The 135,506-nt window shown below is 51.5% G+C and overlaps 9 protein-coding genes across 15 annotated transcripts in view; 5 read left to right on the top strand and 4 right to left on the bottom strand.

The window, feature by feature from the left end:
- The window catches only part of MIEF2 (mitochondrial elongation factor 2), a 4,759-nt gene extending 4,615 nt beyond the window's left edge, over positions 1-144 (top strand). The window contains exon 4 of the mRNA XM_064153545.1: positions 1-144. This exon is cut by the window's left edge and continues 2,315 nt beyond it. The gene's annotated coding sequence lies outside the window, so the exon portion shown is untranslated.
- Positions 145-1,268: 1,124 nt separating this feature from the next.
- On the bottom strand, positions 1,269-14,555 carry TOP3A (DNA topoisomerase III alpha). 4 transcript variants are annotated; one of them, XM_064153539.1, is made up of 20 exons: positions 14,482-14,555; positions 13,743-13,990; positions 12,567-12,626; positions 12,099-12,172; positions 10,995-11,070; positions 10,337-10,445; positions 9,473-9,616; positions 8,783-8,953; positions 8,020-8,120; positions 7,823-7,897; positions 7,642-7,724; positions 6,916-7,123; positions 6,587-6,772; positions 6,054-6,183; positions 5,546-5,659; positions 5,304-5,469; positions 4,751-4,894; positions 4,365-4,487; positions 3,269-3,999; positions 1,269-2,177 (listed from the first exon to the last, which is right to left on the bottom strand). In XM_064153539.1, the coding sequence occupies exons 2-20, from the start codon at positions 13,926-13,928 to the stop codon at positions 2,002-2,004; spliced, it is 3,057 nt and encodes a 1,018-aa protein (XP_064009609.1). In that variant the 5' UTR covers positions 13,929-13,990; positions 14,482-14,555; the 3' UTR covers positions 1,269-2,001. The 4 variants fall into 4 exon arrangements, with proteins under 4 accessions (XP_064009609.1, XP_064009607.1, XP_064009608.1 ...); XM_064153537.1 differs by lacking the exon at positions 14,482-14,555 and adding an exon at positions 14,287-14,464; XM_064153538.1 differs by lacking the exon at positions 14,482-14,555 and adding an exon at positions 14,306-14,464.
- On the top strand, positions 14,529-26,127 carry SMCR8 (SMCR8-C9orf72 complex subunit). The gene is made up of 2 exons (XM_064153541.1): positions 14,529-17,314; positions 21,332-26,127. The coding sequence occupies exons 1-2, from the start codon at positions 14,964-14,966 to the stop codon at positions 21,783-21,785; spliced, it is 2,805 nt and encodes a 934-aa protein (XP_064009611.1). The 5' UTR covers positions 14,529-14,963; the 3' UTR covers positions 21,786-26,127.
- A 172-nt stretch (positions 26,128-26,299) lies between these two features.
- On the bottom strand, positions 26,300-32,388 carry SHMT1 (serine hydroxymethyltransferase 1). 3 transcript variants are annotated; one of them, XM_064153544.1, is made up of 12 exons: positions 32,326-32,388; positions 31,024-31,148; positions 30,354-30,499; positions 29,954-30,069; positions 29,704-29,864; positions 29,497-29,578; positions 29,072-29,284; positions 28,693-28,809; positions 28,418-28,540; positions 28,030-28,146; positions 27,747-27,857; positions 26,300-26,792 (listed from the first exon to the last, which is right to left on the bottom strand). In XM_064153544.1, exons 2-12 carry the CDS (start codon positions 31,123-31,125, stop codon positions 26,623-26,625), a joined length of 1,458 nt encoding a protein of 485 aa, XP_064009614.1. In that variant the 5' UTR covers positions 31,126-31,148; positions 32,326-32,388; the 3' UTR covers positions 26,300-26,622. The 3 variants fall into 3 exon arrangements, with proteins under 3 accessions (XP_064009614.1, XP_064009613.1, XP_064009612.1); XM_064153543.1 differs by lacking the exon at positions 32,326-32,388 and adding an exon at positions 32,173-32,248; XM_064153542.1 differs by lacking the exon at positions 32,326-32,388 and having other exon boundaries at positions 31,024-31,236.
- A 1,621-nt stretch (positions 32,389-34,009) lies between these two features.
- LOC135180342 (chemerin-like receptor 1) lies at positions 34,010-36,085 on the top strand. The gene has a single exon (XM_064152707.1). The coding sequence runs from the start codon at positions 34,021-34,023 to the stop codon at positions 35,095-35,097; it is 1,077 nt and encodes a 358-aa protein (XP_064008777.1). The 5' UTR covers positions 34,010-34,020; the 3' UTR covers positions 35,098-36,085.
- An 8,000-nt stretch (positions 36,086-44,085) lies between these two features.
- On the top strand, positions 44,086-64,215 carry PRPSAP2 (phosphoribosyl pyrophosphate synthetase associated protein 2). Of its 2 annotated transcripts, XM_064153535.1 has the most exons (13): positions 44,087-44,306; positions 45,329-45,836; positions 48,235-48,354; positions 48,941-49,090; positions 50,818-50,870; positions 50,976-51,042; positions 51,967-52,139; positions 53,092-53,207; positions 56,630-56,685; positions 60,202-60,350; positions 61,487-61,557; positions 62,290-62,436; positions 63,492-64,215. In XM_064153535.1, exons 4-13 carry the CDS (start codon positions 48,972-48,974, stop codon positions 63,648-63,650), a joined length of 1,110 nt encoding a protein of 369 aa, XP_064009605.1. In that variant the 5' UTR covers positions 44,087-44,306; positions 45,329-45,836; positions 48,235-48,354; positions 48,941-48,971; the 3' UTR covers positions 63,651-64,215. The 2 variants fall into 2 exon arrangements, with proteins under 2 accessions (XP_064009606.1, XP_064009605.1); XM_064153536.1 differs by lacking the exon at positions 48,235-48,354 and having other exon boundaries at positions 44,086-44,306.
- Positions 64,216-69,676: 5,461 nt separating this feature from the next.
- SLC5A10 (solute carrier family 5 member 10) lies at positions 69,677-112,797 on the top strand. The gene is made up of 13 exons (XM_064153533.1): positions 69,677-69,692; positions 70,505-70,609; positions 71,429-71,488; positions 71,669-71,773; positions 78,599-78,704; positions 84,701-84,906; positions 87,178-87,313; positions 108,154-108,261; positions 108,629-108,779; positions 111,112-111,280; positions 111,712-111,927; positions 112,087-112,168; positions 112,356-112,797. Exons 1-13 carry the CDS (start codon positions 69,678-69,680, stop codon positions 112,520-112,522), a joined length of 1,626 nt encoding a protein of 541 aa, XP_064009603.1. The 5' UTR covers position 69,677; the 3' UTR covers positions 112,523-112,797.
- FAM83G (family with sequence similarity 83 member G) lies at positions 84,109-103,137 on the bottom strand. The gene is made up of 5 exons (XM_064153532.1): positions 102,616-103,137; positions 96,521-96,688; positions 91,401-91,525; positions 89,157-90,600; positions 84,109-85,421 (listed from the first exon to the last, which is right to left on the bottom strand). The coding sequence occupies exons 1-5, from the start codon at positions 103,108-103,110 to the stop codon at positions 85,002-85,004; spliced, it is 2,652 nt and encodes an 883-aa protein (XP_064009602.1). The 5' UTR covers positions 103,111-103,137; the 3' UTR covers positions 84,109-85,001.
- A 115-nt stretch (positions 112,798-112,912) lies between the features above and the next one.
- GRAP (GRB2 related adaptor protein) lies at positions 112,913-120,506 on the bottom strand. Its single transcript, XM_064153534.1, has 6 exons — positions 120,268-120,506; positions 119,020-119,117; positions 116,276-116,398; positions 114,618-114,786; positions 113,490-113,671; positions 112,913-113,375 (listed from the first exon to the last, which is right to left on the bottom strand). Exons 1-6 carry the CDS (start codon positions 120,343-120,345, stop codon positions 113,240-113,242), a joined length of 786 nt encoding a protein of 261 aa, XP_064009604.1. The 5' UTR covers positions 120,346-120,506; the 3' UTR covers positions 112,913-113,239.
- Between the last annotated feature and the right edge of the window lie 15,000 nt (positions 120,507-135,506).

Genomic DNA, 135,506 nt, shown 5'->3' with positions numbered 1-135,506 from the left:
TAGTTTTCTTTACAGCTCTCATCTTGTGTATGGGAGGATTAAAACCCTCATGCTTTTCTTGCCAGCCTGAAGATGACTTAGTTTGTTCCTCCAAACCACCCCCTAGGTGTTAGCGATGAGAATAAACCTTCCCTGTGTATCCTGGGTTTTGTGTCAGCTCTGTTTTGTTTCCTTGCACATAGTAAGGGCTGAAGCCATCCTTTAGCTGTCTTGGCCTGAACCACCCAGGGCTGCCCAATGTCCCCCCACCCTGTGAGGGGAACTTGATGGTGGTTAGACCCTGTCCTGCCAATGCCTTTCTTTTCCAGAGCCTTGCTGCAGTACATGAACTGTCTGGATGCTGAATTTTGTCCCATTTCCTCAGTAGCTCCAACTACGGAATGCTGGCCAGCGTTAGACCAGGAAAGCTGGTCCTGGCTGAAGCCATCAGCAGCACTTCAGCTTCTGCTTGGGTACTACAGAAATGCCTTTTGCTGCTGGTGCCATTCAAAGGCTGCTGCCCAGGCTTCTGCCAGATCAGTGGCTGCATTGCAAAGCCTTGTAACCCTGTTATTTTAGTCAACAGCTCTGTATTTTTAGGCAACAGCTGTTAATTGTGGGTGTGAGGGGTACAGGAAAGTGAAACTTGAATTCTCCTGACCACATTCCATGGATTTAGGCCCAGGAAGGATGGCTGCAGGAGAGTTAAAGGCTCTTTCCTTTCTTGTGCAGACCTTAACATGAACCTGTGTTGCTGTGGTCTTCCCTGCTTTGAGCGAAACAAAGTGCTTCAGCCTCCTGGCTGCCTTCTTTCACATCTGTACTGACCCTGGGGAACTGCTCTGTATCCAGGAGCAAGGTCTTGAGCAGTATCAGAGGCCCTGGGGCAAAAATAATGCTGTCCTCTGGCACAAGAAGACACAGGAACCTTGTGGAGCTGCTTTCTTTGATGTAGAAAGGAAGCCCCAGCAGCGAGGGAGGAGGCAGCCTGGCTTCTTAGGGAGCTCAGTGTAAACTAAGTTCAGGAAAACAGACCCTCCCTTCAGTTCAGCCAGCTGTCTGTCCTTCCCTAGGCAGCAATGCTACAGCAAGCCCAGCTGGTCAGATGAAACCTCCTTCCCATTCCCTCTGCAGCTCACTCCTAAATAACTGTGGTGAGTTTCTGCCAAGAAAGCTTCCAGTATTGTTCCAAGGAGTGGGAAGAGCAAGATTTGGGTGGGTGCTTTTAGAGTAATGGTTTAACTGTTTTAAGTCAGAAGAAGGCAGAGTTAAGTTTTTACCATATCAAATTTAAAAATTAAATAATCTTTTAATATGAAACTTAATTAGCTAAACAAAAGTAACTTCCATTCGCTAGCAGCATCACAGAGGCTGAAGGTTTGAGGAAGAACTTGGTTAGAAATCCAGGAACGGTCTAAGGCTTTTCCCAAGCTCTACAGCTGAGCTTCCTTTAGAGGCAAGCATCAGCTGTGGCTTCTCCACACCCAGCCCTCCTCTGCTGGTAGGGACAGCCAAGGTGAGGGGTGTGGCACTGTGACCAAAACAATCCCAAACAAAACAAAAAGGGGAATGTTGCTTGCTTGGAAAGGAACTCGAGATTCCACACTGTAGAAAGACAGGAATTGGGAAGGGCCAAGCAGCCCTCACAGCTATGATCAGGCTCTTCCTCATGGAGAAAGACTATTGTGTGACCACCAGCAGTTGCCAGAGGAGTAGATTCAGTGTTTTCTTCTCTGCAGTCTCCAACTGCCTCCTTGAAATGGTTAGGTTAATCCAATCTGCTGAGCGGAAGAGCAGCTGACCACAAGGCCTGACAGCACCTTTCAAAGCTGGTGGAATCCTCACTGCCCAGGCAACTAATGTGTGTCAGGATGGCATCGTATGGCAGGAGCAGGCTGTGCCAGCCCTTCCAGGAAGCATTCAACAGCCTTCTTTGCAGACTGCACGTCCTTTCAGCAGTAGGTCTCCCTGTAGCAGCTCCCAACCCTAACCCTTTCAGGTTCTTGAGATGCCCAGCTAGGCTCAGTGGTTCTGAGGGCAGGTTTTCCTTGTGTGGCCAGGCTGGTGGCAGATGCCACAGGTTCGTGGTTTCTTGGCAGTGGCTCCTGAGGAGAAACTGTCTGACCTCTTGGCTTTACTTCCCAATCCTCTTGAATATCCACTGGTGTCAGAGTTCACAGAGACATCTCCAGAAGGCCCTAGAGAGAAACAAGTCGCATTTAAATACCTCTTGAAGTGTAAGGAGGTGGGAAACAGAAGCTCAAAATGGCAGACTGAGGATTTTATATCCCAGCCCCTCAGATTATTCCTGAAACTACCCTGGCTTCATGTTTGTCTCAACAGTTTAGTGTTGCCCATGTGTCTGCTTCATTGCAGGCTCTGGTCTACAGCTGAAGCAGAAACAAAAGATGCCAGAGGAGAACTTGGGCGCCAGTGTCAAAGACCACGTCTCCACCTCTGTACTTTATTGTCCCTTTGTGCCACTTTCTGTTGCATGCCTCTTTGGTGATTATTTTTATTTATGGGTACTTGTTTTCAGCATCATTCCAGAGCAGCCACACTCAGTCTCTCAGCTCTGATCAAAGCTTCAGCCAGCCTTGGCCTTTCACTGCATTCCTAAATTAGGGCAGAGGAGCAGCAGAGTTTTCCTGGTGTGACAGCATGGGGCTTAGATCTCCAAAAGTGGTGCCACTGCTTCACGAAGCTGAGCACCATCATTTGGGAGGACATATTCCCAAACAGGCTGTTGGACAACCCTGACCTTCATATCAAAGGAGTCATGGACAGACACCCAAGCTTACTGCAGGCAGAAGCCAAGCATCCTGCACAGAGCCCAGATGTGTGCTATGAGGACGCATCCTGCCAGCACTCGGGAAGGTAAGCCAGACCCAGTTATTACAAGAGACATTTGAGGTGCTAGAATGCTGCTGACAGATGTTCTAGAGACAAACCTAAAGTCTGTTAAATGTATCAGTTGCACCAGGGAAAGTTTAGCTTGGACATGAGGAAGAATTTCTTCCTCAGTAAGGTTGTCAAGGCCTGGAAGAGGCTGCTGAAGGCAGTGGTGGAGTCCCCATTCCCACAGGGATTGAAGATTTGGGGCTGTGGTGCTGAGGGATGTGGTTTAGTGGTGACCTGTCCCTGCTGGTTTAATAGTTAGACTCAATGATCTCTCCCAACCCAAACAATTCTGTGGTTTTGTAAGAGCTGTCATATCTTGATGGCATTATGTGTGTGAGAATCAAGCCCAGCCTCCAACCCTCATGTCTCACCCCAAGGCCAGCCTTACCTGGTGCCACATTTTCATCTGCCCACTGGAAGAAGCCACACTGCTGCTCTCGGGGCTTGGAGCAGGTGTGGAACTGCCGCCCTTTGTTGGGCCCATCCTTCTGGACCGTGCGTGTGACAGCTGGCTGGTCGCAGTTGCAGACCGTGCTGCTTCCTGATGCAGAGCTGCCACTCCCAAAGGGCTCTGGGCCTCTCCCTCCTCCTGGATGCCGAAATCCTGCTGGGCCCCTTCCTGCAAGGGGCTGAGGCTGTGCAGAGCCCCGTGGAGCTGTGTTGTTCCTGTCTTCTGACTGCTGATCAGCCCAGAGAAAGAAGTTGCAGGTGCTGGCACTGCACTTGTAGAACTGTCTGCCCTGGTTGGGGCCTTCCTTGCGCACGGTCAGAAGCAGGGCTTCGTTCCCACAGTTGCACACCACTGCGTTGTTCCCATTGTCTGCAGCAGCTGCAGGAGCAGGCCTGGGTGGCCTCCTTGAGCTCGTGGGGAGCAGACGTCCTGCTGCCTGGTTTGTGGTCCCCCTCGCATGCCTGTTTTCACCACTAGCTCTGTTAAGGGAGTTGCTGACCTGCAGGTGATTAGCTTGCTGGCTGGCCAGCGTCGTGGTTTGGGCTGGCCTGTGTGAATACTTCAGGTCCAAGAGCTCCTTTAGCATCTCATCGCAGCCTCCGATGCAGCCAACTAACTCCAGGGGCATCATGGGGGGAACACTGCCTCTCTTGAATTTAAACTTCAGCCTAAAGGCAAAGGAGGAATGCAAGTGTCCCAGTTCAAAGTGCTGTCCATAGTTTTGTGGAATTACAACTCAGCACCCTCTCCTGGATAAAAGAAATCTCTCCACTCTGTCGACTGGTCTTTTGCCCACCCAGATTTGGGACAACAATGTAACTCGTCATCAGCAGGTCTCAAATTGGACTTGTAAATTCTGCTGTGCTTACTCTGCTTTCCCTAACCCCTCTTTCTATCCTCAAGCTTTGCTCCAGCCTTCCAAGATTGGAATGGAAAATGGTTGCTCAGCCTACTCAAGAAAGTCTCTGGCCCTGATGGCTACCATACAATGTCTGAGGCGTTGTTTCCCCAGGGGACAACTGGTCTGACCTACCTGTGAACTGGATGTGGTTTGCATACAGCACAGATGCTCTCATCCCTGGCCACGTCCAGCACGAAATCAGGAAACCAGACTGCAGATTTGCAAGCTGGATAGCCTGTGCAGCTGAGATAGAACCTGCCAGGGGACAAAGCACCAAGTGAGGAAAACTCAAGACAGTCACTGGCCTGTGCTCCTGTTTTCTCAGCCACCAGAAGTTGTCCAAACAACATTTTTTTAAGGGTAAATAGGTACTTTGAGAGAGGTCTGGCTGAGTCACAGAATCCCAGTATGGTAAGGATTAAAAGTGACCTCTGGTGATCATTTAGTCCAACCCTCCTGCCTAGAAAATCACAAATCAGCACAGAAGGCTACTTTCTGCAACAGAGAAGATCACCCACCCGCCACTCTTCTTGGTCTTCAGGACCATGTCATTGTTGCACTGTGGACACTTCCGAACAGCAGCAGGTGTTGCTGGGTAGACCTCCTCTTGTTCTACAATTTCTGCAGCTTCTCCAAAATACTGAGCCAAGGCCTGGTCCAGCCTATAAAGAAACGAGCAGAGCATCCTGTGTGTCTCCTCCGCAGTGAACTGGCACCTTCTGCTCTCTACGCAGCCCTTCTGAACCTCTTCACAAACATGTTGATTCAGCACCACGCCTCTGGAACAGGCTAGGTGTGGGTACAACATGAAAGAGGTCAGTGTATGTTGCACCTCCTTCAGCCAGCTCTGAATTTAATGTTAAGGGTTTAAATCAGGATGATCACTTAATTGGTACCAACTGATGACAGCGTGCCAGGCTGTGAGTCATCCCTCCCCATGCAAATGCCCACACGCTGGGCAGAGCTCCAAGGAAAGTGTGGCAGGATCCCACTCCAGGCTGAGCCCCAGAGGAGAAGCCAGCACATCCCAAAAGAGCAAAGCAAACAGAAGAAGGCAAAGACAGGACTCACTTGTTAGCTCTGGCCACAGCTTCGATGAAGACTTGCTTGTACTTTTGAACCTGCTGTTGCAACACTACAGATTTGTCTTTTTTCCCCTCACATATCAGCTTCAGATCAGCCTCCAGCTCAGCTCGAAGGTCAGGCTTGGACATCTCGTAGCCCATGGAATCATAACCTGATAAACACACTGCATGGTCAGCAGAAGGAAAGAGAAGGTAAGGAACCTACGACCTGATGGACACTGCCCTTACCTTCCACCAGCCCCATGCCCAGGTGGCCTGGCAGGAAGCGCTGATCCGCTGTGAGGCCAACGTACATCCGTGTCTTAATGGTCTCAATGTGCTCAGCGTGAGTGGCATCCGTCCCTGAAAGCAGAAAGGCTGTCTGGGAGGCCAAAAAGTGACTTAACTGTGCCCCTGCAGAGTGCAAGGGGTTAAAGGGACAAGGACACAACAACTTGGGAACAGCATTGCCTTCATATCCCACTGGCACTGAGGCAAACAAAGTGCTGGCAAGCACACCCTGGACCCTACATCACTCATCTGCCTAGGGCTGGAGGCACTCTGCAGACTCCTTAGGATCTTTAGACTTTGCCCACAGTCTCTACTGTCTCTTTGCTCTGTGACTTTTTTTCATCTGAAGTGACACTTAGGGAAGTCCCTGCTCTGAGGGAGGGACAGAACTGGCGTTAGATAAGTTGAGTAGAAGCTTCTGAACAAAGCTCTCCCAAGAGCAAAAGGCCACGCTGCCAATACTGACCAATGCCATGTTTCTCCATGAGAGCAATGAGATCCGCTTCCGTGAGGAGCAATGGAGGGCTGGTTTCCCCATCCACCATCTCCACTGTAGTGGGCTGAAAGCGAGACCCTTTCTGATACACTGGGATAACCTGAAGGGAAGGAGAATCTCTTTGAAACTCCATTTGCTGAAGACAAAATGTCAGGCCAACAGCAGGCCAGTGCAGTAAGAGAAGAGCACCCTGTTCTGGAGGAGATGCCAGCTTCAGGGTCCTCAGGGCTAACCAGTAATGAGCCAGCAGAACAGCAGCTGCAGCTGAAGTGCAACCCCACAGCCCTTATGGTCTCTGCTGCGATGCTAAGAGGGGAAGAATCTATCCAAAGCTGGCACAATAAAGCTGCTCAGGTTTCAGCAGATACGGCTCTGAGAGAACCAGCAGTGGGTCAGAAACTGCCAAAGGACATTGCGTAGAGGGGTCTGAAGTTGGCAGTGGAGCATAACTTTAAACTCCAGGTACTTTAGCCTCTCCCATCTATGTTATTCCAGAGCCTTACCTTGTCACTCCACTTTTCATAGGGATAGACCTCCAGATAATTTCGAGCCAGGATCATTAGTCCTTGAGCAATGAATCGTTCATTGGCAATGTCAATCTCCACAGTTGTCTCCTGTCCCTTGGCATCATCAGAGCAGCAAGCCAAAAAATGGCGCACGATGAACTCATACAGCCTCTGCTCGTTGCCCTAAAACCAGAGAAAGAGGGTCAGGGTCCTCCCGTGTCCATGACATGTCAGTCAGGTGAGGATACAGTGCTAATGACCATTTTCATGTTTGGATCTTTAATTATCAAGCAGTACAAATCATCCTTTGCTCCTGGGACACACACCTGCAGGTTAGCGGTGTACTTTGTGGGGTGAATGGGAGGGTGAGCCTGATCTGACTTGGCTCCACTCCTAGGAGTTGGCCCACCCTGATCCAGAATCCTCTGTGCAAATGCTCCCCAGTTCGGGTCCTGTGTTTGCTGTTGTACTAAGGCAGAGAGGTTCAGCTCCTTGGGGAAAATGTTGGTCTCAGTTCGAGGGTAGCTGATGAACCTGAAGGAGAAAGAGCATTTTAAGAAGCACTCCAAGATGCTTTCCATTTGGGGCTAAAAAACATTTACTTCTGAAAGAATTAAGTTTACCAAGCACAAGTCTTAGAATCATAAAATAGTTTAGGTTGGAAGAGCTCTTTAAGATCACTGAGTCCAACTGTTAACCCAGCACAGACAAGTCACGACCAAACCATGTTCCTCAGAACCACATCTACACAGTTTTGAACCCTTTCTCCAGGGATGAAACTGCACCACTGCCCTAGGCAACCTATTCCAGGGCTTGACAACCCTTTTGGGGAAGAAATTGTTCCTCATGTTGGACAAGAGGAACTTCCCTTGTTGCAACTTAAGGCCATTGCTTATCACCTGGGAGAAGAGACTGGACCCCACCTGGCTCCAACCTTCTTTCAGGGAGTTGCAGAGAGAGGGTGTTGCCTGAGCCTCCTTTTCTCCAGGCTGAACAACCCCAGTTCCCTCAGCCACTCCTTAATATCTTGTGCTCCAGTCTTGCTTTCTTACCCCTGGGTATAAAGTTTTTCTGCTATTCTCATGGTTTCCTTTGCATTTATTTTCAGTTTGCGGGAAGCCAACTTCTCAAGTTCCTGTGTTGGGAGAAGCCAGAAAGAAGAATAATTCAGAGTGGTGAGTAGAACATCTGTTCAAAGTTTCTTCCAGAGAATTGCTTTCAGCACAAACGTACCACAGTGTCCAGGGGCAGGGGTCTCCACTTGCTCTTTGGCTTGCTGGCAACTTCAACAACAGTGGCTACTGGATCCTAGACACAGAGTATGCAAAATGCACAATCTCCTCTAAGAGTTTGTGCAAACTGTTGTGTAACATCTTGAGTGAGACAGAAGCAGGCAATGTTTGGCTGCTCCTATTTCCAAGCTCTCCTACCTCCATACACATCTGGTAGAGGACCAGGCACGCTGTGTGATTGAAGAGTCGGTTCCTTTTCCAGTTGAAGACCACGCTGCAATCTTCCTGATCATGAGTCACTGTGAACAACAGATCTCAGTGATGCAGGAGTGACACCAAGGAAACAAGCAGAGATAATGGAGCCAGGCTACTGGGAAACCTTTCAGTTCTGCTTAGTGCTCTTGGCATAGGAAGAGGAATCCACCTCTGCAGCATCATTTGATTGTTGCTCTGATGTTTTTACTTTCTGTGCACATCACAGAGAAGAGCAACAAAGCTGGTGAGGGGCCTGGAACACAAACCCTATGAGGAGAGGCTGAGGGAGCTGGGGCTGTTTAGCCTGGAGGAGGCTCAGGGGTGATCTTATTACTGTCTACAACTACCTGAAGGGACATTGTAGCCAGGTGGGGGGTGGCCTCTTCTGCCAGGCAACTAGCAATAGAACAAAGGGACACAGTCTCAAGTTGTGCCAGGGTAGGTATAGGCTGGATGTTAGGAGGAAGTTCTTAACAGAGAGAGTGATTTGCCACTGGAATGGGCTGCCCAGGGAGGTGGTGGAGGCACCATCCCTGGAGGTCTTCAAGAAAAGCCTGGATGAGGCACTTAGTGCCATGGTCTAGTTGACTGGATAGGGCTGGGTGATAGGTTGGACTGGAGGATCTTGGAGGTCTCTTCCAACCTGATTGATTCTATGATCAAGCCCTTTAAGGTAGAGCCCAGGACTTGTTCTCCCTAAGCATACCTTTGATTTTATAGAAGGCTTCAGGAACGAAGGCCTGGATGGCTTTGAAGCGTTCAACCACAAAGCCCAGGGTTGGGAACTGGCAGCTGCCATAGCTGATCAGCTGATCTGCTAAAATATCAGGGAAGATCTTCCGGAGCCTCAGTGTTTGGAATCTGGTGAAGGCAGCACCTGGGAAAATAAAACGAATACTAGATCTGAATACAACAGCATTGGAGGAGAACCACAATGCTTCAGATGGTTCTTTCTAATACTTTTGAGTATTAATTTTACTCTAATACTCGGTTACAGAAGCTTGCCAGTGCTGCACCAGCTGTCAACCTAATATTTACATCAAAGAGCATGTTTGAGAGAAGCATGAGATGTGACTAGTTGTGCCTGATCTAAAAAAATCCCTTTATGACCATTTCTGCCTTGTGTTTGGGATACTGATGATTTCTAAACGTCCCTTGCTGGGCTTTAGCAATGTGCATTCAATGTGGTTAGATGAGAAGCAAGAAGAGGGTGACGGATGGTTACCATGTTTGTTCAGCAGTCTAAGGCAGTTCAAGTACCTAAAGACCATAAGCTACACTCTAAGAACAATCCCCTGTCTACTTGCCACACTCTTCCTCACTCCCTCTCAGCAAAGGTGGGTGCAGCAGCTCAGGCCAGGCAGCCTGCCCTCACCTCCTGTGCATGCTCACGTACCTATTCGGAGGTCCAGCTCCTGCCTGACATCAACGGCGTCGCTGGTTTTCTGATCAGGTTGGGTGAGGGTCTCACAGGCTGTTCTGACAGCATGAAGTGTGATCTCTGAGAAACGGGCTCGAAAAACCTGCAGGTTTGGCTTCACTATCAGACAGGAAGAAAGAAATCAGTGAGCGACTCAAATGTCAAAGGAAAGGAGCAGCTAAAAAAAGAGTTGTCTTTCAAAGGTTGTGCTGCCAACTTTATCTACAGCTGCCCAATAGCTGAATATATTTATGGCCTAACAGAGCCACAGCAGAGCAGAGATGTGCACCTGTTGCAGGAGGGACAGAGGAGGCCACAGCAATGATGGGAGGGCTGGAAGGCCTCTGCTGTCTGGACAGGCTAAGAGACTTGGGGTTGTTCAGTCTGGAGAAGAGAAGGCTTCTGGTGGCCTTTCAGTGCTTAAAAGTACTGAGGACAGATTTTCGAGCAGGGCCTGTTATTGACAGGACAAGGAAGGACGGTTTGAAGCTAAATGAGGTAGATTCAGACTAGAGAGAAAACTTTTTTTACATTGAGGGTGGTTGGACAGTGGCCAAGGTTACCCAGAGAGGTGGCAGGTGCCCCATCACTGGTCAGGTTGGTTGGGGCTCTGAGCAACCTGCTCTAATTGCAGATGTTCCTGCTGACTGCAGCAGGGTTGGACTAGGTGACCTTTAAAGATCTCTTCCAACCCAAACCAGCCTGTGATTCTATGATCTGATCTATCAGATCTACAGTCAAGGCACAGTAAGACAGGGAATTGGCCTGTCATGAGATCTCCAAGCAGCAAGAGCTGCTAAATCAGCACTGTAATGGAGCTCAGACCGATGCTCTACACACCAGCTTTGCAAACGTGGATTATCTCGAAGCCAATGTTCTCTCCCTCTCGATCACAATCAGTCCAGATCACCAGAGCTTGACACTGCTGCACTTCTCGTTCAAGGGTTCTCTGAGAGGAGAAAACACCACAGAGTGAATACACACCAGGCCACGGGCTTTGTCGTTTTAATTTGGGAATGACTCACAAACTGAACACGAAATGCAAGGAGTATCCATAGAGATCGATTGTTGCAATAGCCTTTTGTAATCGTCTCTCACAAGCTTAGGCAGCTTTCCACAGAATTGAGTCATTTATTTACCTCAAGCTCTGTTAAAAAACATGGCCTGGATGGGATAGCACCAGTTTTGTTTGTTGAAGATGTTGTTTTGTGTACAACTTAGACACAATAATCAACTCCACCAAGCTGCAAAAAAAATCCCCAAACCATTTCTGCTCTCTGCAAAAAAAAACAGTTGTTCCTTTGCTGCACTGATTCTACACAAGCAGGAGACTTTTCATATCATAAATCATCAGCATCTATGCTCCTTGGAGGGATCTGCTCAACTCCAGAGCTTAGAAGTTCATTATAAAGGTATGATGCTCCTTCTGTCTGAGATAGCATTTGTAGAGCTAACCTCTCAATTCAGAGCTTCAGGAAGGTTCCTGAAAACAACTTACCTTGATGTCCACGTAGTTTTCAGGGCAATACTTCTCAATTTCGGCATCAAAAAGAGCTAGAGGGTTGCAGCTGTGCCTGGTGAACAAAGGATGAACAGTAGAAGGAAAACTAAAATGTGCTGAGAGACTAAATGGTGCTGTATTGCTGTGCTCTTCAACTACTGGAACTAGGAATACATTCTGCTATGGGCCTTGTCATAAATAATTTGGAGTTTGCAAGTAATTTACACTTCAAAGCAAACAGAGAATACTGCAGATCTGGAAGGCAGCCCTAAAATAAGCAAATTCTCTTGTTTCAAGCCCAGAGGACAAAGGGGAGGGAAGCTTGAGAAAGCACCTCACTGCCCAGGACAAAGAACACAAAAACATCCATCGAGTGTTGGAATCAGTTTAATTCCTTGGGTCTGCCTTAACATATTTTAACCAGTGTTGTGACTTAGGGCTACTTGAGCACTCTGAAGAGTAATCTGAAGCAATATTTTAACTATTTGTGCTAGTTTGAAGCTAGCTAGAATGTTTTGATGAGAAGAACTAGATTACAGGCTGTGAAAGGGAAACAGTGATGATGTCTACTTCACTCATAGGCTTGCTGAGAGGTATAAGAACAAGAATCCAAACATAGATAAGGCACTTCTTCTTGGGGCACTGCCTGAGCTGCACTTCTCTCTAGCCTCTCTGCTGTCTCTCTGATTAATCCACTTTGCTTCCTAATCCCCTGGCCGAACCTCCATTCTTCCCTGGGACTGAGGTAAGGTTGGGAGGGGTGGGAGAAGGTAGAAGGGTGGTTGGGAGCCCCTGCTGGGGACTCAGGTTTCTGGGAGGGGTGTTGTGTTTCTGTCTTACCTTACACCTTGTATATTTATGTATATACTGTAAATATCTGCTTGTATATTGAGCTAAGCTGTTAATATAAGCTTCATTCAAATTTCCAGAGCTGGCTGAGTCTAGTCTGGGTGATTTCCAAAGTGTGAGGGGGTGGGAACACCCAAACCACGACACTATTTAACATTTGATACTCATCACCCTGCTCTGCAGGGTGTCAGCCTTTCTGCTGAAAGCAGAACACAACACCCCACTCCTTGCAAGGGGAGACCAAATACTGACCATTTGCGAAAGGGCATCTTGAAATCATGAGCCAGTAAGTGTCCTGACACGGATGTCATCACCATTGTAACGCTCTGCAAGAGACACAGCAAGGTAATTAGCACCCTATAAACCACCCACAGCCCAAAGATCTTGATGCAGTTCTCACTTTACACAACCAGCAACACCTCTCTGCTGCTGATAGATCATAACAAGCTCTTCTCTCCATAGACAGCTAAAGAGGTTGGTTTTTTTTTTTAAGGATTTCTAAATCGCATCTCTTTGGCTGATACAGACCCAGAAAGTTGACTTAAAGCAACAAAACAACTCAGTGGTTGAGCCAAAAAAAGAACATCTGACTTTTCCTCATCTTTAGCCAAAATGTCCCTGTCACTAGATGTGTGTTTCATAACTTCTGGCAAATGACTCTTAATAATCAAATACTTTTGGCCTTCCCCAATACAAAAGTAGAATGAAAGAGAGCTCTACCTGGCCAAACATCTGGTAGTCGTATTCATAGATCTTGTTGAACTTGGAAAACCCTTCTCGCTAGAAGGAAAAGGGAAGTTGATGAGTTAATGGCTCCTAACAGAAAACAAATGTTTGGCTCCACTTTACAGACACCACTAGAGCAGGGCACAGGGGAGCATGAGGTGAAAACAGCAGCAGGGTGAATGGGAGTTGACTGTGTTGTGCAATGGAGACATCAAAATGTTGCTTTCCAAGGTAAAACTGCTTTAAACTTGGTGCTATGGTTATGGTCATGGTTATCTCCCCACAGACAGTGATGACAAACGGTGGGAAACACATTTGTTGAATGGGGAGGGTCAGTTCTATGCCTGTCAAACTGTTCTACAGCACATGACAATCAGTGTGCCAACTCTGGGTCCACAAGACCACCCTCCACCTAGCTGAGATTTGTGGAAGTTTCTAGATTAGTGCTGCTTTTTGCAGAGATGCAGGGTAGTATTTTCCTTGACTGTCAGTGCTCAGGCTCCCAGTAAGACACTTCATTCCAATGGAATTCTGCTCTAGAGGCATCTTCTATCTCCTTAGCTTGAAAAGTGATTATGCAAACTGTCACGCATCAAAGCAGCAGAAAGGAGATATTTGAACCCTCTTCTCCAAATCACAGACCACCTTTGCTTTGTTATGTAAACACTAATAAACTCCTGAACTTTTTGACTCTGCAGAAGAGGTGCTTTCTGACAGGGAAATATGCAGCAACAGATGGTTTCAGTTCCTGAAGCCGTTTGCATATGCTGTGAAGCAAGGAGTGACACAAGCAGCACTCACTGTGGAGGTCAGTACCCAGAGAAGACAGCTCAGGGAGAGGGAGTGCAGCTGGCAGGCTGAATTCCAAGTCTCAAGGAAAAAGCACCCAGCTCCCAAACACATTTCAGCAAGTAGTGTTCGCCCACAAAACAAAGCTGTTCTCATACCCTCATGTGGTCAAAAATGGTCAGAGCAAACACGGAGCAAGATCTGCATATGTTAATATGAACTGCCCATGCTAGGCTCTGCTGATCATGCCGGAGCTACCACGCAAGCCACGGGCTACGCTCAAGACCAGAACTGTGCTGTACAGTGAGCCTGGTGAGCTGATGCTCTGCAGATACCTGTACCACTGAGAGGCAGTGGTAAGGAGGTGTGGTATATCCCTACCCGTCGCATCCTGCTGTTGGAGAGCAGTTCTGCAATCCCTCGGGCAGCATCATTCTTCTCAGCCACGCACAGGACCTTCCGGATCCTCTGCCACGCCACGTCCTCTGCAGCCCGGGAGAAGAATCGCCAGGGCTGTGGCAGCATCCTGACCCCACAGCTGGCCAAGAGCCTCGCTTGAAAGTTCATTGCAAGAACCAGCGACAGCTGCCGCGGGGCCCAGGCATTCTGCTGTGCCCTCGCCCTGGGTCCTGGCAATGATAGAGAGCGATGAGTGAATATCCCCTGCCCGGCTATGGCCAAGCTTTAACCACAGACCCCGGGAGAGCCGAGGGTAACCTCTGCCGGGATGCTCTGCCACCCCCCCCGAGCGGCACGCAGACGGAGCAGCCTTCCACCCCGCACGGGATCCTGCCCGCTCCCCGGCCCCCTCTGCCCTGTCAAGGCCTCCCCTCAAGCGCTGGAGCTGCCTGCCCGCCGCAGCGGGGGCAGAGCAGGCTCCCGCTCCCCCCCGGCCTCCCTCCCCCGGGGCAGGGCCTGTCCCCACCTGGCCGTGCTCTCCTCACCAAGGACAGCGCCTCCGCGCTCCGATTCCCCCCCCGGGCGGGCTCTCCGGACCGGGGCCGCCCTCTCCCGTCCCGGTTCGCCCCCGGCCGGGGTCTCCGCAGCCCACGGCCCCCAGCCCCGCGCGGGCTGTGTCGCAAACAGCGGCGGGACTTGCCGCGCTTCCCCTCCCCCTTACGTCCTGCCGTAAAGCGCCGCTGTGGCGGGAAAGGCAACTACAGCTCCCAGAGCGCCCCGCGGCGCCCCTCAGCAGCTCGCCGCCGCCGCGTCCCGGTTTCCTGTTTCCTCCGGTGCCCGAGTCCGCAGTAGATTAAACAGCGCCAAGGACCGGTGAGGGCTAAGAAAGAAGCCCAAGGCGTGAGGTGCGGCGAGGGGCGGCAGCGGCGCTTCCAGCGGCAGGGTGAGAGGTCGGGCGTCATGTGACGCCAAGATGGCTGCTGGGCCGCGGCGGCCGTGAGGGGAGCGGCGGCGGAGCGGGGTCCGGTGGGGCAGCGGCGCCGGCGGCCCCAGCTCATAGCGGAGGAGTGAGGCCGTGAGAGAAGGGGTCGCGGCGGAGGCCGGAGCTGTGGCGGGGCTTCCCGAAAGGCTCGGCGGCGGTGAAGGCGGGGGGGGACCGGGAGGGGCCTTGGTGCTCCATGTCGGTCCCCTCCTGCGGGAAATATGATCAGCGCCCCTGACGTGGTGGCCTTCACCAGAGAGGAGGAGCTGGAGGATGAGCTGTACAGCGAGCCGCCCCTACCTGAGGAGTACTCGGTGCCGCTCTTCCCCTTCGCCAGCCACGGGGCTAACCCCTGGGCCAAGGTCGCCAACTCCAAGTTCACCCGGGACTTCATCCTCATCTCTGAGTTCTCGGAGCAAGTAGGGCCTCAGCCCCTCCTGACCATCCCCGATGACGCCAAAGTGTCAGGCACTTTTGATCTTAATTATTTCTCTCTTCGGATCATGTCTGTGGATTACCAGGCTTCCTTCGTGGGGCACCCTCCTGGCTCTGCTTACCCGAAGCTGAACTTTGTGGAGGATTCCAAAGTGGTACTGGGGGATTCAAAGGAAGGGGCTTTTGCCTATGTCCACCACTTGACTCTGTACGACCTCGAAGCCAGGGGGTTTGTGAGGCCCTTCTGTATGGCCTACATTTCTGCTGATGAGCACAAAATCATGCAGCAGTTTCAAGAACTCTCCACAGAGTTCTCCAAAGCCTCCGAATGCCTAAAGACAGGGAACCGGAAAGCTTTTGCGAGTGAACTGGAAAAGAAACTGAAAGACCTTGACTACACCAGGACTGTCCTGCACAATGAAACCGAGATACAGAAGAAATCCAATGACAAAGGGTATTACACAACCCAAGCCATTGAAAAGGCCAACGAGCTGGCCAGTGTGGAAAAATCCATCATTGAACACCAAGACCTGCTGAAGCAAATCAGGTCATATCCTTACAGGAAGGCGAAGGAGTCCAACTTCCACCCCTATGAGCCAGAGTGCACGCTGGATCAGGTTGATGGGGGCTGTGATCCGGACTTGACTACCTCTGACCTCTCTGAGCCTGGTGAGACGCAGCTTTACACTCACGTGCCATCCTACACTCCCAAGCTCATCAAAGCCAAGTCTGCCAAATGCTTTGACAAGAAGCTGAAGACCCTAGAGGAACTCTGTGATATTTATTTCTTCACCCAAACCCTTGACCAGTTGCACCAGATTGAGAGGACTTTCAGAGGTGATGTGTGCTACCTCCTGACAGAGCAGATTAGCAGGGCCCTCTTAAAGCAGCAAAGTGTAACTAACTTTCTATTTGAGGATGTATCTTTTCTGGATGAAAAACCACCTGAAAAACAGCACAGAGGCTGCCAGGGCCTGAGCCAAGATGCCACTGATAAAAAGTGTTTAGAGGAGTCCCCTACTCCCAAAGTGGTCATCAACCTGGGATCCTACAAATCCAGTGTGGAGAGTGTGCCCATCAAGATGGATCAGGAAATTGAGGACTCCCAGGAACCCAAATTGCCTGACTCCATTGCGTTTGAACACCAGGAGAACCTGGACTATCTTGATGCAGATCTTAAAGGCAGCATCAGCAGCGGTGAGAGCATTGAGGTTCTTGGAACAGAGAAGTCTGCATCTGGCCTGACAAAATCAGAGAGCCAGGCCAGCCTGCCCATCAGCTCCAGTCCCCAGGCAGGCAGGAGCAAGGTGGGCAGCCGGAGGACTGTCAGTGAGGACAGTATCGAGGTCCTCAGCACCTGTCCCTCCGAGTCGCTCATCCCGGAAGATTTCAAAGCGAGCTACCCAAGTGCCATTAATGAGGAACCTTATGTGGATGATGAAGAGGGAGGCCTTCGTTTCACCCCCAAACTAAACCCAGATGACGCTGACGAGCAAGACGACATTTCAAAACAGGAAAACTTGGTGCAGGTTGATTCTGCCTGTTGTATTGGGAAGGAGAGTCCCAACTTTCTTGAGCCTCTGCCTGAGCTGGGACAGAAACCCTGCGATGAGGATGGGGTGGTCAGGATTCCCCCCCAGCCGTACCGTCAAGTTGAGCAGGGGCTGCGTGGGAGCTTTGGGGGCTTCCCCTCCCACGATGGCATCTCAGGGGGGCTTCTTCCCTACGAGCTTGACTCACGCTACCTGACGGGCAGCAGGGAGGTCAGTAAGAGCAGCCTGGATGAGTGCTCAGACTCCACGAGCTATATCAGCAGTGCGGCCTCCACGTGCTCCGACAGGACCCCATCTCCTGCTCACCACTGTCAGGCGAGTGAAAGGCACAAAAAGAAGGCTGGGCAGAACGCACTGCGCTTCATCCGGCAGTACCCCTTCGCCCACCCTGCCATCTACTCCCTGCTCAGCGGCAGGACGCTGATCGTGCTGGGAGAAGAGGAAGCGATGGTCAAGAGGCTTGTGACAGCGCTTTCCATCTTCGTGCCCAACTGCAGCCTCTATGCCAAGCCCGTGAAGCACTGGGTCACTTCCCCTCTGCACGTTGTGGATTTCCAGAAGTGGAAGCTGATTGGACTCCAGAGGTAAATCTGTTTGCTTCAGCGGGGCTTAAAGTGTTTGATGAAAACCACTTCTCTTAGATGAGAATTTTTTGAGGGGAATCAGTATGCAAGGGAGAGCTCTCTCTGATCACCTCCCTTTAATTCCTGCCAATAGGATGTATTTGTGGAAGGGTGGTAGTTTTGTCCCTCTTAATACCCAGCCTTGCTTGAGAGTTAATATTAAATCATCTTCTAGGTCCTTGCTGCCTGGTTCACACAAGTTACTTGGGCAGGAGGTTTCCCTCTATTTATTAGGCAAAAGAAAAAACAAAGATGAGTCCCACGGTTTTCCTGGTAGATCTGATAACAGTGCTCCTGGAGTCACTTGTGTAGACAAGCTGACCATGAGCCAGCAATGAGCTCTTGTGGTCAAGAAGGCCAATGGTATCTTCAGGTCTGTTAAGAAAACTGTAGCCAGCAGGGAATTCTCACCCTCTGCTGTGCCCCAGGGAGGCCACAGCTGGAGTACCATGTCTAGTTCTGGGCTCTTCAGTTCAATACAGACAAGAAATTTCTAGAGAGCCTAGCAGAGACTACAGAGATGCTGTGGGGCCTGAAGCATCTCTTTGAGGAGGAAAGGCTGAGAGACCTGGGACTGCTTAGCCTGGAGAAGAGCAGCCTGAGAGAGGATTGGAGTACTGGGAAGTATAGACTTAGTTTTTTTGGGTTGGGGGAAAATTAAAGGGGATTTGCCAGGGATGTGGTGATTGCTTCATAATGTCTTTCTCTGTATCTCTCTTCAAATATAATTCTGTATTTTTTTTTTCTCCAATTTCATTTGAGAGTTTAGTTTCTGTTGGCTATCTTTTAAAACCATGACAGAGGTTCCATCTGTGCTAGGAGAGAAACTTAGCTATGAGAGTGCTGGAGCCCTGGAGTAGACTGCCCAAAGAGATTGTGGAGTCTCCTTCACAAGAGATTGCAAACTGCCCTGGACATTGTGATCCTGGGCAACCTGCTGTGGGTGCCCTTTTTTTAGCAGAGGGGTTGGATTGGATGATCTCCAGAGGTGTTTTCTAACCTCCATCATGCTGGGCTTATGTCTGTACGGTGCTTTCCCTCACCTCCTGATGTGTCTAGCCAGTATTGTGGTTTTGAAACGGATGCTTTGACACAGGGTTTTTCCTCATGGTTGCTGATAAAGAGGGGATGAGCTGTTGATGAGCTAGGTGGGTCAGAAATTGGAGTCCCCGCTCTGTGGGCTGTGTTGGTGAGGATGTGCTGGCTGAGTGCTGGGGGGGAGGGGGGAGGTTTGGAGTCTGTGAAGCTACTGGGCTCTCTCTTTGGGGATGCAGATGGACAGAAATGTATTTATAACAAGCCTTAGTGCAAGAAAAACGAGTCCATGGAGCTGTGTGGGCTGTGGTGCAGTTCATATGCAAAGGAAACTTCTGCTCAGCGTGAGGAGGATCATGAAAGTCAGCACCTCTTCCCAAACCCACAGGCCTGAAATGTGGCTTCATAGTTTATATTAGCACACAGCATTGGCTCAGTGCTCAGGATTTCAGCCCTGCCTTTGTGGTTGTTATTAAAAGGATTTTCCTAGTGTTACCAGGATGTGCCCTGGTCCTTCTGGTGTAGGTATGGCTGGGAATGGCCCTTGCTGTCACCAACATGGAAACATGAGTCAGAGCAGCAGCACATTGCTCACAGTATGGCTGAAATGGAATCACAGAATGGATTGGATTGGAAGGCACATTTAAAGGTCACCTAGGTCCAGCCCTCCTGCAGTCAGCAGGGACATCTGCAACTAGAGCAGGTTGTTCAGAGCTCCAAACAATCTGACCAGCACATCTGCCACCTCTATGACAACCTGGGCCAAGGTCTCACCACCTTCATTGTAAAGACATGCTCTTTAGTCTGAATCTGCCTCATTTAGTTTCAAACCATCACCCCTTGTCCTGTCACAACAGGCCCTGCTCGAAAATCTGTCCCCAGATTTATTGGTCCTTTTAAGCACTGAAAGGCCACCAGAAGGTCTCTCCAGAGCCTTCTCTTCTCCAGACTGAACAACCCAGACTCTCTCAGGCTGTCCTGATGGCAGGGGGCTTCCAGCCCTCCCATCATTGCTGTGAACTTCTCTGTCCCTGCCATGCTGAGGACACCAGAGCTGGCCCTAGCACTGCAGGTGGGGTTTCAGCAGAACAGAACAGAACAGAGGGGCAGAATCCCCTCCTTTACCCTGCTTGCCACAAATAGCTCATGAAATAGTGTTTCTGAGCAGCATGAACATGAAAACACAGAAACGTGCATTCTTTCTGAACTGTCAAGCATTTTGTTGCTGAGGCTTTTTCATGATGAAATTATTCCAGGCTGTGAGTTTTCCCTCACTCCTCTGCTTGTGAGACAGGGTGACAGCTCTGCCAACAACTGCTCCCAAACTCCTCTGTCTGTTGGTGAGGTTTTTAAAAGCTCTGTTTAATTGTTGCTCAATGTTTGTGCTTAGATGCAGTTTTTATAAACAGAAGTATTTTTTTTCCCTCAGAACTGCTTGTGACATGTGTCAGTCATCCCAGCTCTCCTCTGTGGAATGTTAATGAGGTGTTTGGTTTAATGTGGGTGCTTTCAGCAAACCATTTGTACAAGGGCTTTGGGAAGGAGCTTGGAGCCTGAATTAAACATTGTGGGCAGGGTGCTGCATCTCCTAAGGCCAGATTCTGACAGGGCACTGGGTCAGCCCTTAACCAGCAGCTGGGGCTCCTGGTTTAGGGCTCCGAGCTCCATCTCGAGCCAGTTACTTGAACCATGCAGAGCTGAAGAGCAGGAGGTAGAGTTGGTGTAGGTTTGTAATTTGCATTTAAATAGTGTTAATTTAGACTTGTTGGATAATTGTACTTTGTGAATGTGTGGTGGGTTTGCACTTGAGTGAAAAATACTCTGGCTGAGCCAGGGAATAGTTTAAGGATGGTTCCCCTTTTAAATGAAGGGCAGAAGATTCTGCTCTGAGCTTCAACCACCTCCCAGACCAGCTGTGTGGGGGGAGAATGGAGTTCTTAGCAAGGAGGAACTTGTTTGGGTTTCTAGGTCCTCATTGTCACATCCAGAACCTACCAGCTGCAGCAGGATTTGCTTCTGTTCACCAGAGATTTCCTCTCACTCCTCCTCCATGTCACCAAGGGAGGAAGCTGCCCTGGATCATGTTGTGTTATGAAGCAGCACACGCACAGGATGGATTGGTGCTTGTGGGGATCAAGGGGATCAAGGTTTCTTTGGGATCTGGCAGGCTGGAGAGACTATTTGTAGAATCCTATAATTGTTTTGGTTGGAAGAGACCTTTAAGATCATTGAGCCCAGCCAATTTTTAACTCTGCCAAGTTTGGTTCTAAACCATGTCCCTCAGCACTACATCTACATGGCTTTTAAAGCCCCACTCCATGGTCAGCTTATTCCAGGGCTTGACAACTCTATTGGGCTTGTTGTTTCTCATGTCCAACCTAAGCCTCTTCTGGCACAACTTGAGGCCATTTCCTTTTGCCCTATTGCTTGTTACCTGGGAGAAGAGACAGACACCCACCTGGCTCCAACTCAGGGAGTTGCAGAGAGGAAGAAGGTCTCCCCTCAGCCTCTCTTTCTCCAGAGTGAAGAACCACAGTTCCCTCGTCTGTTCCTTTCTAGACCCTTCACCAGCTTTGTTACTCTTCTCTTCACATGATCCAATACCTCAATGTCCTTAGAGTGAGTGACCCAAAACTGAACCTGGTATTCCAGGTGTGGCCTCAGCAGTGCTGAGTACATGGGAACAATCACTGTCCTGGTCCTGCTGGCTGCATTGTTGTGACACAAGTCAAGATGCTGTTGGCATTTTTGGCCACCAGATGCTGGCTCATCTTTAGCAGGTGTTGATCAACCTGGCCATTCTGTGCTGTGCCAGGCTTAGGTTGCCCACAGAAGCTGTTGTGCCAATTCATGAGCTAGAGGGAAAGTGCAGGGGCCTGGATACATCCTGCTGCTGAACTGTCTGGTCTCCTGCAGCTGTGACCTCTCTGCTTGCTGTTTCAGGACGGTGTCTCCTGGTGGTGTGAATGTGCTGCACGCTCTGAGCCGCTACAGCCGCTACGTCAGCATTCTGGACGCCGACAGCAAGACTCTGCGCTGCCCCCTCTACAAAGGCACCTTGGTGTCCCGGCTGGCAGACCACCGCACCCAGATCAAGCGAGGCAGCACCTACTATATGCACGTCCAAAGTATCCTCACCCAGCTGTGTTCAAAAGCCTTCCTCTTCACCTTCTGCCATCATTTGCACCTTCCTATCAGTGAAAGGGAACCAGAGGAATCTGTCGTCAGCCGCAGGATGAACTTTCTGAAGCTTCAGCTGGGCCTCGCCAATGAAGACATCAAAATTGTGCAGTATTTAGCAGAGCTGCTGAAGCTGCAGTACATTCAGGAATCCGGCCAGGGGGTGAACCCCTTGCTCAGATTTGACTATGTCCCCAGCTTTTTGTACAAAATCTAGCCTGGTGTGGGCCAGCTGCTGCCTGCTCAGAGTCTGATGAAGCTCATCCGTGCTTGACATAGACGCTGTCCACAGAATGTCATCGGGGAAGGGGTGAGGAAGCAAATGTGTTTGTGTCTCTGCTCTGCAGAAATCCTGGTCTGAGGGACGGGATTTCTGTTGCCTGCAGCTGAGAACATTGATGTTCCATCACATAAACCACCGGGCACTCTGTTTTTAAATAGCAGAAAGAGCACTGCAGACATTTAAAGCATTCTTGTGGCAGCATCCCAGGGGTATTGTGGTGTGGAGAGAGAAGTGGGCTGTCTTGGGGATCAATACTTATTAGTGTACAGCCCCTAAAATGCAACACAGTGCTCCATGTGCTTCTGCCAGAGCTCTAAATGCTGTTGGTCACTTCTGTGGAGCCAAGATGAAGAGAAGAGGTGAGACATAAAGGCCATGTGAAGTTTAATCCACCAGTGTCTCATACGAGTGTAGCTCAGAAGCTCAGTGGCAGGTTGTGGATACTTGTCTGTGCACAGTGGAGGTGGGTGGTGTGTCCCTTTCTGTGTCCTTCCAAGCTTCCTGGTGCTTTCCAGGAGAGGTGAGAGTGCAGTGGAGGCACACATGCTTCTCTCCAGATATTGTTTGCCCGTTTCTCTCAGCTTTGTTAAGATCTGGAATGTTGGAAGGACTCCACAGTGCTGGTGAGCACCGTGGTGCCTGCTGCTGTGAATGCAGAGCACTGTGCCTTGTGAATTTGTCAGGTCCCGTTTGCTGGGTGACCTCTGAGAAGGCTGGGAGGGAGACAGGGAATCCTCAAAGCACGTGAGGCTGAGAGTGGCCTCATAAGGAGAGAAGGGAACTGAAGAGAGTCTAGTGCAGGCCTCGTTTTTAGGCATTTTTTTTTGTGATGATGAACAGTGCAATTTAGCTGAAGCTGTGCTGTGAGATGGCAGGTTGGAGAGCAGTGAGGTACTAGAGCTCAGAGATGAATGTACTGGATTCCACATTGTGTCCCTAAGAATTTCTTTTTATTTTTCTCTCTCTTTTATATTTTTTTTCCCCTGAGGAGTTGACTTTTGTGCTTTGCCCTAAAGCAGGGTCAGCATCACTGCATACTGCTTCTGGCCAAGCCTTTGTTGTGTCTTGACTACCTCTCCTGGGGTGCTCTAGGGCAGAACTGCTGCTCTCTGAGCCAGGATGCTGAGGACTGTCCTTTCAAAGCTTCTGCACTGCTGCCTGTGCCATAAAGGTTGTGCCTCCAGTGTGGTGACACTTCCAGATTGTTCCTGACAGTGCCAAAAGCTTTGTGCCCAGGCAGAGTGTTTCCTTTTAGAGTCTTGATGATGTTGCTCTTCATCCACCAGTCTTAGGCTCAGTCTGCTCTGCTCTAAGCCTTGCTAGGAATAAAGTCTTTCGTTTAGTTCCTCTTTATCACTCTTCTGGTTATGGGATGAGAGCAGCTGGCACAAAACAAGCTGCTGCATTATCTGGGTTTTATTTTAAACCTCTGTCTGTTGTGCTGACATGAAGCATCCCTGAGGTGGGTGTAATGTTCCTTCTGTGCCCATGGAGGTTTCTGTATAGGGACTGGGGTTCATCAGCATGGTTTAGACCCCACTAAAACTTGATTTTAGAGCCACTCAGCTCAAACTCGTGTCCCAGAAGCAAGGAGGAACTGTGGGGAGGTCTGGCACCAGTATCTGCACTTCGGTACTGATGCCACCTCCTCATCCCAAGAAAGGGCTCCCTGGGGTAGTGTGGGAGGTAGAAACCAACAGGGTGGGAAGGCTCTTTTAAATGTGAGTGTTTTGAACTCATGGGACTTCTAAGAAGTTTCCAGAGGGGTTTCCAACAAGGGTTGCTTGTGATGGCATTTTTAGGTCACAGCTGGGAAGTAGCGTGGTGTGGCCTTTGCTGAAGGTGAGCTGTGTGCCTGTGTAGGGCTGCACACCCTGAAAGCACGTCCAAAGGCCTTTTCCTTTCCTACCTGTGCCCTCTGGTTGCATGTGAACTGGGTCTGCTGGTGAAAGACATCCATATCCATCAAAAGTTTGCCTTGCCAAGTAACTTGAGGTGTCCCCTTGTCAATTCATGCGTCTCCTTGTCAAGTTGTGTGTTCCTGAACAGCTTCCATGCTACAGCTGAGGTGAGGTTCCCTGAGGGAAGAGGCATCTCAGTAAAGGAGCCATGAGGTGACACTGAGCAGCCCCACAGCTCTGAAGCTTGTTTCCTGCTGGAATATGGCATGGTGTTGCTTGGGTTTGAGGAGGGAGGAACTTTTTCCTGCTGACTCACTCATGTCTTCCTGCAGGCTGCCAGCACCGAGTGAGATAGATAGTTAGTGCTGGGTGATCTCTTAGTCATGGTGGGCCCCAGCTGCACTCAGAAACTGATACGTAACTCAGTTCTTGCTCTGCATATCAAACCTGTAGTATCTGATATTCAAGGCTGTGTTGAGCAATACTTGCACTATCACCTGTCTGATCTGCTTCATCATTCCACCACAAAACGGCTCTGATTTGGGGGGATGTCCTGGGGGCTTTGCTGGGACAAAGAAAGATAGCTCCGTGCTGCTCTATGCAGCTTGGCTCTTGAGCTGGAGCTGTGAGGAAACGTGCCTGGAGTGCTCATCCTCCTAAAGCTGGCTCAGGGCAGGTAACATCTGAGCTCAGAGGAGTCATAGGAGGAGTTACTTTGGGCCGCGGTCCCTCAGTGCAGTCAGAGCCCAACTTGCCCTCGCTGCTCATAGTGCCCAAAATGGCAGCAGAAATCAGGGGGAAGGCTGAATGCAGTTGGCATTTTGGGGGCTGAATTCCTCTTTGCTCAGTCATTTCTCTGTCTGACCTTCTGCTCCTGTACAGCCACGATCTCTGTATCAGCACTTTAAGACTTTTCCTCATCTTCACTGTGTTACCTCACTAGTATCTGATCTTAGCAGGCTTACAAGTTAAGTCTTCACACTATCAGCTCCCACAATGGATCTTGGCACCTGTGTTTGTCAGCTTGTCCCTCCCCATACTATCCAGCTGTCCTTCCAACTTAAGCAGGGTCGGTTCCTCATGCCCTAGCGCCTTACCAGCCCTCCCACACTGACCCTCCAGCACCTACGGTGCTGTGCATGGCCCTCGCCTGCTTCTGTGAGTGCTGCCAGCATGCCCCTGCCTCCTACACTGCCAGTGCTGCTCACCTCCTCTCTCTGCTGGCTCTCAGGGAGGAGGTTTTAAGCCTGAATTCTTGCTCATCACAGCAAGTCTCTCCTGGCTGGGAGAGCAGAGCTACTTTTGCTTACTCCTCTGCTTCCCTGTGCTGGGAGACTCTGGCTGCCAGCCCCTGCTCTGCTCTGTGCTCAAAGATCCCACTCTGAGGAGGGTCAGCCATAGGAGTAGGTGCCATTAACCCTACAGAGGTTTAATTTCTCAGAGGACAGTACTCAGATATTTACTTTAATCCACTAGCAATCACTTCTGAGCAACTGTAAAGCTGCACTGCCTTGACTAGGGAAGTGCTGCCTATATTCTAGCAATATTCACTGTTCTGTAAGGGGTGGGAGAGCTGCAGGCTGAAGGCTTCATGCCCCCAGGGCCAAGTTCTTTGTTTTTTATTGAGTAGAGGTGGCTTTGAGCCTCTGACTTGGTGGTGGGTGACATCCCATGCTGTGGATTTAGCATGTAGGAGAGCTGGGCAAGACCTGGGGCTTGGAGCAGTGCTTTGAAAAGGCTCCTGTCATAAGGTGATGAGGAACTAGGTAAGATTCCTGGGCTGAAGAAGAGTCCCTGCTCCACACAGTGCCCAGCAGCACCACAGACCCCTGCACTGGTATCAGAGGGGTCAAAAAGCCAGCCCACATCACTCCCCGCGAGGCATTTTAACTGGAAGGCAGGCATACAGGGTGTAAACTCAGTCCAGCACGGGCCTGAGGCCTGGCTGTAGGGAGGCCGTGAGGAATCCTCATCTCATTTTAAAGCACTGTATCCTATCCCTGCATGTCGAGTTCCGTGTGCGTGTGCCCGTGCGTGCCGAATGCTCGCGTCCGTAGCTAGGGCGAGTGTGTGACCGAGGAGAAATCCAAGAAGCATGTCTTAAGTGTCGTGCTGTAAGTGTTTACTGCACAAGAGTTTAACTGATGTTAACACCAAAATGACTTAGTCTGAAAAATGTCCTTTTAAAGAAAACAAAAAGGCAAAAAAAAAAAGTATTTATTTGGGTTATATTTTGGAAATACAAAAAAAAAAAAAAAAGGCCAATTTTTTTTTTTTCTTTTTGGTTGTATTTTTTAAAGCTTCTAATTCTTGTCAGATGTTGTGGTTAAATTCTTTAATTTTATCATGCTTATTAAAAAATGGTTCTACTTAAAGAGTGGTGCTCCAGAGGTCTGAGGAGATACCAGAGATGTTGGCTAGGATTGATCCCAGGAGGGGGTGGCAGGGATGAGGCTTGGAAGGCACAAAAGGTGAATGGGTTTGTGCACACAAAGTGGAGTCCTCAAGGCTGAAGCCATGGAGGTTTTTATGGCTGTGAAGCCTCTCATGCCTGGCTACAGACGTGGTCCCCTAAGTCCCCTCCACATTTCATCTGCTGCTCCGCAGGCAGGACAGCAAACCTGGTCATAAGGCTGAGGGCTTCCTTGGTCCCAGTTGTGATACTGAACAGGGAAAGAGCTGTTTTCCCCGTGGAGGGGTCGTGCTTAGGAGGCTCTGTGCCCCACATGGGAGGGGAGAGTTGAACAAAAGCCAAATGAGGAACTGCTGCTGCAGCACAGCCAGTGCTGGTAGGGAGGTGCTGGTGGGGGTGTGAGTGTGCCACATCCCAGGAACTTCCGTGGCTCCAGCAGCGGGCATGGGTGCCTCCCTTACAGGACAGGCAGCCCTGGGAGTGGGAAGGTCGCGGCAAAGGCTTCCACCTCTTCTTTCAATGCCTTCAGGTCTGCTCGGTATTTGTCCTCCTCCACTTTGTCCTTGAATTCCTTCAGTGTGGCCTTGGGGCTCATGTCCTTCTGCACACGCAGCGTCAGCTCAATCCCTGCCAGGATGAGAGACGCATTGGTCAGCCCTCATGACCAGAGCACCCCTGCCTGCGTCTGCAGTGAGCAGCTGCCGCATCCTGCAGCTCTCAGCCTTGCCGCAGAGAGCCTGTGAGGCTCAGCTGTGGGCTTAGAATCCTAGAATCATTTTGGTTGGAAGAGACCTTTTTGAGTTAAACTGTTAACTTGGCACTGCCAGGTCACCACTAAACCACATCTCTCAGCACATCTACATGGCTCTGAACCCCTCCAAGGAGAGGGAGTCTGCCAGCTTCCTTGGGCAGCCTGTTTCAGGCTTTGACAGCTCTTCAAGTGAAGAAATTGTTCTCCCTGTTCAATCTAAACCTCCCCTGGCAGAACTCAAGACTGTTTCCTTTCATCCTATCATTTGTTCTGTTGGAGAAGAGACTGACTTCCACCTGCCTCCAACCTCCTGAGGGAGTCACAGGGAGGGAGAAGATCTCCCCATAGCCTCCTTTTCTCCAAACTAAGCAGTCTCAGTTCCCCCAGCTGCTCCTCACAAGACTTCTCTAGACCAGCTGCCTTGTCCTCTGGACATGCCCCAGCCCCTCAATGCAGTGAGTAGCCTAAAACTGAACCCAGCATTTCAGATGTAGCCCTGCTCACCCTAGAGCGGCATGGGCTGCTTCCCCCAGATACATGGGAGGGCTGCAAGGGACTTGTTATCCCAGGGAATCCAGTATGGGACCCCTGAGGACAACTGGAACTAGACCAGGAAAGGTGCAGGCTTCTAGCCTTCTGCCTGTGCAGTGGGAAGGGTCTGACTAGTCCTGGCTGTGGCCAGATATTCTCTCCCATATTCACATGTGCAGGTGGGACAGTTACTCTTCATCTATGTGTGCACTCCCGTGCCGGATGCTGGGAAATGCATGCAGCCTGTCTCCTTGTCCAGAGGAGCTGAGGCTCAGCCCCACTTGTGCCCCTGGCCTCACCTCTGTGGATGTACTGAGCCACCCTGCGGAAGTCGTCCTGCCGGAAGCCTCGGGAGGTGAGCGCTGGTGTCCCAAACCGCAGCCCGCTGGGGCGCAGGGCACTGATGTCACCTGCACCACAACAAGCCATGAGTGACCAAACCCAGGTACCGAAGCCACCATGTATGTGATTTCAGCCTGGTTCCCAGTACCCAGGTTGGACTGGGAGCTGGGATTTCTGCACAGGCCATGGGGGATGTCCAGCGGAGGGGCAGGACATGGCAGAGCTTGCCAGGTCCCTCACCAGGGCACGTGTTCTTGTTGCAGGCGATGGAGCAGATCTCCAGCACCCGCTCGGCCCGGCCACCATCTGTGCCTCTGTTGCGCAGGTCCAGGAGAATCAGGTGGTTGTCAGAGCCCCCTGAGAAGAGAAGGGTTTGATGGGTGTGTGGGATTGGGGTCAATGCTGCTTCCATGCAAAACTTCAGTGAAAAGGGTTTTGGATTGCACCAAGGCCTGCCCCTGATGTGGAGGGCAGCAGGGGACCTACCCCTGGGAAGCGGGGGCTGCTTCTTGAGCAATTGCAAGAGTAGAACCCTGCCCACCATGTCCAGGCTGCCCTTGTGGCCAGCTTCAGACACCAGGCCATATGCAGGAGTCAGACCCATCCTGTTGCTAAGACCTATACTCACCTGTGACAATGTCATAGCCCAGCTCCATCAGGGCAGCTGAGAGTGCCTGGCAGTTTGCCACCACCTGCTGCTGATAAGCCTTGAACTCAGGTGTCATGGCCTGCTGCAGGGCCACGGCAATGCCTAGGGAGGAAGGCAGAGTGAGGTGAGGCTTTGGGAGAGCTGATGAGTACGTGTGGCACTGCCATCGTAAGACATCCTGGAGGCTGAGCAAACTGATATCATTGCCAGCTCCCTTTGCCATCCTGGAGCTGGTGGCCAGCCTGGCTGCCTACCTGCAATGGCGTGGTTGTGTGGGCCTCCTTGCAGCCCCGGGAACACTGCCTGGTTGATGAGGCTCTCCAGGTTGTAGAGGGTTTCCTTGCCTGTCTTGGGGTCCACACTGCGGGTGCCTGTGGGAGTGGAGGGCAGGGCCATGCATGGGCAGCTTAGCCTCCATTATCCCACAAGCTGCTTTCACCCCCTGGCCTCTCAAAGCAGGGATGGTAGTTGTTCCTTTTCAAATCTGGGCCACAGTTAGCACTGGGAAGCTCCTCCAGATGATCCCAGAAGGGTCTGGACCTTCCTACCCTCCCTCCTTCCCAGCTCAGGCAAGAAGGAGCTCTAACTTGCAGCCCTCCCAGTCTTGGGGGAGCATTTTCCCAGGTCAGGCACCTTTTCGGTAGAAGATCATGCCAGCCCTGCAGCCCCGCAAGGTCTTGTGGGTGGTGGTGGATACAACGTCACAGTGGTCAAATGGGGAGGGCACCACGCCAGCAGCCACCAGCCCGCTGATGTGGGCCATGTCAGCCATGAGATAAGCACCGTTGGCATCAGCAATCCTCCGCATGCGGGCATAGTCCAGGTTGCGTGAGTAGCAGCTGACACCTGCAGGGAGATGGCACATAGAGGGGATGTAGACTTTGGGGACAGCACAGAATCTCCTGCCAATGCAGATATGTTTTGAAGTGTGTCCCCCCACCTGGCACTGTAGCACCGATGGGTGTCTGTGGGTTTACAAGAGTGCTGCTGGCTTCAGGAAGCCACCTCCACCCAGGATATGTCACCAGGGAAGTTGATGAGGGTTGTTTGATCCTCACCTGCTACAATCAGCTTGGGGTGGAAGAGGCGGGCATTCTCCTCCAGCCGGTCGTAGTCAATGTATCCAGTCTTGGGGTTGACCTGAGAGAGGAAGAAGAGAATTCAGCCAACTTGTTGGAGGTGAAGATCAGCTGTGGTGTCATCTCACGGGAGAACGTGCTGGGAGCCTGATAATCACATCCTCCTGCTGAAGCTGCTCCTTGTACCTTGTAGGGCATGGACTCAAAGAAGACAGAGGTGGCAGAGATCTTCTTCTTGTCAGTCATGAATCCATGGGTGAGGTGGCCCCCATCGGGTAGGTCCAGCCCCATGATCCTGCCGTGGGGCTCCACTAGGGCCGTGTACACCGCAAAGTTGGCGGGTGACCCTGCAGCGAGAGTGCAGCGGGCTGGTTACAGGTGCCAGGACATGTGGAGGCCAGTGTGGCTGGCCTGGCTCTTGTGAGCACCCTGGTACCTGAGTAGGGCTGGACATTAACACCCCACTTCTGAGGGTCGAGCTGGTATGCCTGCAGCGCTCGCTTCTGGCACAGCCTCTCCAGCTCATCCACAAACTCCGTCCCACCGTAGTACCTGTCAGTAAAGGATGAGCAGTGGTTAAAAGCAGACTCATGACTCAGGACTGTCTGAGCTGGGGAGAAACTGTGGTGATGCTACGTTTTCAGAGCTGCAGTAGATGTGACCCTGCTGAGATTGTCCCACCTGGGGCTGGGAGGGTCAGATCCTGCCCTGGAAGAACTTGGCTGCAAGCACAAGTACATTGCTTCCTCTCCAGAGGTGAGGTCTGGCAGCTTAAGGGGTTCCTCTTCCTCCCTGCCAGGGTTTGGGTTGGGTAGGACTCAGCTCCAGCCCCATACCTCTGTCCTGGGTAGCCCTCAGAGTATTTGTTGTTCATGCAGGATCCCAGAGCCTCCAGGACTGCTCTGCTTGCAAAGTTCTCTGATGCGATTAACTCCAGCCCCAGCTTCTGCCGCTGCTTCTCCTTCTTGATGATGCTGTGCACCTTTAGGAGAGGAAAGAAACAGCTTCAGCTGTGCTGGTTCTGCATGGAGACACGGGTGCTCCGTGGTAAGAGAAGCACCCTTGGGGGGGAGGGCATGGAGAGGGGCCTGGAAAGGTGCTGGAGAAAGGAGCTAAGATCCTTTCTTGGTACAGCTGATGTGCAACAATTCCTGCATCCTGTCACTGGCCATGTTTTGGGGTTTTATCTGCCAGGAAGCTGACAGATAATTCAGCTGTCATTAGGGCTCAAGACTCAAGGGCAATTGCCATGTGGCCTGGTAGAGTAGCTGCTCTGAAGTGGACATTATAGCTTCACACACAGGAGTATGAGCAGTAGATGCCAAATTACCACCATGTTATCTGCGTGGTTTCTTCCCTTCAGAGGGCACAGAGGATGGATGGATCCCACCAGCTCAGCCTTGGACTATCTCCCTGCCACATACCTATCTTGAGGTCATCATCTCCATGGCTGTTGGGGGAATGAACAAAGCGACTGCTGTGCAGAGGCCAGGAAGTTGCTCTCACCTCTGGGTCACTGGTTTCCAGTGGCTCCATTACCATCTTGTTATGGGAGGCCCAGAGCTCTGCACTAGGGAGGCCTCTGTTGCCATGTGTCGAGTTTGCCATCCTGATGCTGGATCCAAGGTCACCTGCCAGTGGAAAGGGGACCTTGTGGGATGGCAGCAGGGTTGTGTCCTTGCACCCTGCCTGCTCCCACCCCATGTCTTTCCCACAATCAAAGGACTAGCCATGGTGAACCCAAGTATGGACCTGGTAAGCAAAACGAGCAGTTTCCCTCTCCCTCCTGTGTATCCACGAGTCTTAGGGCCCCTAGGAAATGCCAGCAAACACTCTCACAGGCACAAGGGTGTCTTACTGAAACTGCTGTTTCATTTCAAGGGCAGAAAGGTGCTCATACCACAAGCCTCAGTTTTAATGCCTGATGCATTGCCCAGCACACTTCAATCTGTCAGCTCCTTTTCTTTGTAGGTAGCCATGAGGGCAATCCTCAAACTGGTTGAACTCCTGTTCCAAACCCTAAGTGAAGCATGTTTGGCTTGTGGAGCTGGGTTCAGAGAAAGAAGAAATATGCCCCCCCCCCCCAGTCCACTTGGTGCAACTGCAGCCAGCATTATCATGCTGAGCACAAGCTCCCAGGGAGGCGTGACAGCCCAGCTTCTGCCTTGGCCGAAAACAAAGCATCTTTTATCCATTAACCCTGCAAGGCCAGCGAAGGACCGTGAGCAGGTTATTAAGCAATCACAGTTTGCTTGTGCCAAACTGCTGAAGTCTGTTCAGCAGGGGATCTGCTGCACGCTGCCACCTGCCTGAATCCAAAGCTTCTCTGACAAGGAGGGAGTTCCCACTGCCAGCAATGCAGGACTGCGATGGGGAAAACATAGAGCATAGTGCTCTGGTTTTGAGAAGGATGGCTGGATCAAATGTGTTCCCCCAGAGCAGGTCACAGTGCTTTCACACCCAGCACTTTCACAGACCTGCAGAAGGCTCAGGGCACTGGACAGAGCCCGTAATTTCCTACCCAGGGTGAGACCCTCCCCTTTCCACCCCCATGGCAGGTCTGGCCTTGGTGGTTCATCCGCTGCAGGGACAAACCTTAGACCTGAGCCTCCATCCCCGCCTGCTTCTGTACATCCAATATCCCAGCCCCATCACCTCCCGTATCGCCGAGAAGCTCCCGCTGAAACATCCTTGGCCCCTGCCCCAACACCAGTGGTATGGCACTGCCCTATCTGCCCGGCGCTCACTCTGCAGCGGCTTGCGCTGCCCCTGCCCAGCCCTGCCGTACGGTCCCGGCTCGGTCCCTACCCTCCCGCCGCACTGACTCCAGCTCCGGACTCCGATCCCGCTCCGCCACCGCGCGGGACTCGGCGCGCCTAGCAAAGAGCGCTCGGACACGCCTCCCCCGCGCCTCGGCCAATCAGCGCCTCGCACCGCCCCAGCGGGCCAACGGCGGGCAACAGCCTGCGGAAGCGCCTGAGCCAATCAGCGCTGCGCTCTGTCCCCTCCCCGCGCCCTATTGGCCCGCGCCGAGGCGGGGCTGGCGGCGCTGCTCGCACGTGGCGGCCGAGACCTGGGTGACCTTGGACGGGGCGGGCGAGGGTCGGCAGCCGTCACCGCTCCGGGGCCACCCCCTACTCTGCCGTCACTCCTCTGCCGTCATGTCCTCTGTCACCCCTCTTCTCCTCTGCTACCACCCCCTCTCTGCCATCACAGTTCCTCTACCGTCACCCCTCCTATCATCCCCTTTATATCGTAACCTCTGCTGTCACCCCTCTGCCATCACACCTCCTCTGTCATCCTTCCTCTGCTGTCACCCTGCTCCCATCACCCCACAGCCCCTGTCCCACAAATTGTGCACTCTGGGAGGAGTCTCTTCTGTGTCTCCTCCAGTGCCAGGCTTTTCCCTGTGATCTCGGGATGCCTCTCACCATCTCATGTGCTGGATGACAAGAGCTCCCCCGACCTGGGCCATCCTGTGTTGTGCAGGGAGCATTTCCAGACTCTCTCAGTCTCCTCCAATTGGCCCAAGCAGATGGCTGTGCCAGGCCATGGCATGGGTTTGCAACACAGGTGGGGAGCAGAACCTGTCCTGTGCTTCCCTGTGTTAGGGCAGCCCTGGAGCCCTGTGGGTGTCCAGGTGCTCATGAGGACAGACACTGCTGCAGGAGGGACTAGCAGTGTGGGCTAGAGAGGGACCAAGTCTTCCTTGGTTAGCTTAGCCACCTGGCCCAAAAGATCTTGTGTCCACTGGGATGTCATGAGTTAAACTAAAGCACCACAAATTGAGGAAGAAGATGAAGGAATAAGGGATCCTACTAAATTCCTTGTGATGCCAAGCCACGGAAAAACAGGGTGAGACAGTGTGAGTCACTCTGGAGAGGAGCAGTATCTGGGAGTTGTCTAGGAGGCAGGAAGACCACCTGCTGCAGACAGAGCGGTGAAGGAGCAGCTGTTGGAGCGCATATCCACAGAAGGTATTTGTGGAATAAGGCTTTTATCTTAAACTTTATCAGTCAAGATGGTTTTTTGCAGACCAAAGAGGTCACAGCTGAGGGATTTGGGTTTCCAGGGTTCTGACCCACGTTGGATTGCGGTTATAGGTCATTGATGAGATATTCTGGCTTTGATAAAAAAAAAATGGCCTCAAGTTGTGCCAAGGGAGGTTTAGCTTAGACATGAGTAGCAATCTCTTCCTGAAAAGAATTGTCAGGCTGCCCAGGGCAGTAGTGAAGTCCCCATTCTTGAGGGGACTTAAAATCGATGTAGATGTAGTGCTGAAGGACGTGGTTTAGTGGTGACCTGGAAGTGCTGGGTTAATGGTTGGACTTGATGATCTTAAAGGCCTGTTTCCAGGCCTTTCTATGATTCCACAATGGTTTCCAGTACCATTCTATGATTCTGTATACTTGTGTACAGATGTTAGCAAAGACTTCCACTTCCCCTGAGCCCCAGACAGCTGTGCGTGTACTGTTGTGATTTCAGGACTCCGGCTTGCTGGCAATGGAGAGTATCTCTTCTTCCCCTTCACCCTTCCCTGCCACCATGCAGCCTGAGAACACCACCACCCATGAGTACTACTCGGGCCTCCAGAAGAGCATGCATATCCTCTCCATGGTGGTGTACAGCATCGCCTGTTTGCTGGGGGTGACAGGGAACGGCCTTGTCATCTGGATTGCAGGCTTCAAGATGAAGAAGACGGTGAACTCTGTCTGGTTCCTCAACCTGGCCATTGCTGACTTCATCTTCACCTTTTTCCTGCCTCTCAGCATTGTGTACACTGCCCTAGGCTTCCACTGGCCATTTGGGAAGCTCCTGTGCAAGTTGAACAGCACCATTGCTTTCCTCAACATGTTTGCCAGCGTCTTCCTCCTGACGGTCATCAGCATGGACCGCTGCGTTTCTGTGGCCTTTCCCGTCTGGTCTCACAACTGCAGGAGCCCAGAGCTGGCAGCCAAGATTGCACTGGGAACGTGGGTCCTGGCTCTCCTCCTCAGCTCCCCGTACCTCGTCTTTCGGGACACTGTGGTCAGCTCCAGGAACATCACCACCTGCTATAACAATTTTGCACTGTCTGATGACTACACGTCAGAGGCAACACGGAGGCTGTGGCGGATGCGGCACAAAGCCATGATCATAACACGGTTCTTGTGTGGGTTCCTCATCCCCTTCACAGTCATCCTCAGCTGCTACAGCATCGTTGCTGTCAAGCTGAAAAGGCGGCAGCTGGCCAGCTCGGCGAAGCCGTACCGAATTATCATCGCTGTCACCGCCTCATTTTTCCTTTGTTATTTCCCCTACCATGTCTTCTCCTTGCTGGAAATATCCAAAAACTCTTCCAGTCATGAGATGAAAATGGCTCTTTACATAGGGATCCCCTTGGTTTCCAGCCTTGCTTTCTTCAACAGCTGCATCAACCCTATCCTCTATGTGTTCATAGGGCCAGATTTCAAGGAGAAGTTTTGCCAGTCCATCCTGTCGACCTTTGAAGGGGCCTTCAGTGAGGAGACGCTCCTGGGCAGCCTGACTAGCAGGAGAAAGTCCAGGTCTGCTTCGGAGGTGGAGGTCCCAAGGGCCTGAGCAGACCTTGGTGTGGAGGGGGCAGTTCTTTCTTCTGCAATTTCCCCTCATTTCAGGACTTGGGGCTGCAAAGAGCTGTGCATGCTAACAATAAGTGATTGAACTTCCTGGAGGTACCTCAAACCTACTATGACTTCATGTCTTATGGAAATGAAAGAACCATCTGGAGCTGCAGCAGGGTGGGAATGTCAAGGTACGTGTTGGTCCCTATACCACTTCCTTGGATGCCTTGTTTGCCTGTACATTTTCTGTTCCCAGTGGTCCATCACTTTCCTGGCAGCTCATCCTTAATGGGGTTCAACCAGGGGACAATATTGGATGGAGCTGCACTGGCAGAGTATGGCTGCATCAGTGGAGTCCTGCTCTGCCAGAGGTGTATGGCTGCACCAGGATTTTGTCTATCTAGAGGAGAAAAGGAGGAAGAGATATTCCATAAGTCCCTTGTAATTAAATCACTAAAGAAAACGTGATCCTTCCCTGTCATAGAATCATAAAACAGGTTGGGTTGGAAAGGACCTTAAAAATCATCTAGCTCCAACATTGCCATTATGGGAAGGGACACCTTCCACTAGACCAGGTTACTCAAGGCCCTGTCCAGCCTGGCCTTGAACACCTCCAAGGAGTGGGGAATCTATCATTCTGCTCTGGTGCACAGGCTGCTACAACTTAAGGAGAAGCTAAGTCAATGAAAGCAGCTTAAAAGCAGCTGGGATCCACCCATCTTTTAAGGAAAGGGGGAAGTGAACTGGCTGCATGGCATTCTGTGGGGGCTGGCATGGCTGGTAAGACACTCATCTCCTCTCTGCCTACATGTGTGGCAGGACAGATTGTTGGTTGTGCTCCAGTTACTCAGGTTTCATGTGCAGCAGAACTGTTTCTGAGCAATGCTTGGCTGTGTTTGCATTCAACATGTTTCCAGCCTTGAAATAGCAGAGATCTGCTCCTTGGTGTTGTTGGTGAATGTTTGTTAAATCCCAATAAACTCAGGTAAAACCCAGCCTGTTGTGTTGCCTTGTGGGCTTAAAGCACTTCTGGATCCAGCTGATCATGCTCATCTTCACAGAGTCACAGAATCATTTTGGTTAGGAAATACTTTCAAGATCACTGTGTCTATTCTCTGCCAAGTCTGGTGCAAACCCATGTCCCTCACCAACACATCTCTTTCTCTTTTAAACGCCTTCAGGGATGGGAATTCAACCAACTCCCTGGGCAGCCTGTTTCAGTGCTTAAGAACCCTTTCAATGCAGAAATTTCTTCCAATATCCAACCTAAACCTTCTTTGGTGCAACCTGAAGCCATTTCCTCTCATCCTATCACTTGTTAACAGGGAGAAGAAACCAGCACCCACCTGGCTCCACTCTCCATTCAAGAAATTGTACAGAGCCAGAACTCCCCTCAGCCCCCTTTTCTCCAGGCTGAACAATCCCAGTTCCCTCAGCTGCTCCTCACAAGACCTGTTCTCTAGACCCTTTACCAGCTTTGCTGCCCTTCTCTGGATCAGTTCCAGCACTTCGATGTCCTTCTTGGAGTAAGTGGCCCAAAACTGAACTAAGTACTCAGGGTGTGTCCTCACCAGTGCTGAGTACAGAGGGACAATCACTTCCTTAGAATCACAGAATCAGCCAGGTTGGAAGAGACCTCCAAGATCATCCAGTCCAACCTAGCACCCAGCCCTATCCAGTAAACCAGACCATGGCACTAAGTGCCTCATCCAGTCTTGAACACCTCCAAGGATGGTGACTCCACCACCTCCCTGGGCAGCCCATTCCAATGCCAATCACTCTCTCTGGCAACAACTTCCTCCTAACATCCAGCCTAGACCTCCCTGGCACAACTTGAGGCTGTGTCCCCTTGTTCTGTTGCTGGCTACCTGGGAGAAGAGACCAACCCCACCTGGCTACCGCCTCCCTTCAGGTAGTTGTAGATAGCAATAAGGTCACCCCTGAGCCTCCTCTTTTCCAGGCTAAACAACCCCAGCTCCCTCAGCCTCTCCTCATAGGGCTGTGTTCCACGCCTTATTCCTGCTTGTCATGCTATCCTTGATACAGGCCAGGATGTCTTCTTGGTCACTTGGTAACAGTACTGGCTCATCTTGAGCTGGCATTCAGAACAACTAGATACAAAGATTAGATACCCAGAATTTGGAGGCAGACCACTGGCATTAGCAGCAGCTCTCATGACACAGTCAGACAGGACTTGATCTGAGTTTAATGACCTGCCTGGGACTCTGTCCACGTGGATCTGATTCCTGACCTACAGTTCAGGCAGATGGGTGGGTGTCAGACCTCTTGGTACATTTGAAGACCAACTGATTTGGAAAAGAAGGAACAGTAAATGTGGCTGAGCTGTGCCTGGCCATGTTTTCCATCACAAACTCCTCAGGATGAGCATGTTGGGGGGTGGTTCTTCTACTCTGTTGGTCACGTAAAAGGGAACAGCAGTGGTGAGGTGCTATCATTCCCAGCCCATCCTGGGCAGCTGCATAAGCAGGTGTTTTGGTCACACCTTCTTCTCCTGGCCTGCCCATTCTCCCTGTAAAGTGGCTCAAGCTATCATTTGTCCTTTTCCTTCTGCCAGAAACCAGCCTTGGAGCCTCCTCACTGCTTCAATGGCTGGAAAATCTCTGACTCCCTTTCTGAACAGACACCCGCCCCCCTTCAGTTCTGCATGGATGACACTGCCAAGTGACAGCTGTCACTTGAACATATTAGGGATTACTTATGTGTCTGCTAGGCTAGGCAATATGAAGTGAAGGTCATGGTCCTACAGGCACGCATGTACTTAACCTTAAATTCGTGCACAAACCCACCGAGAATGGGGAATGTACCAAGCCCGTCCATATGTCAAGCCTGAATGAGCAGAAAGCTTTACCCTTTGCCACAAATTGCTGCCTGTCACTCAGATACAGCTGCAATGTTTGCTATGCAGCACACAACTCCACGGCTATTGACTTGCTCCAGGCGGTAAACTACAACATCGATTGCCGTGTCAAGGTTGGGCAGACCAGCATTTGCTCTATCTGGTTCTCCTTACCTGTTTGCAGAGCCCAAGTAACTCCCTGTGACAAGAGCCTCTGAGGGTGTTGGAGCCCTTTTGTGACTCTTTTCTCACCACAGCACCCCTGAAGGTCAAGATGTGGAGTATTGACCTGATTTGTAGTAGAAAGAATGCCATCTTCTGAGTCACTGGACATCCACGGTGGGCACAGGACTCCCACTGCACATCATGATTCAAATCAAGCAGTGTCAGGGTGATTGAAGGAGATACCACTGGAATATTGGTAAGCAACTAATCTGCAGAGCACCACTTCCTTCCTGGTCTCCTAGCCAAGCCCAGTTATGTTTCATTATCTAATCCCAGACCCAAGACCAAGCTGCTCTGCTGCAATATCCCTCCCAGACATTGCTTCTGCTCTAAGTGGCATGTTATTACACTTTAAGCAAAACCTCGTGTCTTGACCAAGCTGAACATCTCCCTGCACGATGGAGAAGGGTCTGAGAGAGTTTTCAGATACCTGTTCAAGGAGAACACTTGCCAAAAAGAGAAAAAAAAAAGGGGAAGCAAGTGTTTTATTAATGGTAACAGTGTGCTACAGGATGTGCTTGAGATAAAGACAGGTCTGTCATCCCAGGCCTGATGCCTTTGTGCCTTTGTGCAAGGAGAAACCGTGCTGACATCAACACAGGGTCAGACTGCCAGGGGACAGCTTCTAGGAGAAATCTCCCATTGTATCGAGTTCCCTCTGGTTCAGACTATCTCATTATCACAGTGATAACGGTGACAGTCCCTCATGCCTACCTGGAAGTCAGGCTCTTCATTCTCTCTGCTACTTGTGTTTGTTAAGAGCTTATCTAGAAAAGCTTGAATGAAAAAAAAAAAGTTGTGTTTTTTTTTTTCCAAACAAGCCAAAGAGGTTGAACAACTCTTGGCAGTGGTGCCCCTCTCTGACGCAGCTTTGCTCTCAAGGCTCTTTCAACTACGATGGGGCAGGTGGAACAGCCTGAACCTCCCAGTATTTGCAGTCACTGAGAAAGGTGCTGAACTCTGCCCTGCTGGCCTGAGGCCCCTCATTGGTCCCACAAAGGGGCCGATCCGGCGGCTCTGCTCATACAAACAGCAGGATGGGGTGGGCAGAGTCACTGGAGGTGGGGGGGGCGCGTTGGGAGAGCCACTGGGGCATGTAAGCTTTAGGCAGAGCCCTTGGGGTGTGCAGGGCTCAGGCAGAGCCTTTGGGACATGCAAGATTTGGGCTGTGCATGCAGGAGCCTTTAGCTGAGACGATGAGAGAGTTTTGGTAGTCAGTGTTTGGTATGAATTAGCAGTGCAGGGTGGGCAGTCTGATGAGGTCACTAATATTGTGGTGTCAGGTGAGGTAAATATGGAATCACCAAAACATCTCACTGAGGAGCTCAGGAAGATTTGGCTGGAGATTTTTGGCTAAAGGTTTTGTCACAGGCTTCTAAGTGCAGAAATGATGCTGGCCAGAGCTGTAGTCCAGCGCTGCCCCCTGAGGAAGGTAGCAAGGGATGGTGATACCTCACTCACTAGCTGGCAAAGATGTGAAGAATCATGTCATGAGGCCAGTTTGGTGAAGGATGACAGACCTCTGCATGCTGAGAAGAAAACTGGCAGAGTCCAATGACAGCCTGGTTGTGTCCTATCCTGATTCAGTCACAGGCTTAATGGGCACTGGATCATTGTTACCTTTTTGGTCAGGCTAGGGTAGTAGGATGGTTCCTACATCAAAAGAAAATAACTGTGGTGTTTTAATCATGCTGAGGGACAACCATGGTATGATTGGTCTTGTGACACAGCTGCTTCTGTAGGCTCTCAGACAAGGATGTATCAAGAATCTCAAGGAGATACAGTCTGAGGTAATCTGCAGCAGACAGTGCGTCCTCAACAGCCATGGATTATTGCTGTGCCTGGAGTTCTACATGGTTTTAGCAAGCACTTCGTTCAGGGATGTCTTGCTTGGGAGAAGAAAGTACAGCAGGCAGCTCTGGAACTGGGAGAAGCTGCAGAGATATGAGGGAGGAAACCAGCCAAGGAGGACGAGGCAAGTTGTGTCTCAGGAGGAGAAGGTATTATCTCCTTTGGACAATGGAAATAGAAACTGGGCTCAGAATAGTTAAGAGGAAAGAAAAATGAAGGTGTAGGAGCATGATTGTGGATGCAAATGAATGGGAGGGAGGCTGTAGCAGGTGAGGGAGATCTGGTTAAGGAAGATTAAATGAGCCAATAAAAGCCTCTGTGAAAGCCAACAGTCTCCATGCTTTCCCTCTGGGCAGACTGTCCTGGTGAGTAAAATATTAAAGTGTCCTCTTCTTGTGTTTGGGGAATGGACTTGTTGGGTAAGGTCAAGAGGAAGATAGTGCATGGAGGTCTAGCAGCAGAACCTTTTCTGGAGCTTGCTGGAATCGAGCAGGAAGCAACAGAGGTTAGAGGGCTGGTATTGGTAAAAAAGTTCTCTGAGAAGGGGAGGTACTGGTAGTAGTGTTAGTAAGTGGTGCAGGCCAAGCTTCACCCAGGTCTCCTCAGCCTTTCTTGATGAGGGTTGCACCCAGCAACCTGCTGTTGCTGATCCAGGGTTGGTCTTGACTGGCACTAAACTGGTCAGGAAAGAGGCTATTCTTTGCTGGCTGCCTTCTGCTCCTTCCTTGCACCTCTTCCAGATCCAGTTCAGCTGGATGAGGCGGACTTGGCACCACATTTTCCCTACACCCCATGGTCTGTCTCTGTGCAGCTGTGTATGAAAAGCATGGGCTCCTTTTGGACTGAATTCTCTTTAATTTGCAAGCCTGCTTTGTGCTGAGCAGTGACTAACTCAAGCCATTCTCTGTGTTCATTGAATGCCAGCACGGGGCACAATGCACATGTGCTCTCTTTGGAGGAGCTGTGGCTTAGTGCAGTCAGGTCACAGTAGGACCCAGGAGGTAGGACAGAGAGGAAGGAGGAGTTTGGCAGTAATGTTTAACAGTTCAAGCTCCCTAAAACGACAAGGCTTCACTATGCAGTTCAGTGGCTTTTGTCTAAAGGTGAGTCAAAGAGCAAACCTCTGCAAACAGGAGGTGCTGGACGTTAGGCGGATGTCAGGCAGGCTTTGCAGGGCAGAACTGCACGCAAGCACAGCACAGAGAAGAGAAATCTGCCAACAAAGCCACAGGGCTGCTGCCGCTTCTTGTTTCAGGGCAGTGTTTGTTCAAAGCCTCTCCCTCTCGTCCGGCTGGAGACGTCTGTCTGTGCAGTGACCTGTTAAACGCTGGGTATTCCAACCAGCCTCTCTCTTTGTTTGGAGACTGGTTGGAGATAACGCTATACTCGTGCTGAAGCTGATGTGGCAGTTCTGTTAGTCACTGCAGGCTGACCTGGAACCCAGAGTGCAGTTAGAAACAGGAAAACAAACTGAACTCCTCAAGTTTTTCAGTCAAAGCTTTGTGACTCAGGAGGAGCAGGACTGTCACAAAATGAGTCACTGTCTGTTTCCTGCAGACGGCTATGCTGTGGCCAGGCAGGAATATCTCACAGAGCAATAGGAGTGTGCCATCTACCCAGCCCCTCGTGCAGATAAGACGTGCTCTCTGCTCCAGAGTTCCCAGACCTCCCATTCAATATCTTTATTGATGATCTGGACCAGGGGATTGAGTCCAGCATCAGTAAGTTTGCAGATGACACCAAGCTAGGAGCAGGTGTGGAGCTGCTGAATGGTAGGAGAGCCCTGCAGAGGGACCTTGACAGGCTGGATGGGTGGGCAGAGGCCAGTGAGACGAAATTTAACAGGGCCAAGTGCAGGGTTCTACGCTTTGGCCACAACAACTCCAAACAGTGCTACAGGCTGGGGACAGAGTGGCTGGAGAGCAGTCAGGCAGAGAGGGACTTGGGGCTGCTGGCAGACAGTAGCTGAAGATGAGCCAGCAGTGTGCCCAGGTGGCCAAGAGAGCCAATGGCATTCTGGCCTGGTTCAGGAACAGTGTGGCCAGTAGGACAAGGGAGGTTATTCTTCCCCTGTACTCAGCACTGCTCAGGCCACACCTTGAGTGCTGTGTCCAGTTCTGGGCTCCTCAATTTAAGAGAGATGTTGAGATACAGGCACATGTCCAGAGAAGGGCAACAAAGCTGGTGAGGGGCCTGGAGCACAGCCCTGTGAGGAGAGGCTGAGAGAGCTGGGGGTGTGCAGCCTGCAGAAGAGAAGGCTCAGGGCTGACCTCACTGCTGTCTACAGCTACCTGAAGGGAGGTTATAGCCAGGTGGGGTTGGTCTCTTCTCCCAGGCAACCAGCAACAGAACAAGGGGACACAGTCTCAAGTTGTGGCAGGGGAAGTCTAGGCTGGATGTTAGGAGGAAGTTGTTGGCAGAGAGAGTGATTGGCATTGGAATGTGCTGCCCAGGGAGGTGGTGGAGTCACCGTCCCTGGAGGTGTTCAAGACAAGACTGGATGAGGCACTTAGTGCCATGGTCTGGTTGACTGGATAGGGCTGGGTGCTAGGTTGGACTGGATGATCTTGGAGGTCTCTTCCAACCTGGTTGATTCTATGATCCCATGTCTGGTAACTTTCAATGTAAAGTGGCCTGATAGGTGAGTTTTAACATCCACCTTTTTAAAAACAAAACCCACCAAACCCAAAACAAACAAGAAAAAGCTGACCTGGCTGAGCAGTGATGGATGGAGCTCAGGAGATTGAGACAGCAGCATTTGTCTCCTCTCAGGTGATGGATGCAGGTTGATGTTCAGCCAAGCACTGGCTGAGTAGTGCCCTTCACCTTGGTTGGACTCATGTCGGGATTTTTTGGCATATGTCTGCTTCCCAAGGTTGCACCTGGTTTAAGAACAACAAATCTCTTGTCAGCCAGAAAATTCACACCCTGCACATCAGCAGAATTTCTGAAATGTCTGTTAATTGGATGATTGTCAATGAAATAAAACCTGGGTGCACATCTTGGAGCAAGTATTTGTTGAACTCCTAGCATGTGGATAAAATATTGTAAAGTTAACACATCCCTTCTCTCCCTTGGGAGCAGAGATTTAAATTCTCATTCCTCTGACCAAGAAAACAGAGGCAGGAAAGAAATTAATTTGCTCTGAAAAAGACCCCAACCAAAACAAACCCGAAAAGTCAATAGCCTTATAAAAAGGGTCAGAAGACAGAATCTTTTAGTTCCTGTGGCTTGCTTAAGCAATGTCAGGAATTTGGGACAGCACGAATCAAATAGTCAGCAAATTCCTGGTGCCCTAGGGTATTGAAAAACCCTTCTGTGGAAGGCTGCTAATTGCACTATGGGTCAATGCTTCGATATGTGTTGTTTTGAGCTGCTCTGCCTTAAACTGCACTGTCATACCAACCTGTAGTGAAATCCTTCAATCAACACTGATGCTAACAGAAATATCTGCTGCTCGTAGAATAGGCTTAGGAAAAGCTCAAACCCTCTTCCTTTTTGTCCTAAAATGCTTCAAGACAAAGCAAGAATCTCCTATAGTCAATGACCCTGAATCAACTGTGCAAAGCATCAGCCTGTAAACAGAGACATGAAGACCGAGAATGGTGTGAGCAGCAAGGCGTTAATGAGAGGTCTGTTCCCTTGCACTTCAGGGTCATTCAGAAGACTCTAGGAAAGGCAAAGGTTCTCTGCTGCATCTCTGCCAGGGTACAAAGAGGCTTTGCTCATGTATTTCAAACAGATGTCTTCACTTTGAGAGGGCACTGCTCTGCAGCTGGCAGCTGCTGGGCAGCTCCAGGTTAAAATGCTCTCCTTCCTCAGCTCCCAGTCTGTTGAAAAAGCCAAGGAGACAAATGATGAAGCTTTGGAATGCGTGAAGCAACAAGCAAGTATGAAACGTAGGGAAGAGAGTGATGAATATTTCAATGGCAAATGCAGCTGGTAGCGGCAGAAACTGCCGTTTCAATGGCAAATGCAGCTGGTAGCGGCAGAAACTGCCGTTTCAAACCGTGACTCTAAGCGCTGTCCTTTTGCAGGCACATCTGGCGAGCCCTCCTGGCAGCTGTGGAGCTTCTTCCTCTTTCATCCTAAAGCCATGAGGCACAGAAGTGTCCGCTGGGGTGCTCCAAGCTCTGCTCCAGCGCACCCTGCAGACCAGGAATCATTAACTTTAATTGCCTTTTCCTTTTTTTCGGTGAGAAGAGCTGCAGCGGGAAGTACCTGGGTTGTACCTCTGTGCAAGGAGCCGCTCTGTAAAACGCTGCTCATCCTGGGTACGCTTTAAAGTGGGACGTGAAGCAGCTTCCAGACAGCAGATAGCGGGGGAAACGTGGTGCCTGGGTTCTCAGTTTTGTGAGGTTCGGGGTTTTTTTTGTTTGTTTGGTATTTTTGGGTTTGTGTTTCGTTGTTGTCGTTTGGGGGTTCTGCTTGTTTTGTTGGGGGGTTTGTTGTTGTGTTTTTCGGGTGGGGGGGGGCTGGCAAGAGCTTTATCCTCCTGTCTGACTGTAACTTGGTCAAAGCAGTGGAAAAAACCCCACACCTTTTGTTCATGGGGGGGCTGCTTGGTGATAAAGTTGGGCTTTTAAACGGGGCGAATACAATCAGCATCTTGCTGTAGATGTCAAAGGCCAGCAGGACAAGGGAGGTTATTCTGCCCCTGTACTCAGCACTGGTCAGACCACACCTTGAGTGCTGTGTCCAGTTCTGGGCCCCTCAATTCAAGGATGTTGAGGTGCTGGAACATGTCCAGAGAAGGGCAACAAAGCTGGTGAGGGGCCTGGAGCACAAATCCTATGAGGAGAGGCTGAGGGTGTTTAGCCTGGAGGAGGCTCAGGGGTGATCTTATTACTGTCTACAACTACCTGAAGGGAGGCTGTAGCCAGGTGGGGAGTGGCCTCTTCTCCCAGGTAACCAGCAATAGAACAAGGGGACAGAGTCTCAAAGTTGTGTCAGGGTAGGTATAGGCTGGATGTTAGGAGGAAGTTGTTGACAGAGAGAGTGATTGGCATTGGAATGGGCTGCCCAGGGAGGTGGTGGGGGCACCGTCCCTGGGGGTCTTCAAGAAAAGCCTGGATGAGGCACTTAGTGCCATGGTCTAGTTGACTGGACAGGGCTGGGTGCTAGGTTGGCCTGGCTGAGCTTGGAGGTCTCTTCCAACCTGTTTGATTCTATGATTCATCCGCTTTCACCTCTCTGTTGCTAGGAGGGTCCGGATAGCGGACTCTGAACGGACACGTTCTTGACAGTGTAAGCGAACTGACACACCACTCACTGTTTCTTTTAACTCGCTTTCCAGAGAGGTGTCCTGCTCTACGCTGTGGCGGCTGATGGCAAAGGCCAGCGGCTACCCAGCGAGGCTGGCGACAACTCCCACCGTGGTGTTGGTGCTCGCAGCAGCGCGACAGACATCTGCCGCTGAAACCTGGCCCCTCCGCCGCTGTGGGCTGTGCCCTGGGGCTCCGTCTCAACCCTGTTAGGTGCCGTTACCCACCCACCGTGCTCTTTATTTTGGGGCGAAAGCCTCAGGCCGCCGTTGGCACGGGGGTCGCCCCAGCACGGCGGCAGTAAGATGGCGCCGCCGGCAGCTCCCCCCGGCGCGGCGGGAAGGGGGGGGGGGGGGGGGGAAGGGCGTTGCCTGGCACCCGCCCCTCTCGCGCTGCCCCCTCCCTCGCTCCGTCGCGCGCCGCCGCCATCTTGCCCGGGGACTACCGGAGCGGCTGAGCTCCGCCGCTGCCTTTGCCTCTCCCCCATCCCCTCCGGCCGGGCTACCTTCTCCCGGAGATCCGGGGGGCCGGAGCCGGCAGGTAAGGCCTTCAGAAAGGGGCACGCCAGCCCACCCGCTCAGCCCGCTTCAGCCGGCTGAGGGCAGGGCATCTTCCCCACCTTTCCCCAGCGCTCTTGCCCCTTCCCCACACAGGGTTCCGCACCCTCCAGAAGGGGCTTTGTGGCTTTGCTCTTTCCTGAGACGTCCCTTTGTGAAGTTGGCGGGAGCTCCGTACCGTCCGCTGGCCCTACAGGTGAAGGGGAGCGGCGTGCTCGCTCCGTGCCGGGGGCTGCGGCGTGCTCAGGCCTCTCCCCTGAGAAGAGGGGAGGGATCCTCAGGTACCCACCATGAGGGGTGCCTAGATAGAGGCTTCCCCTCGGAAGGCATGCCCACCTGGCTCAGACGAAGGACCTGTAGGGAGGTGTGGGATGGAAAGATCGGTCCCGCCTTTTAGCCCAGTAATAAAGGTTGAGACCTTCTGGGCCGAGAGAATTCACATGAGATAGGTGAATGCTCATCTTCCCTCCTGCCCCTGGGGATCAGTTGTTTCGTACCACGGTTATCCCCTACTTCTATGATTTCTGTATGGATATTCTGAGTTCAGTGGGAGTAGGGCATCATGTGTACCCAGTCCAGTGGTTGTTATCGTCTTCATGATGTGTCTGTGTAACTGTGTGCAGCCCACAGGAAAGAATAGGAGTCTGTGGGCTGCAGCTTACACTGTGGTGCATGTGTTCTCCCACATCCGAAGCAGCCTTGGAAGATTTGTCCATCACAAGCCATCAGGTCATAGAATCAGTTAGGTTGGAAAAGGTCTTTAAGATTGAGTCCAACCGTTCACCAGCACTGCCAAGTCCACTGCTGAAGTGGTCCCATGTGCCCTTGTGGAATCATGTCTTTACACACCTAATAAAGTTTTGTGAACTTGCTGCCATTCCAACACCTCTTTCAAGGTTGATATGTCAATATTGCTTTACAAACACAGTTTCCACACATAGACATGCTGCAACCCTGTTGCTACTAAATACATCCACAGGAAAGCCTTGGAGCTATGCTTATGTGAAGAGCTGTGTTCAGTGTTGCTTGTGAATATGTCAGTATCATCTTGTGTTGTAAAATGCACACTAAATGATTCTTAGGAGCCCATTGTTTTTGTCTTTCATCTGATCTCATAACTCACCTTGTTCCCGTAGTCCATGGAGCAAAGAAGGTAACACAACTCGGAACAAAACCAGTCTTGAAACTGAACGTTTTTAGTAATATTGAAAGTTGCCTCTATGTTGATCCCATCTAAACACACAAGCAGAGTGCTTTCAGGTACTGGTTGAAACCTAAAAGCTTTTCTTGGACCTGCTCTGTGGGGTAGCACTGTTATGACAAATGATGGCCATTAGTTAACATCTGGGAGTCACAGAGAGTAATGTGCAGCAGCACAGAGTGGGGCACACTATCTCAAAGGGGATTTTAATTGTCTTTGAGTTGTTGAATACTTAGTTTGAGGGGGGAGAGAGTGATGCAGTAGAGCTTTAGGCTGGACGTCTCTAACCATGCTGCCTTTCAGGATTGTAAGCAAAGGCTGAAGAGGGCAAGGTCTTGTTTTAGTGGTGCAGTGGAATACAGCAGATTCTAGCAGAGTCAAGCCATCTGAATGTTTGGATACTATTGCTGAAATTGCTGCTCTTTTTACCCTGCTCCGTTTGGAACTTTTGTGACTGCTTTTTGTTCACAGCAATTCAGCAGAGCACAGATGCTTCGTGAAGAGACTTCTTAGGAAGCTCCTGCCTGTAGCTCTTAACTGACAGTGAATCTGGTAGAGTTTCTGAGACAAGATCAGGCTGAGCAAGACTGGTTGCAAAGGCTGACTGAAGGAATTTCTTTTTAGTGATAGGCAGATCTTCCTCTCAGCATAAAAAGTGTGGGGTTTTTATTTTCTTTTAGCTGCTGGTTTGGAGTATTTTACAGTTGATATACCATCAGCTTTTTGGGTTTTTTTACATGCAACTCGTAGACAGTTATGCATCTTTGCAGGGTAGATGTTTGCCAGGAAGGAAGTTACTGATTTATCCTAATTTCTGTTTACTTAGTTTTGAATTATGCCACTTGTAATTGATATTTTCAGTCCTCTACATAATGCTGAAAATAATAATGAAGGATTGGGCCATTTCTATAACAAGGTGAATTTGAGTCCTACTTTGGTCTGTCAGTAGCTGCTGGTCAATGTATTTTGTTTTGTTTCCTTTTATTTGAGCAAAATGTTACAGTTAAAGCAGCCACAGAAACGTGGTGTTGCAAAGAAGAAAAAAGAGAGTACTAGAATAGAATCACATCAAATCCTTGGTGAGATTGGTGGTTTGTGCCTTTATTTGGGAAATAAACAAGCAAAACAACCCCCAAACCTGTATAGATTTCTTCGTGATGTTTTTCTCCTGTTTTCACAGGAGAATTATTAGTATCAAAGAATGACAACAGCTGCTTCAGCAAGTGGATGCATTGTGCAAGAGGTCATTATTTACAGCTACCAGCTGTACTGAAATCTTCCTTACATTTCATCCTTATTTGTAAGTTTGTCATTTTTCTTTCCACGGTGAGGGAAAGATGGGCAGCTATGGAGATTGGCTTGGAAAGGCTACTTAGCAGTGCCAGCAGCCAGGAGCTCCTTGAGCTCAATTCTGTCACTGGTTGGCTTTGTGACCTTCAACATGTCAATAGATGTCACTCAGTTCTTGAAAATGAACTGGACAAGCAGGTGGAAAATAGAATCTGTGTCATTAGATGATACCCTGAAGAAAACATTGAATAAAAAAAAAAAAAACCCAACCAAACAATCCCTGTTGAAAGTTAGGAGCTTGTCTGTGGTGGGTCTTTGGAGCTTTCTTTTGGAGGTTGTGTGGAGCAGGAGAAGGCAGGTGAGGCAGATTGGAGTCCCTTCTTCATGCCATCTTGTTAGGTGTGCTGAGCTAGATCAGTAAGTAGTGTGGCTGATGATGGGTCATGACATTCTGTAAGGATACAGTCCTGGTGATGTTTAAAATGGTCATAACAAGGACGCTGGAAAATACAGACAAGGGAAACTTCACTTTCTAAACAAAATGTTTCTCTTGATTTTTATCCTCTTGGCTCTAATAAGCCTTTGATCTCTTGCAGCCTGTAGAAGCAGCAAAACAACTTAGGTTTGATGTTTTGTGTGCCATCAGCTGAAATTGGGGCCATCATGAATATAACCAAGGGTGGACTGGTGCTGTTTTCAGCTAATTCCAATTCGTCGTGCATGGAGCTGTCCAAGAGGATTGCTGAGTAAGTAACATCTGTAGTTGGAATCTTGATGTTATGATGGGACTTAATATTACTGACAACCGATTTCTCTGTTTGAAGGAAGTTACATGGGGAAACTGTGCGAGCATTTTGGTGCTTTCAGATAATGCACAGCCTGGGACACATCGTGTGTGGGCTGAGGTTGAGGTGTGGAACAGGGAACTTGTCACAACATCAGGTGTTGGAATAATGTGTTCAGTTTCATTCCCCTCACTTCAAGACATTGAGGGGCTGGAGCATATCCAAAGGAGGGCTTGGAAGCTGATGAAGAGTCTGGAGAATAGGTCTGGTGAGGAGCAGCTGAGGGAGCTGGGAGTTGTTTAGCCTGGAGAAAAGGAGGCTGGTGAATGACCTCTTGTGCCTCTGCGGCATCCTGAAAGGAGGTTGTAGTGACATGGGGATCTGTCTCCCAAAGAACAAGAGAGACAGGAGAAGAGACAGGAAAAGTTGTACCATGGGAGATGTAGGTTGGATATGAGGAAAAATTTCTTCCCCATGATGGTTGTCAAGCCCTGGAACAGGCTGCTCAGGGCAGTGGTAGAGTCCCCATCCCTGGAGGGGTTTCAAAACTGTGTAGATGTGATGCTGAGGGACATGGTTTGGTGGTGACCTGGCAATGTTGAGTTAAATGTTGGACTTGATGATTTTCAAGGTCTCTCCCAACCAGAACAATTCTGTGAAGCTGCCACGGTTAGCAGGAACATTTGGTATTTAAATAGATCAGTAACAAAATGTGTTTGGTGGCAGATTGTGATTTGCTACAGTATTTTATAGAGAATATGTGGGGAAAATTAGTACTTGGATGGTGATAAATAATCCTGACAGAAGTTTTGATCATTTTCTTCCTTCTGTCATAGTAGCATTTTCTTAGCTGGCAAAATTGCATCTATCTATTCACTGTATATTTGGTATGGGGATGTTTGTTTGGCTCCAATTGTGTGAAGAGCCACAGCAGAACTTTTATAACTTAAGGAATTTTTTATCATGTTACTACAGTGGCTGTTAGGATGTGTAACATCCCCAGGATGGATTTCTTCCTGAGGCTTATGTACTCAAAATTCAGTGTGAATAGGAGGAGAAAGGAGAATGCAGAGGAGCTCAAGTTACACGTGGCAAGGACTTGGGCATAAGCACACGCCATACCCTATTGTCTTCTTAGTGGTGAAACCAAGTTTGCCTCTCAGACAGTTGTTTGTCATTAGCCTGTTCTTTGCCTGTTGTGTGAAGAAGCTTTGCTGCACTAATACTGGTGTGGAATAAACATAGGAGACATTAATCTTCCATTATTCATCAAGCAGAGTTCGCTTCTGTTTCCTATTCGCTCCACACTGACATGTTCTCTGTAGAGAAGAACGATTTGAAAGCGGTCTCTGGAGCATTGTGCTTGTTGCCATGTGTACGTACATGGCATATGCTTGTAGATAGAAACACATACTAAATATTAGAAGTGATTTGGTAACCAAGCATCATTTTTTTGCACTGCTTACTCTTCTGAGCTGGACTTGAAAATAAGTTCAGTTTAGCCTGCAGTGCTGCTGCTGGAGATTGTAGATACTCTGTTAGGCAATTTCCAGTGTAATTACTAGGTTTATGGTTTGGGGTTTCTATTCTGGTTTTCTCCTGTGACAAGCACCCTTTTCAGTTACTTACTGTGTTGTATGGTGGTTTGCCTTTCTTTTACCCACACTAACTTCTCTCTACTCCCGCAGACGCTTAGGAGTTGAGATGGGGAAGGTTCAGGTATACCAAGAGCCAAACAGAGGTGAGTGTTTCATTGGAAACTTCCATAACTATGTCAGTATATTGGATAACTTCTTAGACTCTGAGTTTTGATGTTGCAAATATTACATATTTCTCTTCTTGGCAGAAACAAGAGTGCAAATTCAAGAGTCTGTGAGAGGAAAGGATGTTTTTATCATCCAAACAGTTTCAAAGTGAGTAGCTGTTTAAAAACTGCTTGCATTTTGACATGGACTGTCTGTAGCAGTGCTTCTGGTTTAGGTTTTCTTTGCATTTTATATATATGATACAGTGCAATAAGCTTGGATTAATTAGATAGGGGCTTCTCTTTGTGGAGTTTTTGTTATTACTGGGTTTGGTTTTTATTTATATGTGCACAAAGAAGACTTCAGTGGAAGCTAACCTCTTGTTTGGATGTTTTCAGTTAATGTGTCAATTAAATTTTTCCCCAGGTCTCTGCACCCTCTCTTGCTGGTGTCACCCTCTCTAAATTCTTCCCTTTTCAGCTTTCTCATTTCCAGCACTGTTACAAAGTTCCAAGTGAAGGAGGAGCATTTTCTGAGCAATGTGTCCTCCGATTCAGAATTTTGTTAAAAAGAACTTTACAGAAGCTAAGACTTTTTTAATGATGAGTCTCTTAGCTCATGACCAGTTCTCATCTAAAAAGATACCCACCTCAATCTTTTCAGGACAGAAAAACAGATGGTAATTGTTAAACATGTAGCCCACTGTTTGCTTGAGCAATGGATGTGTTGTGAAGTCTGAAACTTAAAGCCTATCTCTATCAATAAATAAAGATATTTTTGTTTGTGAGCAACAGAAGATCTGGGGGGTAAAATTATGGGGTATTTTGTTACAGCAGCATGCCATATGACTAAAAGCCTGAAAATGGTATAATTAAACTATCTGACTTGCCCAAAATAGCCAAGTGAGAGAAATAATAAAGTGTAATTTTAGTGCTGAGTGCAAGGCACTTGCTGTCCTGAGGTGTGTGGCTGGATTCTTAGTGACAAGCACTCTGTCACCATATGCTGTGCTGCCCTGAAGTGGGTACAGATTTTGTGTTGAATGCAGATTTTTTATGCACAATATACAAAACTAGATGCTTTTCATTCCAGAGATGTGAATACTACAATCATGGAGCTCCTGATCATGGTGTATGCCTGTAAAACCTCCTGTGCCAAGAGCATTATTGGAGTGATCCCTTACTTCCCCTACAGCAAACAGTGCAAGATGAGGAAAAGGGGCTCTATTGTGTCGAAATTACTGGCTTCAATGATGTGCAAAGCTGGTAAGAGCACAAATTGTTACTAAATAATCAGGGCAATGGATGGACCTGCTGTCATCTTTCAGCTGTAGAGAACTCTGAACAAGTTGGAGCTTATTGAAAACAAGTGCCAAGTTTTCTGTGAGTGTAAAAATCCACACAAAAAGGAGAATGGAATTAGAAATGTTTCCAAATGGCAACTTCATTTAACCCCAAACTTGTGACAGCCATTTTACATTGTGTCCCACTGTGCTGGCAGGATGAGCCTGTTGGACTCTGCTGCTGTGGGCTGTGGTATCCATCTCATAGTCATGCTCTTTGTCTCTGTTAACACTCTCAAACAGTTGTTCTTTGTCCTTTTCAGCCTGTTTTTTTTTTTTTTTTACCTGTTGGATGAATGAACAAGCTTCATATCTGTGCTTTACATTTGAGATTACATGAGAAGACATTATTCTTTTTCTGTTTCTTTCACAGAATGTTAGGGGTGGGGTTGAACTTTCTTTTTTGTCCTTGGGATGAAAAGAACAATGACAATAGACACCTTGTGGTCTGCTTTCTTGGTGTGAGGGAACTGTTCCAATAATTACGATTTAAGGCCGTTTTTCAGGAGTTTGAGACTCTACCAATAGCTGGGCAGGGGAGGTCTTGCTGTGTGGCAGAGAAGTTTATCTCTTGGTGGTCATATTGTCACTTGTCAAATGGAGAAGGATCTTACCTGCCTCAGTGTGGCACTACTGAGTCAATTATGTGGAGTCTTAGGTTGTTTTGAAAGGACACTGCAGAAATCTTCAAACATGATAATGTTGATGTGCTTAAGGGAGATAAAATATGCTGCATATTTTAACTAAGGTTAGAGTGCTTCTTCCAGTGCAACTTAGAGATTCTCTTCTGGACAAACTCCAGTTAAACTTCCTAGACAAATAAAGACTGTGTCTGCTGTTCTCTCTTTTCCTGATGTGCTTTTTGTTTTTCAAAGGGCTAACTCATCTCATTACCATGGACCTACATCAGAAGGAAATACAGGGCTTCTTCAACATTCCAGTTGATAACTTGAGAGCATCTCCATTTTTACTACAGTACATCCAAGAAGAGGTGAGGAAAGGCTGCTATTTTAAATAGCTTTTAAAATTATATATAAAAAATAATTTTTTTTTTTGGGTCACATCTTGTGACTTCTGAAAGAGATTCCTCTGAAACACTTCACACAGAATTTTAAAAAGGGGGGAAAGTCACACTGGGGCAATTGGTTCATTTCTTCCCAACAGGTCTAAGTTTTGCTGTCATCAAAAGCTGGTGCTTCCTTCTTAATGCAGCAGTACTCTTCTGTCTTCTCAGATAGATTCACCTAACTGTTATATAAAAAAATAGGATTTTCTTGCTCTTAATACCCTCTTCTTTTCCTACTTTCCAACTTCTTTGACACATATAGGTCTTGTGTAGGTGTGATGTATATTTCATTATGAAAACCCTTTGGAAGTTAAGTTGTAAACTAAGAGAAAGCCTATCGATCGTGCTCTGAAAACAACAGGTGACTTTGGTGTGGAAATCTTCACCTGCTGTTTGTTCAGCGTGTCTTGACTTGAGGAGCTTAACTTCTGATGGTCTGAGCGTCCCTTTCTCCATCTTATTTTTACAAGTGCTTTGAGAAGTGCTGGTGGTGGATTTACACAGACCAATTGTGCAAATGATAATTGTAGGTATAAGGTGCAAATTATGCTTCTGACTAATGATGATTTGGAATAAGGCTAGTGCATTCTTCCTAGTGAGAGAAAAGGTTGAACTTGCTCTTACTTTTGAATCTAACCTGGTTTGTTTTATAGAGATTCAAATGCCCCTAAAAAATCAACAAAAAATGAATGCTAGCCCCCAAAACAACACTATCTTAAGAAAATTATGTTGGTTTAAAGCCTGTTTGGGGAATCAGTTTACCATTAATCAATTTCATTTGGTACTGGATTCAGAGGGTGATAGACCAAAGCTCCAGCCTCTGGCTTCTTAAAGTTCATTCATCTCATATACTGGGAGTGAAGTATTGCACCTTTTAAGCACTTCATGAGTTAAAAAGGAAAGTGGAAAACCAAATACACAAACACAGGACAAGTTGTGCTTTTATGCTACTTGAACATACAGATTCTGGTGGATGACAGGATCGTGTTCCTGGTTTATTCGTGGAGCACATTCTGATGTGTGAGCTTTACAAAGAACTGTTGCAGCTTTGAGGTTGATGCTGCTGTGCAGTCTTAACACATGAACCTCCATAGACATCTCCTGGAGTATGTGTAGAAGGATCTTAAAAGACATTTCCAGACTTAATTTCTTCATTCCTCTGTTTGTCCATATGATGAGTTGCTACAACTAGAGTTGACTGAATGTGTCTGATCAAATGGGATCTGTATTGGCAGGAACCATATTGAGCCAGGTTATTTTAAGTGTATTTTCTTAAAGGTTTCATCCAGTGCTTCTCAGGAAGAATTCAGTCTTCATCTGAAGTTCACAGTGGCAGCAGCTTTGTTGTACATCCTGCTGTGAATGCCCAAGTGTGGAAGAAATTTCTAATAGGAGTTGTGATGAGGTATATGGAGTAGCATGAGGCAGAGTCCAGCTTGGTAAGAATCGAGGTCACTTAAAGCATTTTGCTGGAAATTAAGAAGATGAGGGACTGTAGTTGTTCTGTGATGGGAATTTATGTGTAGATGTGGAGAGAATTACTTGGTGTTCTGGGTTGGAGAGAGTCCAGTGAGTGAAATGGAACTGGCATAAAAATAATACAGTGATTTTCCTTTATGTACTTAGCAAGTTTTCAGTACTTAGTGTCTCCTCTCTTTCCTCTGTGTGCATGTTAATCTTATAGTGATGTAGCTCTTTGTTACAAGGAGTTGTTGATGTCTTACTATCTGCTGGATGGCGTTTCTGGCTTTCTGACTTCATTTTTGAAGAGCTGAGAACAAATTTGATAATTTGGCAGAGGGAAAATGAGGCTGTGATGTCTGAACAAGATCAAAGCCTGTATTATGTCAAGTGACAGGCCCTGCCTTGTCCATACCTTCCATCATGTTAATCTTTGGAGCCTGTTGTATAACTAAGTGTTTATAAAGGACAGAACATGCTGAATTCCCAGTATTCTAGGTGGAGTTAGTAGCTTTGTGGATTGTTAATACAGCCTGACATGTCCACAGAAAATCTCCTGTTTTCAGCTGGTTAGGCCCATGCCCCAATTCAGAACTTAGGGTTTGGTTTTTTCCCTTTGCTGTGCCCATTTCAGGCAGAATGTTTTTGGAAATGTTGATTCTGCTTGAATTCCATGTTTGAGAATAAGGTCATGGAAGAACTTACCTTGCTTGTGCTAGGAAAAAACTCAGATATTTATTTCTGTGCTCTGCATCTGGGATTTGACATCGGACAACTGCATGTCAGGGCACCACTGCTCCAAATAATTCATGGGTGTTCAGTGAAGAGTCTGCCCCTTAAGAAGGGGATTCTGAGGATTGGGTCTGCTCTGTAGGGCTTTGCTTGGTGCTGCAGCTGAGAATGGCTGTGGGCTGTTGCTACAGCAGCTGATAGGAGGGTAGACAACTGATAGAAGGACAGACAGGCTCTCTTCATGCTGCTTTTTATGGCAGACAGAGCAGGAAGGCACAGAGTTTGAAAGGAGGAGTTAAGGTGGATGTTAGTGGGAGCACAGATTGCTGTTGGAGAGGAGAACTCAAGTCTAAATGGTAGAATGCTTGAGAAATTGTGGACAACAGAAGATGAGTCTGATGTAGAATTGCTATTTGCAGGGAAATGGAGACTGGAGACTAAGATATGAAACTTCTGTGGAATGGGGACTGAAATGCTGCTTAAATGAAGAGAAGTCTGGAGGGAGAATGGGGGAAGTTCAGGGACAGCAAATTTTGGAGCAGATTATAAAGACTTGGCTAAGGTACCTATCAGACCTCAAAATGAAGTCCAGACTTGACCTTAGCGCTCAACAGCATTCTCTGGTGCTGCTTTGTGTAGGAAACAGCGTGCAGCAGTATCAGCCTGTGACTCCAGGACCATGGTCCATGCAGAGTCAGTAAGATGTGATGAGTGGTGGAGGAGTATTGCTTTTTGTCTGTATTCTGAAAAAACCCCTTAAAACTAGAAACTAAATGTAACACTCTGTTTTCAGGTGGTTAAAGACAGCCGAGTGCATGCAGCACAAGTCGAACAGGAAACTTTATTTTTTGATGGTTTCCTGTTACTTTTCACCCTTGTAGCCCTGGTGTTCTTCTGAAGCAGTTGCTTTGTTTAAGCTGTAATGTAACATCATGTTCATGAAAGGTACACTTTTATTACCTGAGTTTTCTAAATAGCTGCTTTTATCCAGCTGTGAACTCTGATCATGTGCTGTGGATTCTTCAGGTTGCTTTCTTAGGTTAAATGTTCGATGCTTAAAGTTTTTTCTGGCAAAATAAAGTTCTCTGATTCTAATTGAGTTGAAATTTGTCTAAAGATATGAAGTAGACATTGCTATCTGTTATTTGCTACAGATACCAGACTACAGGAATGCTGTAATTGTGGCCAAATCACCTGCGTCTGCAAAGAGGTGGGTAAGATCTGCTCTCTTGTGTTAGAGCAGAAAATCTCTGTTGTGATTTTGTTCATAGTATCAAGGACAGATACCCAATCATTAGAAGCTGCAGCCTTCAAACCCCTCTGATGTGTTTTGACACATGTAGTTTTATGATGTTGTAATAAATCTAAGGATTTATTCCTTCCAAACAGAAGGATGGAGTGAATCAGAGAATCATTAAGATTAGGAGAGACCTCTAAGATCAGAGCCAACTCTTAACTCTGCACTAAACAGGTCACCACTAAACCATGTCGTTCAGCACCATGTCTCCATGGTTTTTTAATCCTTCCAGGGATGTGGACTGCAGCACTACCCTTGGCAGCCTGGGATAAGCCATAACAAACCATTCAGGGAAGAAATTGTTCCTCATGTCCAACCTAAACTTGTGCAACTTGAGGCCTTTTCCTCTTGTTTTGTCACTTCTTCCTTGGGAGAAGAGATCAATCCCCACCTGGCTCCAGCCTCCTTTCAGGGAGTTGCAGAGAGCCAGAAGATCTCCCCTGAGTGTCCTTTTCTGCAGACTGAACAAGCCCAGTTCCCTCAGACGCTCCTCTCAAGACTTGTACTCTAGACCCTATACCACCTTTTGCCCTTTGGATACAAAATTGATAGTGGATAGAATCATAATCATAGAATCAACCAGGTTGAAAGAGACCTCCAGCATCATCCAGTCCAACCTAGCACCCACCCCTATCCAGTCAACTAGACCATGGCACTAAGTGCCTCATCCAGGCTTTTCTTGAACACCTCCAGGCACAGTGACTCCACCACCTCCCTGGGCAGCCCATTCCAATGGCAAATCACTCTCTCTGTGAAGAACTTCCTCCTAACATCCAGCCTATACTTCCCCTGGCACAACTTGGGACTGTGAATCAGACCATATTTGTGTGTTTACGTTGTAAGTTTCCTGTTGTAAATTAAGAGAAAGGGTGGCAGTGTAACACCACTAATCCAGAGTCATTGCTGAACATGGTCATAACACAGAACATGGTTGTTCAGACCTGTGACTTACTGTCTAGCATGGCAAAATAGGATTTGATCTTCAAGATGATTTTGGTTATCATGTCCTTGTTGACTGAACAACTGTTCTTAATCCACAAAGCTTTTTGGTTGACCATTCCTGTTGTTTGGAATTACCGTGCTCTCAGTAGGTGGTGCAAGAGTTGGGTGATGGTTTCAGAGATGTTGCATTTACTGTGGTGACAAACCAATAGCTTGTTGAGAGCATTATCTGTACCTTCATGCCAAGGAGTTATGGTGTACTTTGTGAGAACAGTTTTGTTACTTTATTTAGCAAATCAGAAATACTTTAATTTGTAGAAGCATGATGAGGAGATCAACTTCTGTCATCTTTCTTTTCCAGTGCTTTTTATGTGATTTTTCTTTTGGCCAGTTATGTTATGTTTGCTGGTTTTTGACCATTTCTTCTACCTGGTGTCAGCATTGCCTCTGGGGTGTAGGCAGGCATTTGGTGAAGTGTTCTCATGCTTGTCAAATAACTGCACATGCCAGCAAGTTGTCTGCACATAGCTTTGACTGATCAGACAGATAAGTTGCCCACGTAACCGATGTGTGTAGGAAAGAATCTCAGAGCTGGGATGCTTTTAGCTTCTTCACATGTACCTCAGAGCAGGATTGGAGCAGTTACACTGCATTTGGGAAAGAGTAATTTGAGTCTTTCAGCCTGATGAAGGAAAGCTCTTTTCAGATGAATGCTTACTTGTGAGAGGGCCTTTGCTTGATGGAATTTAGAATGTTCTTGTGTTTTTTGAGTTTACTGGAAAATTAATAACTCACTGCTGTTACTTTGAATTTTATTTGCATTTAACTGATAGGGTTTTGCCTTCAAAGTCATAACTTGTAAGATAAATATATTTGTAATCATGATTTATCTGTAGTTAACAATGTGAAAAAATATCCTCACTGTAGGATAACCACAGGGCAGAAGATTATTGAGGCCTTCCAATACTTAGAATCCTCTAAGTAAGCTGGCAACAGGCATTTTTTTTAGCAGGGCCTGATGTGACAGGGCAAGGAGTGATGGTTTAAACTAAAAGGAGATTCAGATTAGAGAGAAGGAAGGAGAAGGAAGATTTTTTTTTTTCCCACACTGAGGGCGCTGGGGCCCTGGCCCATGTTGCCCAGAGAGTGGTAGATGTCCCATCCCTGGAAACATTCATGTCACTCTACAGCTCCCTGAAAGAAGCTTGGACTGAGGTGGGTATTGGTTTCTTCTCCCTACAATTTACAAGTGATGGGATGAGAGGAAATGGCCTCAAGTGGCAGCAGGGCAAGTTTAGGTTATGTATTAGAGGAAACTTCTTCACTGAAGGGGTTTTCAAATACTGGAATAAGCCTCCCAGGGAGGTGGTTAAATCCCCATCCATGGAAGTGTTTAAAATTTAGACACAGAGATGTGATGCTGAGACACATGGCTTAGCACCAGACTTGGTAGAGACTAGACTGGCTAAGGCTAGACACCAAACTCTTAGATGTGTGAGTTGAGGTAGGATCAATGTGCTGATTTTTACATGCTGCTTCCAGCATCTGGAATGCAAACACTTCCTATGAAATTCCTCTTTCTCCAACTCTCTGCTTTCTGCACTCCCCATCTTGACATGCATTTCTGATTTTAGTTGAAGAAATACTGCATGGTGAGAGAGCTTTTTGTTTGTGAGCTTGTAAAAGTCCAGGCTGTTGAACTGGTTTGTCAGGCAAGATGATTGTCCGGGTTCTCTTCTCTGTAGGAATCCAGGGTTATGTGCCAGAAAGCCAGGGATATTGGCTTATTTAGAGCACATCTTGTTAAAAATAAAGAACACTTGTGTTCTGTTTTCATCTGAATGGAGTTTTTGTTCCTATTAAATGTAGACAGTCCCAGACATCTAGGCTGTTCTTGATTGCTGGTAGATGAGCGATAGAATGGTTTGAGTTGGAAGGGACCATAAAGATCATCTAGTTCCAGTTCCCCTGCCATGAGCAGAGACACCTCCCAGCAGACCAGGTTGCTCAAGGCCCTGTCCAACCTGGCTTGGAACACTTCCAGACTTGGAGCCTCCACAGCTTCTCTGGGCAACCACTTCCAGTCCCTCACCACCCTTATGGGGAAATATCTTAATCCAGCTTCTTCTCTTCTTTGTAAGACCTGCTGAAACTTAGGCTTTCAGGAATGCTGAAGGCTAGGAAAGTTTTTTTAAACTGTTGGGCAAAACAGAAGGAAATGATCAGAGTTCTGTGGCCTGCAGCATTTATCCTGTCACTTCGAGGGCAGAGGGGTTACTTCCAGAGCTACTATTCTGACTCTGACAGGCCTGGTAAAATGATACTAATGGACAGGAGATTTCTTCCATGTGATGTAATAAAATTTTAGGATCATTTCCATTTTCCCCTCTGAAACTTTAGAGATGAAATGGCAACAGGTTAGCATTGTGTGTATGTGAGTTACTTTAAACTGAACGTGTTTGTGTTTTTTGAACCCTTTCTCTGCAGGGCACAGTCATTTGCTGAGCGCTTACGGTTGGGAATTGCTGTGATTCATGGGGAAGCTCAGGACGCTGAGTCTGACATGGTGGATGGTCGACACTCCCCGCCTACAGCTAAAAATGTAGCTGCTATTCACCCCAGTTTGGAGATACCCAGTAAGTAAGTTTGTGTATGAAAATGTTCATCCCTTGGTTTTTATGGTTTTGGGAGATGGGGCTGGCAGGGAGGGACCATCAGAATAGAACTGGGAGGTTTGAAGGCTCTTTTGTGAGAGAGATGATTATTTTTTTTCTTAGTAGGGTGAGAACAGATACCTTTTGGTGTCTTTTTGTCCATGATTTTAGTGCTAGCCTGTTTGTGAGGCTGTGTCTTTACAGCTAATCAGAAAAGCCCCTCTCAGGCCTCACTTTTTTTGCCATTTACCTTTCCTATTGGAATTCTTACTGGGTCACAGAGCCAATAAGCTGAACTATAGCTGGCTTTGTGTGTAGCTCTGTGTCTATAGTTTAGCCTGTATCTGAGGCTAAAATACAGCAGATGCTCTGTCACCCAATGACCCCTATCCAGGAGAGAAGGTGGATTGGTAAGGGGGGAGAAGACCCATGGGTTAAAATGAAAACTAATTTAATGAAACAACTAAACTGATACCAATGACAGCACAAAGTTGTAGTCAGCCCAGTGAAGGTACAACAGTCACACTGAATGGAAAGACAGCCCTTGAGAGAAAGACAAGGAAGGAGGCAGGAGCTCCCCATCCTCAGCAAACTTCCTACTTTATGCTGTGTGGTATTCATGCTCTGGGATATACCTGGTGCTAACTCAAAGCAGTTTTCCTGGTTGACTGCACACTGCTCACAGCCTTCAGCCCATGGCTGGTTTGGGATTCTGTCCCAGCAAAACCAGTACACTGTACAATATCTTGGGCCTTGCCAGAAAGACCTTGCTGGATGTAGATGTGATTGAGAGCTGTGAGAGCCAAACTTCATTTTGGATCTCAGTAGGTTGATTTGAACCAGTTGTGTCTGCAGGTCACTCCATTCTTTATGCTGAAATGAAGAATTAATTGACTTAGTTAAGAATTTGGGCATAAATAAATTTAAGCTTTAAAAAAAAAAAAAGCTACGAATTAAAATCCTGTTTGTTTTCCCAGCAGTGTTGTGATGGTTGAAGTATTTATTGTTTCACTTCTCCCTGTAAAAGTAGTGAGCAGACATTTCACACCTGAACTAAATTGTATAAACTGCCTCTTTTTTTCCTTTTTTACCCCTTTAAAATATTTGCTATTTCTCAGTGCTGATTCCCAAGGAAAAACCACCCATCACAGTTGTGGGAGATGTAGGAGGAAGAATTGCTATCATTGTGGTAAGTAAGGTGCCATCACTTCTGATAAATGATACTGAATGTGTTCAGGTTGCAGAAATCAAGTTGGTTTTCTGCTGAAGCAGCAACTAAATTTTGGTGGATGCTGGACTTTGGGCACTCCGTTTTGTGTACCATGAAGTGGTGGTGTGTAGACTTCCTGAAGCTGACTGTGGGAATTACAGAGTGATCCCTGTTGGAAAGCAGCATTTGGACCTTGTTTCTGTGAATAGACCAAATCTCTGTGAGGATGAGGAGTTTTCAGGGGGTGCTTGCTTACACATTAGATGAGGAGAGAATCACCTTGTTCCTACTCTGAGTTTAGAAATTCCAGTGAAGCAGAAATGATGCAGTCTCATGGTTCCTCTGAAGTGGAGTGTAGCCTCTGGGCTTGTCATGGAAAAGAGCAAGTTTCTGTTAGTTTGGGTTTTGAACTTCACTTTCTTTTGCCTCTTCCCTGCATGGAGCAACCCCTTTGTCCCTTGCTGTTGCTGTAGTTTTGGGACACTTTGCATTTCTGCTCTCACTTCCCATCTCGTTCAGGTGTCTGAAGAACAGCATCAATAAAAACATCCAGCTTGTGTTGACAGTCAGCTGTTACACTTGAAAATGATCTGATGTCAATCTGGGTGTGCTGTGTCCATCTGTCTGGGGACAGAGCCTGGTTTACGTTTGGATTCAATGTTCTGAAAGCTCTTTTCCAATGGAGACATTTCTGTACTTCTCTTTGGACAGGATGACATCATAGATGATGTTGACAGCTTTCTTGCAGCAGCTGAGACCCTTAAGGAGAGGGGGGCTTACAAGATCTTTGTAATGGCCACACACGGCCTCTTATCTTCAGATGCTCCCCGGCTGATAGAGGAGTCGGCGATTGATGAGGTGAGCCTGGATTCTGAATTGCTGACCAAATGTTTGGGGAGTTTTGAGTCAGAAATTGTCTCCTGGCTTGGTAAATGAAGTCACAAAATATAAGACTTTAGCTGGGAGGTTCCTGGTTTCAGGCTTTCTATTGTGGAACTGTATATGGGTGTGTGTATGTATATGGGTGTTGATTGACAGCTGCCTGAAAATGAGCCAGCGTGTGACCAGGTGGGCAGGAAGGCCAACAACATCCTGGCCTGGATCAGGACCAGTGTGACAGGCAGAACCAGGGAAGTTATTGTCCCCCTGTGCTCAACGCTTCTGAGGACACACCTTGAGTACTGGGTTCAGGTTTTGGGTCACTCACTCTGGCAAGGACATTGAGGGGCTGGAGCATATCCAGAGAAGGGCATTGAAGTTGGTCAAGGGTCTGGAGAACAGGACTGGTGAGGAGCAGCTCAGGGAGCTGGGGTTGTTCAGCCTGGAGAAAAGGAGGCTGAGGGGAGACCTGGCTCTCAATAGCTCCCTGAAAGGAAGTTGGAGCCAGGTGGATGTTGGTCTCTTCTCCCTCGTAGCAAGTAACAGGATAAGAGGAAATGGCCTCAAGCTGCAGCAGGAGATGTTTGTTGGATATTAGGGGAAACCTGCAAGGGTTGTTGAGGGCTGGAACCCAGGCAGGTGGTTGAATCCCCATCCCTGAAGGGGTTTAGAATCCCTGTAGATGTGGTGCTGAGGAACATGTTTTAGCCCCAGACTTGGTAAAGTTAGAGAATGGTTGGACACAATGATATTAAAGGTTTTTTCCAAGCAAAACGATAGTGTGAATATGATTACCTACATGTCCTTAAGCTATAACATAGGGAAAATGTGAGGTCACTCTGGCAGCATTAGGAGACTTCTCCCCTCAGTGTGAGGGATATTGCTGTAACTTCCTCTGGCCCCATGTGTCAAAATGGGAGGGAGGAAGGACAGCGCCATTAGTATCCATGGATACATGGACATCCCCTCTCACAGCTCTAACACCCTAAGTGAAAAGCATCACAGAGCTCCATCTGATCGCTTTCTTTCTGTAGGTGGTCGTTACAAACACAATTCCCCATGAAATACAGAAACTCCAGTGCCCTAAAATCAAGACTGTGGATATCAGCATGATCCTCTCGGAAGCCATTCGCAGGATCCACAATGGGGAGTCCATGTCATACCTGTTCAGAAACATAGGACTGGATGATTAGTGCTGCTCTAACGAACCCCCACCCCCGGCCAAACTGGAAGGGAACAGATGAGGAGCTGTGAAGCATCATGCTTACCTAAATATTTCCATTGAGCCACTTTTTTGTTTTCTCTTGGTTTCAGTGTCAAGGTAGAACAGTTTTAAAGAGCTTTTGGGGGTTTGTTTTTTTTTTTTCCTTTGCCTTTTTTGTAAATTTGGAGGGAGGGTGAGTGGGGAGCTAAACGTTTTGCAGAGAACTGTTCTAGTTGCTTTTAGGTTAGTTGCACTATACACAGGATGGGGGTGGGGGGGAGGAGGGAAACCAACTCCACACGACACTTGAGCAAGAATTTGGCTTCTAAGTCAAGCATTCCTTTCCCAAAGCTGCTTGCTACAAGTGCTTTCAGAGATACTCAGATGAAGTGACTGTATCCTATTTGCATTTTCCAAGCCAAAAAGGTTGTTCTGTTGTATGCAGTTGAGTGGTTTTGTAGGAGTGCTTTTATAGGAAAGCATATGAAATATGCACTTGTATTTATTTTCTGCGACAAAGAATAAAGACTTGTTTTGTGTCAGCTTTCTAAAAACCTCCAGGTACTAGGCAGTTGTCTTCTAAAGTGATCTAGGTCAGAGAGGTCTGGACAGCCTGGATCAGTGGGTCGTGGCCAGTAAGATCAGGTTCAGCAAGGCCAAGTGCTGAGTCCTGCACTTGGGTCACAACAATGCCATGCTCCAGGCCTGGGGCAGAGTGGCTGGAAGTTGCCTGGGGATGGTCAACAGTGGCTGAAGATGAACAAGCAGTGTGGCCAGGTGGCCCAAGAAGGCCAACAGGATCCTGGCCTGGGCTCTGTCCCTTTGACCACAAGTCTAACTTCTTTCAGCCAGTTCACAATCCACCTCTACCTGATCATCCAGACCACACTTCCTCAGTTTAGCTGTGAGGGTGCTGTGGGAGATGGTGTCAGGTGGTTTCCTGAGATCAAGATAAACCACATCCACTGCACTACCGTCATCTCTCCACCTGCTTATGTTCTCATCAAAGGCTGTCAGGTTGGTTAGACATGAATTCCCCTCAGCAGAACCATGTTGATTCTGCCCAATGATCTTTGATATGCCGAGACAGCATGGAGGATAAGTTGCTCCATCTCCTTTCCAGGGATGGAGGTGGGGCTGACTGGTCCATAGTTAAACTGGTTTTTAGGACTTTGCCATGCTATCTTGCTTCAGAGATGTGAATGGAAGCAAAATCCATGGCTGGATCTCAAGGAGCAGCAAAGACCTGGAAATATTGTAGGGCAGATGTTCCAGCTGGTGAATCCAAACTGACTCATCACAGGTAAGGGGTTTGTCAGAGGTTTTGAGCCTGACCTGAAGGTAGGTGAGCTAAAAGCCACAGCCACGGTGGAGAGCTGAACTCATTCAGGTTTGTGTTCCTCACCACCCATGCACACATGCAGGTCAGACAGCTGGCCAGCTGCCTTTGTGCTTCCAACCTTGGAGATGAGAAGCTCCTGACCTGTGGTGAAGTTAATGAGCATTTAAGACTTCTTTTAATCTAATCTCTCCATCAGAACGTCCTACACATGAGTATAAAGCTTTTGGCATGCTCAAAACCAGGAGTGAAAATAGTACCTTTGTCAACACTATTTCCCTCTGCCTGAGACAAAACTTCCAAGGGCTGAGGAAGGCTTCTTTGCTTTTAAGGATCAAACCAACTCTTTTTTCATCTGTCTTAGTACAGAGCTGAGCACAACAGAGGCCTGTGATGTGAAGACCTGGCTACTGCTCAGACATCTGCAGTGCTTGATCTTGTCAGTGGATCCAGCAAGTGGGATGGTGATGTCATTTCAGCAGCTTCACAGCTCTGTTGTTCTATGAGCTCATTTTGCAGCCCTGTCCAGGGAGATGCATTCTGTCACTGCAAAGTCAGAAAGCAAGACTCTGCCTGATTCTCCTTCCTCTCTGTTCTAGTGAGGCCACAGCTGGAATATCGTGCCCAGTTCTGGTTTTCCTAATTCAAGAGGGAAAGGGAAATACTGGAGAGAGTCCAGTGGAGGCTAGGAGAGTGATCAAGGGCCTGGAACATTGCCTGATGAGGAAAGGCTGAGAGATGTGAGGCTGCTGAGTCTGGAGAAGACTGAGAAGGGATCTTGCTAATCTTTACAAATATCTGAGGTGTGGATGTCAAGAAGGGTGCTGAAGGGCAGACTCTTCAGTGGTACTCAGTGACAGGACAAGGGGCAGTGGATACCAATTGGAACCCAGGAAGTTCCACCTCAACATGAGAAAAAATATCTTTGCTGTGAGAATGTTGGAGCCCTGGAGCAGGCTGCCCAAAGAGGTTGTGGAGTCTCCTATGGAGAGATTCCAAACCTGCCTGGCTATTGTGGTCCTGTGCAAGCTCCTGTGGGTGGCCCTGCTTTAGCAGTAGTGTTGGACTGGATGATCTCCAGAGGTCCTTTCCAACCTCCACCATGTTGGCATTCTGTGGTTGTCTGTTAATGGCAGTAAGATATTAAATGCTTCACACGGTTAATAGATAGACCAAGCTGAGCTATTTGTGCTTAGATGTACTTTGGATGTGTTAATGCAGGTTAGATTCCAGCCAAGCAGTGAGGGAGAACTTGGGTTCCTCTCACAGGAGTGCAGCCCTGCTCCTGGGCACGTCAGCAGCTCTTTCAAAGGGCAGAAATGCGCTGACCTGGCTCAGTGACAGGTGTAGTAGTTGCAATGCATTTATTTTATTAGTGAGACCTTGTGATACGTGGCTGGAGAGCATGCTGCTGCTTGACAGTGAGCCAGCCAAGCACCCAGAGCAGCAAATGGAATGATTACTAAGGACCCAACCCTACCAAATTCGATTGTTTGCTGCTGATTGTTCTGTGCTGGCCTTTGCAGCAGTAGCTCATCTGTCCTGTGGGTGCTTCTGCTGGTCGGCCCTTACTGAGGCTCCACCCTGGATGTTCACATAACTCCTGTATTTGATTGTGGCTTTAGCATGTAGCAAACTCTAACTCTGCCTCATTTTGTGTGGTGCAGTTGTTGTATTGCTCATAGAATCAACCAGGTTGGAAGAGACCTCCAAGATCATCCAGGCCAACCTGGCACCCAGCCCTATCCAATCAACTAGACCATGGCACTAAGTGCCTCATCCAGGCTTTGCTTCAACACCTCCAGGGATGGTGATAGGACTTGAGAGTCCAGGGGAGGCTATAAAGATGCTGAGGGGCCCAGAGCATCTCTGTGGGGAGGAAAGGCTGAGAGACCTGGGGCTCTTGAGTCTGAAAAAGGGTAGCCTCAGAAGGGATCTTCTCAGTGCTCAGCAAGAGCTAAAGGGTGGAGGGTGAGAGAATGGGACCAGACTCTCTTCAGTGGTGCCCAGCCACAGGACAGAAGCAAACAGGAGGAAAGTTTAACCCAGAAGGTTCCATCTGAACAGGAGAAAATTCTTTGCTGTGAGGATGTCAGAGCCCTGAAGCAGGCTGCCCAGTGAGGTTATGGAGAGAGGTTCTGTAGAGAGATTCCAAACCTGCCTGGCTGTTGTGATCCTGGGCAACCTGCTGTAGATGCCCTTGCTTTAGCAGTAGGGTTGAGCTGGATGATCTCCACAGGTCCCTTGTATGCCCCATATGCTGGGATTCTGGGATTTGGGAACAAGTCAGTCATGAGACCAAGTTGTAGGTCCTCTGGCTTTTCATGGCATTGGGGTGGTTGGGGTAAGGTATGTGTGGTTTCCCTCAGACCTTTTTCACACCCTTTTATTATGGTGACAGCAGGACTAGCTAATCTGTAAGTGCTTTTCCTGGGAGCAAAGATGTCAGATCACCAGAAATGCCAGCTCTTCTCAGAGGTGCTTCTCTGGGATCCTTAAAGAACACTTAAACCCCCCTCCCCCTGCTTTATTCAGCAGTTTCTACAGTAATTTGGTAAGCAAAAGATCATTAGTCAGATTAAGAGGAAGCTCTTCACTTGTGAGCTTTCCCCTGACCCAGGTTGCCCAGGGAGATGATGGATGTCCCATCCCTGAAAGCCATTCCAGGTCAGGTTGTTTGGGGCTCTGTGCAACCTGTTCTAGTTGAAGATGTCCCTGCTGGCTGTAGGACCTTTAAAGGTCCTTTCCAATCCAAACCAGTCTGGGATTCTGTGATCATTCAAATGCTTTGCAGACTTAGTATCTACAGTAAAAATATTATGGTTTGGTCTTCTTTGAGCTCCTAGGAAAAAAAAACTTGGCAGTTTCTTGTCCAGAAGTACCTGGATTTAAGGCACCTCTGCAGCAGGCTTCTGGAGCCTCTGTTCTGAGAGTCTGCACCATGGAACTGTGTCGGCTACAGTGGCGGCTTGGACCAGAGCCTGCAGCTTGGACCAGAGCCTGCAGCTTCTCCAAGATCAGTGCAGAAGCAGCAAAAAATCTCGAGATGAGAAATTGTGTAGCTGTTTGTGAGACACCAAAATGCAGAGGTGCTTGCCTGGCCTGGGTGTGCCAGTGGGGTGGACAATGGGGAAACAGAGGGGAAGAGGCAGTGGGCAGCCAGGCCACTCAGCCAAGCCCCTTGGGAAGTGAAGCTCCTGTTGCTGGTTTGTTTAATGATAAATGCTCCATGGCCACTAATGAGTTACTAATTCAGTGACTGTGAGGCCGAGGATGAGGCAGGAGGCAGAGAATGATGGAGGACAACTCCACTGCTGGGTCCTTCAGCCCCTCGCTGCAGTTCAGTGTTGCTGACCTTGTTGTTGTGGTGGTTTATTTCTTCTTAAACGTTGCAGTGGGGATCTGGGTAAGAGTGTTTTGTTCCCTTTCTGCTTTGCACCAGGGGAGCTTTAGGTTGGGTATTAGAAAAAAAACTTTCTACCTCAGGAAGGTTATTGGGGATTAGACCAGGCTGCCCAGGGAGGTGGTGGAGTCACCACCTCTGGAGGTGATAAAAAGACATTTGGAGGAGGAGCTTGGGGGCACCGTCTGGCAGTTGTGTACAGGGAGATGTTAGGTTGTGGTTGGACTTGATGATCTTAATGTCTTTTCCAGCCAGGTGATTCTGTGATTTGATGAAGTTAGAGTGGTTTTTTTTTGCTTGTTTGTTTCCTCAGGGCTGGTTGTATTGTGTGGAGTAATTTGAACTCTCTTATTCTTGTAGTTTGCACTTTGTGTGTTCTGTTGTACAAATCTCTGCCCCTTCCACTCCCTACAGAAGGACTTAAACATAAGGAGGAACTTCTTTGATGTGAGGGTGCTGGAGCCCTGGAGCAGGCTGCCCAGAGAGATTGTGGAGTCTCCTTCTGTGGAGAGCTTCAAACCCACCTGGACATTGTGATCCTGGGCAAGCTGCTGTGGGTGCTCCTCCTTTAGCAGGAGGGCTGGACAAACTGCTCTCCAGAAGTCCCTTCCAACCCCCACCAATCTGGGATTCTGTGACTCCCACAGCCTGAGAACACAATGGAATTAACCACGGCACAAACTTCTCCCCTGCCCTCTGCTCTGCTGGGCGTAAGCAGATCTGCTGCTTGCCTATTAAAGGGTATTGAGACAAATGTCCTGCTGAGCAGAAAAAGCCCTCGGCTACCCACGGCCTCAGACAAAGCCTCTCCAGAGCCCTTTATTCTGCCTCACGGAAAAATCCCAGCCAGAGCTGGGCCCTATTAGCCAAGCTGTCTGCTCAGGGTGGCAGGAGGCACAGCCTCTGCTTCCCGCTCTTGGGATGTCTCCTTTGCTGTTCGTGGCTCTGGGTACTCGAGGTGCAGCCACTGTTTCGTGTAATTAAGCTTGAGGTGCAGAGCTCCCAGTAATTATCCAGAGTCTCCTGTCTCCTTGTCTGGGAGACTTGGTTCTTGGTGTCTTGTCTGGGTTGGTAGGGAAGGGTGCTCAGTGCTGATCATTTCTCTTTCCAGTCTTCATGCAGGGTGAACAGGAACACCATCAGTGGCTATTTCCTTGCTGGCAGAGACATGGCGTGGTGGCCAGTAAGTAGAGGCATGTCCTACTTGTGACACCCTGGGCAGCAGGGACAGGGACATCCAGCACTGCTGTTCCCCCTACCTTGCTGGCAGAGACATGGCGTGGTGGCCAGTAAGTAGAGGCATGTCCTACTTGTGACACCCTGGGCAGCAGGGACAGGGACATCCAGCACTGCTGTTCCCCCTACCAAGTTTCTTCTTTGTCCACACTGCCCTCGACCCTGTGCACTTCCTTCTGCTAGGATTTGTGTCCTCAGAGCTGTGCTTTCCTTCTCATCACCTGAGGGATGCTGGAGTCCACCAGGGCTGTTTGGTTTCCCTGTAGGTTGCCCTGTACTTGGGGGTGTGTGTGTGTTGCTGTAGTCAAACATCTCTGTCAGCCCCATGTGCTTCTGGGGGCTCCAACAAGACAGGGATGTCCCACGTTGCATATTTTCCTTACTCTTACTTCAGTGTGATCGTGGCAAACTGGATGTAGGTCCTTGCTGTGTCTGCCACTGGCTGCTGGCACAGGGCCACCCCAGGGGTGGGTGTATGAGACCACTGTGGTAAATGCAGCAGCGTGTGGTGGCTTCTCATCCTCCAGAAGACAACAAAGGCCATCCAAAGCCCACAGAGAATGCCCAAAGGAGCTGAATGGGTGGGGGCACTGTTTGTCAGGGCTCAAACCTCCCTGGACTGGAGTCTGTTAAGGCGGTTTCTTGCAAAATATGTCCATGTCCCTCATCATGTGGTGTGTCTTTGGCCACACTTGGCTTTCAGATGTGTGCTCTGCTGCTCCCATCCAGATGTTAGTTTTGCCTAATGGTTGTCCCCTCAGGGTTGGGCTGCTGGGGAAAGCACCAAAGCTGGTCCAGTTGGCATGACTGCCATGCCAAGCTGCAGACAGCTGATGGCTGAGTGCTCACAACGTCTCTTCCACAGATTGGAGCCTCTCTCTTTGCCAGCAGTGAAGGCTCAGGACTCTTCATCGGGCTGGCTGGGACCAGTGCTGCTGGGGGCATTGCTGTCACTGGCTTCGAGTTGAATGTAAGAAACCTGTCACCTTACCAAGAACAGGAGACTCTTGAGCCATGCCACAGCACCTTCATGCACAGGCTCACAGGATGTTAGGGGTTGGAAGGGATCCAAAGAGATTGAGTCCAACCCACTTGCCAGAGCAGGACAATACTATCTAACACAGATCACAGAGGAACACATCCAGAGGGGCTTTGAGACTCCACCACCTCTCTGGGGAGCCTGTTCCAGTGCTCTGTGACCCTTGCAGTAAAGAAGTTCCCCCTTGTGTTGAGGCGGAAGCTCCTGTGCTGCAGCTTACACCCATACATGCAACATCTCCTAAGGTTTGGGAGGAGCCATGCAGGGGGTAATTAATGCAACCCTGCTAGCTCAGTTTCACCTGCTCATGTCTAGTGCATGCAGAGTAAGTGTGGAGTCAAGTCCACCTGCTCAGGGAAAAGGATATTTCAGAGCAAAGCTTTCTAGTCCAGCCCCTCCACGATCCCAGATGATGGCTGAATAGCTCACTCAGTCCCTGGTGGCTTCCCCACACATTGTAGCCAAAGCCCTTGGGTTCTGCAGCAAAACAAAAAGGTCTTTGACTTGTTTGGTGATCAAGGTATTAGTGGGAAACATCTGGTCAGGAGCTGAAGGGCTGAGGAGACACGAGAGGTGCTGTGGGGTGTCCACCTTCAGCCATCTGAAGCCATTTGCAGATATAAATATGCACTTGAGAGTGAGCCAGGGCCAGGTCAGGAGTGGTGGGCAGGATCTAGCACTGCAGTCAACGTTGAGCTATAGCAGGATCAATGTTTCTTCTGCCTGTTCCATGTTCCTCCTTCTCAACAGGCCACTTATGCTCTCCTGGCCCTAGCCTGGGTGTTTGTGCCAGTCTACATCTCATCTGGGGTACGTACAGTGTCCCTGTGCCTGATGCAGGGAGTGTGGACCCACCCAGGCCCCCTACTCCCTGGATGGCTGTCACCACTGTCCTTCAAGATGCCTGATTCTGTGCCCTGCCTCTCCTGGGACCATCCCTGGAGGAGAGGGCCTGGACAGGGCAGCAGTCACTCTCTTTGCCCCTGGCAGATTGTCACAATGCCTGAGTATCTCCAGCGAAGGTTTGGAGGGGAGAGGATCCGGATGTACCTCTCTGTCCTGTCGCTCCTGCTCTCCATCTTCACCAAAATCTCTGTGAGTAGCTCCAGCTCAACTCCACGGCAAATCCATGACTGATTTCCAGCAGATGAAAGGTTGCTTTGGAGCTCACAGCTCATGTAGCCAGGTTTGAGAGAGAGCAGCTGCTGCAGAATGCTCCAGGAGGGAGCAAGAGTGGGGCAGATGCTGTCTGCAACACCCCACGTGCTTGTAGGTAGATCCAACAGCAATCCTTGTGTCCAGGTGGCCCCAACAAATGCATGACTTTGTGTCAAGATCCCCAAACTTATGGTGCAGTCACCTTGGAGCACAGGTTGCGTGGTAAGTGTGCTCAGGAGGCTGGGTTGCATCGTCTGGGTTCTCCTCCATGCTTTCCAGTATCCCTGGGGGACCCAGCAGAACCAGGAACTGAATTGGGAATGCATTTGTGGCTTTAGGCCATGCAGGTTTTCCAGAGGAAAGGAAACTTTGCTGCAGCTGTAAGATGCCCAACCCTGCATAGAAAGTGCCTGATTTTCAGGGACTTTTCCATAGGGATGTTTTATTCTCCCCCCCCCCCCATTTTGGCCTCATTCCCAGTTCCCTATGTGCACCCTCTGCTCCTGCTGCCTGCTTGGTAACCGTGGGAAGAGGGAAAGCAGCTTAAGAGCCAGTGACACCAAGCCTGGGGCAAGCTGGAGAGAGCCTGGCACAGACAGCCCTGGGGAGCTGGAGACAGGGAGACGAGACCAAGAGCAAACAGCATAGGAAGGATCTAGAAGGGAAAAGCTGCTGGAGGGAGTGGTCCTGCACCACCGCCTGGGATGGGGCGGGTGGGTCTGACCTGGGCTCTGCTGGGGTTTCCGCCTTGCACTGGATGAAAGAAGCTGCTTTTGCAGGTGGCTGGCAGCAAGAAATGTGCTTCTGCAGGTGGCTGGCTGCCAGAAGTGGCTCTCTGCAGGGCAGGAGGGTTGGAGCTGAGAGTGTTCCCCCATGGCGCGGCGCTCAGCGCTTGCCTCTGTGCTTGCCAGCTCCCTGCTTCCCAAATGAGCTCTGGCTTGGCTGGATGTCAGCCGTGCTCCTGGCTTCCCAAGCTCCAGCTCGGTGGGCACATCTGCACCTAGAGCAGGTTGCTCAGAGTCCCAGACAACCTGAAAGGAGTGTTGTCAGGGATGGGGCATCTACCACCTCTTTGGACAGCCTGGGTGAGGGTCTCACTACCCTCTGTGAAAAACAATCTCTTCTTTCTCTCCAGTCTGAATCTGCTGCTTGTACAGGCTCACAGGATGTCAGGGATTGGAAGGGACCCAAAGAGACCACTGAGTCCAACCCCTCAGCCAGAGCAGGACCACACAGTCTGGCTTAGATCACAGAGTTTTAGTTTAAACCATCACCTCTTGTCCTCTCACAGCAGGCCCTGCTCAAAAGTCTGTCCCTAGCTTTCTGATCTGCCCCTTTAAGCACTAAGAAGCCACCAGAAGGTCTTCCTGGAGCCTTCTCTTCTCCAGGCTGAACAACCCTGCCTGTCTCAGCCTGGCCTCACAGCAGAGGGCTTCCAGCCTTCCTGGAGGGAGGTGCTGTAGCAGTTGTGTCTGCGGTGGTGATCCCTGGGATCTATGTGAATCCCTGCTGGCATTTCAGAGGAAGGATTGGACGCTGGGATAGGATTTCTGGTGGGGTTTGTTCTCAGTACTCTGAATTGGAGGAATAAAATCAGCAGCAGCTTGAGGGCTGGTGGGTTTTGAGTCTCCCTCCAGACCAGCTCTTCCTCCCTCCCAAAGCAGTGTCCTGCCACGGGGGTGTGCTTGATCTCTTTGCTTCCCAGTCTCTCCATGGCTTTGCCCAGAAGGGATAGATGACCTACAAGTTTGTTCTTAGCCTAAGAGATGGTCGTGGTGTCACCTCTTGCCTGACACCGGGGAGACCTGGAGATGACCTCTGCGCCGTGCCTGCGCTGCCTGGAACCTGTGCAGTTCTGCTGGCCCCTTTCAGCACAGCCTTGTGTTTGGAGCATGGTGGACACTCCCCAGACGCCTCTTCCTGTGCCTTTTCTCAGCCAGGGCTCTTAGTTTCTTTGGTCTGCTGGGTTTTCTCTGATGTCTGAGTCACACAGGATGCAACAGAAGAGGAATCAGCCTAACGAGGGGATTATCTTGGCATCTGGCTCTGCTCATGGTAAATCTCTCAAACAATGGTCCTTTCCAGCAGTGGGTTGGGATGAATGTCTGCAGACAAGCAAGGAGCTGCCAGGCCTGCCCATTGTCCCACAGATGGTGACCGCAGTGGGGAGCTTGGGAGGAGAGAGTGAAGCTCTCAGCAGTTAGGCAGTGCTAACTCCTGATGTTCCTCGCTGGGGCTGTCTCAAAGCCCCTAGCTAGCCAGGCTTTTCTGGTCTTCTCTCCTTGCAGACACTGTCTTTGCACATGGATCTCTGTGGCCTCGGTGCTGCTCTCTATTTGGGGCAGGGTGGGACACCAGTCACTGCTCTCTTGGAATTCACCCGTTGGTGGTCCTCAACATTCAGCCTTGCACAGCGAGGTGCAACAGGGCAGCCCAAAGTCCTGCTGAGAGATGGCCTCGCTCGTGGCCAGGAGGGCCAATGCCATTCTGGGGTGGATTAGCAGGGCTGTGGCTAGTAGGTCAAGAGAGGTTCTCCTGCCCCTCTATTCTGCCCTGGTGAGGCCACATCTGGAGTACTGTGTCCAGTTCTGGGCCCCCCAGTTCAAAAGGGACATAGAATTACTTGAGAGAGTCCAGCACAGAGCCACAAAGATGATGCAGGGAGTGGAACATCTCTCTTACAAGGAGAGCCTGAGGGAGCTGGGGCTGTGCTGCTTGGAGAAGAGGAGACTGAGAGGTGACCTCATGAATGGTTATAAATATGTGCAGGGTGAGTGCCAGGAGGCTGGAGCCAGGCTCTGCTGGGTGATGCCCAATGACAGAGCAAGGGGCAATGGGTGGCAGCTGAGGCACAGGAGGTTTCATTTAAACATGAGGAGGGATTTTTTCACAGTGAGTGTGACAGAACAGGCTGCCCAGGGAGGCTGTGGAGTTTCCCCTCTCTGGAGATATTCATAACCCACCTGGAGACGCTGCTGTGTGCCCTGGTCTAGGTGATCCAGCTCTGGCAGGGGGGTTGGACTGGCTGAGCTTTTCAGGTCACTGACATTCTATGATTGTCTGGGAACGTGTGAGGAGTTGCACAGGTGTCCTTGTCTTGGTGCAGAGCCCCTGGAGACTCCTCTGTACCCTGGGCAACTTGTTCTACCAAGGTTTTGGCCTCACCAGCTGTTAAATCCAAGCTGCCTCTGAAGGCAGCTTTGCTTGGGAAGGCATCGGAGACGTTGGGTATGGACGAGTCTCCGAGTGAGGTCACCGGTGGAGGCAGGGACCTGACTTCAAAGGCTTCTCCTCTCCTCTTGCAGTTGAAAGGACTTTTTTTTTTTAATGACTAGGTCATGCCTGCTTTTAATTAGCTTGTTTTTGTATTTGGGGTGTCTTATTAATGACTTGGTCACATGCACTTGTATTTTTTCCCAGCCCAGCAGAGTCAGCAGGAAGGGAGGTGGAGACACCTCTGCTTCCTCATAGCAAAGGCTTAGACTCATCTGCAGACGACTGCAAAAGTGATTAAGCATTAAGAAAGCCAGGAGAAGGAGTTACAAAATACTTTGTCCTCTTCACAGCTGAGCTCTGAGGAAAGGTTGATGGAGAAGCAAGGAGTTACTGGGGGGGCATGAGTTTGTCTGATGCTGAGATGACTCCTTCAAAGGGTCCTAGGACCCTCAGAAGATGCCAAGGATGCTTGGCTGGCACTATGCTAGGGAAGCTCAAGAGAGTTTGAGTTCTCACTTCTGGTTGCATTGGGAAGAGATGGCTGAGGGCCCTTGGCTGGGGCTGATATTTTTTTTTCTTCATAAAAATCATAGAATCAACCAGGTTGGAAGAGACCTCCAAGATCATCCAGTCCAAGCCAGCCCTGTCCAATCAACCAGACCATGGCACTAAGTGCCTCAGCCAGTCTTTTCTTCAACACCTCCAGGGATGGCGACTCCACCACCTCCCTGGGCAGCCCATTCCAATGCAAATCACTCTCTCTGCCAACAACTTCCTCCTGACATCCAGCCCAGACCTCCCCTGGCACAACTTGAGACTGTGTCCCCTTGTTGTGTTGCTGGTTGCCTGAGAGAAGAGACCAACCCCACCTGGCTACAGCCTCCCTTCAGGTAGCTGTAGACAACAATGAGGTCAGCCCTGAGCCCCCTCTTCTGCAGGCTGCACACCCCCAGCTCCCTCAGCCTCTCCTCATAGGGTTTGTGTTCCAGGCCCCTCACCAGCTTTGTTGCCCTTCTCTGGACATGTTCCAGTACCTCAGCATCTCTCTTGAATTGAGGAGCCCAGAACTGGACACAGCACTCAAGATGTGGCCTGACCAGTGCTGAGTACAGGGGCAGAATAACCTCCCTTGTCCTGCTGGCCACACTGTTCCTGATGCAGGCCAGGATGCCATTGGGTCTCTTGGCCACCTGGGCACACTGCTGGCTCATCTTCAGCTACTATCTGCCAGTATCCTCACTGCACAATGGCTTAGCTGTCCTCTTGTCAGGCTAATTGGTGGTCTTTGTAGCATCAGGCTGTGGGTTTATTGTGTTTGTGGTGGAAAGGTATCAGAGGAGGCAGCATTAGAGATTTTGGTGTGGTTGTCCTTGAGTTGGTTCCTCCTTAGCAGGGCATTCTGGGCCTGAATTGCCTCTTGGTGTTGGCAAGGGCTCTCTCATAGATGTGGCCAAGCCCATGTGTAGCTGAGGCCATGCTGTAGCTCCCTTGGGAATGCCAGGCGTGACTGTGGGGTAAAGCCTGGTCCAGATGTCATAGAACAGCCCCTGAATTAGGACCCTCAGGATGGTGGTGTAAGTGCTCATCTGGTTTGACTTGTGATTTAACCAATGTGTGGGGCCATCTGCTAGGGAATGGACCTTCACGCTGTGCTGGAGCTGGATGTGTGCTCCCTTACTGGGTTTCATAGCTACTGGAGCCTTGCTAGGCAGCACACACCTTGGCTCTTCCATTGCAGGATTCTGCATGGCCTCTTTTCATCACCTGGTGACAATCTCCAGGTCCTGCATGGCCACCTTGCTGGAGCAGTGCTGGGAAGAGGCAGGGCAGGGCAGGGGGGGAGGAGGTTTGATATGGGAAATGGCTGCTAATCCCAAGTGACTGCTCCCACATGACTGGGCAAGAAAGCCCTTCTGTTTGGGGGGTGGTTTCTAGGAGGTGTGTGAAGAAAGATGTCAAGCTGGGGCTGATGTCTTGGCTGCGGGAAGCCGTCACGGCTTGGGGCGAGGGTGTGGAGTCAGCTCTTCTTGCCTCTTCCTGCCCCTTCTGGCCTCATTTCCTTCTCCAAACAAGGTTTTGGTGAAGATAGCCCAGCTGAGCACTGGGCCTGGCTGGATTTCAGCTGAGGGTGGTGGTGGTGGTGTGGGCACTGCCTCTTGTGCCTGGTCCTCTTCTCCTTCACCACTGCTGCTTTTGTTGGAAGTGTTTCAGCTCCCTCTGAGTCTCTGCTTGGCATCTTACTTCCACAAGAAGGTGACCAGACCTTGCTGTGTGGGTCCAGCCCTCACACACGGGTGGGAAATGGTGGTCCCTTTTGATGTGCAAAGCATCTCAAGAGATTTTGGCAGCTGAATCATCTGATCTGCAAGACCCTGCTTCTCCAGGCAGAGGAATGCTTTTGGTGTCTCTCTGGGATGTGATATGGGTGCAGGAGGTGCTGGGGCTGGTGGAAGCAGTGTGTTGGACATTGAGTTGGTCTGTCCTTCTGTGCTGGGGCTGCCCTTGCGTGGTCCTCACTGTGGAGTGGCTGCAGAGGTTGAAACACTACTGGACCCCCCAGAGAGCAGGGCAGCATCTTGCTCTGCCCCACCAGCATCCACCTGAGCACTAATAACTGGTTCAAATAACATGGCACAGAGCTCTGGCTCAAGCAACATGGCACAGTGCTGCCCCATCCATCACTAAAGGCATCAGCAAGCACGTTGAGAAGTCCCCGCACCTGGCAGGAGATCCCCTCCTGCTTCCAGCAGTGTTTTTGGGCTAGCTGCCACCTTTCTGACAGGTCTGACAGCCCAGACAGTAGAGCTGCAGCTGGGCAGAGGGAAGCTGGTCCTTGGCAGCCTCCTTGCTGGCAGTATGGGTGCAGGGGGTGTGTGTGTGAATCCTGCCAAACAGAACATGACATACCAGCTGCAGCCACCCCTGTGCATCACCCCTGCAGGGGTGGTAGGGGTGCAGAGACAGCATGAGGGTGCTGGGCTGGGTTGAGGTGGCTTGGGCTGCTTCTGGTGAGCACCCAAGGGTGCTGGTGTCCTGGGGGAGCACAGCCCCTCAACTGGTACAGCTCTAGGGCTCCGCAGAAAACATGGTGAGATGCCACCTGGAAAGCAGAGCACTGCCATTGCTGGAGGGAACTGGAGGTCCTCAGGGAAGCAAGGAGGTATCTGAGGTCAGGGCCAAGCCTCTCCAGCTCCCTGCTTTGCTCTCAGGGGCTGTGGCAGCACTGGTGCTCCAAGGTGCCCCATTTTTGACCCTTACACCCCACTGTCTGCACCCAGCTGATCCCAGCTGCAAATGACTGCAGGAGCTGTGTGCTCCACTCTTTGGGGGAAGGTGACACCCACCTGTGGTGGTGACATGGCCACCCCCTGTGGCCTCCAGTGCTGGCTCTGAGAGCTGTTCTCCTGGCATGTGCTGTACAGTGTCCTCACTGTACCCACAGCACTGAGCACTTCCCTGCTGTGCTGCTCTTCCAGCTGCCCCTGGGTGCTGCCCAGCCGGGTGGGTGTCACCTGCCTCAGCCTTTCTTTCTCCTTCCACACACAGACAGACCTGTACTCAGGGGCCCTCTTTGTGCAAGTCTGCCTAGGCTGGGACCTTTACCTCTCCACTGTCCTGATGCTGGTGGTCACAGGGCTCTACACCATTGCAGGTAGGTCACTCATCATCTGCTGGCCTCGATCATTCTTCTCTGGTTGAACCACATCACTTCTACTCTGGCTTTTGTTTGATTTTGTTATGTTTGGGTTTGGCTTTTTCATTTCCTCCTGGAAACAAATCCTCTTTGGGGTTTTTTACTAACAGGGTTCCTACTCCCTGCCCTACCAGCCAGCATCTGAGAATCCTTCTTGAGTGTCAGCTGAGATCATGACTCAGTGTGTGACCTCTCCTTTGTCATTAGGGCTTTTCAGTTGCGATAATGCCTCCTCCACCAGACAGCTCAGTGCTCTCTTGTGTGTGCAGCTATTTGTACCTGCAATAGAATCAATCAATCATAGAATCAACCAGGTTGGAAGAGACCTCCAAGATCATCCAGCCTAGCACCCAGCCCTAGACAATCAACCAGACCATGTCACAAAGTGCCCCATCCAGTCTTTTCTTCAACACCTCCATGGACAGTGACTCCACCACCTCCCTGGGCAGCCCATTCCAATGCCAATCACTCTCTCTGGCAACAACTTCCTCCTAACATCCAGCCTAGACCTCCCCTGGCACAACTTGAGACTGTGTCCCCTTGTTCTGTTGCTGGTTGCCTGTGGGAGAAGCCCAACCCCACCTGGCTACAGCCTCCCTTCAGGTAGTTGTAGGCAGCAATGAGGTTACCTCTGAGCCTCCTCTTCTCCAGGATAAACAACCTGAGACAGCTTCCTCAGCCTCTCCTCACAGGGCTGTGCTCCAGCCCCCTCACCAGCCTTGATGCCCTTCTCTGTACACATTCAAGATCTCAACATCCTTCTTGAACTGAGGGGCCCAGAACTGGACACGGCTGCTTCTATTACAGAGCTATGTAATCTGCTGTGGAATCTACAGTCTGAGAGCCCTTTGCCCAAGTGATTTCCTTCTCTCTTGCCCTTTCTCCAACACAACTGCTGCCATCCCTCTGCAAAGCTTTCAGGAATGTTTCTTGCCCACCATCAGGGGACCAGCTATTTTTGTGCAAGATCAATCCATATGGATCTTTTGTGATCTGGAGGTGAGGAGGGTTTGGAGCTGGAGTTGGAAATTGTGGGTTCCTGGTTTGCAGTCCTGCTTTGAGAAATCCCAGCATGGTGGGGGTCAGAGGAGGCCTCTGGAGATCATCCAGTCCAACCACCCTGCTAAAGCAGGGTCACCCACAGCAGCTTGCCCAGGACCACAATGTCCATCTGGGTTTGGAATCTCTCCAGCCAAGGAGCCTCCATAACCTCTCTGGGCAGTCTCTTGGACCATGGGATCATCTGCTGCTTCCAGCCTGTTTAATTTTGGTTGGGACATTCCCTCCTCTGGTAGTGGCAGCGCAGACACCTGGCAGTAAATGCTCCCTCCCTGTCTCATCCCTGCCTCAAAATGGGAAGCAGATTAAGTTATGTCCTAAACGTGGTGGGTTTTGCAAGACTTTGGTTTTAAGCAGATCTCATCGTGGGGTTTTTCCTGCCTACAAGGCTTGTGGTGAAGTAAGGCATGAGGTCAGGCAGAGGGTGTGATCCTTGCATCACCCTGATCCTGAGAACACCCCTCCAGATCCCAGGAATGGCCAAGAAGGGTGCAGCTCTGAATTGCCAGGATGGGAGTTGCTAACTGGGATTGAGGCAGATTCAGTTTTTGCCCTGTTTTTGCTCTGCTACTGCTTAATGCTTTTGCTCATTGGTTGCTCTCTGGTTTGGTAAGGAGGTCTTAAGCTTGTGACAGGTCTGGAGGGAGAACTTGGAGTGGAGAAGGAGAAATGCAGCTGGCTGGGTGGCCAAGAGGGACCTCAGTAAGCATCAGGTACTGGAGAAAACAAGCTATAAAGCTGGGAGGAGAGCTGAGGTGTGTATGAAGGTGAGACCTGGTTCAGTGTTAGGGAGAGGTGACTGAATCATGACCTGTGTGAAAATCAGGAGGTTCATCAAAGCCAAATGCAGCATCCTGCACCTGGGCTGGGGCAATCCCTGCTATCAACCAGGCTGAGGGATGAAGAGCAGCTCTGAGGAGGGGGACTTGGGGTTACTGGTGGGTGAAAAGCTCCCTTTGACTCCAGACCCACCGAGGAGCTGTTCCACTCCACCTCCTGCTGCAGCCTCCTCCACTGCAGTGCAGCAGGACAAGGCTGGTGACAGACACGTTCCCACGAGCAGCTTCATGCTGAGCCTTGCTCTCCTGCAGGGGGGTTGGCAGCTGTCATCTACACCGATGCACTGCAGACGCTCATCATGGTCCTTGGAGCCATCATGCTGGCAGTGAAAGGTAAGAGCTAGGGCAGCACAGATCCTCCTGGCAGGAGGACCTCCCCTCCCCACCTGGGCGGTCCCAGAAAGAAATAAAAAGATTCAGTCAAGCAATTTGGTGGCCAAGATGCCCAGCAGGACTTTGGCTCATAGCAGGCACCCAAAAGTCTGTGGTCCCCCTGTGCTTCCCCTGTGTGCCGTTCTTCTGGGGGGAGATGCCATGAAATGTCTCCCTGGTCCTCCATGTGGTGCTGTCCCCAGGACTGGTGACCTTCCCATGGTCATTGCTGTGCCACATGTTTCCCTCTGCTCCATGAGCTCCAAAGACTGATCAAGCATGGGACAGCAAAGCAGCATTTCCAGTTTTGCTCCAGGAAACTCAAAGTGAAGTCAGGGAGAGGTCTTCAGAGGGGATCCCTCTGCACAGGGACGTGTGTGGCAGAAGGTGGTGCCAGTCCAAGGTACTGCTGCAGGGGGTTCTGTAATTTCCTCCTGGTTGGAGTGAGCATGGTTGGTTCACCACAAGCCCTTCCTGAAGGCTCAGCACTGTTGTGTCTCTGCGCAGTTAGCCGCAGAGCACCCTTGAGAGGCTGGAAGCTTTCATCAGCCACGTCCTGCCGTCGGGGCTCTTGGCCCTGAGGAGTAGGACACAAAAAGCCAAGTCTCAGCTTCAAAGGCAGGTGCTTAACTACAGAGGACAATATGCAGAGGCACTCCCGAGATGATTTCCACAATCTCCTGGAGAAGTCTGCTTAGGTGGGCAGGCAGGAAAGGCTTTGACAGAATGCCACACAGGAGCTCTGCTGTGGATGTGGGAGCAGCTCCAGACCTGCAGGCAGCCCAGTCCCACAGCTGCTCCCCTGTGCAAAAGCAGAGCTTGCCCTGGGGCAAACCCTGCAACCAAGCCAGGCAGAGTTACAAAACTCAAATGAGAGGACAGATACTTCCTGGAGAAGTGACAGTGACACCAACTACCCCAGCAAGGAGCTGCAGCAGGCAGAGGAGCACGTTGCCTGCACAAGCAGATCTGAACAGCAGCCACAGCCTGTGCGTTAGGTGCTTGGACGCTGCCGGTGGTTGTCTGAAGGTGCAGTTTGCCTTGGGGCTCTCTGGGCTTGGGCCTGCTGAGCTTGGCTGGGTGCAGCAACACAGAGGCTGAGCAGAAGGGCAGGTAGCCAAAGCTCCTCCAGTGACTGCACAGCTCAGTTTGTTTTGGCTTGGGAAACCTGCAAGCGTGGCATGGTGTGTGCAGGGAGCTGAGAGGCTGGTCCGGGGCAGCCAGAAGACAAGCTGCTGGTCACACAGGTTTCTAACTTAGGTCTCAGGTCCTGGAGGCTGGTTTAGTCCAGCTCTTGTCAAGCCCATCGAATAGATGATACTCTCCATGTTTTAGCTTGTTTGCACCTTCGGACTGCAACAGCTGCAGCAGAGGGGTAACAGTCATTGCTAAGCTGTAACTGCCTCAGGTCCACTCTGCCCAGACTGTTGACTCCTCTGCTGCTGAAGGGATGAAAACAAATCTTCCTTGGCTCTGAGGATGCATCTCCTAAGGGAGAGCAGCAGGATTGTGGTGTCCTGTGATAGGACAAGGGGCAAAGGATACAAATTGCTGTGAGGGTGCCAGAGCACAGGAGCAGGCTGCCCAGAGAGGTTGTGGAGTCTCCTTCTCTGGAGAATTTCGAGACTCACCTGGATGTGTTCCTGTGTGACCTGCCCTAATGATCCTGCTTTGGCAGGGGCCTTGGACTGGATGATCTCCAGAGGTCCCTTCCGAACCCTAACGATCTATGATTCTACCATCCCCTTGGTGCAATGCTGAGCAGAGCAGGCTTGAGTTGGGCAACAACTGAGTGCAGACCAAGGAATTGCAGTCAAACCATTTTGCTTGGCAGAGAGCTTGGTGGCTGCTACAGTGGCTGTTAGTGTCTCTGCTCAGCTCCAGCATCACAGATAAGAGAGATGGTGACATCCTGCACCACAGCTGGCATTCACCACAGGGATGCGAATCTTGGCAGAGCCCATGGGCTGCAGCCCAACAGCTGCAGGCTGAGCTCCTGCTGCCCTCAAGTTTTTGCCCCACTCTTTCCATCTCAGCAGGCATAGGTGTTGTGACTTGCTGGTGAACACCTCTGGGAAGGGTGCAGGCCCGCACCCCCAGGCACAAATCTCTGCTTTCAGCACTCAGCCTCTGCCTCTGGAGAGCCTTTGTTGGTGCCCAACGCCCATGCAAAGCTTGGGAGTAACCAGTACTGGATATACCAAGTGCTGGAGAGGGGCCAGGGCTGCTTGCACAAGAGCAGGAGGAGTTTACAACTGCTGAGTCCCCATGAAATATGGGAGGGGGTGGTGGTTTGCAAAGGGTAGGGGCATAGTGGATGGTGCCCTTTGCAAACTCCCCAGAAGCATCAGCCAGATGTTTGGGATGGGGACAGAGTGGCAGGGGGAGGCTGGCCCCAGGCAGGAGGGGACAATGGAGCAGGATGACTGTCTTGGAAACTGGGGGGTGCTCAGACTGGTACTTGGTGGTGATCCCAGTGACCAGCACCCGGTGTCTGAGGGATTTGCTGTTGGCTTAAAGACAGCAGCATCCATGGACGTGGTCCTGCAGGAGGGTGACTTCTCAGGAGCGTGTTCCCACCTCACAATGCCACATTGGAGGGGGTTGAGCTGAGGGTCCAGACCACGGTGCGTGGATGGGGTGAAAGCGATGCAGGATGCTACAGCTGGACCAGATAGGGGAAAGCCCTTGAGGGATTCTCTGGGTTCTGCTTTGAGTCTCCTCTGTGTGAGACACATGGAGGCCCTGGAGCCTTCTCTCTTCTCCCAGGCATCAGCAGCTGCTGTGGGTAAGGGGATGCCAACACAGCTCCCTGCTTATCTGCATCATGGCTGCTGCATGGGTGGCCATGGCACATGGGGGGAGCCAGGTGGGTGCCTCCCATCCCTCCCTCTTCCAAAACCTAATGCCTGTGGGTCCAAAATTCTCCTGTTGGAGGTCCTGAGGGAGCAGCAAAAAAGAATTCACCCCATGTCCCCCAGGAGCAGGGAGGCAGTGGGGGCCAGGGCAGAGCCTGGGGCGGGTTGGCAGCAGCTGCCAGGGGCTGGCAGCTGTGGGATGGGTGGGAGGAGCACCAGGAGCTGCCAAGGGTTTGGAGGCTCACCTGCTAGGGCTTGTCCATGGCATGTACTCCTCAGACCTAGACCCATTTCCTAGGAAAAACGCAGTGAAAAGGGTCTTTTTGGGGGGGTTCTTTTTGGTTTGGGATTTTTTTCACACTGGTTGCTGGAGGTCTGGGGATGGAGCTGGGGAAATAAAGGGGTAGGAAACGTTTGGTGGACATCAGTGCCGAGACACCTTGAGCTGTAGTACATCAAGCCAGAGGCTAACCTAATCTTGCATTTTAATAGTCCTAGGTGAGTTTCCCCTGCCCTGGGACCAAAGAGTTTAATAAACAGACTGCTTTTACAGTACGAGGTCAAAAGAAGTGGGTCCCTTGAGGATCCTTTGTCCCCAGACAAGGATCACCCTCTGAAGAGAGGGTGGACAGTAGTGGGACCTGCTGTGCAAAACGTTCATAGAAGAGTCTCTTAAATAACTATAAGAAAACAGAGTCACAAAGGAGCCTTCCCTCTCCAGGCAGCACTCCTGGGTTAAGGAGCTGACGAGCGCTTCGCCAGCTGATCTCAGAGGCCACCAGTTCCTTCTTGCCTCTAACCAGCCTCCCCCGTTGATGTTTTCCAGCTTTTAACGAGATTGGAGGTTACCCCAACCTGGAAGAGGCCTATTTAAGAGCCATACCCACCAAGATTGTTCCCAACACTACCTGCCACCTGCCCAGAGCAGATGCAATGCACCTCTTCCGAGACCCAGCCTCCGGAGACCTGCCCTGGACCGGGATGACTTTTGGGCTGTCTATCATGGCCATGTGGTACTGGTGCACCGACCAGGTAAGTGTAAACAAGAATCCCCTGCCCCATGTAACAGCATTGCCTGGGCCCCAGGCACGCTCTACCACCGCTCACGAGTCCACCTGCGCCGGTGCCTAGGGCTCCTTCTGGCTGCTGGCCTCAGGTGGCTTCCTTTTGGAGTCAGTGGAAGCACCCTGGGCTCCGGCAACCCTGTTCTTAAGGTGCTTGGACTGGGACAGTTTGGAGAGTGGGATGCCCAGCGGTGTCCTCATCTCTTCAGCTGTCTTCTGGCTTTCTGGAAGGGAGGACAAGCGTTTGCCTGCCGCTCTGGGGTTGCTTGCAGAGGGGTGGCCTGGCTCTGTGGGCTTGCTGGAAGTGAAGGTTTTGTTCAGCCAGTACGGCTGGCTGCCTGCAATGGTCTTTTTGGGCTCAGCTCCGTTCCCTCTGTATTTGGTGGCCCCAGGTGGCTTCTCATGTGTCGGGGAGCAGGAGACCTCCTTGCTTTGTTCTCTTCCTGTGGGGTTCCTGGGTCGGTAGCGGTACATGTGTGTCCCCTGTTAAAGAGCAGAGAAAGAGGTGAGCTGCTGATGCTGTCAGGATGCTGCTCCCCTGCAAGGACCTCCCTTCACATGTCTGCACGGTGGGCTCAATCCTCATGGACAAATGCCTCTGCCACTTGTGTACTCCCTTGCCCAAATTTCTTCTGAGAGTTGCCTCAAGTCTTAGTCATTGCTGCTCTTGCTCAGGCAATGCACTGTCCTGCACATGGCAACATCTCAGCTGCCACTTCCTGAGCATCCCTTGCAGCCAATCCCTGTCCCAAGCCAAGTCACTCCACTTGGAGATCCAGGACCAAGGATGCCAGTGACATCTCAGCACCTTCTCTCCAGCAGAAGCCTTAATCATCTAAGTACTCATTTCAAGCCCAAAGACCACTTACCCATCCAGAGCCAGCCTGTGGGATTAGGTGGCTACCAAGATCAGGTGAAAGGATGGAAGGCTATGAGAGGAGGTGGGATCAGCAGGCAACTGTAAGCTGTAACACTACTGTGGGGGTGGCTCTGATTAGCTGGGTTGAGAGACATGTTTGGATTGGGTCTGAGCACCAGTAATTTTAATTCTGGACTGAGTAAGGCCTTAACACATGGCTGTGGTCACCAGATGTTTATCTTCCTCTTTGGGCATGTCTGCACCACGGTCTGGAGGTGTGATGATTGCTCCCCACGCAGAAGCACCCAGGCGAGATCACATCTCGGAGTGCAGGTGCTGATGGCAGGAGGAACTGGAGCTGGGAGGCTGCAGAGCCAGCTGCACCAACCTGCCCTGCCTCTGCCACAACCCTTGCCATGCCAGCAGCTCCACATCTCCACCAGGATGCTGGCATAATTTTGGTGTTCACCATTTAGTCCCAATATCCCAACAGCCTCTCCAGTCCTTGAGGAGACCTTCTTTGACCACAGGGCTGAACTAAAGCAATTTAGCTTAGGTGGCGCTAGGTTGATTTAACCAGACTGCTTAAAACCAGCACCAAGGCTCTGAAATGTCTTCAGGTGGGAGGGACTAAGGATGATTTAGCTCCTTTGCCTTCAAGGTCTTCATGTGCTTGATGTGGTGCACATGGAGCCTGAGCTTGGTGGTGGGTCCTGTGGCTCCTGGCACAATCTGGCTCTTGGACAGAAGTTCAACTATGGCTTCCTCAGCATCCCACCCCAGGAACTGGCACCCCATCCTTCCTGCCTACCAGTGGCATGAGCCAGTGCTTGCCTAAGAGTGGCCAAACCCTGCTGAGCACTTCTCTGTAGGCCCCTGGGGAGAGTCTGAGCTCTCACAAAGCCATAATTTCCTACAGATGTGGCCCATTGAAGAGACATAGACTCAAAACCAAAGGGCTGGCTGTGGTTGGATGAACATGACTTGGCTAGAGCTTTGAGGTACAATGGTCTGACCAGTGTGGGATGCTGGAGTTGTGGTAGGAAGAGGTTGAAGCTGGTGTCCATTTCATTGTGGCCACACTCTGGGGAGGAGATTGGCTAGAAGGGGCAAGAGGGGAGAGGATGGTGGTGGGAAGTGGTCGATACCAGTAGGAGGACACACTGCTGTGGCTGTACAGAGCTTTGGTGGTGCTCTGGCAAAACACCACCCCATGCTGATCTGCATGGAAACCCAGCCTGTGGGCTAGGAACACATCTACACTGTGTTTGGGGCCCAAGCTTCTGGAGATGCTTGGGATGCAGTTTGGCAAGTAGGAGGCTAAGGTGGAACATGAGATATTGGTGGCTGCTCAGCCCATCCTGCCTGGCTCTCCTACAGGTCATTGTCCAGCGGTCGCTCTCTGCTAAGAGCCTGAGTCATGCCAAGGCTGGTTCCATCTTGGCCAGCTACCTGAAGATGCTGCCCTTGTTTGTCATCATCATGCCAGGGATGATCAGCAGGGTTCTATACCCAGGTAAGGAAGGACCTTGCCACGTGGACATGGAGCTGGCAGGGTGAGTATTTCGCCTGTCACTCAGTGGTGCAGGACAGGCTTAGGCTGGGCATTAGGAAGAAGTTCTTTACTATGAAAGTGGTGAGACAGGGAATAGGTTGCCCAGAAAAGTTGTGGATGCCTCATCCTTGGAGGTGTTTGAGATCAGGCAGGACAAGGCTTTGAGAAACCTGGTCTGGTGGGAGGTGTCCCTGCCCATGGCAGGGGAGTTGGAATTAGATGATCTTGAAGATCCCTTCCAATTCAAGCCATTCTATGATTCTGCTGGGCACAGACCTAGGCATAAGTGAGGCAGGAGATGACTTGAATGTTCCCAGTGCCCTGCTTGTGCCTGCTGTTGTACAACAGCCAAAACTCTTGTCCTCTATTAATCATGGAGCTGGCTGTGAACAGGGTTGGAAGGATTTAGGCATGACAATGTTGCAGAGATCACTTGGGTGCTGTGTTCTCTGTGTGAGGAGCTGCTTGCCCTGAGTGAGCCTCCACCTGCATTCTGGGCTCTGGGCAGAAAATGTGGACACAGAATGAAAATGTTTGGTGAAGGTTGATGGTAATTCCTGTTGGTTTCTCAAGAGTTAATCAAGGATGTCTTTGGTTTATTACTCATAAGATCATAGAACACAGTAGGTTGGAAGGAACCCTCGAAGGTTATCTTGTCCAATCCCCACCTGTTGTGGAAGAAGCTGTTCCTTGTTCCTTCAGATGAGTACTGGCTCACCTAATCCTGATCCTTTGTTAATTATCTGCCTTCTATCAAAGGCCAAGAACCAGTTATTGCAGGAAAACTGAGGCACTTGGCCACTCTGAGCAAGGTGGCAGCCAGGACCTGGGTAACAGCATCAAAGGGCTTGGTGCCTCTCACCCCGCGTGGCTCCGAAGGGATGTTTGATGTGCAAGGATTAAAACCCTGCCCTAAGCTCTGTGTCATTGGCTGGGGAGGGAGAAGACTCTGGGCTAGTAAAATTAATTCCCTGTAAATACAGATTAAATGCTCACTTGGGGTAATCTCAGGTGGCTTCAGTGATTTCAGCTTCTGGTTTAACCCTGAGGGTTTGAATGCCCCAAAAAAGAGCAGGGTGGGGATCCTTGAAGAGACCAAAACTTCTTAGTGGTGCAAGAGGCTGTAGGACCTGGTTGGAAATAGAGAATTGACCTGATGATTCCTTTGCTTGGATGGGGTGATGCTCCTGCCATGGTGAGAATGCTGGTGTGCAGCCCATGGGGTGACAAGGTCTGGTGTCACTGTGTGGACCAGCCACAAAGCTGCTGACTGCAAGCTCGCCCACGGAGGTTGCCGTCCCTGTTTCTCCACTGTCTTACTCTGCCTAATTATGTGTCCGAGTGCTTTTACTTTGATGCTAATCACCTTTGCAAGGAACTACAAAACGAGGAGGACACACCTGTCCCTGGCTGGGCACAATGCCACTGCTGCTGGGCTGTGGGACGGAGCCCAGCGGCCTCGGGTGCAGCCATGCAGCTCTGCCCAAAGCCGCTGGGCTCCATCCCACAGCCTGATGCTATGGAGCAATCTTTAATTCCCCAGAACTCCTCTTTACCACCTATTCTCACTCCAAGCACCATGGCCACCACCTTCTGCACCAAGACAACTCCTTTGGTGCCTCCTACCATTGTCCCATGTAGGGCATTATTCTCCCATATAAGAAGGTTGATCTCAGCATCTAGGAGGTGACATCACAGCTAGGGAAGACACCACGCCTTGACTGAGCTGGCTGAGTCGCCTCTAGCTTTGCAACCTTTGTATGGGGTGGAGAAAGGCAGAGAAAGTCATAGCAGAAAGTCTTACCTGCGTGGCACTGGTGGGGTAGGAGCTGTTGCCATCCAGGATGGTGCGGGGCAGCACGCACCTAATCTCCACAGCGTTGCTCCTCCTCTTGGTCATGTCCTCCACACGGATGTGCTTCATGGATGGGAGGCTGCCCAGGGGGCTGAGGAAGGTGCCTCGGCTGATGTGAGGGTCACTAAGCTTCCTCTGCATGGGCAGGATCTCCCCATTGTGGGTGACATCTGAGTTGGTTCGCCGGAGCGGTCCGTAGCGATCCCTCACCTCAAAGTACTCATCTGAGATGGAGGAAGCATTGGAGCGGCGGTAGCTGTGGTCAGCAGAGCTGCTGGAGTAGCTCTCCTGATCACTGAGAGTGATGAACTCTTCTTCCTCCTCCTCCTCCTCTTCTCCCAGACCATTGTGGGCACAAGGAGGGCCTTTGTCCTCCTGTATCCCTGCCACTGGCCTGTCTGGCTGGAGATGGCAGGTCTCCTTTGAAGCGCCCTTGAGGTTCTGCTCTGATTCCTGCTTCACACCCGTGTGGTCAGCCAGTAGTGGTTGTGTGTCACCCTCTGGGGCTGCATTGCTGTCACAGGGTGTAAGGACTTTAGTCAGAACACCAACAGGGGTGGTCCGTGGCTTTGGAACTGGGGGCTTGATGTCCTCCACTGTCTCCTCTGGTGGCTTCAAGTGGTGACCCAATGGTGAAGAGGCAAACATTCCTGCTTGCTTCATTTTCCAGCTGGTACTTTCAGTGGGGCTGGTAGCAGGGGCTGCAAGAGCTTCCATGGGGGTCTGTGGGATCTGTCTTTGGCACGGGGACACCAGAGGTGGCTCCTGGTCTGAGTTTTTCTTGATCTCCATCTCCCTGTTCTTCAGCATTTGCCGGTGCTGGGCGCTGGCCTGGGAGACGTCGCAGACTTTGATGCGGTTCATCTGCGAGAGCTTCGCGTTCTTGATCTTGGGGTCAATGATGTTGATGTAGCCCAAGACTTCACTCCCAGGCTCAGGGTCAGGCTCGACCCAGGTGGGCAGATAGTCAAACATGTTGGCTTTCTCCAGGTTCAGAAGCCCAGGGTGGATAAGCTGGGAGAGGTCTGCCACGTCGCCGTGCCGGTCGCCCACCTGGGCCTCGGGTGGGGCTTTGCCTTTGTTGTCTGTCTTCTGGGTCTTGTCCTGGTTCTCTGATGAGGTCTTGCTGATCTGGTCGGCGCTCTTGGCCTTCACCAGGGCATATTTAGGGTTTATCAGCTTCTTCACCACGGCGTTGGCAGGGGTCACGGGCACGATGGAGGGCAGCGTTACAGGCTCGGGTTCAGGCTCTTCACCCACGGAGATGGACTTGAGGCTCACCCCTTTGGACATGAGGTAGAGCTCCTGGAACTGCTTGTCAAACGCTTCCACCACTTGGCCCGAGAGGACTGTGATGACGTTTCGGTCCGTCCTCGCCGCCGACCAGGTGAAGCTGGAACAGAAACACATTGGAAACTCTCTGAGTGGTTGCTGGCAAATAAGATGCCTCTCCCCAGCCCTGGCATTCGCTGAGGGACTGATGGTGCTGGCATGGCCATGATCTCACTGGAAACATTAATAACCGTGAGATGGAAGAGATGGCTCTCATCCCAAAGCAGAACGAAGGCTTGGAGTCTTCAACGCTCTGGAACTTGAAGTGGAAACAAAAGAGATTTGCTGTGGGCCAATTTTTCACCTCAGTTTTGGCCCCTTTTTAACTTCTTTGGTTTGGGCTAGTTAAGAAAAGTGACTCATAAATGGATGGGTTTTGTTGTGGCCAGAAAGAAGGAAATGTTTCAGTTCCATGTTTCTGGAATGTGTCCTGCAGAGCTGCAAAGCTTTCTGAGAGTGACCTATTTGTACCAAAGTCAGTTCTCATTTGGCCAAACTGGAAAATACTTTGGGTAGAACTGGAAAAGCTGAGGTCAGTGTGAGAGCTAGGACTGAATGTGCTCTGGTGCTTCTGTCCTTCACTGTGCTCATTGCACCCACTGGCAGAAGCACTTGATGTGTCCCACCACCTCTGAAAAGGAAGGATGTCCTGGACCTGGCTGTGGGTAGTGGGGACCCTCTGGGTCCCACTCCAGTTCTCAGACTGACCTTTCTGAATCATCTCCTAGTCTGGGAGGAGGGGAGCAAGTCTGGGACAGTGTCTTGGGGCTGGGTAGGGACCGAGGCTTGGACCACGTGGATCTGTGCTAGTCCTCTGACCCTTGGGCAGTGAGGTGGGCAAGAGCAGATGCTACTGATTACCTGTAGGATCCACACATGGCTCGGTCTCCATCCACAAACATGAACTTCTGGGCCAAAGCCCCTTTGAACTTGGTGGCTGAGCGTGTGAAAAACTCTGTCCCACCTGTGCTCCGGACTCGCAGGTTCTGCAAAGCAAAGGCAGAGTTGTGAGCAGGAGCAAAGGGCTGGTGGTCTTCAGAGCTCTCTTCACTCCTCCCTTGATGCCTCCCAGGATCACAGCACAGAATCCTTCTGATTGGAAAAGACCTCTAAGATAATCAAGTCCAACCATCAACGTAACCCCTCCATGGCCATTAACTGATGTCCCCAAGTGTCATGTCTTCACAGGTTTTGAACACCCTTCCAGGGATGGTGACTCCATCACCACCTTGGGCAGCTTGTTCCACTCTTTCAGTGAAGACATTTTTTTCCCTAATGTGCAACCTGAGGCCATTTCTTCTCATCCTGTTTCTTGGTTCTTGGGAGAAGAGACCAACCTCCATCTGGCTCCAACCTTCTTTCAGGCAGTTGTAGTGAGCAGGAGGGTCTCTCCTTAGCCTCCTTTCCTCCAGGCTAAACAGTCCCAGGTCCCTTATCTGCTTCTCACAAGACTTGCTCTCTAGACCCTTTGCCAGCTGTGCTGACCTCTGGACACACTCCATCACATCACTGTCGTTCTTGTAACCAGAGGCTTCACAGCCCCTCCAAGGAGTGGGGAAATTTCTTCATGGCCAGCTCAGAGGAAGCCACAGCAATGGGAAGACAAAATAACTTGCTCAAGGCCATGCAGCAAGCCATGGGCTGGGCTTCAGAATTTCCCATGTGCTGGGCAGTGTTTTCTACCTCTTGAACTCAGCCCTGCCTGCATCCGTGGGCGAGCAGTGTGCGATAGAGCTGCCAAACACTTTCCATCTCCTGTGATCTATGCAAATGCCCCCATGGGAGAGGTGCTTCTTCACCTCCTCCCCAGTGGGAGATGTACAGAGGGTTCTGGGGAAGGGAGTGTGACCCCAGGACAAATACCACCATGAGAGAAGTGCTTCTTCACCTCCTACTCAGTGGCAGGCGTTCAAGGGGTTCTAGGGGGGTGGTGGTGACTGCAGGACAGCACATGTGGACCTGATGGCAGTGGGCTTGTCCTCCACTGGGCTCCCTCCTTGCTGTGCTCCTAAATCTGAGCATCTGGCTTTGTTTTCAGGAGTGGGTGGGGGAAAAAAAAGTGAGTGGGGCAACATCTTTTCACCCCGGGAAATGAAACTTGGGGCTCTGTGCCAAAAGGGCATGTGCCACAGCAGATCTCTACAGAGGTGGATGGGGAGCAGAGTGTCCTCCTCCCAGGGAGCTTGAGCAGGGAGGTTTTTATCTTCAGAGACAGAGAGCAAATGAGTTTTATCTGTAGCCTGGCTCTGTGTGTCTCAGTGGAGGGCACCAGCACATTTTTGCAGCTGAGCAGATAGCATCTTCCACTGCAAATGTTCTCCATGGGTGGGGAGAACATATTTTCTTATGAAAACAACTGCATTCCTCCTGCTCCTGCTGGGACTTTGATGAGGCCATTGCTAGAGGCACTGTGTCATCTCTGGGTCGTGCCCTCCATGGCCAGGGCTTTTCTGTCATGGTTGTTTGCTTGTTTGTTTTGTTGTTGCCTTTTTTTTTGTTTGTTTGGATTCTTTTGATTACTTCCCTCCCCAGTTTCAGACACAAAAGCAGCAGAATTATTCATCTTTCCTACCTCCAGCTTTCCCAATCTGCTTCTCTGGGGTCTTTTCCATCTCCAGCCTTTCTAATCTACTTCTCTGAGGTCTGTCTCCGTCTCCTCTCTCCCTGCATAACATGACCTGGCACAGCCCCATGCTTGGGTGCAAGCTAATTTCAGGCACCTCTGCTCAGTGATCCTGATGATTCAGGGCTGGTTTTACTGTGATGTGCAAGCAAAGGCTTTCCTGACCAGGTTTCTAGTGAAGTTTCACACACTGATGGGGGATTTAACTCACAGAATCACAGAACTGGTTTTGGTTGGAAAAGACCTTTAAGCCTGTTGGGTCCAACCATTATCTAACTCTACCAGGTCTGCTGCTCAATCATATCTCTTTGGAATTGTTTTTCCTAGTGTTCACTGGATGTGGTTGGGAGTAAAGGAGGAGCCCCCCACTATCCAGCTAGGGGCAGCAGTGGGAGGTGCTGAGGACTGGCTGAGAATGGCAATTCCCACCCCAATCCTATGGTCACAGGATGTCAGGGGTTGGAAGGGACCCAAGGAGATCATCAAGTCCAAGCCCCCTGCTGTTGTCCTAAGCAAGGGGCTGTGGTAGTGTCCGGGATGCACACCAGTCAGTTACTGGGCACAACTTGCACCCCAGGCTGAGTCCTTTGCCCACTCTGGGCATCCCTGGCTTGTAGCTCTCCCAGGGCAGCAACCTGTACCCTGGGAGTGGGGAGGCGTCAGAGCCAAATCTTTGCACGCAACAGCCGCGGGGTTTTTCTCAGGTAACACCCAGGGGAACAAAGTTCCCCAGAAGCAAGGTGCAGGTTGCTTTCCCTCCCTCCTTCCTCGCTGCCGTTCAGTCGGATCTGTTTGTTTAATCTCTCCCAAGAGCAGCAGGCAGCAGGCAGCAGGCGAGATCCCAGTGCCGTGGCCGCCTGCCCTGCCCGGCACGGGGTGAATCACTCCCCAGGCACTTGCCATTGCTCAACCAAGCGACCTCCTTGCCCAAGCAGGGTTGCTCATTGTGAAGACACCGAGATAACAAAGGACGTTTCGTTAGCATCTCCTGCCTTACCGAGCAGCTCCCAGACACTGCCCTACTTTCCTCACGGCCCTGTGCCAGCGGATCCTTGCCAGCCGTGTCCTGAGCTACATCAAAAGATGAGTGGCCAGCAGGTCAGGGGAGGTGATACTGGCCCTCTTCTCTGCTCTCCTGAGACCCTACCTGGAGTAATCCATCTGCCTCTAGAGCCCCCAAGAAAAGAAGGACAGGGATCTGTTGGAGAAGGTCTAGAGGAGGCCATGAAGATGATCAGAGAGCTGGAGTGCCTCTCCTACAAGGACAGGCTGAGGGACTTGGGGCTGTTCAGTCCAGAGAAGAAAAGGTTCCAGAGAGACTTTCAGTACCTGAAGGTGGCCTACAGGAAAGCAGGAGAGGGACTGTGGTGACAGGGCAAGGGATAATGGTTCAAAACTAGAGCAGGGGAGATTTAGATTGAACATTAGGAAGAAGTTCTTCACTATGAGGGTGGTGAGACACTGGAACAGGTTACCCAGAGAAGTTGTGGATGCCTCATCCTTGGAAGTGTTGAAAACCAAGCAGGATGAGGCCTTGAGCAACCTGGTCTAGTGGGAGGTGTCCCTGGCCATGGCAGCGCTTTGGAACTAGCTGATGTTTAAGGTCCCTTCTGACTGAAGCTGCTGTGTGAAAGTGGCTGCACTATGCAGCAAATCCCACCTTCTAGGCATTTGCCAAGCTCTGCGGATGTTCTCCTGCTTTTCCTGTCCTGCCACTGGGCTGCTAATGCATGGAAACACTGCTGTGCGTCAGCTCTGGCTTTTCTGGTCCTGGAGCAGCAGCAGTCTGCAGGATCTCAGACTCTCCAGGGAGCTTGGACGCAGGTAAAAAGCTCAGCTAAGTCTGTTTTAATTGTTGTGAGCAACAGCTAAGCAGAGCTGGAGGGCTTGGTGACTGGGGAAGGCACAAGTCTTGGCTGGTTCCTGCTTCCAGCTCCCTTGGACAGAGGTCCCTGAGAGCACCCCCGTTGTGTCCCAGCCATTCCAGCTCGGCATGAGGCTGTTGTGGCTGCTGCTCAGCCAGGGATTTGCCCTCACCACAAGCAAATTTGGTGAGCTTGCCTGGGCATGGAGCTCCCCGCCAGCCATTTGGCAGGCAGTGTGTGGGGCTGGGTGACGTCAGGAGCAGAAACATCACTTCTGTGCCAAGCAAGAGGCGAGGCTGAGTGACTCACAGCTGGTGGTGAGGCAGGGCTGGGGGAGAGCTGTCTGCAGGCCCCCAGGTGACTCTGCTGGGTGCTCCAGCGTCTGTGCATCCGGTGTCGGGGATGGGAACGCTGTGCCCACCAAAGAGCCCGGAACTCTGCCCTGCAGCTGCAGTGACAGCTCCTGCTGCTGCTGGTCCCAAGGATGATATAACACCCCCCACTCCTCGCCTTCATCTCCCACACTGGGTGATTATCTCTGCACGCACAGGGATGTGTGAGGGGTCTGGGGCACTTTGGGCTGGGGGCTGAGCCCCCATGCTGCCAGGCCCCCCCCGAGCTGCTCTACCTTCCCTTGGTTTGAAGAGAGTTCATGCACAGGAGCGTGCACAGCCATCAGCCTGTCCAGGGCTGGATGAACATGGTATGTGTGGGCAGATCGGTGCCACTGGTGTGTGCCTGCTGAGGGTGTCCTTGGCAGCTGCCAGGGCCCCGGGCAGTGTGGGTGCCTCCCTGCTCTGCTCCTGGCCCTCTACTGGGGCGGAGGCTCCAGAAAAGGGGAAAATCAAGTTTCTTAATTCCAGCCTCTGAGTTGCAGGAAAGCCCAAAAGCAAGAGAACCAGCTGGTGGTTGCTCCTGCTGGTCCTGCCCCTGGGGCAGCAGGAGCAGGCATGGGGCTGGTGACAGCATGGATCCAGCCCTGGCAGAGCATTTGCCTCTCAAACCTTCCTCCTTGCTGGCTTGTTGCCCAGCAGGAGCTGAGCACTGGGCTTTGCAGTGTCATGATCATGGTTGTAGGGCTGCAGGTCCTTAAACAAGCCTTGCCCCAAAGCCAGCTCCCAACCTTTCTACATCCACCTTTGCTGGGTGGAAATTCCTCTCCTCGTCTCTCAGCCATTCTCCTCCATCCTGCTGCTTCTCCTTTCGGGCATTGCCTTCAGCTTTGGCTGTAGGAGAAATGGACTAAACTCATCTAGCACTGCCCAAAGTCTGGGGGTTGTGATCCCCTGCTAAGCAGGAGGGATCAGGGCTGATAGCTCTGCATAGCTCTAGGTCAGGTTGTTTGGAGCTCTGTTTGCAGATGTCCCTGCTGACTGCATTTGACTGGCCGAGGTTTAAAGGTCCCTTTCAACTCGACCCAGCCTGTGAATCTGTACTTATCTCCCTGCAGTGGAGGAGGCCACCCAGCCTCAGACCCTTTGGGCCACCCTTACCTTCAAGTGTCCAGCGTGCATCTGGGCTCGCTCACACATCTGAAGGAAGTGCTTCACGTTGGTCTCATCCAAAATGATGTAGACTCCCACTTTCCTCTTGAAGCCTGCATCCAGGAGGTCCTTGAAGATGTCTACATCTGTAAACATGTCCATGACCACTGCAATAACCTGGAGAGTAGAGAAGAAAGATGAGTCTGGGAAGCATGGCCTGGCGATAGCCCCAAGACAGAGCCTTGATGACCTTAAAGGTCTCTCCCAACCAAGACAATTCTGTGATTCTGGCTGTCCCTTGGCTATCAGCACTTCCCACAGCCCTGTTGTGGGGAGCACCAGAAGGAGGAAACCTGTGGTGCAGAGATGTGTCTGTCTGAGGTCATGCTGCATAAGGTGGTTGCTGTCTCTGGGGTTATCCTGCATGCACATGTTGAGAGAAAGGGTGTAAAATAGCAGCTAGAAGTGCTGTCATTTTAAGCCACCACTCTAAGATTGGTAGATAGTAACCAGATAGTCCTGGGGTGCCTTTGAGAGCTGGGATGACTTTTAATACTCTTAAAAATGAGGTGGTTTAAAAGCAGCCAAGAGTTTGCAGCTCCCAGCGTATGTGACCAACTGCTGTTCCAAGTGCAGGCTGCTGCTAGCAGCAATCTGGTGAGGGTCAAAGGCCAGCCCTGCTCTGTGAGGCCAAAGAGAGCACTGAGGACAGGTTGTGTTCCTGTCATCAGGGTTGCTGACGTCCCTCTTGGTCTTGCTGCGCAGCGCTTGTGTGACTGGGAGCCTGCTGGGTGCTCTGGCTGCTCTCTCTTCCCTCCCAGGCTGTAGGAACGTGGAGGAGAGCTGAGAGGTGGTGCCAGCACCCTATGCTGTGACAGTAGGCTTTGGCCCTTTGCAAGCTGGAGCTGCCTTTGTACCCAGGGCTTTTGCACTGGGATTCTGCTAGGATAGCTGCCTAAGCACCGAAGATCATTCCAGATGCTCATGGATTTTGCCTTTCAGGAGATGGCATCTCCTGTTGCACACAGAGGTTGTGGCTAGCTCATTCTTGGAAGTCTTCAAGGTCAGGTTGGATGGGACTCTGAGCAGCCTGGTCTAGTGAAAGGTGTCCCTGCTCATGGCAGGGGTGTTGAAGCTAGATTGTCTTTAAGATCCCTTCCAACCCATTGGTGTCCCCATGCCTGAGGCTGTTCCTGAAAGCTGTCCTGGGCACGTGAGTACTCTCAGCTCTTCACCCACCCAGGAAGGCTCTCCTGGCCGTGGCACGTGGCAGGGCTAGGGAGGACACTGGCATGGCAGTATGCACACCATGAAGTGACCTCAGGATGCTCCTCCCTCAAGAGAAAAGAAATGGTGCCAGCTGTTTGGACACTCAGGCATGTCCAGTTTGGGGCTCTCAAAGCACCAAGCTGCCCTTTAATTAGGTTTGAGCCACAGGAGGTGGAGAGCTCTAATTAAGAAGAGGATGGTGCATTATGACACTGCTGGTTCTTCCTTTTCTGCAGGCAATGAGGTGAGAAGAAAGACTGAACAGGGAGTCCCAGCTGCCTCCAATCTTCCCAGCCCTGGCCACAGTCACATGTTCTGGGAGGTGACAGTGGGCTGAGAGGAGACAGCACAGCTCTGTCACTTAAGTCTCACTTATCCTCACCCGAGAGCCCCTCAAGAGGCTTTGCCATGACAGGATAAATCCTCATGTCCTCTGTTTTGCACATCCTCATTGTTCTGATGGCGAAACTGAGGCAGAAACCCAGGTGCCTGCTTTGCATGGGCTGCCCAGCCAGGGCTGCAGTTGTCTCACCAGCAATGTCAAGTGGGACAGGTTCAAAGCTACCCCTAAAGCTCATCAGGGCTTGGCCTTTCCATTTTCAGCAAGGGACCGAGGAGAAGCTGTGCTGTCTGCTGCAAGTCCTGGGTGAGTGGTACCTAAGTCCAGATGGCATCTCCCAGGCTCCAGGAGGTGGGTTTGGTGGCAGACATTTTGCTCTCATCTCTGACACCAATGCTCCCCATGGCTATGGTGACTTTGTCTGTGCACTACATTTCCTCCAGGGGAGGCTGAGAGCTTCTAATATGAGGATGAGAATACTGTTGACCTTCAGGTTGAGAGGAAATGCTGCAGTCCTGGCACTCCCAAAGTCTTGGCTTGCTGCTACAGCTCTGATGACAGCAAGGTGTTTTGTAGGAAGATGGGCAGGACAGAGTGACATCCTCCAGCACCACCCCTGCCAGGATGGTGAACAGGAGGTGCTCTACAGGCAGTGGCCCAGGAAAGGCAGTCCCACTGCCACCTGCTGCCCACGTTTTCAGCCTCCTGCTCAGCTGGTGCATCCTGTTGCTGCTCCACATTTCTGCTCCTCTCCCCACCACCTCTTGCCTGCAGGACAGGCCTGTTTGCCACCAAGATCTCACACCAGTGTGCCAACCTGCAGCCCTGGCACAAAATGGGTCAGGAGAGTGAGGATGGTGCTGGCACTGCTTCCGAAGTGGTGACCATCTGGGATGAAATCTGCTGCTGGGTTGCCTGTGCTGGATCCTCAGCTGGGCCTATGCCAAACCCAAGGTTTTGTCTGGAAAGAACGGAGGTCTGTCTGCTCTGCAGAAGTGAAGACCTGCTGCTGTTTTGCTTCTGACTTCAGGGAATGGGAGCATCTGAAGCAAACTGTGTTGTCCTGTTGTGGGGATTGAGCATGGCACCCATGTCCCCTTGAGTGCCACTTGGTGCTGGGGAGAAGCCCCACGTCTGCCCACAGCACCTTTGCTGCTGCATCATGTCTGGAAGTGTCACCATCCTTCTGCTGTTCATCTGGAAGATTCAGTGAAGAGCATCCCCAAATCCACAGCCAGCTGGTCCCAGCACCCAGATGAGTGATGCTCTTCTTCCCAAGGTCCCAGCAGCTGCCAAGGTCCATTTGGCACAGTGGATGTGCAGGTGCCAGATCCCAACACCCTGAGGAGCAGCGAGCGTCGCGTCCCTGTGGACACTGAGATCCTTCAGAAGAACTTTGATGAGCAGGGGAACTGCAGGATCATGTTTTATAGAGGAAGTTACAGCTCTTTATTAGCTCACTCTGAGTCATCAGATAATGATTTTTGGGGCACACCACGTGAGCAGTTAATGAATTAGGGAGGCAAGAAGGCACAATTAGAGGAAGCGTGTTGGGGTGAGGGGGAGGTGGGACAAGTAACGTTAATAATTGCCCTCCCCTCTCGACCCTTTCATCCAGGAATGGCAGAAGGGTTTGTAAACAATAATTAACTAGAAGCCTCCCAACCTTTGCTGGAAGTTGCTCAAGGTAATCATATCACCACAACTCCAGCATGGCACCTCAAGTGCAGAGAGGAGGTCAGACATGCTGCTGTCTCTCGTGGCTTTTGACCAAGGTCAGTATTTTCAGCTTGTTCTGATTTCTGGTGAGGTAGAGCCAAAATCTAGAGGAGAGGAGGGAGATCTTCTTCACTGCCCATCCTGTCAGCTCTGCAGCCCAAGGGGATCCACAGCAGGGGAGAGATGGCCATGCCATGGCTGGACCTGGTGAAGGTCTCCAGGGTGGCGCACTATGTTCTTGGTCGCTGTTCATTGACCATAAAGATGGGGATTAGCTGGGAAAGCAGGAACATAGCCACAAGATCCTGCCTTTCTTCTCTCCCAGAAAGAGGAGGGGAAGTCTCCTCTTCCAGCTCAACTGGGTTTGCCTCTCTGCAGAGCAAAGCAGAAGCTCTGAACTCAGCAGTGCTTGGCCTTGTTCCTGCAAGCAAGTAGATTCATCTGCACCATCAAAGGGGCCTCGCATCTCATCTCTTGGCTGCCTTACCAAAGCTCTGAGCTGTAGTGAGCCTTCACGACGTCAGCAGGGCTCACATGGCTTCTGAACTTTCCTCAGCCAGACTGTCAGCAGAACTTTGCTCTGCTGGCCAAGAGATAGCAACCCACGTGGTGGTGTTTGTTGTTCAGCATCTGAGAGCATTTCAGACCAAGTGCCTGTGACAGTGGTCAGATCAGGATCATCCTCTGGGATGCAGTACAAAAGCTTTCCCAGGCCTGAGCTCCCTTGCAAGTGGATGAAGAGCATTGCCATTGCCCATCTGGATGGAACAGCTTGGCAAAGATCTCCATAAGGACACCACAGCAAGGACAGGGCATGTGGCCAGCCTGTGTGATACCTAATGAGGTGGCAGCCAGATCATCCCTTCATCCTGGTTGGCTTCCTCAACCAAACCCTTTCACCTCTGAACTGATACAAAGACCTTAAGCCTTGGCTGATGCCTCGAGGTGTAGAGGAAGGTAGTCAAGCTCAGTGGTGACCTATGGTCAGCTGCACAAGAGTAGGTTCAGCTGCAGTAACTGTGGTCCCTGTATATGAAGTGGTGGAAGACCTCTGGAAGAACCCCACTTGTGAGATTCTGCAGCTCCTGCCATTCCCAGGCCCTGCAACACTGAAGCATGCACCCATATCTATGTTTCCTGGGACACTATAAGCTCCAAGCAGGCTCCTATGTATCAGCAGTGTTATGTCACCATGGCTCATCCTACCAGCAGGGAGCATCTGGACCAGGAGGCAGAGCACAGCTCTGCTCATGGAACATCAAGGTACCGATGAGAAGTGTGGCATCATCAACTGCGGCCACATCCCTATGGCTTGGAGAAGCTCCAAGGAGAGGTGGAGGTGGTGCAGGCAGCAGGTCCTGGCAGCTGCCTGACTCAACCACTTGGCTCTGCTGAGCAGGAGGAGGATGCTAGGATGACTCAGGAGATGCTGTTTGCATGGGGACAGGCGGGAAGTGGTGAGTAGGCAAAGCCAGGCAGGAGCTGCAAGCCCGGGTCAGACGCAAAGATGAGACATTGTTTGTAGTGGGGAAGATCTCCCATCCTCCATCCCATGGAACTTCATCCCTTCCCTTTTCTCTCTCTGCAATGCCCTTTAGTGGGGAAAATGTTGTGGGTAAGGACAAGTCACCTCAAGTTTGGCAAGGTGACAGAGACCAGAGCTGGCTCCTGTTGTGCTCGGAGATCAGTTTTCCTGCCTGAGCTCAGGCTTTTCACATCCAAAGCCTCCTGGGGAGGCTCTGTGTGTCACCAGGATTTTCTCTCTCTTGCCAGCATCTGTGCACCCCAAACACTGCCCCTGGCAGTGACATGGGGATCTCAGGAGCCAGGTGGACCTGATGCATCCTAGCCTGTCTTACCCTGCTCCATAGCTCCTCATTTTCCTGTTGCAGCATCCTCAGGGTTGAGATGCTCATCCCTTGAAGCTGGATTTCTCCAGAGCATGGAAGCACAGAGCTCAGAAGGCTTCAGAGCATCATGAAACTAGCAGCCACACATCCCAGTTGGGACTGTCACTGTGTTACTAGCAACCTCTGCCCACTGCTGCTGGCCTTCGATGCAAGCCATCACTCCGTCTTTCTCTAGTCCTCCTGCCTGTGATGCCAGCCTGACCTCATTGCTCATGCACCCCAACTCTCTGCTTCTTGGTTTGATGCCCCAGGGAAGACAAGTCTCAACTCAAATCCCTTCAACATCTGCCCAGCCTTGTCCTGTGCATCAGCTCATCACTTTCTTCTTGGAGCCAGGATACGCTGGATGAGGCCAGCTAGGAGCACTGCAGCAACCTCAGGCCAAGCTCGACCCTCACATACGTCAGCACCGGACCAGTGGCTTTGGCTGCTTTGCCCCAGGGCTCAGTTTAGCTCCTCTGGGTCCTGCATGTTGCCACTTGCATTCACAAAGTGCTCTGGGAATAACGATGGCAGGGTGCCTGGGACCGTGGGCTCGCAGCTGAGGAGCAGCTGAAGCCATTTTCAACCCCAGTGGTTTTCCCCACAGCCCTATAGGGACCTTGGTTTAACTGTGGTGCCATATGGACTATGGGGCTGCTCTCCTGAAGGATTGGAGCAGGCTAACAGCATCTTCAGCAAAACCTGACCCCCAGGTACTGATTACACTCCACGGACATGGAAACACCCAGATGCTTGACCCCAAAGCCTTTCCTTGAGCAGAGCTTCCCACAGATGGGGATTTCCTGGCTGAGCAGGACTTTAGGATGTGTCTTCAGCAAGAGAGCCCGGGGCAAATCCTGTCCCATCCCTGCGGCACAACTCACCTTCTGAGCCTGGCAGATCATCTTCCGCACCACCTCCTTGATGTGCACTTGCCCCTCGATGGGTGGCTGCATGTAGACGGTGGCACGGGTGACCCCACGGTAGGCGATGGTCTCGGGCCAGCCGAGGTCCAGCTGAGGGATGGAGCGGTCAGACCTCTGGGGCCAGTACTCCAGGGAAGGGGCCACATCCTGCTCGTCCCCTTGGCTGTTGTGATCACCCTCGCTCTCCCCGGTGCTGCTGCCGTGCCGTGGGATGTACTCGGAGCCAGGGTCGTACGTTTCCAGCGTGTCCAGGATCTTCTTCAGCTCCAGCTCAGAGAGGAAGTCCCTGATGTTCTCCTTCTTCAGAACCTCATAGAAGGCGTCGCGGCCGCGAGAGGCCAATGCCTCCAGGGCCAGGCGTTGCTCTTCGCTGTAGAAGAACTCAGGCTTGGACTCACTGGACCTCCAGTTGACGTGGCTGTCATCCAGGCACTGCACCTGGGAGAAAGCCATGGTGGCTGCACACAGCGGTACCTCCTCCGCAGGGAACTCTGTACCCTCAGCGAGTGCCGGATGTCGGCAATAACTCAGGGGTTATTGCTTCCCCAGCCTTTATGCAGTCGATTTGGCTTTGCTTCACCCTCCCTGGCTCAACGTGCAGCTGGGGAAATGAGCTGCTGCCTTCCCCTGCCGCGCTGGAGCTCTCCTCCACCGGGAAGGAGGATTGGGTTTCGTGCTTGCTCCGGGCGAGGAAATCCTGGAGCTCCCCACGGCCGTGGCTGTGCAACCGGGCAGAGATGGCCCAAGGAAGGTCCTTTACCTCCGCGTCCACACTCTTCTCATCCTCTGCTCCCCCAAGGCAACGACAGCAGCGGGTGAAAGAAAGAGTGGGAAACAAATGGATGAAACTCAGCTTAAATCAAGGGCAGAGCAAAGCAGGATTTCTCGTCCCAGCCGATGTCCGTGGTTATCGCCCTGGAGAGCTGGGTCAGCCGGTGGGTTTGGTGGCAGCAAACGTGTCCCTCAGCCTCCTGTGCATCGCCTTGGCTGGCTGGTTGATGATTTGGGGCTCCTGCCAGCGTGCAGTGCCGGGGCTGGACAGGTAACAGCAAGAAGTGAAAAGAGGAAAAGCAAAAGAGTGATTCATCACTCCGCCCTGCCCCACCTGCAGTCACATGCTGCCTTCACACATTCCCAGCCCAGCTCCACGTTAACTCTTTCAGCTGATGTTGTCCTTACACTTTCACCTGGGATCGAGAGTCCCCCTGGGGAGCTTGCGGCTGCGGGAGGTTCGGTGGGTGGGTGGCTGGGGAGGGGGTTGGGTGTTTGTCTAACACAAAAAAGCAGCTCTCCCCGGCCCGCTGGTAAGTCAATATTTTCCAGGAAGGCAGCTCTGCTGTGTGGTTAACCCCTCATGGGCTGCCTGCAAGGACCCCCACGCTAGTGCTGGAGCCCGGGTGTGTCCTGCTGGGCAGCACCAGGTTGCCGTAAAGATTCCAAGCTGCACTGGGAGAGACTTAATCTGAGCGTTAGGAAGAGTTTCTTTACTGAGAGGGTGTTCAAACCCAGGAACAGGCTTCCTGGAGAGGTGGTTGATGCCCCAAACCTGTCAGTCTTTAAGAGGCCTCTGGACAGTGCCACGAATAGCATGGTTTAACTTTTGGTCAGCCTTGAAGTGGTCAGGAAGTGGGAGCAGATGATCATTATAAGGCTCTTCCAACTGAAATATTCCTCCTCTTTCTCCCCTTCCTTTCCATTCCATTCCTTATTCTGTTCTAACTCCTCCTCTGCTTGCAGCACACACATGGTGCTAGACCTCACTGAGCCATTGCATTAATAACAGGGAGATGGGCAAAACCCCCTCCTTGGATTCATCATCTGGCTCTCCCAAGCCAGAAATGTGGCAGTTTTTCACTTAGAAACTCAGATAAGGATGGATTTCAGGAATCGAGGTCAGATTTCTTACACTGATGCATGAAAGGGAAGTGCCAGGGGCTGTGTCTCGCTCCCTGGCGTTGGTGCAGCTCACCTGCATATGCAGCCGTGTAAATGAAAGCCCCGCTTGAGTCAGGCTCCTGAGGCAAAGCCACCTGTCTGCCAGGCTGCTTGGCCATCAAAGTGCTCCTCGCTGCAGGTACGGTGGCCACGCAGCTTTCCTGGCTGCCCTGTCCCCAGCCAGGGCTTCCTGGCTGCAAAGCTCTGAGCCCAGGGAGGACTTGGAGGGAAAGACGAGTTAGAAATGTGCAGGAAGGGGAGAACAGGTCTGATGAGGAGTGACTGAGGGAAATGGGGTTGTTCAGCCTGGAGGAGACGAGGCTGAGGGGAGACCTTCTGTCTCTACAACTCCCTGAGAGGGAGTTGGAGCCGGGTGGGTGTTGGTCTCTTCTCCTGGGTAACCAACAATAGAAGGAGGGAAAGTGGCCTCAAGTCTCACCAGGGGAGGTTTAGGTTGGAGATAAGGAAAAAGTTCTTTGCTGCAAGAGTGGTCAGGGGTTGGAACAGGCTGCCCAGGGAGGTGGTGGAGTCACTATCCCTGGAGGTGTTCCAAAACCATGTGGACATGGCTCTTTGTGACATAGACATGGTGTTGGGTTGGTGGTTGGACTTGATGATCTTAGAGGTCTTCTCAAACCCTGATGAGTCTGAAACTCCAGCAGGGTTTTTCAGAGCTGGGCTGTGGCAGGTTGAGGTGACAGTATTGGGGAATTGGTGGCTTCTCTCCCCGTGCCCTGCAGTGAAAGTGTTTATGACAGTGCACAATAAAGGCTGGCTGAAATCCCCTTGCTCCTTCCCAGGTGCACAATCACGTGCCAGTTTTGTGCCCAGCTCTGGTCTGTCATGTGTAGCAGGTGGCAGTGGTGCCAGGTGGTTTGGATCAGAAAGTGGAGAAGAATCAAACATTCAGTTTCCACCAAATTATCAGTTCAGAAGGAGCTGGTGTTTTTATGGAATGTGGACTTCCCCAGTGGTGGGATATCACCTCCACACCACAGGCTGAGAAATGAGAGGTGCTGGAGGCCAAACTGGGTGTTTTAGGTGAAACCCCAGCCCTGATGGTCAGCCAGCACCCACAGGGAACCTCCAGGACTTCATCCCTGGCTGTCATTCCCAGTTTGAGTGACCCAGCTCTGGTAGATTGTGAGATGCCCTAGATCAGGACCAGTGCATTGTGTATGGGTGTGCATGGTGTGGCTGGAGCGTGCTGTGGTTGGACCCACCTCATCCTCTGCTGGCTGCCATGGCTCTGTTTTTATTGTGCAAAGAGATTTATGGTCTCCTCAGCAGGGTGTGTGTGTGCTCATGATTTATTAGATGGTGGCATAAACACAGTGTCTCCTCTCTCCTGTGATGCCCTGGTTCTTACAGCCTTGCTTCTTGGGATGAATTGGAACTGCAGAGCTTCATCTCTGACCCTTGTGTGAGGTGAAGATACTTGGGTTCCCCCATCCCCAGGCCACGTGGTGAATTTAGCACCTGAATCACAGGGAAAGGTCACCATGGCCAAAGAAGTCGATACCCAACATCATGGATGTCCCTGCTTGGCCACCCTGGGCTGATCCAGCCGGAAAGACAGCACACAGCAGAGACACAGCCTGCTTCTGCAGCCAGCACTAGGGCAAGCTCCTCCTGCCTGCAGATGGAACCATTAATTACAAGCTCCTAATTAATTTCCCACTTCTAGCAGAGGGTTTAATGACAAAGCAAGGTAGTGGAGTACAATGCTGGGCTCTACTCCCAGCTTGGGGGTTTCAGTTGCATTGCCAGGCTTGGCTCTTGGTTTCTGGTTCCCACCAAGGGGTTTGGTGGCAGAGCTGAGCCCTGGAGTGGGAGTTTTGGCAGGGCTATGACACCCAGACACTGCTGTGCCCTCTGGAGCATCTTCCACCCACCAGTCATTTGCATGGAGCCATGCACAACCTGGTGTTTTAGGGAGGAAGGAACTGAGGCAGGGAGCAGTGATGGCAGCTTTACTCACAGCCGCTGGAGGACAGAGTCACTAAAATCTCAGTGCTGAGTCTAACCCTGGGGAAAGGTGGCCCAGGCTGGGCTTTTTTAGCAGCCTTGGGATTTGCTGAGTGTTGCCTGTGATTGCCTGCAACTTGCATTGTGCTCCTAAGAGTGTGGCCAGCTGGTCAAGGGAGGCTCTCCCCCCTCTTTGCTCTGGTAAGGCCACAGCTGGAGTACTGGGTCCAGTTCTAGACTCTGCAATCCAGGAGGGTCAGGGAAACACTGAAAAGAGTCTAGTGGAGGCTATGAGGATGATTAAGGGACTGAAACATTTGTCTTGTGAGGAAAGGCTGAGGGACCTGGGGCCATCTAGCCTCGAGAAGGGCAGCCCCAGAAGGGCTCTGATCAGTGCTCAGCAAGAGCTAAAGGGTGGGGGGCAAAAGGATGGAGTCAGATTCTGTCCAGTGGAGCAACAGGGTAAGGGGCAATGGGCTCAAACTAGGACCCAGGAGGTTCCACCTGAAGAGGAAGAGAGTTGTGAGCGTGCTAGAGCCCTGGAGCAGGCTGCCCAGAGAGGTTGTGGAGTCTCCTGCTCTAGAGACTCTTAAGAGCTTTCTGAATGTGTTCCCGTGTGACCCTGCTTTAGCAGGCCGTTGGACTGGATGACCTCCAGAGTTCCCTTCCACACCCCTCTCTTCTGTGATTCTATGGTTCTGCTGCATCCCTGTCACACCCCATCATACCCCACACTCCATTACTGAAAGCTCCAAGGTGTTTCCAGCTGGTCTTTGTCTTCCAGCTGCTGCTACCAGAGGGGGCAAATCCTTCACCCCACTTTGGCAGGGGGATCAGCACGCAGGAGGACCACGATGATGCTCCCAGCTGTGTGCAGGGCTCAGCTGTGCTCCTGGATGGGCAGATGCAGCCTGGAGAGCCAGGTAGCCCATCCATACTTATGCCTGACATTAATTTCCATCCATTTCAATATTTTATGAGCATAACTGGAAATAAAAAGAGAGAGAAAAAAGAAAAACTAAAAACAAAAGAAGAGTTTAGCACTGGTTGAGGCACAGAAGCTGCTGGGCGTTGACTGTTCTGGCGAGCTGCCTGGCAAGCACGTCCCAGGGTGCTGCTGGGTGCTGCCCATGTGGAGGGTAATTGCTGCAACGGTGCATGAACCTGCGTGGGGACAGCCAGAGGCTGCCCCTGGAGCTCTCCTGCCTCCAGCCATAGCCTTGGGTCCTGGTGGGGCCCCTCCCAGCTCTGGAGATCCCCTCGAGGTGGGTGCTATGCGTGGAAGGCTTCTAGGGGTAGATCTTGCTAGAGCTGGGCTGAGTGCGAGGCAGTGGGAAGTGAGTGTGATGCTGTTGGGCTGGATCCTGCCTGTGTTGAGGCTCAGGTGGATCTGCATATGGGATGCTCCTGCTCCCTCCCTGCCTCTGTGCTCTTTGCTTCCTGGTCCTCTGCTAGCATCTGGGCATTGTGGCCCTAGTGATGGGTCAATATCTGCCTCAGTAGAGGAGAGTGCAAAGGGATGGAGGGAGGGGGTACTGGGGTGGTCCTCTGTCCATGGAGGGTTCTGCCATGTCACTTACTTCTCTCATACAGACACTGTGGCCTGTGTGGACCCTGAGGAATGTGCCCGTGTGTGTGGGGCTGCTGTGGGCTGCTCCAACATTGCCTACCCCAAGCTGGTGGTTGAGCTGATGCCCAGTGGTAAGTGGGTGGGTAGGAGAGGGCATCTCCTTCTTTACAGGGCTTTGCTGCAGCCCAGGGCTGCCCTTGAGGTTTATCATGGCTTAGATGTTGGAGAGACCCCATGGATGGTCTGGGTGGGTTCCATGTGGGGGACCACCCATGTAGGCCCTCCAAAGGTGACTCCAGAAATGATGGGGGTGGATGCAGGTAACCCTGAGGCAGTAGAGGGTCTCAGTATCCCAGGGTGTCCCCAAAATATCTTCTTACTCCAGTGGAGATTCCAGCATGTGCCTGAGGAGGGGGAGGCACTACCCTTAGGTGGAGCATTGGGGATGTCCCATCCCCTGGAGCTCAGCCCCAACTTGATGGTCTCTCTCTTGCCTAGGACTGCGGGGTCTGATGATTGCAGTGATGATGGCTGCACTGATGTCATCCCTGACCTCCATATTCAACAGCAGCAGCACTCTCTTCACCATGGACATCTGGAGGAAGTTGAGGCCGGGAGCTGGCGAGCGAGAGCTGCTCTTGGTGGGCAGGTAGGGACCAGGGGTTTCGAGGAGACCCAGGCTTTCACAAGGAGACTGGTGAGGCTGGTCCAGCCTTCTTTGATCTACCTTTGGTGCCCAGAAGCTTGCAGAGTGCCTGAGTTTATGAAAGGAAAACAATCCCGTGGATTATTTGATGTATGAAAGCTCTGGAGAGGCAGGCAGGGCATTTGGAGGGGCAGGGCTGTGCCCTCACTGCCTCCAGCCCGTTCTCCCAGCAGAACTAGTGGTGGCTCCTCGGCAGAGTCACAAGCCAAGTGCACGGGGGACCTTTGCCAGGTGGCAAAGGGCAGCGCTGCCCTGGCTGCTCTTGCGGGATGGCAGGTGCCAGCAGGGAGCCCAGGAGCCTGCCCGCGGTGCCACGCTCCAGGCGGCAGAGTCAGCGCTGGGGAATGCCCTGCACGGTGCTGGGGTGCGCGGGGAGTGTCCTCGGCGTGGGGCAGACAATAACAAGGAGAGAATCTGGGTCAGGGCTTTGGCTGGGCTGTGCTGGGGCTGCAGGGAGGGCTGGTTGGTCTGGCAGCTCCAGAAGCAGCTACTTCTTGGCATCTTCCATCTCCAGAGGGTGGGAAGGAGATGGGCAACAATCCTGGGGAACCACAGTCCCGCGCAGCTCCTCTGTGAGAACTGGGGTGGTTGGCTCAGGGGCTGCCTTGCCTCTCCCTGACACTAGCTTTGGTGACAATGCAGGGTGACAGCGCCTGAGATCTTTCCGAGGATGGCTCATGAGTGTTTGGAAAGGGCTTTGCCTGCCCGAGGCAGGCGGCACTGGGCGGCTGATGCAAGCAGGGTTCTGCCAATCGCTGCTGTTGTACAGCCCCGTGGGCACAAAGCAAACCATAAACCTTCCAGAGAGGATTAAAAAGCTGCTGAAGCTGCAGGTTTGAGGCTTTCTTACCTGCCAGCACGGACACAAGTGGCTTGAAGCTGTCTCTCAGGAGGGCTCTGGGAGCCTAACCACCTCCCGTACCCACCAAGGTGGGCATGCCCTTGCCTAGGAGGAAAGGTATTGGCTTGTGGGACCACAGAGCTCTCCTGGTTCCTGCACTTGGTGGCTTGAGCTCCTGAGGTAGCCATGCCACTTGCCTGGGAATCCTCGCCAGGATTTGATGTGTGCTCTGTGCCAAGGTGATGCCATGCTGGTGAGAACGTTCAGTCCTTCCCAAATCCCTCCAGCCCTCGTGGCAGGCCGTGCCAGGCTCTGCCCTCTCCATCCCTGACAGTACAGGGACAGATGGCTTGGGGGTTATTGCTGAAGTTAGGGTCACAAGCAGCACCCCAGACTTGCCAGGGTGGAAATGCCCCATCCAGCTCAGGAGAGGAGAGAAGGAATTTGCTGGTAGTTCCTGAATCTGGGATTTTGAATTCTTACTGTGGCCGCACCACTTGGCTGGCAATTCCTGCTCCTGTTTGGTGCATGCTCTGTGCCAAGGAGATGGCACAGTGATGACAACATCCAACCCTCCCCAGGTGCCCCCTAGGCAGTGCTAGGCTCTTCCTCCAGCCTTGCCCAAATCCATACTTCGGGCTGCATGCAGAGGGCTTAAGGCCACTCACCACCCTGAGCTCACCACCATGCTCCTGCATTCTTTCCATGACCTTCTGGTGTTCTCTGGTCATTAAAGATGAACCCAACACAGGTTTTTTTTCTTGCCCCTTGGTCCAGGAGGTGCATTCTACACCCCACCTGCTTCCTTTTCCAGGCAGGCTGTGGGGTCTCTGGCTTAGAGATGCTTTCAGTGCTTTTTCTGCCTCCCCACCTCTTATTTTCTCCCAGTTCTGCTTTCTAAGCTGAGCAGATGGAGAAGGAGGTAATTCTGGGAAGCTGCAAACAAGCTGGGCTCAGCTATAAATATGGTGGTCTCTGGGATGTGTCCTGCTCAGCTCATCTGCTCAGACTGGGCCCACAAAGCTGGGGTCTGGCCAAGACCTCTTGCTTTGGAGGAGGATGATGCTGCAGGCTGCAGCTGGGCTTTGGCTGAGAGTGGGGATGGTGCTGGGGGACAAATGCACTCCTCTGCCACAGCCTGGCTGGGGGGAGCTGAGCATGGGGCAGCTCATCTCACATCCTCATCTCTCAGGTGGGTGCTTTGGCTGGATGTTGAGAGCATCACCCAAAGCTGGCCAGAGGACCCAGGCTGTGCAGCTAGGGGCTCTTCACAGCACGAGTGCCCATTGCCTGCTGCTTGCCTATTTGGGGTCCATCTTAGCAGCCCAACCCCTGACCCTAGGGACCCATCACCACCACGGTGAAGCTGTGGGTGTGAAGAGGTGTGAGTGGGTAGGACAAGAACTGCATCCAGTGCCGCGTTGCTGCTTGCAGGATGGTCACAGTGGTGCTGGTGGCCCTCAGTGTGGTCTGGATCCCTATCCTGCAGAGCTCCAGTGGTGGCCAGCTCTACGTCTACATCCAGGCTGTCACCAGCTACCTGGCTCCTCCTGTCACTGCTGTCTTCCTCCTGGCTGTCTTCTGGCCCCGAGCTAACGAGCAGGTACTTGCTGAAGGTGAATGGGTCGAGGTCACAGCATGGTGCCAACAATTTCTTGCCCACCTAGCTCCCAGGAACCCAGTAGGAGGTGATGCTGGAGAAGTTAGGAAGAGGAACTGAGCCCGGCTGGTGTATCCCAGAGAGCTGGTGGGTGGCTGGTGCAAACAGAAGGAAGAGGCAGGTGCCACCACGCATGACCATCAAGTGTGGCATGGCTCATGTGGCTGACAGGGGACATCTCCTGTAGAAAGTGTTCAAATTTGGGACAGGGCTTGGCTGGCCAGGATGCAGGGACCTTTCCCACCCAAACCACTCTGATTCTAATGACTCTCTCCCAGTGCTGGCTGGAGGGAGCAGCTTTCCTGGGGGTATATTACCCTTGTGGGGCTACTGTTGCCCCTCCAGCCACTCCACTGTGGACTTTTGCTTTGCAGGGAGCTTTCTGGGGCCTGATGGTGGGGTTGGTGCTGGGACTGGCCAGGATGGGGCTGGAGCTGGCGTACCCGACGCCCCACTGCGGGGTCCCTGACCGCCAGCCCTGGCTGCTTGCTGACATCCACTACCTGCACTTTGCTGTGCTGCTCTGTGCCACCACGGGGGCCATCGTGGTGGGGGGCAGCCTGATGACCCCCCCAACACCTCCATCCCAGGTGAGGAGGGCACTTAAGACCTCTCATCCTTGCCTCATCCACACTCCCAGCCTCCTTGGTCTGAGGTGTTGATGTCACCCAGGTGCACCCTGGCTGAGGGAGTCCCCAGGGGTTTTACCCTGGGGGTATTTTCTCACCATATCTCACTCTGGTTTCTAGCTGAAGGATCTCACCTGGTGGACCCTCTCAGGGAAGCTTCCCCAGCCCTCTGTGGATGACACATCCCATGGACCCCCTGATGGTGAGTGAGTCTTCTGGGGTGTCTAGCAGGAGAGGCAACTTCAGAGATCAGTGGTCCCTGCCTGTAACGGGCAGCAGCATGGGATGGATGCCCTGTGCCTCAGTTTCCCCAGGACTGTGCCACTCACTGGGAGGTGGCCAGTCCCCACAACTCTCTGCATCACTCACTCTCTGTCTTTCTGTGCCAGGTTCCTCCTCTAACACCCCAGGCAACCAGCAGCCATCAAATTGTGAGGGACTCCTGGTCACAGCCCTCAAGGACACCAGAGAGTCTCACTTCTGGGCCCATGTCTGCAGCATCAATGCCATTGTCCTGATGTGTGTCAATATTTTCTGCTATGCCTATTTTGCCTAGCAGCCTGCCAGCCTCTGAAGAGGAGAAAAGTCCTGGCAAGGGGGAGAAACGGGGATTTGGGTGGCAGTTTTGACTTGGCATACCTGGGACGTGGGATGCTTAAATCCACTGGTGTAATGAGCTTGGTGTTCTCGGCACCATGGACTCTAAGTGCATCCTGGGGAGCTGTGAGTGGTATTTGTGGGTGTAGTGAGTCCTCAGGAGGGGCCTGGGAAGAGATATTGGAGTGGGCAAATGGGGGCTGAAGGGCAGAGGGGATATGGGGAGAGACATTGGGGTGGGCAAGTGGGAACTGCAGGGGAAGCAAAATCACAGTTAAGCAGCAGATGTGTGAATGTGGCCATGGGACCATCAGAGTGGTGGTGGAGAAGGAGCCCCCACACTTGAGGGTGTCACCCAAAGATGTTTTACTAGCTCTAAATAAAAAGCACTATTAAAGAACACCACAATTTGCAGCACCCACAGGACTGATTCCCCCGGGAGCAGCCTTCCCTGAGCACCCTGTGCCCCAGCACCCTTCTGTGGAGTTACCAAACCTGGCTGCATCCTGGCTGCCTGCAGGCCTCTTTGGAGCTGAGGCTTTGCCTACAGGGTCTGGAGAGGACCAAAGGTTTGGGACACATCTGCTCTTCCCTCTTATTACTGTCATCCCACTGGACTGTGGCTCTGGAACAGTTTTTGTGGCCCTGGTTCAGTGTTCCCTGGAGAGCAGGGCTGTCAGCCCACGGCAAGAGGAGATGCTAAGGCTGGTGGAGGTCTCCCAGGCCAGGGGAGGAGGAAGAGCCATGGCTGGGGGGTCCATCTCCAGCACAACCCACGCTGCACTGGGACCTCGTGCGCTGTCGGACGCCATCTGTGGGGACAAGGGACGTGCAGTCCACGGGCAGGCACAAGGCAGCTCTAATGAGTGGGGGGCCGTGGGGGCCGTGGTCCCCCTGGCTTGCCCACAGCACCCCTGGCAGCTCACTTGCGGATGGGGTGGACGTAGGCACGGGGGAAGAGGCCGACGCGCCCGTAGATCTTCCCCTGCCACCAGTTGGGATCAGGGCAGTCCAGGACCTCGATGATGTCCCCACGGAGGAAGGGCAGCTGAGAGCCCTCTTGGCCTGAGAAGTCAAACTGAGCTTGCACGAATTTGGGTCTCCTCACCTGGAGGAAAGTCAGGGGCAAATGGTGGGTGGGAGGAGAAGTGACCCCCATCTACCAGCCCCTCCCCCCTAGGCAGCTCTGTCTGCGTTCCTGTGGTGATGCAGGTGTCATGTCACAGCATGGTGAGGACCACCTGAGCATAGAGGGTGTGGGAGTACCTGGGGTGCCTGCTTCTGGGATGAGAGGTGGTAGCTATGGACCCTGAGTGCTGGGACAACCCCAGGTACAAGGGAAATCCTGGGGTGTCAGCGAGCACCCTGGGGTGCAGGGCAGAGCTTGGGGTGCAAAGGACCACCCCAGGGCACATAAATGCCTGGAGGACTCAAGATGGGTGCCCAGAGGACTCATGCCCCCCAGAGGCAGGTGGCAGCTCTTTCCTTTCTGAGTCCTTCTGGGTGCTGGAGCCACCCCCAGCTCAACTCCCCAGGCAGTTTCACTGCCTCTGCAATCACCACCCCAGGGTTTGGCATTGGCTGGAGCTTTCCTGAAGCTGGCTGCACCCCATCCTAAGATCTGCCACACTGCCTCAGGCATCACTCCTGTCCCGAGGGACAGTAGTGTGGGCCTGAGGTGAGCTGCCCTGCCCTGCTGAGCTTCACTGGTGGCTTTTCTCCACCTTGTCTCAGGCTGCTGCACCTTATTCTGCTTGATGCTGCCTCAAGCAGAGCCTGAGTGTGGGGCCAAGTGCCAGCCAGGTGCCTGGGATGTCCCTGTCTGCCTGGTGCAGAGTCCAGGGCAAAGCAAGACCATTAGAGTGCTGCTGACCCACGGATACAGCCCATGCCTCAGCTTCCCAGTGGACCACAGCAGAGAGGTGGCAGCCCTGGTACCAGGGGAGTGATGCAGGATCCCAAAGGGACCACATGTAGGCTCCTAGCCTGGCCTTGCTGCCATCACCTCACACCCCAGCTCTGTGTGTCTCCATAGCCCCATCCCCTGGTGGTACCTCCTGGCTTTGGTCCTCATCCCGGAGGAAGATCTGCTGCTTTTTGGAGATGGTGGTTGTCCTGTAGAAGTCCACCAGCTCGTTGAGAGAGTTGAACTTTTCCTCCCAGAGGAAATATTTGCCATTCTTCTCCCTGTGCACCTTGAAGTGCTGGACATGCTGTCCATAGCTGCAGGGGGAGGACGGAGGTTACTCCAGTCTCTGGATGCTGGCAGCACCTAGACACCCTCCTGCCATCGTGGGTAAAGCACAGGGGCTGCTGGCTGGGCTGGGTCTCTGGAGAGCCTGTGCATGCTGTGTTTGTGCCCACAGGTCCCACTACACCCATCCTGCCATGGCTGGGGTGATGATGGCACCAGAGTCAGTCCTGGCTTTGCTGATGAGGCAGATGAGTGACACAGACCTGCAGGTGAGACTCACCACAGCTCATCCTACAGTGGCTGAAGCTCAGTGCCTGGCCATGACTCTCAGCACAGTGGGATGCTTGGGACTGGCAGACCACTGGCCATGTGCGAGGCAGGTGACCATCCATGGAGCAACAGGGACCATATCTGAAGCCAGAGGGTCAAACTGCTCATGCAGGGCAGGTAAGAGAGCAGGGCAGCCATGGGCTTGGGTGCTGGCACAGCTTGGACTTTCCTCATAGCTCTGGAAGGGCTCACTGGGAAGAGTCTGGGGATCTCGTGGTCCTTGCACCTCACCAGAACCCTCCTCATCCTCCTGCTTCACCAGCAAGGGAAGCAGCAGCGGGAGCTGCAGGTCTCAGCTCCACGTGTATGGGGAGGAGACTGCAGCAGCTGGGTTTGGGTTTCCAAATCCCCAGGGACCCCACGGACCCTAAGCTGCAGGAGGATGGGGAGGGTTGGCTGGGATTTCCATGTGGTGGCACCCCTTTGGTGTGTACTTGGAGGTGGCAGGTGAGGGTACCCATGATGTAAGGCTGGCATGGGGCCATGGCAGGGACCTGCTGCTGCCAGGCCCCCGGGCAGAGGCAGGGACTTGGCCACGCTGGTGACGCAGGGCAGAACATGGCTCCCTTTCATTATGGGCAAGAACCTCCTTAAATGCTTAATTAGAGATTAGCAGCATGAGAAAGTGCCCGACTGGCCTGGGGCTGGCTCCTGCTACCCTGGCCCCGGGCAGGGAAGGGGCAGCAGTGCGGTGAAAGGCTAAGGGGCAGGCTCTGCCTCTTGGTACACTGCCAAAATCACTGGCCTCATGGCATTGAGATGCTGTGTCCCTTTGTCCCTGAGGATGCTCTGAACAACTTGTTCCTCCAGGATATATCCCCTGGGCTGTGCTTGCAGCTTGGACCCAGCCCTGTTGTGACCTACATGGCTGTACTGAGGGACGCCCCAGTGATGGAGGCCAGTGGTGCAGGCAGGGAGGAGGCAGCAGTAGTGATGGAGACAGAGCATGAGGCTGTGGAAGGGAAACAAAAGTGGGGAGACCCTGAGTGAAGCTGGTCACCTGGACAGAGTGGGGTACCATCTCTCCTTTGAGTTGTCCTGGGCAGGGCAGAGTGCTCACCCCTTCCCCAGCACCACTGTGAGAAGCATGTGTGAGGTTGGCCTGATGCCTTCAGCCCCCAAAACGGGGGCTGCAGGGGACCCTTGCCCATCCCACCAGGTGTCCATCTGCTTCCCGTGGCTGCTTACTTGACAGAGATGGAGAAGTGGCCCGGGGTGCTCTCGCTGTCACGGATCAGGAAGGCTCCGGGGTGCTTGCGCTGGAGGAGCTGCTCCTCTGCCAGGTGCCGGGAGATCCTGCCCACGTACCACCTGCGGGGGGCAGCAGGCTCAGCCACGGGTACCACCGGACACATGGGGCACCCCAGACCCCAGTGCCACGGCTCAGTCCCACAGCATGGAGGCACCAACAGCCCTAGTGTGGGTGGGGTCCCTGCTGAGCTCCCTGTTTAGGCTGGGGCCCCCACACCAGTGTCTCCCCCATCCCCAGTTTGCCACAGTGCTTTCATGGGGGGACAGCAGGGTTGCAGGCATGTCCCCGTGCACTGCCTCATCCACGCAGGGTTAGTGAGCATTGCCAACAGCTGTGACCACATCCTGTCACCTGTGTCACCACACACCTCATCCTCCACTTTACTGCCTGTCCTCTGACTCCCTGCCACACCCCATGGCCCTCTGTGGGAACAGGCCTGGCAGGGGGGCAGGTTGCAGTGCAGAAAACTCTCTCCATGCCAGGACAAAATTTCCTGCTTGCATTGCTGGCAGCTGCTAAAATGAGGTCATAGGATTGTAGAATTGTTTGGGTTGGAAAAGACCTCTAAGATCATCATCAAGTCCAACTATTAAACCATGCCCTTGAGGTGCTATGTCCACACCAGGGATGGTGACTCCACCACCCGACTGAGCCTGGCCACTCTTGCAGGAAAGCAACTGTTCTTAATCTCCAACCTAAACTTCTCCTGGCACTATTTCAGGCCATTTCCTCTTGTTCTATTGGCTGATACTAGGCAGAATAGGCCAACCCCTACTCCACTATAGCCTCCTTTCATGGAGTTGTAAAGAGCCAGAAGGCTGAGATGTCTCAGCCTCTTCTCCAAACCAAATAATCCCAGTTCCTTGAGCTGCTCCTCACCAGACCTGTTTCCCAAACCCTTCACCTAATCTGGACCTGATCCAGCCCCTCAATACCCTGCTTGGAACAAGCGCCCAAAAGTGACCCCAGTGTTCAGGGTGCATCCTCACCAGCACCAGGCACAGAGGCACGATCACCTCCCTGCTCCTGCTGGCCAGACTATTCCTGGTACAGGCCAGGATCCTGTTGTCCTTTTTGGCCACCTGGGCACACTGCTGGCTCATGATGAAGCAGCAGAGTCTTCATGTCCTATCCCTGCTGAGGCTGTGTCCATGTATTTGGGAGCTCCAGACCATAGAGACTCTTTGTTACTTGTTAAAATTACCCTGTGAATGATCAGCCATGGGCTCTGCTCATCTACAGGCTCTGCTCAGCCATGGGCTCTGCTCATCTACAGGCTCTGCTCAGCCATGGGCTCTGCTCATCTACAGGCTCTGCTTGGCCATGGGCTTGGATCATCTATAGGCTCTGCTCAGCTATGGGCTCAGATCATCTACAGGCTCTGCTTGGCCATGGGCTCTGCTCATCTACAGGCTCTGCTCGGCCATGGGCTCTGCTCATCTACAGGCTCTGCTCGGCCATGGGCTCTGCTCATCTACAGGCTCTGCTCAGCTATGGGCTCAGATCATCTACAGGCTCTGCTCAGCTATGGGCTCAGATCATCTACAGGCTCTGTTTGGCCATGGGCTCTGCTCATCTATGGGCTCTGCTCATCTAAGGGCTCTGCTCATCTACAGGCTCTGCTTGGCCATGGGCTCTGCTCATCTACAGGCTCTGCTCAGCTATGGGCTCAGATCATCTACAGGCTCTGCTCAGCTATGGGCTCAGATCATCTACAGGCTCTGTTTGGCCATGGGCTCTGCTCATCTATGGGCTCTGCTCATCTACGGGCTCTGCTCATCTACGGGCTCTGCTCATCTATGGGCTCTGCTCATCTACAGGCTCTGCTCGGCCATGGGCTCTGATCATCTACAGCCTCTGCTCAGCCATAGTCTTATCATCTACAGACTGCTTAGCCATAGATTCTGCTCAGCCACAGATTCTGCTCACCTACAGGCTCTGCTCAGCCACAGATTCTGCTCACCTACAGGCTCTGCTCAGCCACAGATTCTGCTCAGCTACAGGCTCTGCTCAGCCATGGGCTCTGCTCATCTACAGACTCTCATCATCTACAGATTCTGCTCAGACACTCATCTTTGGCACAGAGCATCTCCCAGTTCCAGCCCTCCAAGTGCTGCCCAGAAGAGGCTATGCCACACTTGTCCCAGCTGGTCCACCAAAGATGGAGAGGCAGTAGGATCTGCTCCAGGCTGCCCTGAGCCCACGTGTTCCTGCTTCCCAGCTGTAAGTTCTGCTGTGGCATTGAAATAGGATTTGCCAGGGATAATGATCCAGAAGACACAGGTTAAAGCGGGGCTGGATTAAGCTGGGCTTTAATAAGGCAGTAATAGGATTGTGTCTAATGCAGCTGTAATCCCACAGTGCTTTGTTGTTCCCCAGTTATCATTTATTTAGTGGGCAGCCTGGTGTGAGGGTTGAATTTCTGTGTGTTGGGAGGATGTGGCCCTGCTGCTGCCTTCTGTCCCCTCTGGCTGTGGTGACAATGGCAGGCTAACCCAGCAGGCAGAACCCATTGCTCCATAACTCAGTTTTCCCATGTGTGGGACCACCCTGGCTTGTGGCACAACTTTGGGCATCAGGATGCACTGTTGGTGGTGGGAGAGGATGTCCCAGTGCCTGTAGGTGCTACCAGAGCAGGACTTCAAGCCCCCTATTGTCCTTGTGGTGGGAAGGTACTTACGGATGTGGCTTGACCTTGATGTAGTTTTTGGGAACAAAGCCCTCGCAGCCATACAGCTCAGCCTTGTACCAGTTCTGGTCATCTTCCATGTTGAGGATCTAAGTTGGGAGAGGAGCAGGGAGGCATCAGCCTGGCTGCAGTCCTCTTGGGACAGGAGCCAAGTGGGACCTCCACCACTGCCCCACAACCCCCACAAAAACCTCAGAAAAAGGGGGGCCTGGCTCTGACAAAGGTGACATGCTTAGGGGGTGTCTAGGGGCACCTGTCCAGAGCTGGCTGCTTCCCCCAGCACTCCTCAGTTCACAATAGATGTGGATGATTCAGGTAGCTGGCAATCTTCCTCCCAGGGAAGAGGGTAAAATCTATCTCTGGGACAAGCCGGGGTGGCAGCAGGCCCCCCGTGTCCTCCCCGGGGAGGTGGCAGCTGGGTGGCTCCTGGGAGGAAGCATCCTGGTGCGAGCAGGGGTGCTGACGCTCGCTTCCTCGCAGCACCACTTTCCAGCCTCCCACGCAGGGGCCCGGGGCCGGCACAGCTGTGCAAACAGGATCCGAAACCCCGCGGGGAAAACACGCCGGGCAGGCAGGGACACCACGGTGGGGTTGGGGCCCTGCGGTAACCCTTGTCCTCTCCGGGGCTGGCTGCACCCCATGAAGGGCGGCTGGGTGCTGGGGATCCAGGAGGAGCTGCTGGCGCTGCGGCGTCAGCCCTGCGGAGAAGGGCGAGCGGCTGGGCAGCAGGGCTGGCTGGGGGTGCTCTTGTGCCCATCGCAGGGCTGCAGTCCCCTGGGGCTGTTTTGAGCCATCTCTGAAAGGTTTTTTTTTGAGATTCCCAAGTGGAATCTGAGAATCCATCCCAATGCCAGCATGAGGGTGGGAATTTGGGCATACGGGTCCCTGAAGCCCCCAACGCTTCTGTGGGACAGCAAAAATTTGTCCTAGCCCCAGGGCCTGCCACAGAGGACATGTGCCTCATCTCAGGTGCGAGCCTTCTGGCAGATGTGGCTGATGGCACACACGAGTGGTGCCCACCACTGCTGGCAATTCTGCTCTGCACCCCCAAACCCTCAAAGATAGCTCCTGATGCCCCCCAGGAAGCCCCAGACAGGCACCAAAGCCAGGTGCAATGACATCACCCCATGCTCTGTGCCCACTCTGTCCCCTAAACCAGCAACATCCGACTCCATCACGGCAGGTGCTGAGCCCTCCCCCCCTCGCCGCCACGGCTGGTGACCCCCTTGCTCCCCATACCTTTAGAGTGTCTCCTTTCTTAAAGGGCAGCTCGTCCTTCGCTGTCGTCTGGAAGCTGTACAGAGCCACCGACTCCATGGTGCTGGCTGTCACCAGGTGGTGGCAAGGGGTCCTAGGTGCTCAGCATGCTGGGGGTGCGGGGCTGGCCGGGGGCTGGCTGCCGCACGGCGCAGGGCTCCGAGGGCGCAGGGCGGTGAGGGTGCAGGCTGAGCGCACGGCGCAGCGGTGCCGTCGGGCAGGAAGCTCTGCTGGCGTCAAGAGTGCTGCTGGGACCGAACCCTGAGCACCACGCGGGGCGCTGCCGGTGGGCACAGCTGCCCAGATATGCTGAGAAGTGGAGTGAGATGCCAGGGCAAAAGAACCCAGGGGTGTCAGTCGGTGGCAAAACTTGATGCTACTGCTGCTGTGAGCCGTGGGTGGCAGTGACTGCAGCCGGGGCGGGGGGTTGGAAGGAAACAGGATGGCAATGGCTGGACACAGGTAGAGGATGTGGGTGAAGTGTTTGGTGAGCAAGGCGAGGAGGTGGTGCTGATGGGGGAGTCTGTGATATCTTGCAAGAGCTGAGCAGCCAGCATGGCCTTTGAGAGGTGTCTTGGTGGGAATCATAGAATTATTTGGATTGGGGGAGACCTTTCAGATCATCAGGTCCAGCCATTAACTCAGGTCACCACTAAACCATGTCTCTCAGAAACACATCTACCTAGCTTTGAAGCCCTTACAGGGATGCAGTCATCCCTACTGCCCTGGGCAGTCTGTTCCAGGACTTGACAACCCTTTGGGGGAGTAAACTGTTCCTCATGCCCAACCTAAACCTCCCTTTGTGCAACTTGAGGCTGTTTCCTCTGGTCCTATTGCTTGTTACTCGGGAGAAGAGACCACCCCTGCCCCAACCTGCCTCCAGCCTCCTTTCAGGGAGCCAGATGGTTGTTTCTGCCAAAATAAATGAGGGAGGGTGGGATGGGCAGAGGCACAGGAGGCAGGGTGGAGGCACACATCTGCTTTCTTTGGAAATCAGATTGAAACCCATGTGCCAGGTCCCAGCTCCGAGCAATGAGGCTTCAGCACAGCTGTCCCTGGCTTTCTGTGTGGTGGCCCAATGGGAGTTGATTTTTTCCAGTTTGGATTTTTGCAGCAATAGTGGGGAAAAAAAAAAAAATCCCTTTCAGACTAAAACATCTTCCTGTGACTCTTCATGGCACTGAGTCTGCAAGGCTTGCACGCAGGGCATCGCTGCCCACGGGCAGCTCTCTAGTGCCAGGCAGCCTTCCCATTGTGTGTGTGGGACAGGGCGTGAAGAGCATGGAAAATCCCCCAGACACTGGTTTTGCTTTTCTGTGAGGAATTAGACTGGGGACAGCTGTGGCTCAATCTCTGCCCACGGATTTGAGTGTTTTCCAGCAAAGAGCAGGACACCTCTTCCATCTGCCCGGAAAGGAATGAACTGCAGTGCTTGCAGAGCCCCTGTGGGGGCCACCAGCTTGGTGATTTAGCTCCTCCAAACCTTAATTCCACTTCCTGAACCATGGAACACATCACCAAGGCTGTTTTCAGGGTCTTGATGCACATGAGAAGTGGAGATGTGCAGGGTGGCCCTGGTTGTCCCAGTGGTTATCCCTAGCACAGCCTGGGGATCTGCTGGTCCCTGGGGAACTGGAGATGCTGGGAATGCTGGGGAGGGCAAGGGGGCCGTGGGAAGAGGCTTGGTATGTGCACGTCTGTCACGAGGAGGACAGGACTCAGCAAATCTCTGCTGCCCAGTGAGACCCAGGGGACAGAACTGCAGCTGGAAGTTGGCCATCTTAGGGCAGCTCTGGAGAGAAGTGGAACTGGATGATCTCTGGAGAAACCAGCCCCAGCAGAGCTGCTGCCTAACCCCACTGCTGGCCAAGCTGATGATCCTGTCTCTGTCTCCACCAGCACGAACTGGATGATGCCCACGTGCAGGGGGCTGCTTGCAAAGTAAGGCACTGGCTGGGGAGTCAGCCGGGCATGGAGGTGTCTGAGCACTGGGAAAGGGTCGACAGGGTAGAAATCTGCCACCTGATGTGGGGTGACAGCCTGACATGCTTCAGATGGACACCATGAGGAGTTTTGGGGACTGGCTCCTCGGGTTGGCAGCAAGGAGGCTTGGGACTCACTGCGGGTTGTCCAGCCCGGACCCTTACACGGTGTCACAATGTCCCGGGTGCTTGAGAGCAGGGTGCAAGACAGTGGAGGTCAGAGAGAGGTTCCCCAGGCCTTGCTGCAGTGGCCGCACTCGGGGCCGAAGCAGAGTTGGGTCCTGCCAGCAGATGGCAGCAGTATCCAGGGGGACACTGGGGACAAAGGGACAGTGCCACATCTCCTCCGTTCATGTTCTAAAGAAGCCAGCGGCTCCTTTGGCATCCCTGTCCAGTCACCTCCCACACCACATCCTTCTCCTCATCCCCTCTTCCCTTCCCTTGCTCCTTCCTGCTGCCCTGGCCACAGTCCCAGGCCAGGGGTGAGGTCCCTTCTGTTTGCATGCAGCTCGCTCGTGGCTTGCTCGTGTTCTGCTTGCAGCTGAGCACACATGGTCACTGTGGGGGTGACAGCAGCACCCACACCTGAGCAGCAAGCTGGGCTGGACACCAGCACAGCTTGCAGCCCCAGTTTTGAACTGGGAGCCAAACTCCCCTGCATTCAGTTGGCTTCTGAGTGCCCCATCCTGACTCACTGCCAAGGAGCAGGATGGGGTGCCCTGATCCCAAAGGGGAGCAGAGCTCAGTGTAATGGACCCAGCTGCATCCATGCAGCATCATTCTGCTTCCAGGGAACCACATCAAAGGGGCAAGAAGCATCCTGGTACTGCAAAACTGGAGATGCCCATTACCTCCTGGACTCCAGCTGCTTCATGCCCTGATCAAACCCTTTTGCCTGCTCATGAAAGCCCTAAATCTGTCTGATCAGAGACCTCAGAAGGAGCCAGGGACCCCTGTCATACCCAGCTATCAGCCATAAGGTTATGCTGCAGAGCCCTGTAAGGCTCAGTTTGGGGGCCAATGGCTGACTAACCACAGGCCTGAGACACCCAAGAACTATCAAAACAAGTTATTTGATTTCCACTGCCCCCCCCCCCCATCTTTTCTCTTGTGCCTTGTCGAGTGCCACGTTCTGTACAGCGCACGCTGCACCAGAGCAGGAATGAGCCTGCCCCTGCAGTACCAGCTGTGAGTGCTGAGCTGATGCCCAGCAGGGTGAGATCTTGGGGGGTCTGTACCCCCATCCCCGCATCCATCCTGTCAGAGCCTGAAGCCTGGAGCAACGTGCTCAGTGCGGCATGCTGTGAGCATCAGCCCAGCTTGCAAGGAGACTACAAGGTCCATGGAGGTGCAGTGGCCCATCCTGCTCTGGGTTTGACCATCAGCTCATGCTGACTCTCCCTTCACACAGGGCAATTTTGTAACCCTGGGGATAGGCAGAGGAGGGTGCAGCCAGCTCTGGCATCACTCTGCTCCTTCATACAACCACCCCCTGGGTGCATGCCAGCTGCTGGGAGCTAGCTGCCTGGAGCTCCTGCCACCTCCCACGTTGCCCAATCTGCTCAGTGAGCATTTCATCAACATCCTGTGTTTACCTGACTGCAGAAATCCCCATGTGAGGAAGAGGAGGGGAACCTCTTCTGCTTCCACTGCAGATCTGGGAAGCTTTGTTATTTTTGTGGTTGTTGTTGTTCTGCTATTTTTTAGGATTTTTTTTTTCCCAGCAGGAGTGGTCAGGCATTGGAATGGACTGCCCAGGGAGGTGGTAGAGTCACTGCCCCTGGATGTGTTCAAAAGTCATTTGGATATGGTGCTTGGGGATATGGTTTAGGTTGAACTTTGTGAAGTAGTTACCAGTTAGACTTGGTGATCTTCAGGGGCTTTTCCAACCTGAATGTTTCTGTGTGATTCTGTGTTATGGAGGTGATCCTGATCTCCCCAGCTTCTCTCCATCTGATGCCTTCTATGGCTCTTTGCTGTGCCATGGCTCATGGTGCTGTTTGGAGATGATGGGAGAGAAAGGTGAGTCAAGTCTGGCTTTGACTACCATAGTGGAGCTGTAAGCTGAGTCTGGATTGTGGCAGGGCTGGATTATGTGAGCTGGCCCACACCACAGATCCTGGTGTATAGGGCAGATTTGACTGTGGCAGTGATCAGGCAGAGGGACAGCTCCTGCCCCTTCACACTGCACTGAGCTTGGAGGTGGACAACACAGCAGAGCCCAGCACACAAAGGAACTCTGCAGCAAGGCACAGCCCTGAGAGAGCCACAGAAGAAGGAGCTGGTGTGACATGAGGGGCAGTTTTCCTGAGAAGAAACCCCATGGCCTGTTTACCTCTACCTCTGCCTATCTCCAGCAGCAAAGAGCTGCCCACCAAGCTCAGGGGCTGTGCAAAAGGTGGACAGGTTCACCATGAGCCAGCCAGATGCTGTTTGGGGCCAAGAAGGCCAATTGCATCTTGGGGTGCATTAAGAAAAGTGTGAGCCACAGGTTGAGGGAGGTTCTCCTTCCCCCTACTCCGACCTGGTGAGGCCATAGCTGGAGAAATGGGTCCAGTTCTGGGCTCCCTAGTTCTGGAGAGACAGGGAGAGAGTGTGGTGGAGGTTAAGAATATGCTGAGGGGCCTGCAGCATCTCTGTGTGGAGCAAAGACTGAAGCCTAGAGAAAAGCAGCTTGAGAGAGGATCTGCTCAATGCTCTGCAAGACTCAAAGTGTGGGGGGCAAGAGGATGAGGCCAGGCTCTTTTCAGTGGTGCCCAGTGACAGGCATGAACTGGAACCCAGGAGGTTCCATCTGAACAGAAGGAGAAGTTTCTTTGCTGTCAGGGTGACAGAGCCCTTCAAAGGTCTTTTCCCATGCAAACTGCTCTGTGATTCTGTGGTCTTATGCACTGCACAGAGGTGTTAGTCACCCCTAGCTGCTTGCCTGTCTGGAGACCAGTAGTGACCCATGACTGGGTCTTGGGATGTGATGGAGATCCTCTGTCTCTTGAGGAAGTGAATGCTCCACTGAGGCCCCATGCAGAGAGGAAGCAACATCCTGGGCTAGAAAATGCCACGTCAGTGCCTGTAAACAGGAGGTCAGAGGCAGCAAATTCCCTCTGGAGCAGAGGTCGTGTTGGTGACTCCTGAGCATCAGACTTACTCTTGTGTGCTGCTTCTCTGCAAAGCCCTGCCCACGATGAGGAGTTTGAGTCACTGTTTACACCCTGGTGTAACTGATTCTAGAGGACGGCTGGCATTAGGAGGATCAGGCTCCTCTGAACCTTTCATTGTCCCACAGGGAAACACTTAGAGGAGGGGGAGCCAGCAGCCCCAGAGCCAGTTGGTCACATTCAGCCAATCCAGGCTCTTTGAGAGAGGCGTCAGTGCCCTGCAGCCATGGAGTCATATCTCCTCTGGGTCTGTAAGAATGGTTTGGGCTGGCATTAGGTTTTCTGGGCTAGCAAATCAGAGTGAGTCTCTCTTGTAAGTGAGATGGGAATTGGGACCATGCTACCCAGTCCCCGGGGTGAAAGTCCAAGGATGGACACAGCTCACTTTTGGCACTTGGGTCTGTCCCTGATGATGTATCTGGAAAGGGACTTGAATTCATGAAGTCTCAGGTGTGGGATTCAACCCCAAATCTGCAAGGAAGGGTTACTGAGGAGGCAAGTCCTCCCAAATGGCCTCCTCAAGCAGCCTTGGAAGGCAGCTGGGATGTTAACTGCTCATGAGACAATCCTCAGGGCCAGCAACACAGGAAGCTGTTCATCTCCTTGGGTTCTATGAAAGAAAATGGAGAGCACCAGCTGTCCTTGGGCTGGTGGGGAGTGTAGGTGGCTTCTGCTGTGGTTGTGCCTTGAAGATGCTCATGAGGTCCCACTGTTCCCTTTGGCACGCTGGGACACTCCACGAGCAGGAGGTGGACTGTCCCTTTGTCTGTAAGGTGTCCCTCCCTCAGCTGGCTATGAGTTCCTTGTGTGTGACCTGGAGAGGACTGAGTCATTCAGCTCTATCTGGATCGTGCAACCTGGTTCTTGGCTGGAAACACATCCTGTTGTGTGCTCCGTGGCTGTGGTATGCTGGTCCTTGAGCTCTGCTCTGTGACATTACTGTGGCCACTGACTTATCTGGGGTTAACTCTGGGTGTTGCCAACCAGGTAAAAGCAGGTTCTGCTTGAAGCTGCCTGAGCAATGTTTTCTGCTGGACCTGATGAGTGCTCCTTTGGGAATGTCTGATAGAAGCTTCTGTGGTGAGAAACTGCTGTGGCATCCAACCTCCAATCTCCCTCTTTGGAGTTGGGATGCCTGCGTGGCTTATGGGGAAGGTGAGGTCCCCATACCAGCATTATCTGGGTAGACTGGTGCTGCAGCACGTGTGGGAGCTGGGGTTTCTCTGCCATCTCTTTTGGGTCCTCAGGAGCCATCTCCACGTAGACAGGGCTGGAAACCTACCATGCTGCATGCTGTGAGCAAAGCACAGGGGTGGAGAGGGTCACTTCACTGCTTCGATTTGCAGGGGAGAGAAGTCCAGCCTTTAACTGGAAGCTCCAAAGGAATCGGGCAGAGAGGGTGGGGTTTGGGCGTGGAGGCTGTTTGCTGTCATTGTTTGCCATGGAGGAAGGCTCCTGTAGCATTGGCCCACAGGATTAACCCCACTCATGGACAGGGGAGCTCTGCAGGGATGGTTTTAGAGGAACCATGACTTTGGCCATATCCAGACACAGTCTGGTGCTTGAACAGACTCTGAGCAGCTCCCCCTCAGCAGCAGCATCTGTTATTTTTCTAGGATTCAGAAAGACACAATCCAAGCAGGGAGCCTTGCGTAGGTGAGGGGCCCTTGCTGTCGCCGCCGTGACTCAGCGGGCAGGTCTGCCACCTCCCAGCACAACACCCTGCGGGGAGAGACTGTGAAGGAAGGGTCGCTCCTGGAGGGGAGCCTCAGCTCTCCACCCGAAAAGCACTTGAATTTTGGTTCCTCCTTAGGGCTGGCTTGTTAACAAAGAAGTTATTAATAACCAATTAAGCCCGAGCACACGTCATGCCTTCCTCTGGAAGTGTGGCTACAGCATCTGTGGTTCCTCCTTCTGCCTCGTACCCACCCTGCTCCTTCAGCCGCTGTAGCTGGATAGAGAAGTTTTGGTTGGGGGGGTGGATGGTGACTTGGGCAGGTGTCTTGTCACCATTGGGTTGTTCTAGGGGGGGACATGACCAGGCAGGGACACTTGCCAGGCAGGGATATGGGGGACCAGTTGTGCAGAGACTTGTCCAGGGTACGTTTGGCTCCCTTTGGCCACAGGGAGTGAGTGTGCAGAAGAGGAGCCCTGAGCAGCAGGCGTTTGGTCAGTGCCAGGGCAGATGGTGTGAGTCAGCCGTGGGGGCAGACCAGGGCAGAGGGCCAGTGGCCAGAGGGAGGAGGCTTCCTGGGGCTGAGGATGTGCATAGTCCTGCATCCCCAGCCAGGCTGGCGATGAGCCGGGCAGGAGGAGGAGGAGGAGGGGGCAGGCAGGCTGCTGGAGTGGGGCCCACCGGGATAATTCACAGAGTGCCGGATGCGCTGTAAAACCCCGAGAGAATCCGGGCACTGTGCTCCTCCTGAGACTGCCTATTCAGGGCAGAGATAGGGAAGACAAGAGGGAGGAAGCAGAGGGAAGATGGAGCACTGAAGGCCTCTGTGTCTGGCCAGTGACGGATGCAGGTGCAGCTGCGGGTTTCTCGGATGCTCCACTCCGCCCTTTCCTGCAGGGAAGCAGGAGATGCTCTCAGGAGTCCTCCTCAGGATCCCAGCTCCTCTTCACTCTGATTTATTTCTGCTGCCACAGAGTCTGCTGCAATTCAGTATTTTTTTTTCTTACAGAGCTGGACCTGGAGGTGGCAGATGTGGATTCTTTGAAGCCTGATTTAGGGTTGAGCTGTTCCCCTCTCCCTTCCCCAACTGCCCATCTCCAGGAAGTGTTTAGAACTGCAGTAGCTGTGAAAACTCTGCCCAGCCTGTCATCAGCTTGGACCTAAATGAGAAACCAGCCTCAAACATTACAAAGGAGAATCCACGTGCAGGGCCTTGCACTCCCCTGCCCACACAGTGCTCCTGCACCCACTCCCCTTCTTGAGAAAACCAAACCAAATGAAGCTGCCATCCTTGCTTTGGTGGCACAACAGCCTCATGTCCTTTTCCTGAGTGGTGCTTCTGCCTGTGCAAAGGAAAAGGAAAGAGTGAGCAGAGATTATTTTGGGGAGGCTACAATAAAACTGATAGCTGCCTCCCTGGGGTTGAGTTGGGTTGAGATTTCAAGCGCATCAGCTCTGGAAATCCAAGGTAATCTCACTGAAGCATCTCCAGACATCCTCCTGTGTAAATGTAACTAGGATCTGGCCTGATTTAAGGAAACTCTGCCCAGGGGTTGGCTCCAAGATGTATGCTCTTGCTTTCTGCCTCCCCTAGCAAATGCCCTGTGCAGCACTCCCACAGGGCAGTTCTTAAGATTAAATGGAAAGCTGAGGCACTGCTTGCTTTAGAAATGTTCCTGCAGTGCTGGAAATGAAAGCATTTGTTTCAGTAGAAGATTTTATGAGATCCCCAGGAAACTGGGGACCTGGGCCACTTCCCCATGAAGCTGATGGCAAAAGAATACTGTGGCTGGGCTCACCCTGCAGCGTGGCTCCTGCAGGGCTGGTGGGTTAAGTGATGTAAGGCTCTGACATTAGCACAGGTAATAAAACCCTTTCCCATGTAGGTGTATGCATGGCACACATACAGATGGAACTATTTGCAACATCTGAGAAAGTATAGAGCAAAACACTGTTGCATGTCTGTGTTTATGTAAAGAGTTCCTTTCAGCAAGCATCTGAAATGCAGATTTGCTGTCTTCCTTCCCTCCTTCCTTCCCTTTCTTCCTCCCTCAGGCTGAAAGAGGAACTTGGTTTGGGTTTTGCTGGGTAGCTGTGGCTGGCTGACAGTCTTGGTCAATACAGGCTTTGCATGCTTGAGCACCTTGCAAACTTGTGGAGCTAAACATTAGGTGGTAGTAGGAAATAATGCTGAGTTATGTCCACTTGTCTTGTTATCTTCACGTTACATGATGATGTCCTGCGGTGCTGGAGCAGTTTTTGAGAGTGGGCTCCTGACTGTGTCATGCTCTTGGTCTTCCCAGCTGCAGGGACTGGGATTTCAGCCTCTTTGGATTTTCCTGAGAGCAAGGAGGGGGTTGGAGGCACCGTGGGGCACCAGATTCCTTCTAAGGCCTCAGATGAGCAATGAGGGTGAGAGTTTGACTTTGGGCAAGCGCCAGCACCAGGTGAACAAGACAGAGTGGAGAGCAGTGTGCAGGAGAGCTATGCTGGGTGCTGCCCTATACTAGCAGTGATGTGGAGGAAGAGGAAGCGATTCTAAATGGCTGGAGGATCTCATGCAACCTGCAGACCAGCAGGGACAGCAAAGACTAAGTACGTAGGGCACAAAGTGCCCTAAAAACCATCCTGGGCAAGGGCTACAGCTCCACTCCATCCTGGACATCTGTGTTTTCTTGCTCAGGAGCCCAAGCTGGTATCTGCCTGCTGCTTCCTCAGCTGGGACCAGCAATGCAGCCTCTGCTGGTTTGCAGCTGCACCATTCTTGGCTCCTCAGGGCAGAGATCCTTACTGGTTCAGCAGATGATTTTTGCATATGCTTAAGTCTACCTGTGTAGGCTGGGCTTTGAGCACCCCTGGGTGCTGAAGGATTAAGAATCATGCCACCTGCCTACAAGGCTTAGCAGAGGCTTTAGCCTTGAGGGTGTAAAACACACCAGTGAGTGGAGAGTCTGGTGAAAGGCACGCAGGGATGGAGCTTGCAGGAGAAATCCATGACAACTTGCTCAGGAGTGCTGGGAAACAGCACCTGAGTGCTGCACTTGACTTCTGCTCTCAAAGACGACACACAGGCAGGTTTGAAGTGCCAAGCTGGGAGTCAGTGCGTGGGAAGAGCACCCATCATGCTTAAGAACAAAGGTATCCAGTCAGAATCCCAGCCACAACAGTTAATAGTGAATGCTGGGGGACAGGTATTGGAAGTGGTTGAACAGATTTCTGTGTTATGTTCTCCTAGAACCAAGCAGTGCAGGGTTTGGGTGCACCATGAACCAGAGTTATGCCTGTAAGATGCATTTTGAAAGAGATGCCTGTGAGTGCAGCTCCTCCAGCTTCCTGGCTCCCCCAGACTCTAATCTCAGAGCAGAACAGAAGGTCTTGCCCTGCCTAAAGGGAAAATCACTGGAGTCTCATGGTTCTTTCTCATGATAACCAAATGCAAGCTGGAAAAGCTGCTGCAAACCCTTGGATATTAGGAAGAAATTCTTTAGTGAAAGAGTAGTGAGGCATTGGAACAGGCTGTCCAGGGAGGTGGTGGAGTTGCCATCCCTGGAGGTGGTCAAAGAACAAATAGATGTGGCACTTTGGGACATGGCCCAGTAGTCAGGGAGGTGTTGGCTAAAAGGTTAGACTTATAATTATAGAATCAACCAGGTTGGAAGGGACCTCCAAGATCAGCCAGTCCAACCTAGCACCCAGCCCTGTCCAATCAACCAGACCATGGCACTAAGTGCCTCATCCAGGCTTTCTTGAACACCTCCAGGGATGGCAACTCCACCACCTCCCTGGGCAGCCCATTCCAATGTCAATCACTCTCTCTGCCAACAACTTCCTCCTAACATCCAGCCTAGACCTCCTCTGGCACAACTTGAGACTGTGTCTCCTTGTTCTGTTGCTGCTTGCCTGGCAGAAGAGACCAACCCCACCTGGCTACAGCCTCCCTTCAGGTAGTTGTAGGCAGCAATGAGGTTACCTCTGAGCCTCCTCTTCTCCAGGCTGCACACCCCCAGCTCCCTCAGCCTCTCCTCACAGAGCTGTGCTCCAGGCCCCTCACCACCTTTGTCGTCCTTCTCTGGACACGTTCCAGTATCTCAACATCTCTTGGTGACCTTTTCCAACCCTAATGATTCTATGAAGGATTCCAAGCAGAGTAATAGAGAGCAAGATGCACAGAGGGTTGTTGTGGACACGTCTGTAAGTTCTCTTTTGAGGGTGAGAGTGGTGGCTTCAGTGGAGGAAATCAGCTGCACAGCCCAGCCCTTCCTTTCCAAGCAGTTCAGATCCTGCTGAGCATAAAGCACTTCTCAGCTTGGCCATGCGGGCGTCACGAGCTCTTCTTCTGGCCCACTGGTGACAGATGTGGGGGTTTCAAGATGTCAGGCAGCTCAGGCTGTTTTGGCTTCCATCCCTCCCAACTGGGTCATCCAGCTTATGCCTCTCACCAAAGGCCACTTGCAGTATTGCTAACATCTATTGTGGCTGCACCGCGGTTTGCACACCTCCTGCCCGCCCCAACATGAGTGATAAGCAAGCATAAAAGGAGGCTTCTTGAGGGGTAGAAGAAACCTCTTGTCTGTAGCAAACTTGCTTTGCAGTTATTTTTGATTGAGGTTGAGGCTGTTGTGGTTTGTGCCCCAGAAGAAACCAGGCTATGCACAGCCAGCTCCCAGAAGTGCTGATGTTTGCCTTCTACCTCCTCTGATCACAGAGACGTTTGATTTCTAAAGATCAGAAAGGAACGGGTTCCTTTGACTTCCTCTCATGTTCACAAGGTCAGGGAACAATCCTGTATTTCCCTGTCTCAATCCACAAGAACGTGGAAGCTTGCAGGAGTATTAATTACAGCCAATTAGAACCTGCTTGGCTAGCCAAGATGCTCAAATGGCTACTGAAACCTGCTGTTGCTGAAGATGGGTATTTTTCTTTAACCAAAGAAGCCTTCTGGCTTTGAGAAGCCTGCAGAGTGCCTGTCCAGCAGGACTGATACATGGAGCAGCTTGGTCTGATAGTGTTAGAACTGAGCACATTCCTGGGAAATTCTTGCTTGCCTTGCTGGGCAGTTTGTGTGCTCCGTGGAGTCCTGATGGCTTGTCACAGATCTCTTTCAGCCCAGCTGGTGAATGTTTTAATCTGCTTGTTGATTACAGCAGGACCGTGTATTTAAGCCCTGCACTGCTTAGGTTGTTCTGCATTCTGAAAACCATGGCAAACCCTGTCGAGGATGAGATGCTCTTTGTGATGGGGCAGCAGGGACAAGCAAGCATCAAGGCAGATATGAAATTTGCAAGTGGATTTGTGAGCCTGGGAACGGAGGAAGTCACTTGCAGAAGTGGGAGCTGGAAACCTGAAAAATGGTCCAAGTAATTAAGCAACTGGCTGGGTGCTGTGCAAACACAAAGCCAACAGACAGCCCTCAGTTCTCATCTGTCAAAGGGACAAACGATCAGCTTTTCAGCTGTGACAATCTGTGATGGGCATCCAGCTGTAATCCAGGGACATGGCAGCACAGTGGGATTGAGCCCTTGGTTTAAAAGAGACAGAGCTCAAAATGCCTCCAGTTTCCAGCACTTGGTCTGCTTCAGAGGGCCCTGTCTTTGCCCTGAGAGCAACAGTAGGGAATTCAGGCTTAACATGGTTATAACTCTCCAGTTTTGTTCCCTGGATCAAGCAGAACCACAGAACATTAGGGGCTCAAAGGGACCTCAAAAGATCAACCCTCCTGCCAGAGCAGGACCACTTTATATTTTGTTTTTACAGTTCAGTCTTTCTTGTCTTCCTCTCCTCTCCCTCTCCTCTCCTCTCCCATCTCCCCCTATCTTCCCCCTTTTCTTTCTATCTCTTTTCTTTTGCCCCATCTTCCTCTTTTCATCTCCATCCTTTCCCTCTGCATCTCACTCCCTTCACCACCACCTTCCCTTTCCCACCCCACACTGCATTTCTCCTCTTTCCCCCAAACTCAGAGCACCTGGGCTCTGTTGGAGTCTCCTCCCACCCCAGGTGTGGCCACTTTGCCCTCCCTGCCCACTCCCCTTTATAATCAGCCCCAGGAACAGCAGAAGCCCCAAGCTAGCCCAAGTGGGCAGAGGGATCCTCCTCCAGACATCACTGGTGAGTGCCCCATGGTGCACACTGGGTGAATGGTGAAGGGTTTCAAAGGCCGGGGGACCTGGTGGCCCCCCGGTTAGGTAGGACTAAGCTTGATGGTTGCTCTAACATCACCCATGGGGGCTGGTTGGGTCTTCTTATTTGGGCTGAGCTCCTCTGTGTTTGGCTGCTTCTTTCTGCTCACTGATGATGAGTTTAAGTACTTGACTGAACTGGAAGCTCCTGGGGGAGTAGCATTGTGTTGTCATAGAATTGTTTGGCTTGGAAAAGCCTCTAAGGTCATCAAGCCCAACCCTCAACCCAACACCACCATGGCAATTATATCATGTCCCCAAGTGCCATGGCCACACATTACTTGAACATCTCCAGGGATGGTGACTTCACCACCTCCCTGGACAGTCTGTTCCAATGCCTGATCACTCCTGTAACAAAGAAGCTGTTCCTTGTGTCCAACCTAAACCCCTCCTGGCACAATTTCAGGCTGTTTTTTCTCATTCTATCACCTGGTACTAGGGGGAAGAGACCAACCCCCACCTTACTTCAGTCTCCTTTCATGGAGTTGTAGAGAGCAATGAGGTCACCCCTCAGCCTCCATCTCCAGATTAAACACCCCTAGTTCCCTCAGCCAGTCTTCACCAGCCTTGTTCTCCAGACCCTTCACCAGCCTCATTGCCTGAGTCACAGAGTTAACCAGGTTGGAAAAGACCTTCAAGATCTAGTCCAACCTATCACCTAACCCTTCTAATTAACTAAACCATGGCACTAAGTAGCTCATCCAGCCTCCTTTTAAACACCTCCAGGGATGATGACTCCACCTCCCCAGGCAGCCCATTCCAATGCTCTTTCAATTCACTCTTTCTGTGAAGAACTTCTTCCTGACATCCAACCTAAACCTGACCTGGTGCAGTCTGAGGCTGTGCCCCCTTGTTCTGTCACTGGGTGCCTGGGAGAAGAGGCTAACCCTCACCTGGGTACAACCTCCCTTCAGGTGACTGTAGAGAGCAATAAGGTCTCCCCTGAGCCTCCTCTTCTCCAGGCTGAATGTAAGATGATGTGACTTTCCACACAGCCTGTGCTACCAGGCACTGCTGGGTGCTCTGGGAGCAGAGCACACATGAAACAAGCTCCTGCTGACCTGATATGATGCCCCAAGTCTCTGTGAGTACCACAGTGTAAGGTCTGATGAGGCTGCTTTCAGTCTTGCTACCCCTGAGTCACTCCAAGTAGGTGGTAGATGAATTGCTGCACCCACTTCCTGTGGGCAAGGTGGTGCTTTGCTCATGCCCTGGCATTTCATGCTTAGAAATGAAGCTCTGTACTTGAGTGTACCATGTCCTCTGACAGCTGTGACCACTGGTTGGCTGCTTGGTAGTAAGTACACTCCACTCCTCAGCTTTCTACTGAAGAGGCACTTTGCCTTCCTCTCCAGACACATAGGACCAGCTTAAATTATTGACACAGCCCACCAAGAGGAGAGGAGACTCAGTTTCCAGATGATGCTATGGAGCCAGGAGCACAGCTCCTCTTGCTCTCCTTGATACTTTCCTCATCATAAGCCCCACAGGGTGGTTTCCCTTAAAGTAAGAAACAGCTGAGAGGAGTGAGGATAATTCCTGGCCCTGTGAGATCCTTGTGCAACAACACAAGTCACTCTGCAGTTTGGCCTCCACTGGTCTCAGGATGGGCCTGGGGCAAAAGGGAAGGTCTGAGCCTTTGGATGACGTTTTGTGGGTGGCTGCAGAAATGTTGGAGAGGAGCTCTGATGAGTGATGTCGTCCATCAGCTCCTTCCTGACAGGAAGTCCTCTCACCATGGCAAGGAGGAAGTCAAGAGGGATAGTGCAAACTGTACCAACCACAAGAGAATCTTTGTCCTCCAGCAGGGGCTTACAGGATCTGACTTGCTCTGGGGGATCAGATGGCAGCACTGCATGAGTCCATCTTCATGACAAACACTCTGGGCCTGAGTCTACCACTCAAAACTATGCAGGTGATCCCAATGGACGAGTGCTCTGAGCCTGGGAACAAGCAGCAAATCCAGGCTCTTTAGGTCAAATGTGCTGACTGGATCTTATTAAATGAGGAAAAACTCCTCCTCACCAGTCAGTGAGGCCTTGCAGTGGTCCAGTCCTCTCCTTTCTGCTGATGTGAGTGCTCATCTGACCTTCTGGTGAGCCGGTTCAGGGAGCTAAACTGGCTGAGAAACAACCCCCTCCCCTTCAAAAAGTGATTAGTCTTTGCCACAGATGGCATAAACTGGTGTTGGTGGTAGGGAGGGAATGGGAACCGGTGGTGGAGGAAGGGCAGG

The sequence above is a fragment of the Pogoniulus pusillus genome, chromosome 13 (assembly GCF_015220805.1).
Source record: "Pogoniulus pusillus isolate bPogPus1 chromosome 13, bPogPus1.pri, whole genome shotgun sequence".
NCBI classification, from domain to species: domain Eukaryota; kingdom Metazoa; phylum Chordata; class Aves; order Piciformes; family Lybiidae; genus Pogoniulus; species Pogoniulus pusillus.
Note: the sequence above shows the minus strand (reverse complement) of the source record. Positions and strands in the feature narration are given on the sequence as shown.

Bases quoted from the DNA above. Each gene is read 5' to 3' on its own strand.
- SLC5A10 (XM_064153533.1), top strand. The intron at 111,281-111,711 runs GTACTTGCTGAA...TTTGCTTTGCAG, and splicing joins GGCCCCGAGCTAACGAGCAG to GGAGCTTTCTGGGGCCTGAT. The intron at 112,169-112,355 runs GTGAGTGAGTCT...TTTCTGTGCCAG, and splicing joins ATCCCATGGACCCCCTGATG to GTTCCTCCTCTAACACCCCA.
- TOP3A (XM_064153539.1), bottom strand. From the start codon at position 13,928: ATGAACTTTCAAGCGAGGCTCTTGGCCAGCTGTGGGGTCAGGATGCTG. The intron at 8,121-8,782 runs GTATGCTTAGGG...TGTTGTTCACAG, and splicing joins AGCCTTCTATAAAATCAAAG to TGACTCATGATCAGGAAGAT. The intron at 4,000-4,364 runs GTAGGTCAGACC...CTTTGCCTTTAG, and splicing joins AAACCACATCCAGTTCACAG to GCTGAAGTTTAAATTCAAGA.
- FAM83G (XM_064153532.1), bottom strand. From the start codon at position 103,110: ATGGCTTTCTCCCAGGTGCAGTGCCTGGATGACAGCCACGTCAACTGG. The intron at 90,601-91,400 runs GTAATCAGTAGC...TTTCTGTTCCAG, and splicing joins GCCATGTGTGGATCCTACAG to CTTCACCTGGTCGGCGGCGA. The intron at 85,422-89,156 runs GTAAGACTTTCT...GCTCTTTAACAG, and splicing joins ACCCCACCAGTGCCACGCAG to GGGACACACATGTACCGCTA.
- GRAP (XM_064153534.1), bottom strand. From the start codon at position 120,345: ATGGAGTCGGTGGCTCTGTACAGCTTCCAGACGACAGCGAAGGACGAG. The intron at 119,118-120,267 runs GTATGGGGAGCA...CTCCCAACTTAG, and splicing joins AGAAAGGAGACACTCTAAAG to ATCCTCAACATGGAAGATGA. The intron at 113,376-113,489 runs GTGAGCTGCCAG...TTGTCCCCACAG, and splicing joins TACGTCCACCCCATCCGCAA to ATGGCGTCCGACAGCGCACG.
- SMCR8 (XM_064153541.1), top strand. From the start codon at position 14,964: ATGATCAGCGCCCCTGACGTGGTGGCCTTCACCAGAGAGGAGGAGCTG. The intron at 17,315-21,331 runs GTAAATCTGTTT...TTGCTGTTTCAG, and splicing joins AAGCTGATTGGACTCCAGAG to GACGGTGTCTCCTGGTGGTG.
- SHMT1 (XM_064153542.1), bottom strand. From the start codon at position 31,221: ATGGGGTGGGAGCAGGCAGGGTGCAAGGACACAACCCTGCTGCCATCC. The intron at 27,858-28,029 runs GTGAGGGACCTG...GTTGTGGTGCAG, and splicing joins CAACAAGAACACGTGCCCTG to GTGACATCAGTGCCCTGCGC. The intron at 26,793-27,746 runs GTGAGGCCAGGG...TCATCCTGGCAG, and splicing joins GGCTCAGTACATCCACAGAG to GGATTGAGCTGACGCTGCGT.
- LOC135180342 (XM_064152707.1), top strand. From the start codon at position 34,021: ATGGAGAGTATCTCTTCTTCCCCTTCACCCTTCCCTGCCACCATGCAG.
- PRPSAP2 (XM_064153536.1), top strand. From the start codon at position 48,972: ATGTTTTGTGTGCCATCAGCTGAAATTGGGGCCATCATGAATATAACC. The intron at 50,871-50,975 runs GTGAGTGTTTCA...TCTTCTTGGCAG, and splicing joins ATACCAAGAGCCAAACAGAG to AAACAAGAGTGCAAATTCAA. The intron at 56,686-60,201 runs GTGGGTAAGATC...CTTTCTCTGCAG, and splicing joins TCACCTGCGTCTGCAAAGAG to GGCACAGTCATTTGCTGAGC.